Source organism: Canis lupus, chromosome 31, assembly GCF_003254725.2.
Source record: "Canis lupus dingo isolate Sandy chromosome 31, ASM325472v2, whole genome shotgun sequence".
Lineage (NCBI taxonomy): Eukaryota > Metazoa > Chordata > Mammalia > Carnivora > Canidae > Canis > Canis lupus.
In genome coordinates, this window is record NC_064273.1 from 20,091,432 (window position 1) to 20,235,610 (window position 144,179).

Sequence of the window (144,179 nt, forward strand, 5' to 3'; positions counted from 1 at the left end):
ATACTTTATAATGCATAACTGTGACGACTGACCAGTTCTAAAAATCTGAAATGGAAAAAATTATATGCTCTGTCAGATGGACCCAAATACCTGTCTGTACATGATCAACGGCCTTCAAATTTCCTTTAGTAACTTAATAAATGTAAATGTAACTTTGTAGACTTTAGAAAAGTAGTTTCCATTCACTTCCGGATAATCAGCAATAGAATGATTCCTTCATCATCATAGATGTCTTATTGGAGTTATTAAAGCAGAAACAAATAATCATATACTAACCATATATACAGATAAGAGACTTCCTAATTGATAAGGAAACTGGACTAAGTGACCTCTGGATTAGTTTTTAATCAATTTATATCTGCCCAGAGAAATAGGTGTTTCCAGTAGCTAGCTCTTCTTCATTGAGGAATGAAAGAATGTGTAATATAAAAAAAATAAATATATCATTATATTTAAGTGTAGAGTATAAGAACTTTACATTTTTAAGGAATTATACTTTAAATAAAAGTTGAAATAGAAGAGCTTTTATATTGATTTTTTTTAGAACATTACTAAAGCAGAGCATTTAATTGCCTGTGTATTTTGATGGGTAGATTCAGATTTTACTGCTTTTAGATCACTTTTAATAACTCTACCTACACATGAAGTAATATAAATTCTAAATGAATCACTTCAAAATGATACAGATCATCAAAATCTGAAAGAGAAAACTTATAAAACACTGGACATTTAGTTTAAAAAGATAAAGAATTAATAAAACCTAGACAGTGCTTTTACAGTTTGTAAGCATCATAGGATTCTAAAACAACCTTTTAATGAAGATATTATTTTAAGCTTATTAAAAGATGAAAAAAATCGATCTTTGCATATTCTATTACCAATGCCTAAAAACGTTTTCTGCTTCTGACAGGCTTCAACTAATTTCAAAGCCCAGCTTAACTGAGTCTTCTATTGTGATTCCCTTCTCCAATTTCCACAAATAAATTTTCACCCATCTCTTCCTGTACTTATTTCTAGCAAAGCATATATGTTACCGCTGAATTTATTTTATATTCTCTTCTTTACTGAGTGCTGAACATCTAAGCTTTAGGGACTAGATATTATTCTCCTTTATACTTTCAACATCTATCAAAATTCCTGGCACAGAGCAAGTACTTAATAGATTTTCTTAAATAATTAAAACATTGGGTAAGCTAATTATGTAATATCATATAGCTAGAGTATAATAAAGTGAACATAGATTTCCTGCAATAAATTTCTGCTTTCTGAAGATCTACAGCCATTCCATTAACATAGTAAAAAAAATACTACAGCTATAACTTGTTTTTAAATTTTTGAAAATCAAGATGACAATTTTTCTGAATTTATCGTGTTTTTGTTTAGTTGTTTTTTTTCCTTTGTTGCTATTTTATTTAACCAATCAAAGCAACACTAAAAATTTACTAAAGCATGTATGCCTTCCAGTAGCACATTCACACCTTCACAAAGACACAAGAACACCCTCTATCTAAGTCAATACTGCTGATATGGCTAATTGACTTTACATAATGAAAAAATCAATATAACATTTGATTTTCTTGAAGTTAATAGTGTGTTTCTTATGATCATCTTTACTTCACTTTTATATGGCCGTTTAGAATTTTAAACACAGTAATATTAGGCCAAGGCTTGTAGAAACTTACTTATTTGTTGTTAGTATACAATTGTAATTATTTGATTTCTTCTTGCAAAGTTAACCTTTTTACAGCATTTATAACCATTAACAATTAAATAATGTATTTTCTTCTGTCAAGCTGTATTAATTATTTTTATTGGCTATTTTCTTCAAGCCTTTAAAAATGTATATTATTTAAAATGAAAAGTCCTGTACAAGCTCCTTAGAGAGAATGTGAGAAATACATAAAAGATGCCTTCATCTAGGAACAGACATTTTACAATATTTGGCTTCCTTCTTCCCAGTAATTTTCTAAGCAACATTAAGTAATTATTTCATATGGAGGATTACATTGCAAATAAACCTTACATCCTGCTTTTCAGAATTATAAAAATGTTAAAAATAACATTTGACTAAAAAAGTGAATATATATTCATTGTAGAAAATTTGGAAAAAAAAATGATAAAAGTATAAACAAAGAAATATTAGAAAATCCACTAGCAATCTTGTCATCTTTTGTAAGCACTGTTAATATGTTGGTGACCTTCCCTTCCAGGATTTTTTTTTCTCCCTGGTATTTAACAAACCTGTAGTTCAGTTGATGGGGTCAGGCCACGCTTTAAGTTTTGGTTACCGGTTAACCAAGATTTGAGTTAAAGACTCCAGGAAAAGCCAAGTAGTTTAATTAAAATAAAATGGATTTTTTCCCAGTTGACTTTTTTATTGTGACCTTTGAGTATGGAGGAGAAGTATAATATTTTCTGGGAACAAAGAAATTGCTATTTAGTTTATAAAATTTATATTACACACACAAAAACAAAACAAAACAAAACAAAACCCAACACACCATTGCTCCTGTTTTCCTCACAGAAGATTCTTCTCATTACACAAAGCTAGGATCTCAGAGATTGTCACTCAAAAATCTCACAAAAACAGTAATAGAAAACAAATGGTAATTATTCTGGATCTTATGTTTCACTGAAATACAATTTTAATAAGCTAGTTTCCATGAGGCATTGTGATATAGAAGAGGCACAAATGCAGTCTTTTGTTTCCTTCAATGAAGTTATGGTATTAGGACTTACATTCAAGTCTTTAATAATTTTTGAGTTAATTTTTGTTGTAAAATAGTGGTTGAGTATCATTTTTTCACGTGTGGCTTTCCAGTTTACACAATTTATTGAAAAGATTTTCCTCATTGTGTATTCTTGGCTCCTTTGTTGTAAATTAACTGGGCATATATGTATGGGTTTATTTCTGGCTTTTTGGTTCCATTGATCCATATGTCTGTTTTTATGCCAATACCTAATATTTTAATTACTAGAGTATTATAGTATGGTTTAAAATCAGGGAGTATTATGGCTCTAGTCTTTGTTCTTCTTTCTCAAGTTTGCTTTAGCTATTTTTTTTTTCAATTCCATATAAATTTTAGAATTATTTGTTCTATTGATTTGAAAATGCCATTGGAATTTTGATAAGTCTTGTAATGAATCAATAGATCGCTTTGGATTGTATGGACATTTTAACAATATTGATTCTTCTAATCTATTAGTGCAAAATATTTTCCCACTCATTTGTGTCTCTTAAGTTTCTTTCAGTAGTGTTTTATAGTTTTCAACAGAAAGGTATTTCGCCCTCTTGGTCAAATTTATTTCTAAGCATTTTATTCTTTTTAATGCAATTGCAAATTATTTCCTGTATTTCTCTTTCTGGTAGTTCATTATTAGTGTACAGAAAGACAACAGATTTGTGTGCATTAGTTTTGTATCTTGCAACTTTACTCAATGTATTAGTTCTAACAATTTTTTTTTTGATGGAGTCTTTAAGGTTTTCTACATATAATATCATGCCATTTGCAAATAGTGACAGCTTTACTTTTTTTCAAATTTGGATGCCTTTTATTTCTTTTTCTTGCAAAACTGTTCTGGCTAGGACTTCCTATACTATTTTGAATAAAAGTGGTGAAAGTCGGCATCCTTGTCTTGCTCCTAATCTTAGAGAAAATGATTTCAGGATTTCAGGGTTTTTTTTGTTTTGTTTTGTTTTTTTACCATTGAGATGATGTTAGCTGTAAATTTATCATATGCAATCTTTATTATGTTGAAGAATGTTCCCTCTCTGCCCACTTCGCTAAGAGTTATCATAAAAATATGTTGAATTTTGCTAAATGCTTTTTCTGTACCTATTCAAATGATTGTATGATTTTTATCCTTTTTGGTAATGTGGTTTATCATACTGACTGATTTGCAGATGATGAACAATTCTTTCATCACTGAATAATCCCCATTCAATTGTGGAGTATGTTCCTTTTGATGTATTGTTGAATTTAGCTTGATAATATTTTGTTGAGGATTATTGTAGCTTTGTTCACAGGGATATTAACCTGTATTTTTTTTTTTTTTGTCTTGTAGTGTTCTTGTGTATTTCTTATAACAAAGTAATGCTGCCATCATAAAATAAGTTTGGAACAATTCCTTCCTTTTCAACTTTTTGGTTGAGTTTGAGAATAATTTATATTAATTCTCCAAAAGTTTAGTAATATTCACTAGTGAAGTCATCTGGTCCTAGACTTTTCTTTGTTGAGAGGTTTTTGATTACTGATTTAATTTGTTTACTTGTAATCATTCCATTCATATTATCTATTTCATTTGATTTACTCTTTGCAGGCTGTATATTTCCAGGAATTTATTCATTTCTTCTAGGTTGGTCAATTTATCGACATATAATTGTTAATAGCAGTCTTTAATGATCCTTTGCATTTCTGTGGTATCAATTGTAGCTCCTCTTTCGTATCTGATTTTATTTTTTGAATCCTTTTATTTTCTTGGTGAGTCTGGCTAAAGGTGTGCCAGTTTTGTTTTTCTTTTCAAAGAACCTGAGCTGAAATCCAGAGTAGGACACTTAAATGACTGAGCCATACAGGCACCACTCTATTGTCTTTTTAATCTCTGTTTCATTTATTCCACTCTAATATTTGTTATTTCCTTTCTTCTACTAACTTTGAGCTTTGTTTGTTTTTCTTTTCATAATTCCTTGAGGTATAAAGTTAGGTTGTTTTAGAATTTTCTTGTTTCTCGAGGTAGGCATTTATCCCTAAGAACTTCCCTGTCAGTACTGCTTTTGCAGTACTTGTAAAACACAAGTTTCAGTATGTTATATTTCCATTTATGTTTGTCTCAAGGTATATTTTGATTTCTCCTTTGACCCATTGGCTGTTCAATAGCATGGTGCATAATTTCCACATTATTTGTCAATTTCCATTATTTGCTGGTTTCATACCATTATGGTAGGAGAAGATGCTTGATAGATTTTAATTCTCTTAATTTTATTAAAATTTGTTTTGTGGCCTAATATATGCTATATACTGGAAAATTGTCCATATATACTTGAGAAGAATGTGTATTCTGTTGCTTTTGGTTGGAAGTCTGAACGTACCTGTTAGGTCTATCTGGTCTGCTATTTAAAGTTAATGCTTCCTTGTTGATTTTCTGTCAGGATGATCTATTCACTGATGTAAGTGGGATATTACAATCCCGTAAGATCATTGTATTTCTGTTTCTCCCTTTAGATCTGTTAATATTTGCACCACACACACACATACACATACACACACATACACATACATATATATTCTCCCCCCCACACACACACACTGGCTGCTTAGAATTATTCCATGATCAAAAAGCAATTGATAAAACTGACTTATAGCTATCTGTCAACCATCTGAATTGACTTCTTCATGACCATTTATCAAAACTTCAAAATACCTTGGGGAACTTTTCAAAATAATAGTAATTGGTATTCGATATTCAATGTACAGGAATTTTGCAGCAATCTCTATCATAAATGGTCAATATTGAAAATAACTACAGGGAACTGTTATTTGTAGAGACAGAATTGAGTATTGAATATTTGGGTTCTAAAAATGCATGTGTTTTAAGTCAAACAATTAAGGAAATAATTTGATTAAATTTATGGAAGGCAGAGTTCTAAAACTGTTCCTTCATAAGGCTACAGTCAAATTATTTTTATTATTGTTATTATGAATTGTCATTAAGGCAATATCTGAGAATATACATAAACTTAATTAAATTTAATATCCTTATGGTGAATGGTTGATAAGCATTTGTTAAATAAAATAAAAATAATTTCCTTTATATGGAACACTGTTTAAAAGTTCACCCAATGTTCTATAAGTCCATAGTTTAGTTGAAAGCTCAGAAACTATTTAATATCATACCGTACTTCAATTCAGATAATATGATGCCACTGATAATAAATGAACCAATGATTGGGTTGAAGGCATACGTATTGTGGCAATTTTAAGGAGGTAATAAGTCTGCATGTTATCCTCTTTCTCTTTTAGAAGCAATACTGTTTACATTTTTCCAAGAGGGTTTCAAGACTTTCTTTGCATTTCAGACTCAAAGAATTACATCTTTTTAAAAACTCCTACACTTGCCTTTTCAATTTCCAATTTTGTTCTCTTTGTATTATCCAAGAGAAAAATCTTCTACAAGGTGTATCTTGGTAAAAAAGCAAATGTAAACAAGTATTGAATATGGGTAAAGGATATATGGGAGTTTCTTTTTCTTTTTTTGGGGGGGGAGTTTCTTTTAGTATTCTTATACATTCTTGTGGCTGTTATGTTTGTAGTTATAAAAAAATAAGAAGTTACAAAAAAGCAGGGATATCCATTGACCCATGGATTATGGAAAAAAACTTGAAATGACAAATGATTCCTCAAATCAATGCTATGTAATCATTGAAGTCATATTTCAAAGTATGGTTACTAATAAATGTTTTTATACCACTAAATTAAAACAAAATAAAACAGTTAAAGATTTTACTTAAAAACCTAGTTTCAGAACTATATGAAATAAATGACCAAAATACACTGAATTGAAGAACTGCTAAGGATAAAATAAATGTGATAAAAGCAAAACAAAACAAAATAAAAAAGAATCAAGAAAGTTAAAGAAAAATAACATCATTTAAAAACAGTTTTGCTATGTTATATATTCTATTCGTTTTATTACTATCCCATAACTACACGAAAACTCAACCACATGATGAGGTAAGAAGTCCTGTGTCTCTTAAACAGAAGCAACTTAGAAATGGTAATAAATGTGTTTAAAGCTTTTCTAAAATCACATATTTTAAATAACTGTGTAAAAGTTCTATTGTTTGTCAACTATCCATAGACGGTCAAGAGGCAAGAACTAGTAAGTAGCTGCTAACCCTTTGACAACACATCTGACAGGTGTAAGCTCCAGAAAACAATGGATTCTTCTGCATGAACAATGGGTTCTTTTTTCATCCCACAGTGTGAAAGGTAAATGTTAGATCCAAAAGTCTTCATGCTTAACACATGTTCTACATTCTGATGCAAGGTACTTTCATTTATACCCACTTTTTAGCCACTTGCTGCAGTGAAAAATGCCTAGACAGTGGTTCACAAAGATCTCCAAAAGGAAATAAATAATTGAATGTGCATCGGCCTTATGAGAAACATGCCACAAAAATGGAAAATTGATACTTCCAGGAGAAACCTTTCATCAGTGACAGGAGTGGATGGATAAATAGCCCATCTCTTTCTTATCCACGAGGGACATGCCTGACATTTGTTTCAAGGTGTCCTGACTATCCCCAGCAGAACTGATGCCTAATTGCCAATAGTAGCAACCTGCTCTTCATGTATTCTCATTGGATTTCTTCTATCTGACTTCCTTATTACCCTGCCAGTGCTTTCTGAGATCATCTTCCCTACGGAAAATGTGTGTTTGAATCTTTACCACTGATGCTGCTGCTGGTAGAAGCCAGCTTAGATCACCCACAATTTCACTCGCTGAGGCAAATGCATCTATCCTCAGTAGAAAACTATGACTCCTTTCATTGTTCAAGGGAATCCAGGATTCACTTCTACCTTCAGGGGCTCACGGCCCTTGTGGTTTGTCTCTGTAGAAAGATCAGGACCAGCTTCATGACCCTGCACACAGGGTCCCACATTCACAATGGGATTTTATATATGAGGTTTAAAACTCTCCATTTGCTGTCTTGATACCCTTAATAATGTTATCTTTGTACTTGCATTTTGCAAGATCTAATGAAACAAAGAAGCATTTCCAGGCAGTGTAGGGCCTTAGCTCAAATGCAACTGATTTGCCACCTCCCCTGGGATGACTTTTTAGCTGCCCATGATCCCACCTTCACACAAAAATTCCTGCCATCCTCAGTTCTTAGTAGGGGTATGGATGTGGAAACAGGAAAGGTCAAGAATGGGAGCATACTGAGTACACTGAGATGTGGGGCAAAGCCCAGGAACTGAGGAAGGTTCACACTCATCCTATGGCTATCTGCATACCCAAAGGAACTTGGCATTAAAAAGCAAACCAAATGCCCATTAGAGATGAAATGGTTTCTAATTTGGTGCCATAAAAAAAATCACAGTAAATGTAATGACTTAGAACAACACAAATTTATTTTCTTAAGGTGTGTAAGTCAGCCACACTGATTTGGAGTGACTTCTTTACTATCCTTGAAACCAAAGGTGTTTTTTTTTGTCGCCTTAAATCTGTAAAATGGAAAAAGTAATATTTTCAGAAGTGAAATTAAATGAGCCAAAGCATAGAATATACTAGTACAACTTGCAACTAGTAGGCATGCAGACATTTCTTTATGCATGTTGCATTTTGCCCTGTAAGGCTTGGAGGCAGCCAGAGACTAGGTTAAATTGGAAGTGAAATTCAGAATGCTGGCCAGCTGACCAACTACAAGAAAGACAAAGGCTCTCTCTGTTATGGAATGCATCCTGGGAAAGTCATAGGACAGTGGAAGGGCTGAGCCTTCAGAGTTCTTCCAATCTTGTAGAGGAACTGTTCATCTCTCAAGGAGTGAGAAAGTCAGACAGAGCAACTCACTGGAGGTACAGGTCTTAGTCAATCAATTCAATTAGCCAAATGTTCATGAAGCACCTACTAGGTGCCAGGCACTATTCAAGCCCAGGAGATATATCAGGCAACACAAATGACAAAGATATGGGACTTGGACAACTGGCTTTCTAGTGCAAAGTTAGGGAAAGCATAGCAGCAACCTGGAGTCCTAGGGAAAACTGACCTGCAGACAGCCCTAGACTGTACCCACACTCACAAAGTTTCTTTATGAACAGCCACTGCCCTCAGGAAGAGCTGGTGGGAGAGTGTCCAGAGCAGAGCATCTAAGCTCATGAACCAGTCTTTTTTGGTTCTGCTTGTCAAGCTGTGAATTGAAGATTGCTTCCATGACAGTCTTCTGAAGTTTCCAGATGTGTTTGTGCAGATAATCCATGGTGACACTGGAGTAATCATTTGGAAAAGTGTTGCCTGCAGAAACTTAAACCTGGGTCACATTCTTAGCTGCAGAATTCCAACATGCAACAGGCACTTAAAGTTTTGGAAAGAATCCACATTTGAGGGGACTGTTTTTGATCTCTGTCACTGTGATTAGGTATGTTTACATCCCACAGTTCAAAATGCTGCTTATGTGCTTTCTGCATCATCACATTGTTCATAGCCAGCATGGTTGGGACAGGGAGAAACCGAGGTGCAATTCATGTTTCCCTCGTGATTCATTTGTGGGGAGAAAAGGCACCCATGTTTTATGAAATTGGGTAACATAAAAGTGAGAAACTGGGTCCAAGGGCTGATGGGAGCAACTGCTGCTTATTTGTCAGAGGAGACGGTGCATTTGGAGACTGGAAAAGAGATTTTGGCCAAAAGTGTAATATAAATCTGTACTAAAATTGACAAGGTCATCTAATTGGCTAATCCTGGCATTGAGGGATGCTGTATACTTCTTTGAGCAGTGTGGAACCTTATGTACAATGCCAGATCCCTGGTCACTCCTTCTTGTCCACTGAGGCAACCGATGTGTACAAAGGGTAGGCCAGTTGCCCACAGCCACTTAGCTAAAATCTGGATCTTAAGTCCCAGACCCTGGAGCTGGCTGTTGTAGATTCCTGGACTGCCATACCTCTTTCTATCCAAACTGAAGTCACCAGTTCTCAAGGGGCAAAGGGAGATTGCACATGCTCACATTGATCTCCTACTCTGTGTGACCCGTCTCTTCCACTTCGGTCTGATTTTCTTTAGTATGCTTCAAGGTTAATTTGTATTTACTTGGGATACGAGATGTGTCATAAACAAAAACAAACACAAACCCAACACCCAATCCCAAATTCATTTCCTTTCCTGCTGATTTTCACTCTCTTTTTTTGTGTGCTGATTTTCACTGTTTATGGATTTTTTTTTTCCTGGGTGCAGAGGCTGAATTTTTTAGGAAGATGAACATGGAAATTCAGATCTCCTAGCTCTGTCCTTCACCAGGTGGGTGGTCTTGGGTGTGAACTAACAAAAGGGTTATAATACCTACCTCAGAGGAGGCAGACTAGAGGGAATGTAACTAGAACAATGTTAGATGCAGGGGGTTACCCCATAAATGGTCACTTATTATTATTATCTAATTGCGTTATTTTGTCTCACACTGTCATAAGCAATCAGGAGAAAAACTAGCTGAATTTCAGTTTGGATTAAAAAAAAAGGGAATACTAAAAAGAAGAAGAAGAAGAAGAAGAAGAAGAAGAAGAAGAAGAAGAAGAAGAAGAAGAAGAAGAAGAAGAAGAAGAAGAAGAAGAAGGAGAAAGAAGAAGAAGGAGAAGGAGAAGGAGAAGAAGAAGAAGAAGAAGAAGAAGAAGAAGAAGAAGAAGAAGAAGAAGAAGAAGAAGAAGAAGAAGAAGAAACTACCACAGCAACACTTTATGACTCCTGTCTTGGAATATTCCAATAAGAAAATATGTTTCTTAAAGATAAATCTTTCTGGAAAGAAAACAAAACAAAAAATCTTTAACAACATATGTATATGAGCAGCCTGGGTGGCTCAGTGGTTTAGCGCTGCTTTCAGTCCAGGGCCTGATCCTGGAGATCAAGGATCCAGTCCCACATTGGGCTCCCTGCATGGAGCCTGCTTCTCCCTCTGCCTGTGTCTCTGCCTCTCTCTCTCTCTCTCTGTTTCTCATGAATAAATAAATAAAATCTTTAAAAAATATGTGTGTAATAGTCCAAGAATGCTAAAAAGAAGAAAACAGAAAATATTTCTAAAATAATGATTCATAAATTGGGCTGAGTTGCAATGTTTGCAGTTCCGAGCTGTGTAGGACTTCCCTTCCCTTTACTTTCCAAACCATCACTCATCAAGCCAAGATCATACTGCCTAGACCCACACATGGAGCCTGTACCAATTCCATTTTCTTTTCTGTATCCCCTACAGCTCACTGGTACCCACTTTGATCACTTTTATATATCCTTGATATATCAGTTTTCTGCAGCTGCTATAACAAAGTATCAAAAGCTAAGTAGTTGAAAACAAAAGAAAACTTCTCTGTCAAAGTTCTGGAGTCCAGATGTCTGTAATCAGTATCACTGGGTTGAAATCAAGGTGGGCCATGTGCCATCCAGAGGCTCTAGGGATCTAAAGGCTCTAATTTATTCTTTGAGTCTTCTAGCTTCTGTTGACTGCCATCATTCCTTTCCTTGTAACTATATCACTCCAGTTTTCAAGGTCAGCATATTCAAATGTCTCTGCTTCATCTTCATCTGGCCCTCTCTTCTATGTGTCTGTCAAATATCCCTCTGCCTTTTTACTATAAGGATACATGTAATTGCCTTAAAGATCCACCTGGATAATCCAAGGTAATTTGCCTTTCTCAAAGCCTATAACTTAATCTCATCTGCAAAGACTTTGTCATGTTAGCTAACATTCCCAGATTATAGGGAGTAGGACATGGAATTTTTTTAAGGGGAGAGAGTCAGTTTCTGATGCACCATACTTGATTTGATTAAAGGATTAAAAAAATAGACCCAGGTTTCTCTAAATTGTTTTTTAAATTTCTGCATATGGGCAAGTCTGCCTCTCCCTTACTCTGGAAACCGATATCTGCCTAATTAGCATTTCATTCAAAACAAAGGTAGCAAAAATTCTATTTTAACGAACTTCAAAAGATAAAGTGAACAAATAGAAGAAGCAAGCAGCACTAGACATTTTTATTTTTTATTTTTAAAAATATTTTATTTATTTATTCATGAGACAGAGAGAGAGAGAGGCAGGGACACAGGCAGAGAGAGAAGTAGGCTCCATGCACGGAGCCTGATATGGGACTTGATCCTGGTACTCCAGGATCACCCTGGGCAGAAGGTGGGCTCTCAACCACTGAGCCATCCGGGCGTCCCATGCACTAGACATTTTTATTTTATTTTATTTTATTTTTTTTATGATAGTCACAGAGAGAGAGAGAGAGAGAGAGGCAGAGACATAGGCAGAGGGAGAAGCAGGCTCCATGCACCGGGAGCCCAATGCGGGATTCGATCCCGGGTCTCCAGGATCGTGCCCTGGGCCAAAGGCAGGCACCAAACCGCTGCGCCACCCAGGGATCCCTAAATATTATCATTATTATTATTATTATTATTATTATTATTACTATTATTTTTATTTTTATTTTATTTTATTTTATTATTTTATTATTTTTTATTTTTTTTCACTAGACATTTTTAAATGAATTTGTCATCATCACTCAGTTATGATACATGCTAAGCATACAGAATATAGCCTGCACAGTCATTTAAGGACAGTGTAGCAAAAAGATAATTTTAGTAAATTAATAACTCCATTGGCTAAAGAGATCAATGTCAAGTTCAAAGTAGAAAAAATGTGTATGAATATTAACTACTGTGTGCAAAAATACAAATGTATATAGATTTATGACTTTGGGACTTTTTTTTGCCTTTTCTAAACATAGTTATTTTACCCTAGAAATTATATAATAAATATTTTCACGGGAATAGCATGTAGTTGTTAAATGAGATTATAGATATAAAAGCACTTTGAGAAATTTCAAATACTGCATAAGTGTAAGAGATTTGATTTTTATCCAATAGACTACATGCAACCATATTTCTACTGGATTTCATTCAGCCACAAACTAGTGGTTTATGACTTCAAGGGTCCTGTAAGTCTAGTTGTAAAGAGATTTACATAGAGAACTAACCATTGTATCATTGGGGAATAGAGGAGGAAACTGTTTTTGCTCAGGCTTCGATAAGAAAATACCATATATTGCGCAGCTGAAACAAAAGACAATTGCTTTGGAAGCCAGGAAGTCCAAGATCCAGGTGCCAGCATATTTGATGTCTGGTAATATCCCACTTTTTGCCCTGTAGATGGTGGCCATCTTGCTGTATAATTATATGATAGAGACAGAGGGATTTTGATATCTTCCTCTTCTTAGAGAGACACTCTCTCAGCATGGGGACTTCACCCTCATGATCATATCTAATTCTAATTACCTCTCAAAGGTCTCACTTCCAAATACCATCATACTAGCGATTAGGGCTTCAACATAGGGATTTGAGGGTGGCAGGGACCAGACATTTAGCCCATTGTAGGAACATGAACATATGTGCCAATACTTACATGAAGAATATCTGACCATACTTGAATGATTAATTCTGCTTTTTGCCAATGTTCTTATGAGTTTGATTTCAAACATGGAGGAATCAGAAGTTATCATTTTGCCTTTCTTCTAATTGTAGTAATTTTACATTGAATTTAAGTTTTCCTCCTTTGATTTTTCTCAATTGGTCTGGACTCAACTCATATCTATATAAAATATTGTGTTTGTATATGTGTATCTGTGACCAATTCCCTCATATCAGCAAAAGTTAAATAGTACCTTTCTTCTAATACTTAACAGAATTCAGAATTACCGTAGGATTTCTAGGAATTAAGTAAGATGTTTTCAGCCTGGGTAGGAATTCAGTTTGTTAACTGGCCAATTTGAGATAACTATATCTGGTAACACAACTGTACATGTCACTCATTCTTTCATTTTATTATTGTCAGTACCATGACATCTTCACATTTCTTCTCCAAGCCATGCCGCTTCTAGTTTTATTTTTTATTTCTTAAAAGGTACTGCAATTATATTATTTGTGCATGAAAATTTATAACCTTTAATTTTTGACTCTATGATTATGTAAGAAAACATAATTTATATTTTCCAGCTTAGAAGTATTTCTAAAATATCACAGAAAAATAAAATAAGCCTAGTAATGATTTAATATATGGTATTTAGGTTGAAAATAAAAGACGTTCACTGTATTGTCGTTTTTCTAAACAAATTTTTGAATACACTATTATTATGTATTTCATTTTCTTTAATATTTAAAATTACATATTCTTACCTCTGTGTTTTATTGCAAGAAAGAATTGTGTTTTGGTTCTGTCAAGACTCTATAGGAAGTTATTTCAAGTTAACTCAGTATGAAAGAACTGAATCAGCAAATCAGCAATACTCGAGTTGGCTTCAACACCATAGTGGAGGGTGTAAGTATTGGCTTTCTTCCTCTGCAGTGGACCCAACTTCACTTTACCAACCTGCCTGATGTCTTCCTTCTGTTTTCTATTTTTAACATTAAAATCTATAATGTATTTTATTTCATTATACTTATCAGCCATGGCTTTCATAATGATTCCTATTAGGAAGGCAGTAGAACTTAAGGACATGATCTTTGGCAATTTAAATATTGTTTAATTTTAGTTCTATCGTGTATTGGTTTGCAATGCTGTTCAAATGAACTCTGAACTTTGATTCCCTCATCTGTAAAATGAGGGTAATAGAAACTTATTCATAGGAGTTTGTGGAGATTAAGAGAGAGAAGATCCAAAGCATGTTACCCGTTACATGCCATGTGGTAAAAACTTTATAAAATAACTGTTGTCTCCATTGTTGTTCTTATTATGACTACCATTAAATTAATTGTTATGAATTATATATAAATGCAGAATATATATTTCATTCCACAAATATTCCATTTGAAATTGAAAACTCATATACAGAATGTTTTCCAATTTTAACAGTTTAAAAGAAGAAGAAAACTTGAAAAAAGTAAAGTAGATTTACATATTTAATTATTTTTCAAATGTCTGTGCGATGCATGTTTATCTATGAAATATGATTATGCTTCTGAGTAAAGAAATCCTCACAATATTTTGCTCAAGGAAAATGTTACCCTGTAAAAGGTGCCATGTCTATTCAATATAGTTTATAGTCCTGACTCTCCCATATGGTGAATGTATCAAAATGAGTGGACAGATAAAAGTAGTAGAATAATTATAAGTTTTCTGGATGTAGCTCTCTTTTCATCTCTGGAGTATCTTTTATATAAAGGCATAATTTTAATGTCACCCAACTGAGTATGCCCGCCCTTACATTTAGAACACTCACAAATTACAATATACTAGACCTGACCTCTTGGGTAAAATGAATTCAATCAAAATATTTCAATCTCAAGAATATTGGCTATATTGTAAATTATTTTGTCCCTTTAAAAAGTTGGGCTGTACCATCTCTAAAACAAGTATTGCATCTTGCTGATAAGAAAGGTATCTTCATGGTAAATATAGAACTAAAATATAGGTATTTTGAAATCGAATAAAAATACTCAACTTAGTACTCAAAGGACTTTTCAATTACAGCCTAGGATTATGAGTCTAGTCTTATTTGGTCAGAAATATCAGTTTTTTAAAAAATATATCTTAGTTAAGTGAATACTGGAGGCTTCAAGGGGGAATCTATATCAATATTAAATAAAGAGATTTAGTTATTTTCTCAAAAGAGGCAGTAAAGACAAATTCTTCCTAGAAAGAGTTTATTCATGTATATGAATAAACAGTTCCATGGATATGCTTTAGAAACCTCAACATTTGTTGTTTCTTATCTTTTTTATTTTAGCCATTCTGATAGGTATAAGGTGATATCTCATTGTGGTTTTACTTTGCATTCCTCTGATGATTAGCAATGTTGAGCATCTTTTCAGTGTATCTGTTGACCATATATGTATCTTCTGTAGAAAAATGTCTCTTCAGGTCCTCTGTCCATTTTTTAATCAAATTGTTGTGTGTATGTTTGTTGACTTGTATAAGTTCTTTATAAATTTTGGATATTAGCCCCTTATTGTATATATCATTTGATTTGCAAATACCTTCTCCCTTTCAGTGTTGTCTTTCTGTTTTGTTGATGGTTTTCATCACTGTGCAAAAACTTTTTATTTTGATGTAATCCTAATAGCTTATTTTTGCTTTTGTTTCTCTTGCCTTAGGAGGCAAATACCATATGATTTCACTCAGATGTAGAGTCTAAAACCAACAAACAATAAATGGATAAACAAACAAAAATCAGAATTAGACTTGTGAATACAGAGAACAAATTGATGATTGAGTGAGGAACAGGTAAAATGAGTGAAGGGGAGTGAGAGACACAGGTTTCTATTTATGGAATGCATAAGGCACAGGAATAAAAGGTACAGCATAGGAATATAGCCAATGGTACTATAATACAGTTGTATGTTGACAGATAGTAACTACACTTGTGGTGAGCATAGTATTATGCATAAACTTGTCCAATCTCTACAGAACTATAGAGTTCTATACCTGAAACTAATGTGACATTGTTTGTCAACTATGCTCAATAGTTTTATACTCAAAAACATTACTTAAAAACAAAATAAAAACAAACAAAACGAAACTTCAATATTTTAGTTGATTTTAGTTCTCCATAATCCTCTAGGAATATTATAGAGAGACTGTACAATTAATGAGGACTTTTAAATTAATTTAATCAACAGAATGAATATTAAGACTTTTTTGCTCTTAATCCAATGGATAGCATGTTTATCATGATCAGTAATCTAGAATTTATTACAGTAGAGAATGCCAGTAATTAAATGAAAAGGTAATCCAAAAATTAGTTATATTTTGGTGTTGTATTCTCATGTTTGTTCGTTTGTATTTCCATCTTTATATCAAACTTCTGTGCTTGAATATTTTTAGAATTCACAATAGCTTAAATAGTCAATTGTTGAAGACAGGTCAGAACACTGGAAAACTATTTGCATTCTTTTTTTCTTTCTCCCTGGCTCAGCTGAGTAAGTAAAAACATTATTTTGCAAATGAATGCAAAGCATATGACTTGAGTTAATCTTCACAAATTTACTCTACATAAATTGGGAGTAGTACATTCTAATTTTTCTGCAAAAGTAAATCACATGTGATCGCAGCATTGGAGGTGGGAGAAGAACAAAGTTTTAATAAATATGCTGTAATTTCATTTTGCCAGATGATTTCCATATGATTAAAATTTCTATAAGCAATTGAATACCTAGAAGAAAAATCATTGTTTTGGAAGTCAGTATTAGCTGTTTAAATTTATATTTAAAATACTTTTAATACTGTTGAGATTGGTTTTGTAGCCAAAAGTCTCACCATATAGAAAATGCTATAGATAACATCCAGAAGAAGCATAGTGAAGACATTAAAAACTTTCCCCCAAATTAATTTATTTGAAGAGGGATTAATATCCATAGAGGAAAGTGTTCATTATTTCACATTAAATTCTGCTTATGAGAACTAAAATTATTGGTATATTGCCATAAGGTTCCTTGGAATTAATCATATTTGCTATCAATTATTTGTCAAGTTTCACTGCCTAAACGTATGAAGAATTTGGTTAAGTATGAAGAATTTGGTTACAAAATGTGGGAGATGCCAACAAATTTGAGTTACACTCCTAAGGGCCCAGAAACTTACTTTTGAATATTGTCTTACATTAAGTTAGATCCTGCTTACTATGATTCAAATTTTTCCTTTTCTCTCCAGTAGCCTCAATTTATTAATTTGCTTGTCATTGCTTTGTTGTATATAGACAATGTATCTTAGATTTTTATTATTTTGAGTTATACTCCTGCTTGAATATGGTGTCTAAAGTGAACAAAAGACCATATTCATTTTTTTTGACCATATTCATTTTAAATATTCAGCAATAGTAACATAATATTAACTCACTTCTAGATAAATTTACAAAAGTGACTTAATAAAGACACAGTTATAAAAGAAACCTGTATAGATTTGATGGAAGGAGTTAGTTTCCAAGCAGGAAAGAAAAGTAATTCTATTCCTCCAGTTATAAAAGTAGAATTTATAAACCCTACTATAGGAACTACCATTTGTTGATATGTATCATAAGTGTAACCAGTGTTCAAAAGTTGGGGAAGTCAACAGGTAGAACTTTGTCACAGTAGTTAAACTTTCATATAATTCTGAGCACAGGGGCAGAGAAAGCTTCAGATTTTATATTAATATGATAGAAAATGGAGTCGGTGCAGACACCAACATTTATCCATTACAATTTAACCCTTTTGACAAACTTATACACACATACATTACTTCACTAAATATATATACTAGAAAATGATAAATGAATTGGATGAGACAAATTGATAAATTATTTATTTTCAATAAATGTGAAAAACATTTAAAAGTGAAGAATCAAGTGTTTGGGTCATTAGATAAAGAGGAGTCCAGATGAGGCTCATGTTTTCATTTAAGTAGGAAATAGTGATGTATCAATTAGAGTTATTAGATCAAGCTAATGGAAAAATATCTGTGGAGTAATTATGATAGGACATATTACATCTTCAAGCTCTCCTCACTAGCCATTCCAGAGACTATAAGCAGAAATAGATACAGCAATGGCTGATGTTCGGTCTTAGAAAATGCCAATATTTCTGTACAGCCAATGTGGCACTTGGAGGCCAAATTTAGATTAGGCACAATCTTCAAAGGAGCACAAAAAGACATAATTTCTTCCCATTTTTCGAGAGTAGGAAACATATGAAGGCTGAGAAATCTTGAAAAAAGGTGTTCTTTTTCATCAGACTGTCCCTGAATAGGCTTCTTTGCAGTAGAATATTTAAATGAATAAAAAAAGTATAATATGTATTTTCTCATGTAAGATGCTCCAGAAAAGAGAGCTAAGCTAGAGAAATATCGATCACTCGTTTATCTGTAAATAATAAATTTCTCTATAAATCATCAGTAACTCAAACTTAGCCATAATTTATCACACTTGGAAGACTTCAGAATTTGCTTAGATTGAGTGCTTGCATAGCTTTGTATACAGCCATGCTATATTGTAAACAGCTAACACTGAAACATTTTTAAAAACTAAACTTTGCAACATATTCAGATTTCACCAATTTTATTCATTAATTTCTCCTTTCTGTTACAGAATTCAATTCAGAATACCACATTGAATTTATTTATCAGGTCTCCTTAGCCTCCTCAGTCTGTGATGGTTTCTCAGGTATTCTTGTGTTTGATGACCTTGACAGTTTTGACTTCTGGTGAGGTACGTTGTCCCTCACTTTAGATTTGTCAGGCTGTTTTGTTTTGTTTGTTTTGTTTTGTTTTGTTTCTTATTAGGCAGATGTTAGGAGTCTAGGAGAAAGAATACCATAGAGATGAAGTGCCCTTCTCATCCCATCTATCAGTAGGCATGTATCAGTAGGCATGTATCATCAATATAACATTATCAGTGATGTCAAATGTAAAGTAATGTTTGCCAAGTTTTTCCATGGTAAAGTTACTATTTTTTTTTTCTTTCCACATTCTATTTTTGGTAGCAAGTCATTAAATTTTGCCCACACTATGGTTGAAGTATAACTCATTTCTCTTTCTCTTTTTCTTGATAGATTTCAATATAGACCTAGATAAATCCATATATTGTCTATATCTATCTATATCATCTATATCTATTATCTATCTGTCTATCTATCATCATCATCTATCTAACTATATCTAACATCTATGTTAGTTTTCTGGGACTGTCATACATAATATCACACACTGAGTGGCTTTGAACAACTCTGAGGCTCTCACAGTTCTGGAAGCTTAACGTCCAAATCTAGGTGCCAACAAGGTTGGTTTTCTCTGAGGCCTTTCTTTTTGGCCTGCAGGTGACCACCTTCTTGCTGTTTCTTCACAGAGTCATTTCTCTGAGCCTTTGTGCCCCTGATATGTCTCTCTCTCTCTCTCTCTCTCTGTCTCTCTCTCTGTCTCTCTCATCTCCCCTGTGTCCTAATCTGTTTTCCTTTTATAAAGACACTAGTCAGATTGGATTCAGATCCACCCTAAAGGCCACATTGTAACTCCATGAAGGGTCACAAGTATTCCACCCCAAAATATTCTTCTTTGGCTTATGAATTATATGAAGCTAAAGGCACTGAGAACTGGGAGATGCAGCCAAAGGTCTCTACCTCCTCCCAACTACTTAAAAATAAATACTAAATGTCTTCTTTCATGAAATAAATATACATTTATAAAGGAAAATTTCATTTGTAAAGATATCTCTATACCTGGAACATAGCTAATCCAAAGAAAACTCTTAACACCTGAGAGATTCTTAATCCAAATGATAAGACAATCTTTATTCACCCTAGATTTCTTTCCCTCCCTTTTCCATAACTCTCCTCCCCTGCCCAGAAGTCCAAAACTCTATTGCCTTTTGTTTAGTCTATAATGGTATATAAGCCACAAGCCTGGCTGACTCTTTGAATTACATTTTACTTTTTGTATTCCCATTTGAAAGTATATAAATTGTCCCTTATGCCATTTTTTTTAGTAATCAAAAGTAATTTAAAATTATCTTGTTGGAGCTGGTATATTTATTCATTCACTATATGTTTCTATTAGGAATAAACTCTGTAAGAACAGAAACATTGCTTTGGTTTCCACTCAAACTCACAAGTCAGTGCTCACAAGATTACCTGTTTCATAATCAACACCCACTAAATACACATATGCAAAGGGATTTATAAATTATTTGGAAGTTACCTCAGGTTCGGTCCGGTTTTATTTCTTCTATCATTCTTTCAGATGATTACACAGGTCAAGATAGGCTAGGTCACACTGCAGTAATCCCAGGATTTTAGTGGCTTAACAGAAGCTTATTTATTTATTTTTTTTAGTTCAATCAATTCTGTTTCAGTCATATGACTCTTTCATATCACATATCAACTTATATCTCACAATTATTGAGCACAGGAAGAAGCAAGGTATATCAATTCTTCTCATGTATCACTGACCAATCTAGTCACATAATTCCAAAGGAATGTGGAAAGCTATGCTCTCTGAAGAAGAAACATGATTATTATCATTTAACACTAATGAAAATAAATCTTACTGCTTATCGGTTCATTTAATATTTGTAACTTCTTTGGGAGAGAAATGGTCTTAATTTTGTTTGATTTTGTTTAGATTTCTCCAAACAGCCTTACATATTATAATCACTTTATTATTTCCATTTTTCTTTTTTTAATTTAATTTTAATTCTTCATCTTTTCCTAGTTCTTGGAGCTGGAGTTTGCAACTAAAACTAGAATTATGAACACTTGTAAATAATGTCTTTAAAGATATATAGAGAATATATTAGTCGATTTGCCGAATTCGCAACAAAAATCGTGGTTCTCAATATATATAATATAATAAGAATTAAGATAACAAATGAATCTTGTAATGCTTTAGTGGACTGATAATATGCTGAAATGATAGGAGAACTTACATTCTTCAGTTTTCTGTCCATTAACATTTTTTAAAATATTTTATTTATTAGAGAGAGAGAGACAAACCAGGAGACTCCTAACTCTGGGCAACAAACAAAGGGTTGCAGAAGGGGAGGTGGGTGGAGGGATGGGATAGCTGGGTGATGGGCACTGAGGAGGGCTCTTGATGGAATGAGCACTGGGTGTTATACTTTATGTTGACAAATTGAATTACAAAATATGTATTTACTCATGGGAGACACACAGAGAGAGAGAGAGAGGCAGAGACATAGGCAGAGGGAGAAGCAGGAACCCTGTATGGAGCTGGGTGAGAGACTCCATCCCAGGACCCCAGGATCACAACCAGAGTCAAAAACAGACACTCAACCACTGAGCCACCTATGTGCCCCCCATTAACATGTTTTTTAATGTTAGGATATTGATAGGTATTATGTGGGTAAAAAGAAGGATTTTGGCAAAAAAAAAAAAAAGGTTTAGGAAATTTTAGTTTATATAAAGCAAATTTAAAAATTAACATTTATTTACTGGTTGGACTTCCTCAGAATTGCATTAAGCTAAATGCATTTTGTGAACTTTCTGAAGGAAAAAAAATAAAGGATAACATTATACAGCATCCGCTAGAGTATTTTAAGACAGGTTTAACCTTGGTTGAGAAAAAAACAGAGCCAAAAACTAAGATTTGCAGTACAGATTGTATTTTTGGAAGTTCACCTCAGAGAACAGGAATGAGAGACAGGGAATGAGAGAAAAACAATACAAGGATGAGTTATCAGATTGGTCACTGCTATGGTTGACCAGTGTTAGATCTCACATATGACCTTTTGAGGAGCTTTATGAAATGAATCTTAGAACTGGCTGCCTGGGGCTTGGGATGAGAAAGATTTTTCCACCAGCATATATTCCTAACAGATCAATGATGGTTCTATGGGGGTTAACTGCTGTCACGTCTGGGTTCATACGTTTGAATGTTAGGTTGATTCCTAACAGGAAAATTCATTTTTTAGGTCAGCGAGGTCCCTGGGTAGGAAATAAAAGCAGAGAGCCTAGGTCTAAGTGAAAGCTGATAAGATGCACCTTTAAAAACTTGGACAAAGTCTGCTCAGAACTAGTTACTGCATCCGAAGCTAGAGCAGAAAGAAACCCAGTGTGAGGCTTCTGACAAACTGAATAATGTGTCCTCAGCCCACACTCCCAGAATCGTGTAGGAAAGAGAGAAAAACTTTGGGAAAATCTAATCAAAACCCTTTGTAGTAAAATACATATTTTCTGCAGAATGTATTTTTAGAATCAACTTTAATTTCTTATATTGGTCAAGTCAGTTGAAATAAATATTATAATAACATATATCATATAAGTAGAAACAATGGTGAAACAAAGATAAATTCATAAAGCATAGCATACTTTTTTAAAAATACGGAATAGATTGATCTCACTGTTGATAAATCTTCAGAGTATTAACAAAAATAAAAATATATGAAAAACTTTTAATCTAGTCTTGGAGTACACTTGTCAAATAACTTAAGAGCAATCATCAGGTAAAATGCTAAAATATTAGATATTTACATATGTATGTGTGTATATACACATTTGTTTCTAACAAACGATGCTATTTTCTATATGCAACTTTATGTACTAAGTTCGGAGTTGTCTTATTGAAACACATTCATAGAATGTAATGGGAGTATTATTACTCTCATAGGCTTAACATCTGCAACTCAATTAAAAGCAAAACTACAGAAGAGCCATTTAACATACAATAATTCTCAAGTTATTGTACACAATGGTAAACATCCATAGAGCAATCAGCATATCATGGGAGCAGTGCTTCAAAAATACAAAAAAGGAAGCAACAAATAGGAAAAGCAATTTAGAAATGAGAGTGAATAAAAAGCTGAAAAATTGGCTTTTAATACTCTAGAACACCCAGGGTTTCTGCTTTCATGTTTTTCATGACCTTTACAATTGGATCTCAATTTATAGACATTAAAGTCTAAAGTGAAAAAGGGAATAGCCATAATGATATGTCTCATACATTTCATTAAAAATGTATTATCTTATTTTTTCAAATGATTTTTCTCCAATCCATCTTGAAATATTGTTTTCTTTTTTTATTACCTTATTTTATTTTAACTCCAGTATAGTTAACACAGTGTTATATTATTTTTTCAGAGTGAACTTTGGAATAGAATCTGGTTTAGTTTATGGAAACAGCACACAAATATCATGAATTGATTAAGAATCCTTGAAAAATTTTATCTAACTGTTCAGTTTCTTTACTGATCAGTGAACAGTAACAAGTGTTGTGATTTGTAGGGAACCATGGCATTTTCTGATGAATAATATGTTAATTTATTAACATAATAATAATGTTAGATAGATATCTTAACTGCCAGAAGGATGCTTTGTCAAATAACTTCTTATAAAGGTAGTAACAGTATTTTTAAAATCAGATACATTATTTTTCTGTATTCTCTGCTCATGAGCTTTAGTTAAGACTTCTTCAGTTAAGTTTAACCCCAACATCAAATATAGGTCTTACTTTGATTCAAAAGCAAATGTGTTAATAGTCTGTTCATTATCCCTTTCATTTTGCTCTTTCTCAAATGTCTCATCAATGGAATCATGTAGTTTGTAATATTTTGGGACCGGCTTCTTTCACCGATTCATCCAGATATTGCTGGTATTGTCAAAACCTGACTGTGCTTTGGAGCCCAGATATAATTGGAAGACAGAGTTTGGGATAAAACTAATAGCTTTATTGGTCTGTGGGACAAAGAAGGCTACAGCAGGCTCTGGCGTTCAGAAACTGCAGGCTTCCTGGAGGAAGGGGCTGGGGGATTTTATAGGGAAATACAAGATCTAGCTGGTTTCGACAGAAATTGTGTACATGCTGCCAATCTCCTTTGTCTTGTCTTTAGGGTGGTACCAGGTTCCTGAAACAAAAGACTAAGGGTGGAGGGGAGGAGTTTTGCAGAAAAGAGCAAAAAGGTTATTTAAAATGGAGCTTCACTGAAGCATTAGTGCAACCATTTTGATTTTTGTTCAACTCTATACTTGTAAGCAGTTTCAGTATCAATAGCTAATCTGTTTTTATTACTTAGTGGGATTCCATTGCTTGTGTGAGAAATTTTGTTTACCTAGTCACTCATTAAAGGATATTTGGGTTATTTTATATTTTTGCCAATTATGAATACTGCTGTCATAAACATTTATGTCCTGATTTTTGTATGAACACATTATTTAATTCTCTAGGAAAAAATTCTAAACTTTGGATTTCTTGGTGATATAAGTACATGTTTAACTTTATAAAAAAACTGCCAAACTGTTTTTCAGAATTGCTGAACTGTTTTGCATTCCCCCCAGCAATGTATGAAAGTGTCAGATGCTTTGCATCATTGCCAGTACTTGATATATATTTTTCATATTAGCTATTTTTATTTATTTGAGAGGAAGAGAGCAGCAGAGGGAGAGGGAGAATCCCAAATAGGCTGTCATAAAAGATTTTAAGTCATTTATCTAATTTATTTGTCTTATTACACTTGCTAGGACTTCCAATACAATGTTGAGTAGAAGTGGTGAAAGCATACAAACTTGCCTAGTTTCTGGTGAAAGGAAATGTGAACCAACTTGTGTTCTGCAAAAAGACATGCTGAAATCCTAACCCTTGGTACTGTGAATGTGATCTTATATGCAAATAGGGTCTGTGCAATGTAATCAAGTTGAGATGATGTCATATTGAATTTGAACGTATCCTGAATCCAGTGATTGATGTCCTTATAAAAAAAGGGAAATTTGTAGACACATAAACATACAGGAGAAGACAGTCTCATGAAGACGGAGCAGAGATTTAATTTGTGCTGTCGTAAACCAAGCAATGGTGTAGGCCAGAAGAAACTACAAGTGGCAGAAAAAGATTATTCCCTAGAGCCTTTAGAACAGATATGGTCCTGCTGTTGCCTTGATTTGGACTTCTTGACTCCAGAAATGTGAGAGAATAAATTTCTCATTGTATGCCACCAAATCTGTGGCACCTTGTCTCAGCAGCCCTGTGGTTCTAAAAGAGATTTTTATCAGAGGGTGAATTTTTTCTATTTCTATTATTATTATTATTGTTATTAATTATTCATTATCATCATGAATGGAAGTTGAATTTTGCAAAGTGTTTTTCTACATCTATTGAGATGTTCATGTGGTTTTTATTTGTTAATTTGTTTATATGGTGAATTACATTGATTGGTTTCCAAGTATTGAATGAGGTTAACATTTTCAGGTTAAAATACTTTTGATTATGTTATATTAGTCTATTTATATATTACTGGTTTCAATTTAATTATTTTTTTAGGATTGTTTCATCTATATTTATTTATTTATTTATTTTTTAATTTTTATTTATTTATGATAGTCACAGAGAGAGAGAGAGAGAGAGAGAGAGGCAGAGACACAGGCAGAGGGAGAAGCAGGCTCCATGCACCGGGAGCCTGACGTGGGATTCGATCCCAGGTCTCCAGGATCGCGCCCTGGGCCAAAGGCAGGCGCCAAACCACTGCGCCACCCAGGGATCCCTGTTTCATCTATATTTATAAAGTATTTTAGTCTGTAGTGTTTTCTGTTGTTATTGCTGTGTTTTGTTTTGTTGTTATTGTATTTTGGTAATTTTTATAAGGACCTTACAAAATGAGTTGGAAAGCATTTGCTTCTCTTCTTTTTTCTGAACAAATTGTATAGAAGAGATACTTCTATTTTATATACTACAGTTAACTAGTGAAGCCATCTGGGTCTGGTATTTTCTTTGTAAGATAGTTTCTAAACACAAATACAATGATTGTATTTGATATCAGACATTTTTACCTTATCTGTCATATCTTTGGTGAATGTTGGTAGCTTACATTTTTCAAGGGTTAAGTCTTTTTATCTGAGTTTTAAATTTATGTGCATAATGCTGTTTGTAGATCTATCTCATCCTTTTAACATCAGTGGGTTCAAAAGAATTTTGTTTTTTGTTTTTTAAAGATTTATTTATTTATTTATTCATGAAAGACACACAGAGAGAGGCAGAGACATAGGCAGAGGGAGAAGCAGGCTCCTTGCAGGGAGCCTGATGTGGGACTCGATCCCAGGACTCCAGGATCATGCCCTGGGCTGAAGGCAGGTGCTAAACTTCTGAGCCACCCAGGGATCCCCCAGTCTTCCTTCTTTCTTACAGAATATGACTAAAGATTTATCAATTATATTAATTTCTTTTGAAGTCTCAGCTTTTCTTTCACTTATTATCCAGACTGTTTTTCTGTTTTCCCTTTTATTTATTTATGAATTTATATTTATTGTTTTATCTTTTTATTCCTTCTGATTGCTTTGGGTTAATTTTGCTCTGATTGTTTTATCTTAGGGTAATGACATAAATTATAGACTTGCATTCTTTCTTCTTTTTTATTTTTTTATTTTTTATTTATTTTTTTTAAAGATTTTATTTATTTATTCATAGACACAGAGAGAGAGGCAGAGACACAGGCAGAGGAAGAAGCAGGCTCCATGCAGGGAGCCCGATGTGGGTGGGACTCGATCCTGGGTCTCCAGGATCACACCCCAGGCTGCAAGCTGCACCAAACTGCTGCGCCACCAGGGCTGCCCTCTTTCTTCTTTTTAATATACATAATTAATGCTACAAGTTTCCCTCTAAGCTACTTCCACAGATATGAATATATTATATTCTCATTTTCTTTCTATTCAAAATACTTTTAAACTTCTCTTAGACTTCCTTTTTTATATATGGATTATTGAGTAGTGTGCTTTGTAAAAATATCAAAATAGTTTTTATCTGTTTGGGCTACTCTAATAAAAAGAGGCATAGACTGGGTGGCTTAAATAACAAGCAATTATTTCTCACAGTATAGACACTGGGAAGTTTAAGATGTTGGCTGATTTGGTGTCTGGAGGGAGCCCACTTTCTGGTTCACAGATAATCCTCTTCTTACCATGTTTTCATATGTTGACTAGGGCAACAGATCTCTCTGGGGCCTCTTTTATTGGGGCGCTTATCCCATTTATAAGGGCTTCACCCTCATGACCAAATCAACTGCCAAAGGCTCCACCTCCTAACACCATCAAATTGGGGATTAGAATTTTATTTATTTATTTATTTATTTATTTATTTATTTATTTATTTATTTAAAGATTTTATTTAATTTTTCATGAAAGACACAGAGAGAGAGGGGCAGAGACATAGGCAGAGGGAGAAGCAGGCTGCATGCAGGGAGCCCAATGGTAGACTGGATCCCGGGGCTCCAGGATCACACCCTGAGCGAAGGCAGGTGCTTAATCGCTGAACCACCCAGATGTCCCAAGGAGATTAGAATTTTAGTATGGATTTTAGGGATACCACAAACATTCAGTCCTTAAAACAAATATTTGGGGATTTTCCAGAGCTTTTTACTAATTTTTAATTTTATATCTTTATGTCCATATTAAATACTTTTAATAATATCAATTCCATTAAAATTAGTAAGATCTGTTTTTGGCCAAGAATGAGATTTATCTTGGTAATATTCTCAGCACATATATGTTACTGTTGTTAATCAGTAGATTGTTGTAAATATGACAAATAAGTCAAGATAATTGATATTCAGATGCTCTATATGTTTGATATTTTTTTTTAAATTGTAAGCAATCACAGAGAAGTATGTTAAGGTATTTAAATACAAGTATAGTTTTTGTTCTTATAATATTATCAATTTTGTTTCATGTTTTGAATCCCTATTATTCGGTATATATAAATTTAAGATTGTTTTCTCTACTTGATAAACTGACCCATTTGTCATTATGAAATGTTCTATTTTATTCCTAGTAATCTTTATTTTGAAACCTGCTGTATTATGTAGGATTCACCATAGAAACAGAACCAATAGGAGAGATATAGATAGATAGAGATACAGATAGATTTATTGTAAGGGAATGTATCACTTGATTATGGAGGCACCAAGTCTACATTCTGCTGTCTGCATGCTGGAGATCCAGGAAAGCCTATGCTGTAGTGCCAGTCCATATCTGAAAGCCCAAGAATTAGAAAAGCCAATGGTTCTAGGTCCTAGTCTCAGCCCAAGAGCAAGAGAAGATTCATTTCACAGCTCTTTTCAGGCAAGAAGAATTTCTTCTTCTGATTTTTTTCTTCTATTTAGATCTTCAGTGGATTGAATCCTTACAGAAAGATAATCTCTTTTTTTTTTTTTTCCTATCCATAAGGTGGTTAGATAATCTCTTTTATTCAGTCAACCAATTGAAAGGCTAAGCTCATCTGAAAACATTCTCACAGACTCAGTCTGAAATAATGTTGAGCTAAATACCGGGGCACCCAGGGAAGATAGGTAACCCAGTCAAGATGAAACAAATAAGGTGCTGTCATTGGCAGCACATATGCCTAAAAAGATGACACAATTAAGCATCATATCTGCTTTTTCCTAATATTATTATATCCTTTCAAGCATGTTGCTGTTGTTAGTGTTTGCATGGTATAATGTTATTTACTCTTTACTTTTGAATACTTTTTTAAAAAAATATTTATTTGTTTATTTTGGAGAGAGATAGGGGATGCAAATGGTGGGAGCGACAAAGGAGAGGAGAAGGAGAGAAACAGACTCCTCACTGAGTAGGCAGGGGGATGGACAGGGACTTAATCTCCCAACCCTGAGATCATGACCTGAGCAAAAATCAAGAGTCGGACACTTATCCAATTGAGCCACCAGGTGCCCTTCACGTCTCTTTCCTGTATATTGTCCATGTTTACATCTAAGTTTGGCTTCTTTACTTATGCCTGGATCAATTCCATCTCCTTCACATAAAGACTCCCTTAGGTGAACAGTTACACCTGTAATTGTTCCCACTTGTTTTCTGTTAATCAATTCTTCCTTCTTGCTGGACCTTTTTCATTACTATGCACACAGGTATTAATAGTCTCTACTTACTTACCCTCCAACTAATGACCATTTCTTTTCATTACTTTCCAGTCAAATCCTTCAAAAGAGTTCTCTATAGTCTATCTCTGGTCTTGAGCCTCTTCACCAGTTTTTCATCATCAAATGTTCATATTCTCCTATCTGTTCAAAATGTTTCTGTCAAGGTCACCATTGCCTTCACACTGTCAAATTTGGTGATCAATTATCAGTCCTCTTTGTACTTCATTTATCACAGCTAATCAGAAATCTTCCTCTTGGGATGCCTGGATGGCTCAATGGTTGAGTGTCTGCCTACGGCTCAGAGTGTGAGCCCAGAGTCCTACGATGGAGTCCCACATCAGGTTTCTTGCATGGAGCCTGCTTCTCCCGCTGCCTATGTCTTTGCCTCTTACTCTGTGTCTCTCATGAATAGATAAATAAAATCTTAAAAAAAATCTTCCTCTTAAAAATCTTTTTTTTTTTTCACTTAGGTTCTTAGATACCCTCTCACGTGTCTTCTGAGGCAACATTGGCTGCCAATTCTTCTGTTCTCCTTTGTTCATTCCTCCTCAGATTTTTCCAATCGTGCACATTAGATGGTCCAGTTTCAGTTCTTGAACCTCTTTTCTTTTCAATATATGCTTTTTTTATGCTTTTCTAGTTCAGTTTCTTCCAGTGAAATTTATATGTTGAACCTTCTCCTATTTGTATCTCTGGCACCAACCTCTCTACTGAACCACAGGTTCATATACCCAATTATCTCCTCAATATCTCTACGGAGATGTCTAATAACCATACTACATTTTACGTACCCAGAAATAATTTCTTTTTCCCTGCCAGAGTCTTTCTTCCCTAGTCTTCCCTGTTTCTGTGAATTTCCTTATTCCGTTTGTTCAGGTCCAAACTCTTCTTTGCCCTTGGCTCTTTTTCACACCACATATCCAACTTATTTGCATTTCTTATAGCCTATGGTAGAAATATATGAAAATTCCAACCTCTTTACCTCACTTCCACAGCTGAGTGGTCTAACTACCTTAATCTCTTAGTTGTATTATTTCAATTGACTCATAAATGGACTCCCTACTGTGATTCCCAAAGCTACAACTAAAGTGATGCCATAAAATACAAAGTCAGAGAATAACCCCTTTACTGAAAACTCTTCTTATTGGATTGGTATCTTATCTATAGTGAAGTTCAACTTTTTTATAAATCGTTATATGACCTAGACTTCAATTGTTTCTTAGACATGATCTACAACTCCCTCCTCATTATTTGTATTCTAGAAATGTCAATTTATGATATCAGGTTTTTTAATTTTAATAACTAGAGGGATTTTTTCTAACTGCAAAAAGCCAAAATTTTATACATATTTAAAATATATACATATATTGTTATATAGTATGTTATTTATATGTAAAGTACTTATGAGTAAATAAGTATAGATTATATTTTAATATATAATATATTATATAATGATTATATATTTTACTTTGTAAATATATTAAACATTTAGCCTATGAGTCCTAGCACATATATTTATTGAAGATTTAATATTCACTGGTAACTATACCAATCCCCTTAAATTTGTCTTGATATTAAATTCTCAAAACAAAATCATATGGTGGACAAAATCATCTTATCCTCCCCTCCTCTTCCTCCTTCTCCTTCTTTTAGTAACAAATGAGGGAACTGAGGTTCAGAGCTATTAAACTTCTTTCTCAAGGTCACATGACTATTGAATAACAGTAGGGATTTGAATATGGTCTCATTACGTGTGGCTTATTGTACTTTTTTTTCAATTGTCTTCCTTCTTTGCCTCATTGAGTTTGAGATTACATGTAAGCTGTTTTGGTCAAAGAACGTGAGTGTATATATGCATTATGTTTCTAACAAAAGGATTTAAAAGTGCTTTCCTGGGTGTCATCCTCTTATTAAATGTGAGAAGAACATGTCAGGGTAGCCACAAGTTTTGTATTCTGACTTTAAAGAAAGAGACATATTTTTGTTAAAGACCTCAACATATAACATGCAATAGAGTTGTCTCAACCACCTATATGAACAAAACATATGAACAAAAAGTGACTGTGTATTGTTAATATCTACTGAGATATTTCAGTTGCTTGTTACATTGCATTATCATAGGAATTGCTGAATTATACTGTTTATAAGAAGTGTTCCTTAACCCAAGTATTAAGAATAATTACTGCTGTAAAATAAAGGCAGGTCAGTAAAATGAATTCATACTGCAGCAGAAGAGATTGAGTTTAGTTATGAACATGTACATTGTTGATAGAAAGCCTGTGTTCAGAGATTGCCTATATTCTCCCAGCCAGTAAGTTTTATTGGCTTTCTGAGCTTCTGTTTCTTTAAATTAGATATTGAGTAATACTGTATCTATATTGAATTGCTATAAATATTAAATTTGCAAGATATGAAATATTTCCTAACATAGGACTGAGCATACAATCAATCTCTAATATATATTTTATTATGATAATGAGGATTATAGAAACTGATATAAGCAAGTATACCACTATAGTCACTTTGAAAGTGTCAATATTGGGACGCCTGGGTGGCTCAGTGGTCGAGCATCTGCCTTTGGCTCAGAGCCTGATCCTGGAATCCAAGATCAAGTTCCACATTGATCTCCCTGCAAGGAGCCTGCTTCTCCCTCTGCCTATGTCTCTGCCTCTTTCTCTCTGTGTCTCTCATGAATAAATAAATATTTTAAAAAAAAGAAAGTCTCAATATGCATTTGAGTGTATTAATGAATGAACATACTTTTTACATTCTTCTAATGATCTTATCTAACTGTAATTAACTCATCTTAGGTAACATAGATTATTAGAAAAATATTCTTTATTTCATTATTCATGTCCATATAGCACAAGGAAATAATCCATTGAGCATTTATCTAGATACTTTGACTTAGAAAATAGCCTACATGGATTATTCTACATTAAATAAATCAATAAGAATTTATATGAAAAACCATACCTATTTCTTTAGCATATGATGTGTATTTCAGGGTGGTTATCAACCTGTGGTCATTCTTGGTATAAATGAATAAGTGATCTGCATGACTAGAAGTTGAGCCAAGAAGGGTTGGAGAGGAGTTCTGAGAAAATGGTTGGTGAAAGAGATTTATTTATTTATTTATTTAGTCATTATTTTATTATTTATTTATTTATTTATTTATTTTAAAGATTTTATTTATTTAGTCACGAGAGAGAGAGAGAGAGAGGCAGAGACATAGGCAGAGGGAGAAGCAGGTTCCATCCAGGAAGCCTGATGTGGGACTAGATCCCTGGATTCTGGGATCACTCCCTGAATAAAAGGCAGACACTCAACCCCTGAGCCACCCAGGCATCCCTGAAACGGATTTAAATATTCCCCAAACCTGTCCTTCCTTCCCCTTGAATAAAATCTGACAGTGCAACTAGGGTAACAAAGTTAAAACCCCTGAACAACATGTATAGTAAAAGTAGCTGATCCATTTTTCACTCAAACCTTTAAATATGAATTGTTATAGATAAACCATTGGCAGCAACATGAGCTGAACAGTGTGAGCAACTATGTAAGAGGGAGAAGTAAGCAATGACATGTCTCACATTTCTGAGAATCTCAATATGGCCCAACAGATACTCTCTGAAAGCTCACCAGGACATTTTAAGAAGAACATGTGAAATGGGAAAGCGAGGCTATACACACTACAAGAGTAGGTGAGAAAAAGAAAAAAAAAAAAGTTCTGTATTGAGATTTTTTTTTGGGAAATCTGAGCTTTCTGAATTCTCAAAACTAACCAACCAAACTCCTTTCTAGGACAAAGCCTCACAGAGAGGATAAAATTCTAAGAATGGAATCTAAATTGAGCAATTGAGCAAGAAAAGGAAAATGGAAAAAGATGGTCCAGATAAAAGTAGGGAAGGAATATAGAAAAATTCAGGAATCAAGATGTCATACTTTTGAACAGGATTCCTTCAATCTAAGAAGACATCCTGAATTGTATAATTATTGAAGCAATTTTAGATCATTTTTTCCTTTTTAAAATGATATTTTTAAAGACTTAAAAATGTAATTGATTTACCATTTGAAGATTCTTGGAAATCATTTTATATAGGAATGAGTAACAAAAGAAGAGAAGATAATCTCATATGAAGTAATTCTAATAAAGAAAATAATACATAGCATTGTATTCCTATAAATAATAAATAGTATAGAATTTCTATAGACAATAAAAGATTGCTAGGAAGAAATGCCCACACCATATATAAATGTAATATTTTAAATAGGTGAAAAAATTACATAAATAATACATATAAAAAGGGTATAACTTTATAACTCAGAAACAAGGGAATAAAAACACAAAAAATTAAAGAAGCACATTTCAGAAGATAAGAATAAAGTTAAAGGCAGGTAAACAAACCTGATAATTCCTTATGAGAAATAGAGAATTAAAAAATCAAAAAGAAAGAAGAAAAAAAGAGAGAAGAAAAAGGATAAAAATAAATTAAGGAAATATAAATATAGAAACTAATCAAAGAAGAGGTAGCTTGTACAAAAGAGGTATTGCTAAAGATACCAAAGTAAGAGAATAAAATAAATACTTAAAAGTATAGTTTAAGAAAATTATCTTGGGGCACCTGGTTGGTTTAGTCAGTGTAGCATGCTACTCTTGATCTTAAGATTGTAGGTTTGAGCCCATGTTGGGTGTACAGACTACTTAATTTTTTTTTAAAGTCTTGAAAAAAGAGACAAAATCTTCTCGAGCTTTAAAATAAAAAAGGAAAATATCAGGTAGAAAAAGAAAAGATCAGTCAGTGAGACTTCATGAGGATTTATATTCATATTTCTTAGCTTAGTCCCCTGGAAATACCTAAAAACAAAGATCACTCTTAATACCCCGAATACTGTTTCCCACAAAAAGATATAATTTGGAGAACTGTCTGCTTCCAGTTCATATGCAGGCCAGTCAAAATAGAAAAAAATTAAAAGTAATGAGGATAATAATTGCCATAGATCGAACCACATCAAATACATTTAAAATGTGAGTTTAAAATGATACTTAAAAAAAAAACCCTAATTGTCACCTTTTGAGGATTCTAGAAAATCAGCTCATTGTTTTGACAGCTGGTCAAGAAAGGAAAGAATCTAGCATTTATTCTATCTTTCCTATATTAACTATGTCACTAGATAAAGAAGAAATATGAAATAAAATATATCTTTAAAATATTTCTGTGAAGAAATTAAATGAAGAGGAATTTTAGAATTTGAATAAATCCATTTTACAATCTTAATGAATCAATTGAAAAATCCATGTCTGCAAATATCACCACATAAGGAAAAATCAAATATTACATCCTCCCTAATTAAACACATTATCTATGAAACAGTCTTGCCAAAACATTGACCCTAAATCTCATTAGACTTACATGAGCAATTACTAATTAACAAAAATCATGAAAGACAGAAAAACATATTAAACTACTACATAGTAATCCAGTTAGGAAAATCCAGACTGTGGGAAAGTATAGATAGTTTATCCAATTCCTTAGACAAATAGGTTGCTATTTTAAAAAGAAAAGAGAGAGAGAGAGAGAGAGAGAGAGAGAGAGAGATCAAAGGGAACACAAGGATATTAAAAAATTAAAATAGGGAAAAATTTTCCCTAAAATAAATAAAGTTTTTTTTTTTTTTTTTTTTTAAAGTAAAAAAGAGCTTACCATAAAAACCAGGCTATACTTTGGAGGGTGTACTAGAGAATATATGTTGAATTTCTATTTTCAGATCTAGTAGCTGCTAAAAGTGTGCTTGCTTTTTAATAATTCATAAAGCTCTAATCTTTTAGACATTTTAAATTTAGATGTAAAAACATTCAAGAAATAATATTTAAAAAGGAGTCTGGGAAATACTAGGTTACATGTTGTTAAATAGGTTTTTTTTACCTTAGGAATTTTAACATTGCCAATGCTTAGTGTGAATCACCAAGAGAGCAATTTAGCTTGCAACATTTAACAATCTAATTTATCCAAGAATCCTTTTACTTTTTTTTTTCCAAAATACTTATTAAAGTTTCTTGAGATCTCAATGCTATTTAAAGATCTCAATGTTGTCTAAAGCATAATTCAGGCAATGCTCCTCTTTTCAATATATCCATATAGTCTACTGGGGCCACACCAGTGCGATATGCATATTCCACTAAAAATATCAATTGTCATTTAACTGTGCTTATCTTCAGTATGGACAATATTTTATACTTCAATGATTGTCAATGGCAATTTTAAGTAGCAACTGTTTCAGTTCTTATAAGGCATCATTGAATTAATTCTGAAATCTAGTTTTAATTCATGATTTTTTTGGCGTTTCGTATTGCTTTCTTGATCATTAAGAATAGTTATATCCTTTTCTGTGAAAACAGCAAACCTAAGATTCAATAGGGCAATACAAAATTAAAGGGTGTGGAATTAAAACATCAAAACTAAAGCAATTTCATAGGATAGCTCTGCAATATACCATAGAATAATTATGAAAAGCTCACTTAACTACTTGTTCTGATGTGTTCTACAAGATTCAAGCTGACCTTCCAATATAGGACCAAATACTGTGACTATATACAGACTGGACATGATCTTTTCCTCTAGAATCTTAGAGAATTAATATCTCATTGGGATAAGTAAGCTTAAGGAATGATATAATTCAAACACATACCTAGAAAAATTCATTTTTGCTTTATAAGGTCCAAAATTAACTCTTAAGGCTTTGTTCTATGACAGTGTTTGGGTAAACCCAGTTGTGAGGGTCACCTTACATGAAAGGATAACTCAAGAAGGAAGTTCTTTGGGTACTTCAGTAGCCAGATTTGTTAACGTCAGACTTTAACCTCCAACAAATTATTCATTTAATATTGTACGTTTTAGGTAAGCAAGCATGGTAGATTCAGTTAATTTCTTTTGCTTATATAAAAAATCAGTATCCAATTTACTGTTAAAATAAAATAGGGGTAAAAACAAGAAAAGCAAAGCTTTCATAAATCTTCCTTAAATAAACATAACAGACATTATTAAATACTTTACCAACTATATTAGTTTAGCTTAGGCTACCATAACAAAATACTATAGGCTTGATGGTTTAAATTTACAACAGAAATGCATTTTCCCACAGTTCTGGAGGCTAAAAGTTGAAGATCAATGTGGCGGCATATTTGATCTTCCTGAAATTTCTCCCCTTGACTTATACGTAGATGGCCAGTTTCTAGCTAGTCTTCATATGGCTTTTTCTCTGTCCAGGCACACCCATGGTGTCTTATAAGGATGCAGTCATATTGGATTAGGATCCCTCCTTTATTAAGTCACTTAGCTTTAATTAGCTCTTTATTTTATTTTTTATTTTATTTTTTTAAGATTTTATTTATTTATTCATGAGAGACACACACAAACACACACACACAAAGAGAGAGAGAGAGGCAGAGACATAGGCAGAGGGAAAAGCAGGCTCAGTGTAGGGAGCCAGATGTGGTACTCAATCTGGAGACTCCAGGGCCATGCCCTGGGCTGAAGGCAGACGCTAAATCACTGAGCCATCCAGGGATCCCCTAATTAGCTTTATAAAAGCTGTATCTCTAAATATAGTTACATTGGTGTTTAAGCTTCAACATGTATATTGTAGGACGACACACTTCGGTCTATAACACTCACTAAATTAATTGCACATATAACTCAGAATGGAGCTTTTTTGGTAAGTTGAAAAAGCATAATGAGTATAATAAATTTATGCATAAGACATATTTATTGAGTAGCTTCATTTTTTTTTTTTTTTTTTGAGAGAGAGAGAGAGCACGAGCATGGGGAGGGGCATAGGGAGAGGAGAGACAATCTTAAGCAGGTCCATTCTCAGCACAGAGCCCCATGTGAGGCTCAATCTCATGACCCTGAGATCATGACTTGAGCCAAAATCAAGAGTCCACACTTAATCAACTGAGCCACCCAGTGCCCTTTATTGAGTAACTTCTAATTGTCGGGCATCCACTGTACTAGTCCTTAGAGGCATAACAGGAAAAAGAAAATGTACTTCCTGCACGCAGAAGTCCTGAGTAAGGCAATCACATACCATAGGGTGATAATGGCTGCCAGAGAAGCAGCACAGTGCTCTGTGAAGGCCCATCTAGAACACTTAACCTAGATACTGGGCATTAGGGGAAGCTCCCTAAAGAAAATGTCACCGAGGTGAGATTTCAAAGATGAGAAAGAGTATATTCACAAAAACAAAAACAAAAAAAAAGTGTAGGTGTATGTGTGTCTTGGGGGTGGGAGTGTTGCTGAGCATACTAAGCAAATTCTCAGTGGCAAAGATAGTCTGGAGATTTGGGAAATCTGAAATAAGACAATCTCACTGAAGTCCAATCAAAAGGTCACTAGAAAGAAGGTTGGAAAGTTATGTTTTTTATATTTTCTCTAGATACCAATGGTATCCTCCAATGCCAATTGCTAGTTATGATAGCCAAATTTGACATTGGACATTGCCAAATATATCCTGGTTGAAAACCACTGTTCTAGAGTTAACTTGTTTCTTACTATGTATTTGAAAATTAGGAGGAAGGATAAAAGCATTTGCTTTCAGAAGACATAAGGATCAAAAACTGAATAGGTAAGGTTGGGCCATGTATAGTTTCAATTCCATAGATGTAGTTCTGACCTCTTCTTTTGAACTTAAAACAGTTTTCCAGTATTCTATTAAATCATATTAGCATTAAAGCATTGATGCTTTAGTCGGTTTCAGCAGCTGTAACAGACTACCATAGGCTAGATGGCTTATAAACAGCAGAAATTTATGTTCTCATAGTTCTGGATTCTGAAACTCCAAGAACGGCGTACTTGTGTGGTCAGGTTTTGGTGATGACCATCTTCCCAGTTGTAGATAGTCATTTTCTACTTGAGTCTTTACATGGCAAAGGAACTAGACAGCTGTCTAAGGTCTGTTTTTTTTAGGGCATTAATTTCTTTGAAGAAGGCTTTGCCCTCATGATCTTTCAAAGGCCCTACTTCCTAGTACTGTCACATTGGGGTAAGGATTCAGCACATGAAATTTGGACAGACAGAAACATTCAGTCCATAACATGATTTGCCAACCCTGACTTAGAACATTGAAAAAAATATAGTAGACACTTAGTTAACACGTGAGTGTTAAAAACTTAATTGAAAAAATTGGTGATCCATTCTGTTTTGACTTTGTGCAACTCTGATGGACATTATTTTTATAATTGGCTTTTTGTTCATATTTAATTTTAAAAATTAATAACAATTGCCAAGTTTCAGTCAATGCTTTCTTTGTTATCAATTAACATAATGGGATTATTTTCTCCTTCAATTTATCAATGTACTTAATTGTGTTGAAATATTTTTTATGTTTAACAACTTTGTATTATTTTAATAAAATATACTTTTCTTTTCTATATTGCTCCTTTAGAATGTTAACAAATTTAACTTGTTAAATTTAATAGTGCTGATTTTGTTAGTATTTTTATTTTTGTGTTCTCTTATTAACCAACATTTTCTCCTGAAATTCATGGATGATTATGTTTATATTTTTTAACTGTATTGAGTATAAATCTAGTCAGCTCCATGACTTTTCAAATGTGTTTTGAAAACAAATTTTGAAAAAAAAAATTTAAGTAGGCTCCACACCCATCATGGAGCCCAGTGTGAAGTTTGAACTCATAGCCCTGAAATCAAGACCTGAGCTGAGATCAAGAGTCTGTTTTTTTTTTTTTAAGATTTTATTTATTTATTCATGAGAGAGACACACACACACACACACACAGACTCAGGCAGAGGGAGAAGCAGTCTCCATGCAGGCAGCCCGATGTGGGACTCGATCTCGAGTCTCCAGGATCAGGCCCTGGGCTGAAGTCGGTGCTAAACCGCTGAGCCACCTAGGCTGCCTAAGAGTCTAATTCTTAATCAACTGAGCCACTTAGTTACCCTTAGAAAAGGTATTTCTAATATAGCTAAAATGGGGTATAAAAAAATCCAGAGATAAATGTGTTCATTGGACATATTCAGTAATGAAATTATCAGTTTATTTCAAGTCACAAAAATTAGCATACATTTGAGAACCTATTATGTAGCAGATACTCAGAAGGAGATCAAAATACATATTAAGCATCAGATCAATGTAGAGAAGCAGAGTTTGTGTAACACAAATCTAACGATGAGATCTCAATCTTATGCTCAACCCACTTCTCTAGAATGAAATTTTTCTCTTTTCAAAACTTAGTTATTACCACATATACCTTTCATTTTGTTTAATCCTCTTAAGTGATATCTCAAACATGAATAATACATATTCTGTTCTAAGGGAATTTCTAGGGAAGTATCTAACCTATGGAAAACTTATTTTCTTTTTGATTGAACTAATTAATTAAATATGAAATTCATTAATGAACTATTAGCTACTTAATATAATTATTTTACATCCTTTTAAGTAATTCAGTAAGTAATTTCTTCGATATACCAGATAAATTGTCCTGATTTGGGGCTCAAAAAATCTAATCACTGATGCATCAGTAGGACCATCAGGTAGTAAAAGGAGTCCAATATGCAAACCATCAGAATTTTTGTAATGTAGAGCTCAAACAACATAACTAATTCAAATGTTAAAGCTGAGATACATGAGATGAGTACAGATCAACAGGTCTGTTAAAAACATCCTCATGATTTAAGGATTATACTTATATTACAGTGACCCCTACATTTTCTCTGTTAATATACTGAAAGTATTATTTAAAGAATGGCACAAAGCTGCATGCTTACAGCTGCTTCTTTGATTAAATTAAACATTATTAGACCTTCTGCCTTATGCTTATAACTGAAACATAGCCCAACACGAGAGCCAGATCCAGCAAAATTATGCCTCTGCATGAAAGACAAAAAATGAGACATTTCGACAGCTCTGGAACATTGCATTTCATGGGGCCCCGTGCACAGCTAGGTAGCACAGGTGTTTTTGTAATTGCAATACAATAGGAAAATTTGGTGCTCAATAGCCTTCAAACCCTCTACTCTTGTGTGCGATGTGATGTGAAGATCATATGTCAGGGCTGCCTGCTTTTTCTGTGATGGGATGTCATTATGTGAAATGCAATTGAAAATATTTTGGAGCTCTGGCTTTCCAAAACTAGATTAAAGTTATAAATTTGGATTCTGTCTATGTCTCCACAGTTTCGGTAGGTCTGCAATTGTGACCTTAGACATATAGAAAACATATTTTAAAAGCCTTTGTTAATAGAAGCTTACATTGTGACTAATATCTTCCTTTCTCTTATTGTAATGCTGCACCCAGACTCTGCTACCTCCCAAGACAGCCTGCAATAATTACCTTCAACAATGTGCTTTATAACGTGAAAAGAATTCTGGTGATTTTTAAAATGTTTTTCTTGCCAGAATTGTGCCAATTTCAAGTTTGAATTCCTAAACTCCCTCTCACTGAAACAGGAGACAGAGGAGATAGCAGCTTAGGTGCAAAATAGGATTAAGTATGTATCCACCTAAAGCCATACCATATTCAAATTTTGAAAAAGAATGTTTGATATTAGAAGATGTTTTGTTGAAGAGATTTGCAAGTTTAATTTTTGAAATCACAATGAAATTGACTAAGCGATAATTTAATGCAGAACCATGAGCTCTTAACTGAATCTTTAATAAAAATCATTCTGTCTTTCAAAGTTTGCCCATCATAATAGGACATGGCAAGATATTTCTTTTTAATTATAGAGTGCAAAAGTTAAGTTGTGTTAATAACTGGCTTATCCAAAGTGAGAACTCAGAAATAGTGTTTCAGGCTGGCGCACCGATTGAAAATAGGAGAAAAATCTCGGAAGAGAAACAGAGGGAGGGAGGGTAATCCCCCAAATCTGCAAGTAAATTATGCACAAATACTTGGAAAATCATTAAACCATGCTCATATGGTGGACATGCCAAGTAGCCATGTGAGGCTTTGCAGGGCTCCTGAATGATGATGCTAAGGACCTCTACACTTAAAATGATCTACTGGGTATTCCTAAGTATTTCTTTTCTTGCAAAATGGTATAAAATTGATACTTCTTTTTTACTTTCTTTTCTGTTTTATTTTACATCATATTTGAAAGAAAATTAATATTTTCAAAGTTATGGTTATCACTATCTTTATCATAATCAACAAAACTACATGAGATAACATACCAGGCACTAAAAAATGAGATTTTCCTGAACTTTCTGCTAGATATTGATAACTCATATTTTGCAAACCTTCCATATAGTGAGATATCAACAGGTATTTGTTGAATAATTGAGCTAATGACCTGACTAGGGCTTTGGAAATGACCCAATAAATATGAACAAGTTAAGATCTCACTTCCCTTCCATATTTCACTCACCTATTATTTCAGTAACTAATCATTTCCCCAACACCGCTGGTGGTCTTGATCACCGACTCTGAAACAGAAGATGAAAGAATCTCTGAATAAAGGAGGCAAGCAGGAAATTGCCAGGCGGTCAACATAGCCAATGTTTAATATCCTAACCCTCTTCATAATGGATCGTACTCTACAGTGTGACTATTTGTACATCCACAAGACAAATACTTCTTTCCCTTTCCTGTCAACTCAGAAACCGAGAGCTTACTTATCTTCAGAAGCTTTATATAAGCCTCTTCTCCAGCCCAAACATCAAAATAACATTTTTTTTCTTTTTGGCACGCATTCAGATTAAAAAACAAAAACAAAACTCTCCAGATAGCCAATTCTCAGATGTCATCAATAAACAGGTAGTAGGGAACTAAGTATAAGTTTTGAACTATTAAAACAGGAAATACCATTTGATGTTAAGAATTATGTAATTGATAACTTTATGATTTGTTTTAAACATATTGATATCAAATCAGCATAGACTGGAATATTTTACACTTCTATACATATCATGGTTACTATTTAGCAACTGTCAGCACCCTGTAAGAATAACCAGACAGTGTTATAATCATATGGAGAATAGCAAGTAGCAAATAATTGATTTTTCCAACTGATACCAAATTTGTAAGGGTCTATCATTTGCCACATTGTTTTTCTCTTATTTTACATTCTTTAAGTCATTATTGCATCTACTCTTAAAGTTTGAGCTAACATGGAAAGTAAAAGTGGGACATTGACGACATAAAGATTTTACTTTAATGTTTCATAAAAAATTGACCTTGGACTTTTACTTGCATATGTCTTATTACAGTGGTTCCTTTGTTTTTCATAGTCCAGTGAATTTTTGTATTCACCAAACTGAAGTAATCAAAATCTGGACAACAGAAAGATTATGAAGAAATCCTAGAAGTTGGATCAGAGATAAAGTTTTTCCTTAAAATCTGAGGGAGATACATGTTCTGTTACTACCACATTAAAAGAGGATTTTATTTTTTCTGGAGCACTCTGTTCTTTAAGATGACATCCACCAAATCTGGCATATACTTATCCTATTTCCAGCAAAGGATAAAGCTGTTTTTTCTCTTTTTCTTACTCTATTCAAAGCAGAAATGATTGACATTGTGCTTTTTTTGCCTCCTTTGGATTTCTTATTGAGGGGTGGTTCAGGTTTCAACATATTCTTCTACTAAAAAAAAATTTAAACATTTTTTCTAGACAAAGTGATATTATCAGGGGTCTGTGGACATGTTTTTTGGTTCTTCTTTATTGTAAATACAAAAGCTTATTTTGTGAACAGACCCTATATCTTTCTTAATTAGAAGAGCAATGGAGGTGATCACTTAATCATATTTGTTTCCCATTGAGGACAGATGGAGTTTGAGGGAATCTCGGGGCCTAAATAGGGGACTTTGCTCTTTCCTTGCCATCTGAATGCTCAGATTGTATGTTGGCATTTATTAAATTTATCTCTAGATGTTAGACTTGATTTCAAGTTTGAGGAAGCCTTATTATCATTCTGGTACTTCCTACCATTTCTTTTTATTAAGAAATCTTATTTTTGTGCATGTTGCTTATGAATAATAAAAAAATCTTTACATTTATCTTTTCTAGCACTTTTCAGATGTCATTTAACTGAATCAATGTTACATGCATATTTGTCTCTTCCTAAACATTACGTTAAAATTAGAAATACCATTAAAAATATGGTAATGCTTGTGGTGTGATGAGGCAGTGAAATTGAATTATACATTCTTTTTAATTACTTTCATACAACCTGCCTTAATGTCTTATGCATAGATTATTTAGTTATGCCTGAGTTTATTTTGAATACCTTCATCTCACTAACATCATCAGAGAGCTGTCACTTTTCTACTCTTTCTTCTGGAGAATCAAAATGCTAGGGATGCCTGGGTGGCTCAGCAGTTAAGCATCTGCCTTCAGCTCAGGGAGTGATCCTGGAGCCCCAGGATTGAGTCCCATATCGGGCTCCTGCATGGGGCCTGCTTCTCCCTCTGCCTGTGTCTCTGCTTCTCTCTCTGTGTCTGTCTTGAATAAATAAATAAAATCTTTAAAAAAAATAATCAAAATGCTAAATGCAAAAGTCACTGTACTCCTTTGTAAAAGCTAGCTTTGTCGATCTGATTTGTATACAAGCTATTCTTCATAATCTAAAAGTTTAAACATCTTCTAAGAAGATTCTGGCATTAGCTGGGAACTAATTTATTGTTGGTAGATTAGAAAAATATTTTTAATATTTATATTAACTTTCCTACCTATTTCTTAGGTTTTGGCATGAAATACACATTTTTGTAGGTCAAAAGTTGTCAACTATGGTTATTTCAAGTGTTTTGAGCTAAAATTATCTTGGAGGCACATGTAATTCTGTTAGGTCTTAATGAGTATGTATATTTATCTTATTTCATGTCTTTAAGAGAATTCCTATTTTGTTATTTCTTGCCTCAAAAATTAGGTCTGTAACTTATTGGAAGTTGGGGAAAAATCATTTTGCCCTCTATCAGCAAGGTCTCCAAAATATCTGATAGGTGGATATTTCCACACACACACACAAAAAATCAATTAATGACTTATCCAAATTTCTAGATGAGATATCATATTTTGTGCCATTTATTTTAACAATTCCAGTTCTAGCTATTATGACATGGAACAAGGGTAGAACTCTCCTACATTGAGCACATATTTAGAAACCAGTTCTATAACTGTTAAATGCAACACTGCTGATTGAAGAACATTTATATGGGTCAGAAGACTTTAAGTTAATCAGAGTAATGAGTTCATGATTATCTTTTGCAGGATAGTTTATTTAGGTAACTTTTTTTATATGGCTCTGATTTCTAAAGCTCAAAGCATTCAATTCATATAGTTTCTTAAATGCATACATTAAAGATCAAGAACTAAAGATTTCTGGTTTCACATGTAAGGAGTTCAGAAGTGATTATTCCATCCTAATGAGTAAATGGACTGAAAAATCACAACTCTTCTTGGATCCATAAGAAAGGTAAGGATACCATAGCCAACTATTTTCCCCAAGATTGGAGACACAGATAGACAAATACTGGAAGGCATGGCTTAGTGAAGCTGAGAACCAGAAGCAGAAAATTGTGTGAACCAGTGCTGGTAAGGAAAAAATGAACCCTAACTGATGAAGTGTTGGAGGCTTAGTGTCTACAGCTCTCAGAGATGCAAAGCATGAGTATAATAAGTATAATGCTTCTAAGAGAAGCTGTTATCAGGTATATACTATTAAAATATTAACACAAAACTATGTTCCCACAACCAAAGCAGATGCATTTAGGAGAAGATTTCTCATCAAAATGTTCATATGAACAATCTTCCCCTCCACTGCCAACTTAATAATAAGTCTGCTGAATACTCCCCAGAGGTATATATACCCAAAGTGCCTATTTTATTTTAAATATATTCAGGGGAATCCCTGGGTGGCTCAGCAGTTTAGCACCTGCCTTCAGCCCAGGGCGTGATCCTGGAGTCCTGGGATCGAGTCCCACATCCGGCTCCCTGCATGGAGCCTGCTTCTCCCTCTGCCTGTGTCTCTGCCTCTCTCTCTGTGTCTCTCATTAATAAATAAATAAAATCTTTAAATATATATATAGTTATTTATGAATTGGTTAATTTACTAGCTCTACTTTTTTTATCATTCATTGTCTCAAAATACCTAAGAAACTTGGAAGTTGTGAAATAATGAACTTTGTCCACAATACACATAGGTACTTAACAAAAAAATGCACATATAGAACTCTAGTTATAATTCAAAACGATCTTTTAGATACAGAAGTAGTAGTAATCAACTCTCCCTTTGCCCGTCCTTTTCTTCATTCTCCACCTCCCAATGACTAAATACAGAAATGCATTTGGCTCCAGGAGATGGTTTAACAAAGGTCAATCCCAGAAGACAGTTCTTCCTATAAATTAACCAAAATGACCATTATAAATAATTTATTTTATTATCTGTATCTTTCACATACTTTTAGAACTTAGGATTTTTTAATAGTTAGACCATGGGAGCTCTTTTACATTTCCTCCCCACACCATGACCTAGGGAACAGCTAGAATGCTACTTTAAGAGATCAAGTTTCACAATTCCATTCCCCAAACACAAAAATTTCAATAAATTCACAGAAAAAAAAAATGAGAGAGCTATTTCATATTCTCTACATTCTCTATACTGTGTACTTCGAGACATCTAGGAAGATGAGTTGTTGCAAATAAGAACTGCAATCTATCCACTACACACACAGATACATTGAATAAATTGCACACATAAAATAGAGGCTATAATCTGAATGTCTTTTAAGTAGGAGCATTCTAGACTAGAACTTTTACTTTTCTGCTTGACAACTCAGTGGATAACTGAAAGTGTCACTGTTTGGAGATGATTTTAACAATTTCTCTTCTACATGCCATTTTCAGAAAATAATCTTTCCTATGAATTTTAACATAAAACATATTAAGTTTTTAATTCTACTTTTCTCATATTCTGGCAAACTCATTGACATGTGGAAAGATTAAATGTTGTAAACTTATTCATTTATCCATCATATTTTGGGGGTAAGTCATAGACAGAATATGACCACCAGTTGACTCATGAGCTGGACCCAGGCAATTAGAAGCTCTTCACCTTACCTTCTGTCCTTGGAATGTATGTTATGCTCACCCTTTCAACAGTGGGAGCTCATTTCAGGGGTGTAACCTTCAGAGATTAAGGTGTTGTTGAGATCACATGGCCTGAATATGTATCTGAACTCAGTTAAGGCCTCTTTGCAGACTTTGAAGATTTGGCAGGTGGGTATAGAGATTGATTTGTCTTGTGGTCACCCAAGACAAGCTTCATATGTAAGTTATCTTGGTTATTAAAGCTGTCATTTCCCAACCTGGAATGGTCACCTGCTCATTTCTTCAGTCTCTCCTTGCCCTCCATGTATGAAAGCTAGTTTCAGACTTGACCCAGGGAACTCTCAAGGTCAGGAACAAATACACATCTGCACATGGTATATGCAGCAAAGTAAAACAAAATGCACAGAGCAAAGGGAATAATGGTTAGTCTTGTCTCTACTACAAACACACAGGAAGACAGCACTTTTCACTTCTTTCCCCTTCCTCCTTCCTAACCAGTAGAAACACAATGTAGTACTTCTCAATGAGGTGGTTTGGCTGCTCCACTTTACACAACAACAACAACTGCCAGTATGTTATAGGAACTTTAATAAAAAAGATACTGAAAAAAAACATTTTATAATCTCTACTTTTAATTCAACAGGAACTCAGATCATCCTGAAACACTATTTCAAAAAATAGTAAGCATTATCAACTATATATCCATAGTGAAGAATAATATGCACACACAGAACAATGGTTATAATGCAAAAATGTCTTTCAATTTTGGCCTAGCAATTCATGGCCTAACAATTTCATTTCCAAAAATCATATTAAGGAGACATTTGTTGTGTGTATATGTGTCTATATGTTTTAAGGACATTTACAATGTGATTTTCTAGCTCAACATTATCATATGCTAGCAATCTGCTTACTTCTAGACAGCCTAGATACAGCAAAATAGGTTTATTTTGCAAAGATTCCAGGAAGATTTGAGAACAGCTTTTCATATGTACACTAGCCTTCTATAAATGTAAGAAAAATCTTCATAAAGTGTGGTGGGCACTTCTTATGTGATAGATGCCGAGTATTATTTTACACTTTTTTCCAATATCAAGGTCAGATAGAAGGAAAATCACACATAGGTAAGTTGCTGAACACTGCATCCATTTCCTCTGGGAAACTGCTGGGCTTGCCTGGACAGATGGAGACTCTTCCAGTTAGGACACAGTAGTGACCCAAGGTCTCAGATCTGCATGACTCCAGGGCTTAAAGCTGATGTGCTGGAGCTGTGAACCACTTGCTATGCACCTGTCTTCTTAAGTTGTGGAGAACCCTTGGAAATTGACTTTGTTAGAGGGGCGCTCATTCTTTCTACCCAGATCTGGAAGAGTCTCCACAGTCATTACAACTGCCATCAGCTCATGGGATGAGAATGGGATGCTGTTGCTGCCTCAGGCCCTGGGTATATGGAATTTTGACTTTCCTCAGGACCAAGCCATGCCTGTGCCACCCTCATCTCTGGCACTCACCCAATCCATCCAGAGTGTCCTCCTCATCTCTCTGTCTAAAGTCTTCATGCCCTGCTTCACACTACTTTCTCCAGTTAAATCTGAATTAACTTGGCAACTCTATCCTGTAGAAAGAGAGGCTGCCTTTTATTTTATCATTAATTTTTGTATTTTTTTTATTTTTTTATTTATTTATGATAGTCACAGAGAGAGAGAGAGAGAGGCAGAGACACAGGCAGAGGGAGAAGCAGGCTCCATGCACCGGGATCCCGATGTGGGATTCGATCCCGGGTCTCCAGGATTGCGCCCTGGGCCAAAGGCAGGCGCTAAACTGCTGCGCCACCCAGGGATCCCTAATTTTTACATTGGTGTACAATCTGCATAGCATAGGATTCACCTTTTTAAAATGCATAATTCAGTTGGTTCACAATGTTATGCAATCATTACTACTAACTCCAGAGTAGTTTCATCACCTTAAGAAACCCATACTTAACAGCTTTCATTCCCTCATTTTCCTCTCCTCCCAGACCCTTGCAACCACTCATTTACTTTCTATGGATTTTATTCTAAATATTTCATATAAATGGGCTCATATAAATGGGCCTTTTGTGTCTAGCTCCTTTCACTTACTTAGCTTATAATGGCTTCAATGTTCATCTATGCTGGTGTGTATCAGTATCCCATTACTTTTCATGGCTACATAAATTATAGTATTGTTTGCTATACCGTATTTTGTTCATCCAATCAGTTGATGGATATTTATGTCATTTCCACTGTTTTGCTAGCATCAGTAATGCTGCTGTAGCACTAGTGTACACATTTTATGTGGCATGGTTTTCTTGCACATATAAAATAATGTAGAATTTCTGAGTCATGTGGTAACTCCATGTTTAGCTTGCTGAGTAATTGCCCAACTGTTTTCCCTGGAGTTTGCTCCATTTTACATTTTATGAGTATTTCTATTTCTCTACTATCTTATCAAGACTTGCTGTTGTCTCATCTTTTTTATTACAGCTGCCCTACTGACTGTGAACTGGTGTCTGCAGTTCTGGGTTTGCATTCTCTTAATGACTAAAGATTATCTATCTATCTATCTATCTATCTATCTATCATCTATCATCTATCTATCTATCGTCTATCTATCATCTATATCTATCTATATCATACATATAAAATGTTTATTCAGATTTATGGTCTCTTTTAAAGAATTATATAATTTGAATAGACATTTCTTCAAAGAAGAAATACAGATGGCTAATAAGCACACATAAGATGCCTGAGATCACTGGTCATTAAGTATCCAGAAGTACATAAAGAACTCTTGCAAACTCAACAATGAAAGAACAAAAACTGAATTGTCTTTGCTGTTAAGCTGTGAAAGTTATTTTTGTGTTCTTGATAGAGGACCCTTATTAGATATATGATTTGCAAATATATTTTCCCATTATACAGATTGCCTTTTCAAACACAATAGTGTTTTTTTTAAACATTTTTTTTTCTTTTAGTTTTGATAGTCAATTTTTTTTTCTTTCTTCCTTGCTTTTGGTGTCATGTAAAAGAAATTATTGCCTAATCCCACATAGCAAAGATTTGCAGATATGTTTTCTCCTAAAAGTATTATAGTTTTATCTCTTATATTTAGATCTTTGAATGATTTTGAGTTACTTTTTGTATATGGTGTGAGGTAGAAGTCTATCTTCATTCTGTTGTATTTTGATATTCAGGTTCCCTCGTACCATTTGATAAGAAGACAGTTTTTCCCGTATTGTACTGTCTTGGCACCCTCATAGAAAATCAATTAGCCGTAAATCATTGTGTTTAAAAACACTCCGTTCATTTCAAATGATTTAATACGTCTATCCTTATGCCACTACCACATAATCTGAATGACAGTAGCTTTGTATTAAGTTTTAAAATTGGTGTGTGTGAGTCTTCTAACTTTGTTCTGCTTTAAGCTTGTTTTGACTATTCTGGTTCCTTTAATTTCCATACGCATTTTAAGATTAGCTTGCCAATTACTGCGAAAAAAAAAAAAAAAAAACAACCTTAGATTTTATAGAACTGGTATTTAACCTGTAGACCAATTTGGGAGTATTGCCATCAGCTTAACAACATTAAACCTCCCAATACATGAACACAAGGTATCTGTTGTTTACATAGGTCTTCTCTAATTTCCCTCAATAATTATTTTTTGTAGTTTTCACTGTACAAATATTGAATTTTTTTGTTCAGTTAATTTTTAAGTATTTTAGGGCAGCCCGGTGGCGCAGCGGTTTAGCACTGGCCTGCAGCCCAGGGTGTGATCCTGGGGACCCAGGATCGAGTCCCACATCGGGATCCCTGCATGGAGCCTGCTTCTCCCTCTGCCTGTGTCTCTGCCTCTCTCTCTGTGTGTGTGTGTCTCTCATGAATAAATAAATAAAATCTTTAAAAAAATTTTTTTTAAGTATTTTATTTGTTAAAATGTAAATACTTCCTAAATTCCTTCCTGAATCGTCTGTTGCTAGTATACTCACATACAACTAATTATTGTATATTAATGTATCCTGTAACTTTGCTGAATGCATTTAGTCCTTGTGTGTGTGTGTGTGTATTTTCCTAATTTTCTAAATACAAGATCATGTCATCTGCAAATAAAGTTCTACATTTTTCTTTCCAAGCTGGAGATCTTTTACTTCAACTTCTTGCCTAAGTGATCTGGATATAACCTCAATACTGAGTAAAATCGGCAAAAGCACACATTTTTGTCTAGTTCTTGATCTTGGGGGAAAGTCTGAATATTTTACAATTAAGTATGATGTTAGCAGTGGACTTTTGTAGATTCTCTTTATCAAGGTAAGGGAGTCTTCTGTTCTTAGTTTGTTAAATGTTTTTTATTATAAAGAGGTCTTGGATGTTGTTGATTTCTATTCTTACATCTACTAAGATGATCAAGCATTTTTTCCCACTCCCATATTCTATTAATATAATGTATTACATTGATTAATTCTTGTATTTTTGAACCAATGGTACATTCCTGGGATAAACCTCACTTGGTCGTTACATATAATCCTTCTTAAATGTTGCTGGATTTGGTTTGCTAGTATTTTGTTAGAGACTTTTGTGTTTATATCCATAAGGGATATTGCTCTATACTATTCTTTTCTTGTGATGTCTTAGGATGATTTTGGTATCAGAGTAATTATGGGCTGGTAGAATGAGTCGAGAAACATTCCTTCTATTTTTGGGGGTGCGGTAAGCATTTGTGAAGGATTGGTGTTAGTTCTATAAACATTTGGTAGAATTTACAAGTGAAACCACCTGGGTTTGGTTTTCTTCTATGGGAAATTTTTTTAAATTGCTAATTTAATCTTTTTTATTTCTTAGTGGTCTGTTCAGATTTTCTATTTGTTCTTGAGTCAGCTTTGGTAGTATGTATCTTTTCAGGAATTTGTCCATTCATCTAATTTATTCTGTTTTAGCCACACAGTTGTTCATGAAATTATATTATAATCCTTTTTCTTTTTTAAGATTTAATTTACTTATTCATGAGACACACACACACACACACACACACACACAGAGGCAGACGGAGAAGCAGGCTCCATGCAGGGAGCCCGACATGGGACTCAATCCCGGGTGTCCAGGATCAGGCCCCGGGCTGAAGGCGGCACTAAAAGGCTGAGTCACCTGGGCTGCCCCTAATCCTTTTTATATCTGTAAATAAAGTCAGTAACAATATTCCCTTTTTCATTCCTTATTTAATAAATTGAGTTGTCTATTTCTTAGTTCAGTTACATGTTTACCAGATGTGTTGATCTTTACAAAGAATGAGATTTATTTTTTAATATTCTCTATTAATTTTCTATTCTTGATATCATTTATTATTTTTTTCTTTCTGCTTGCTTTGAGTCTTTCTTTTTTTTTTTCTCTCTCCAGCTTTTTAAGGAAGAAGTTTAGGTAATTGACTGTATATTTTTCTTTCTCTTCTTACAAGTATTTGTAGTTACTAATTTCCTTTTAAGCACTGCTCCATCAGGGTTCTATAAATTTTGATATATTGTGGGGTTTTTTTTCTACCATCATGAAGTGTTTTTCAAATTCATTTTTGATTTCTTCTTTGATCCATTATTTTGGAGTATTTTGTATAATCTTCACATATCTGAATTTGACAATGTTTTATTATTGATTACTAATTGCATCCTCTGTGGTCAGAATACACACTATATATGATTTCCAGTTCTGTTAAATTTATGTGATTTGTTTTATGACCTTGCATATGATCTATTCTATAGAAACTTCCATGTGTACTTGAGGAAATGTTGTTATGTTATGTTGGTACACTTGATGGTGTTCCATATGTCTCTGAGTCTCTTCTCTTTTTTCTTCCTTCTTTCTTCTTTTTTTTTTTTTCTGTTCCTCTGCCTGAATAATCTCAATTGACCTATTTTCAAGTTGACTGATTAACTTTTTATCTGCTCAAATCTGATGTTGAGCTCTGTTTGTCTTTCTATAATTTCTCTTTATCAATATTCTCTATTTGAGAAGACATCATCTTCATATTTTGTCAGTCCTCTAGATCTAATGCACTTTAGTTCTTTGAACACATTTTAAACAGCTGACGTAAAGTCCTTGTTTAGGTCCTCCAACTGATATTGGAATTCCTGAGGAACTTCCTGAGGAATTTTCTTTTAATTTTTTTCTCCTGTGAATTAGCACACTTTCTTATGTCTTTGCATGTCTATTTTTTGTTGTCACTTAGAGCTAGACATTTTATTCTATTTATTCATTTTTTTTTAAACTAGACACTTTAAATAACTGAATGTGGCGACTGTGGAAAACAAATACTTCCCTCTCCTAGGCATTCATTGTTATTGTTTTCTGTTACTGTTGTTTTGTTTAGCAACTTTTCTGGACTTATTCTGTAAATTCTGTGTTTTTTGAAATGTGTAGCCATTCAAGTTTCTGCTCAGTAGTAACCACCTAATAATAGGACAGAGATTTTACCTGAAACCCAGTGTTTTCTGATGGGCTCATTGTACATGTTGGGGCATGATTTTGGTATTAAGTCAAACAGTTTACATCTTTGTTTTATCCTTTATTTACTGCTTCTACAGAGCCTCAGGATTAGCTGATGGCAGGGGGACCTTTTAGATCTTTTGAGAAAATGCATAACACCCTGGGCATGTACACAGCCCTATGCATGTAGATTCCCTTCCAGATTCCCAAAACACATTGGAGCTTCCCGACCTATATGGACATTTAATCCCTAGCTTTCATTTTTAAACTTTTTGGTTGATCTATATTTTGTCCCAACTATAATGCACCACCATAGACAGATGGGATGTTAAATGTTTAGCTCTTTGGGTTTATAGTGTTACAAAAAATCTCTCCTAGGATAGGCCATTTATAATGTGTAAGCTTTGAGTCAAGTAACATAAAGACAGCTTAATGAGTGAGCTCTTTAAAAGACCCAACAGACAAATTAAATAATGATAATAATTAGGAATGCTGCCTTAAAGAAGCTATAACTGATTTTGTTCCCTCCAGTCACTGCTGGGCAACTAGTTTTCCTGTGGCTGTGGGTTGTTGGCTATAACATAGCTGGGGAGGAGACAATGGGAGTCGGGCAAGTTAAAACACCACAGAGCTCTCTATTCTTACAAGATTCAGCTGTTCTTTTGAATAAACATGCTCTGAACTGCTGCAAGCTTTTGCTTAATTTTCAAAGCTCCAAAAAAGCTGATTCTGAGAATTTCTTAGTGTTCTCATTGCTTTTATGGAAGAGATGGTTTTTACAGATCCTTCCTTCACCATTTCACTGATGTCATCCTCTGTCTTATTTTAAACCACTTTAATTGGGAGTTTCTAACACTCTGTGCTTAATCTAATATTAAACAATACTTAGACATGATAAGAATAGGTAATCCTATATTCGACAGTGGAAATTTTTAAAAAATGAATAATTCATGTAAGATTCCAGATATATTGAGTGTTGTTTTGGAATTCCAGGCAAATGTGTGTGTGTGTGTGTGTGTGTGTGTGTGTGTGTAATGCTTAGAAATTAAGGACTAAATGCATATTAACTGCTAGCTATTGGTGGTTGAAACACTACATTGTTTTCTCTAAGTAGGGTCTGATGTACTGTCTTAGGATTCTTCTCTTCTCATAGTGCTTATACCTAGCAGAATGACCATCCCAGATTAAATTCCTTGGTTGATGTAAAGTTTGGCATTCTTTATTGTGTGTTTTATTATTTTATTATATGAACTTAACAACAATAACAATGAAGAAGAGTACTTTTCCTGTTATGCACTCTAAGCTTAGTTTTAAAATACTAGGTTTGGAAATTTAACATTTTCAAGCCACTTATTCTAATATATTACATTAAACAAACTATATTACAATAAAGTGCTACTCTTTATAATAATATCCTCTTGGGCATATATACATTCTCTAGACTATAATTCAGAAGAAACTATAGAGAAGTAGCTATAGTTGCTTTTGTAAAAATATCACATTTAAAGAATATCTTATATCCTTGTGTACCATTTTAACTGTTTAAATTCCAAAGGAAAAAACTCTGTAGGTCCAGTTCTCCTCCTTGTGGCATCATGTTAAACTTCCTATTCAACCTTTGTGACATTACTCTATTTTTTTTAACATTTTTTGGTAAAATATTCTACTTAAAAGAAACGTTGCAAAAATACAAATGATTCCCATCTACCTGTCTCAAATTCTCACATATTTGCATTTCAGGTACTTGTTTTATTCTTTTTTTCTACGTATTTTTCCCTGAAAATACTGAGCATAATGTACAGAAGTGATGCTATTTTAGCTCTAAGTTCTTTACCTTCTTTAAAAACAAAGATATTCTCTTATATTAAAAAAATGGTCAAAATAAGAAAATTACATATTGATGTCTTCTTCTGTTCATGATCCAGTATAGTAGACACATCGCACTTCTTGTCATCACTTACATATGAAACAGGCCCTCAATCTTTTTTTTTTTTAAGATTTTATTTATTATTCATCAGACACACACACAGAGAGAGAGAGAGAGAGAGAGAGAGGCAGAGACACAGGCAGAGGGAAAAGCAGGCTCCATGCAGAGAGAGAGAGAGAGAGAGAGAGGCAGAGACACAGGCAGAGGGAAAAGCAGGCTCCATGCAGGGAGCCCGAGGTGGCACTCGATCCTGGGACTCTAGGATCATGCCCTGGGCCAAAGGCAGGTGCTAAACTGCTGAGCCACCCAGGGATCCCCCAGGCCCTCAATCTTGCTTGTAAAGAGTAGAGACTAGTTACTTTGTGGAATGTGCCTTCCCTAGTGTAGGTCTGTTCGATGTTTGTTCATTGATTATATATTTGTGGCAATCAATACCAAAGAAAATTTTGTATTCTTAGTTCATTATGTTGGGAGGCACATAATGTCAATTTGTCCACTCCTAGTTATGTTAATTGTGATCACTTGGTTAAGGTGGTGCCTATGGGGTTTCTCCACTGTGAAGTTAATATTTTTACCCTTGTAATTACAATGTACTTAACTGAAGCCATTTTGAGACTATGTCAGCATCCCAATTTTACTTACATTTGTGCTAATTTTATTATTCATTGATGATTTTCGCTTGAAGCAATTATTTCTGTGGTCACTGCCAAGTGAGAATGCCATTATCATTTAAAAGGAAAAAAATGATGAAGTTTCCTTTATTCATCGTATAACTGAACAAAATAGCAGTGCAGAAAAAAAAAAGCAAGATAGATTGATTTATTCACTAGGCTCTATTGTCAGTTACACATTCTGATTGATTTTATAATTCACAGTCCTGGGCTAGTTTATATCTTTATCGTAGTTTTAAGTAAATTTTCGTTCCAAAAAAAACAAGTGAATTTTAAAAGAACAAGCAAAACCATTTCATAATTTAATTCAGACCTAGATGTTTATTTTTGAATTTAAAACTTCAGTGATTGCTTTTGTTAATGCAACATCATAATAGAATACACATAGTTTGGCAAAACACTTGTCATTGCCATAACTAATTTTTACTTAGAACAAGCAAAACATTCATCACATTTTAGATGGAATGCATAGCATATCAAAACAGAAGGAAGGAGTGATTGACAAAATGTTTATGTGACAGATACAATCACCATATAAATACACATCTGATGAACTTGAAAATTAACTTGCTATGTGGAACAGATATGGATGTTCTTAGAATTCAAATTCCATCGCTCATTTCAACTATAAAGAGAGTAAACTCATAAAGCTAATTAAAACAAAATGATTTTCATCACTAAGCCATTTCAAGCCACTGATGGTTAAGAGATGTAAAGGCCAGCCCTTCTAAATTCCAAAGATATGCAATAAGTGAAATACCATTTTTTTTAAAGGAGAGAGATCACCATTTTGCTGAATAATAGTATGCATTGATAATGTCTTAATGACACTTATTTTGATCTTGCTAGATAGACTTCAGAGCCAGAAATGTACATACAATGAGTTGTTGAACAATATTTCCAGTATACCAGTACATTAGTCTGCATTTTGGATTCCCTACTCTCCTTCCTGTTCTCCCATTATGCTTTCCCAAAGACTGATTTCACTTGCTCCTGACTTTTCCTCAATATTTTCTTTAGGGCCTTGCTGCTGAATTTCTCATATTCTAAGAATGTTTACAATCCAACTTTCTTCCAAACTCGTTCAGTTTCAATATCCTCTTGCTGACTCCTAGCAAAGATAAAGCAAAGCCAGAAAACCAAAAGGCAAGGAAAAGCAATAAAACCCTGCATTAGAGGGAAAGTACCAGAGTCGCTGCCAAATCTGACGTGTGAACTGCATGCAGCACCCCACAGTATTGAAGAGTTGTAGAGGGTTCGCTATAAATTTTCGGTGTCAAAAAGGTCAAAGACAGCTCTTATCATACTAGTGGCCTCAAAGTGACTTTTAGTTTGCTTGGTTTTTGTTTTGTTTTGTTTTGGCTTTTATTTTTGAGCCAACCCAGGAATAATGGGATTAATTTTTATAACAGTGGCATATAAATGTTTTAAGAAGGGTAACTTGTTTTTATAAGATCCTTCCATTCATTTCAAAATAAGCATTGGGTCATTGAATGGAACACAAGGTGAATTATGAGATAGTTGGAGGGAGGGTGGGAATAAAATGGGCTTTGGAGTCAGATTTGAATTCAAAGCTTAGTTCAGCAGTTTAATACTCTGAAGTCTTATCTTAATTTCACATCCCCTCAGCCTTAATTTTCACTCACCATACAGGCAATGTTGTTGTTTTAAATATTGGTTTTGTATCCTGCAATCTGGCTGAACTTGCTTGAACTCTACTAGTCTTCTGTGTAGATTTTTTAGGATTTTCTTATAAACAAAATTATGTCATCTGCTCATGTCACTCCCAGCTGTGGGTTTTAACATAGCATTCTGTGTACGGTGAATACTTGTAACAGATATTGATTCAAGTTGTTTTTTTTTTTCCATTTACTAATAGACTGCTTCATGCTTTGATAGTGATGAGCCTAAATGAAGATGACTGTCGAGGAACCTCCTCAGTTACGTGCACAGAGCTCTCTGAATGAAACTTCTTAGGTCCAATTTTTAGCTCTGAAAAAAATGACTCAATTAAAAGAACACAATAAGAGATATTCTCCATTTAAATTAGCAAACGCTCCTTTCTCAAGCTACATAAAATAGAGTATCTTCTCCAAATGTAGGTTTAAGCATAAACTTCAAAAAAAAATATTCCCTTGCAAAGGAGATGTAACTTTTCACTCATATAAATAGGAAACTGAAATAAGAACTCTATTTCAAAAGGACAAAATAATGAAAGAAAGAAGGAAAGAAAGAAAGGGAGACAGAGAAGAAAGAAAGTCCAAACAGTACTTATTTACTGCCACTATATTATCATCCTTGACTGTTTTAGTTATATCTCATGACAAAAAAAATTGACTGGAAACTCAATTCAAGAGTAAACAAGAAAATTAACACTATTTTAATATGTTTGCTATGAGGGAGAAGGAAACCAATCTCTTGGCCTTTTAAAAATGTATTGTGCCTCTTCAATGTCAAAAGGCAAAAGAAACAACAAAATATATTTACAAGGTGTGACAGTATCCTGTGTTATTTTATAAAAATCTTAAATACTATGTCCTAGAGGTCACAGTAATGCAGTGCAGCACATCTCAAGTATTTTGAAGTACTTATGCACACCATTATGTAAGATCCTTTCATTCATTTCAGATAATTTTATTTTATATTGCTTAACTCTTTTGCTAAGTTTGGTGATACACTACCAAGCTCTTCCCCAGTGGGCAGAAAATTAAAAAAAAAAAATCATCGCTGGAGAAATTGTGGTTTGAGATGCTAGTGTTCAGGCTAGTAGTTTCCAAGAAGAAAAATGTTTTGGAACTGGAAAGAAAGGATCAACAATCTTTAATTCTGTCAAGAGTTTTAATCTTGTAATGTAGCCGGAAATTTTCATTTTTGTTCACAGAAAGAGAACCAGCATGAAATGTAAAGAGCAAAACATTTTACTGCCAAGTAACACAGCCACAAGGAATCATCATGGACCCAGCATATAAATTTAATTATATTGAAAAGAGAGATGGCAAAATGGACTGAAGCAGGACAGTCAGCCAAATGCAAACAAGGCACACAACTCAAATTGTGTTAGTGGTGGAGAGGTAATATGCCTTGGGTTTAAACTGAGATTTTCATCTCTACACCATTCTCAAGTGTCCTAACCAACACTGAGCAACATTGGTCTTATTTAAAAGCATCTGTCCTTGCTAGATATGTTGTCTCACTTCTGATATGGCTTCTTTGGAGCAGTACTTCAGTTGTGCTCATAGAGAAAACCAAAAAAAGAAACCAATAAGTGGTGTGCTCATTTCTTTGGTTCATCCCTTAATGGTCCTAGAAATCCATTTTTCTATAGCAATGTATAGTGTCCTCCACCTCCAAAAAAGATGCTCCTCATGCAAATACAGATAGGATCAATTTTCACTTGTTTTCCTTAGGGTACAGGTTGTTCTCTGAATTGTTCTAAAGAAATCTATTACACTGAGAGCGAATCAATTATACTTCACACATCAAGGCATCATGGCACGGAGGAGAACTAATTCTGGATCGAGTCAAGAGACCGGAGACTTTCTGCCTGTTGTGCTACCATGGCAAATAATTCTCTTCTGTTTATAAAGGTTTCTGAGTGACCTTTCTGTACTTAAAGATTTCTCATTTGTAAAATAAAAGGGTTGTTGGGAGAGTTCTTCACAGCTTGGTTTATTAGGCTTATAAATAAGAAAAGTCAACATAAACTGATTAGAAATGACATTTCTCATGTCATTCAGAAGCAATCCACAAATTACCTAAAGCAATGATCAATGTGACCAAATTCAGAGCCCATATTTTGATTCATGACTTGTTTTTCTTTTTGTTTTTATTGTTCTTTCTGGATTTATTTTTTGACAGTTATGAGCACAAGTAAGTGTTCAGGCCAACAATCTATGATCAGGGCTAAAATCTATGTATTGGGGACCCTTTGCAATATACTTCAAAAACATTCTACTGGGATTTTTTAAAGTTTTCTTAATACTAAAAAGAACCAGAATTAAAGAGACCATGAAAATCCATCAGTAGTATTTCATCCCTTCACAGTTCATCTCTGTTGGTTGGTTTTTCTGATCTGGTAAGGTCCTATGAGAGAATACAAGATACTTTTCCTTTAACTGTGAAATTAGTGTTCCATAGTCAATCAAAATGGATGTTCACAGCGTTAGTTTCATCTCACATATAGGATGATTTTTGGCATGTCCCTAGTTGTCCTGTGGTGCTTTTCATTGTCGTGGGGGTTGGTGAAGAGCGTGGGTTTATATAAAGCTTGCTTGTTGTTCCTGCCATTTCCTTCTTCATTCCAACTTTAGTAAACATACTTTTGCTTCATTTTAAAGGAGCTTTTGATAGGTCATTTAGTAGGTGGTCACTTATCTGAGAAAAATCCTAATTACTCTATATTTGACAAATGGAGCAAACTAACTTTGCATTTGAATGCTGAATAAGAGGCAAACCAGACAGATGTGGAAATAGGAGAAAACATAGATAAATTCCCAGTTAAAGAAAATAGCTCAATGCATCCCCTTGTTAAAAGGGTTAAAAGGAAAGCATTTCCACCAGCTATACTAAAGTTAAAAAAAAAGCATGGAGTTTATGATGTTTTCCCTTTAAAGTTAAAGTAAGAGCACAAAGAATTTATGACTGTGCTACAGGGCTATTATTTTCATTTGAGTGGAATCTTAGTGCCCCCTAGTGATACTCAAAAAATGTTTTATATTGACAGTATTTTCTGGTTTTATTTTTAGAGAAATATTTTTCTTTTATGGTAATTATGGAGCTCCTCCAAAAACATCGTTTTCTTCATCTGAGCTTCCTTGAGGTGTTGACTGGAAATGAGTTTGAGTTCTATTTCCAGACAGATATCTGGAACCTAACGGAAGTTGCCAGTTAAATGCAAAGTACTATTTTCAGAATCAACCCATCTCCATTCGTTGTTGTTGTTGGATTGTTTCTGAACCATAAGGTGAACCATTGATGTATTTTCTTTTTTTTCCCCCTCCTTTTGTAAATTAAAAAATATTTTTAAAAGTTAAAAGCTTTTGGGAGAAAGTAGGTCTATAAAACTTTTAATGAAAAACAGCCATCCATTAACACAACTTTACTGACCTGTGTTCCTAGAGGCAAGGTTTTTTATTTCTCTTAGCTGCATCCTTGAATCTACCTCAATATTTCTAAATAGTATGTTTATGCATCTACTTTTCTTTCTTTCTCTCTCTTAAAGATTTTTATTTAGTTATTTGAGAGAGAAGTTGGGGAGGGGCAAAGGGAGAGGAAGAAGCAGGCTGCCCACTGCACAGGGAGCCCAACTTGGGGCTGGATTCCAGGACCCTAGATAATGACCTGAGCCAAAGGCATATGCTTAGCTTAATCGACTGAGCCACCCAGGGACCCCTTTCTTTCTCTTACTTTATTTTTCAAATTAGCTATTTTCTTTTTTTTTTAAGATTTTATTTATTCATGAGAAACACAGAGAGGAGAGAGAGAGAGAGGCAGAGACACAGGCAGAGGGAGAAGCAGGCTCCATGCAGGGAGCCCAACGTGGGACTGGATCCTGGGTCTCTAGGATCATGCCCTAGGCTGAAGGCAGCGCTAAACTGCTGAGCTACCCGGGCTGCCCAAAATTAGCCATTTTTTACTGATATATCCTCCTATAATGGAAGATAAGAATTAAACTCTCCACTACACATGTATACTTAATCAACATCCCTTGTTACATATCATACATCATATAAAAATATCACTCACAGCTAATCTTTTATTATGTGATAATTGCAAATATTTTCTGTGTACATTTGCTTGTACTCCGAACGGAAGTAACTTAATTTTTTTCTTTTATATGGTCATCATTAAGTACTGGTGATTACATGTTATTTACATATATTTATCCACAGATTTTTGCATATGAATAACAGGTAAAAGTATTTAGTGAATTTACAGAGAGAAAAAAAAAAAAAACATCTCCTTTTGGGGAGATGGATTCCAGAAGTCTGCAGGGTCATCAGACTTCTGCCACTTACTAGCTGTGAAAGCTTGGGTGACATTTTACTTTTCCAGGCCTCTGATTCTTCATCTATAAAATGAGGATACTGGTCTATACTTGCTAAGGTTTTCTGATCTAATTTATAAATATGATATCAAATGAGATTATAGTGTATTTGATTCTGTTATCTTACATATTTGTGCTGGATATTTTTTTAAATGAAAAACTTTTTTTTTGCTTCTACTGGATTTAAAATTGTTAGTAGAGAAACTCAATACCAATAATTTTGTTTCATAGCGTCTAATCCTGCAATAATGCAACTATGGTCCTTCCTGTGAATTGAATCCCTTCTATGCAATGAATCCTTTATTTTACATCCTGAAACCTGGAAGAGTGCTACCAAACTAGCATACATCCAGTTACTTACCTAGAATCATTGTTAATATGCTGATTCTAATTCAGTAGAACTGAGGGCAAGCCTGGATTACTGCTATTCTGACAAGTTTTGCGAAGTCACTTAGAACAGCAAAAGTCTACAGCTTAATTCCAGCTGCACACATATTGAGAGCAAATCTGTAGTACTGTCTCAAGCAGGCAGGCCACAATTCTCTGATACACAGTTTGGGTTACCCATAGGCTGTTGAGTCAAGATGTTGAGAAACCATCAGTGGCATTTCTGTAGAATTCAACTGACTGTGTATAAATAGTATCTCTTAAAACAATGTCGATCATTCTGCGGATAGGTCCTTAATAGGACTTCAAGCCACTAAAAAAGATGGAAAAATATGAGTAGTAATTTAGGTGCTGTGTTTAAGTACCATATGCTGTCCACTTATTAGCAAATTGTAACTTTATTGAGAATTTACTCTTTACCTCACAGAGCTGTGAGTTTATAGTCAGCAAAATTTGTCTAAATTACTTGCAAGGCATTTTTAAGTAAAGTTATTACTTCCTCTTATAAAAATACAATACTTTAATTCCTCTTTAAGTCCTACCACAAAAACTGTATAGATTAGAGAAATGTACTTAACGTTAACACTTAATCTGACTGCAAAGCTTGCTATACTTAGGAAGAATACCCAAGAAGCACATTCTCATGTAATTGATCCCATCCGAAGGAAGTGATCTCAAACACACACACTCACACACACACACACAAAAAAAAAAAAAGAAAGAAAGAAAGAAAGAAAGAAAGAAAGAAAGAAAGAAAGAAAAAAGAAAAAAAAAATCCTGATAGTTTTTAGAACACATCTCAAACTGCTGGATGATAGTCAGCTTCGAACAATGTGTCCTGACAGCACTCCATCAGAAAGCACTGGGTTGAATCAGTAACACTTCATTCTGTAGTTTATCAGGAAAGACCAAGAAATACAGTACTTTTCTTTCCTTTAATTCAGCACACCTAGTTCTAAGACCACGTCCATAAATCATTGTCTTTGACCTCTGCAACCTCATTTCACTACACCAGAGGGGGAAAAAAAGGCTTACACTATTTCCTCAAGAAATCAAGAAAATCAAAGTCAATTTCCTTTTGAACTCTTCCTCTAAGGTATCAAGGAGAAGTAATCATCTTCTTACAAATCCTCCTACCACTTTCTTTTTAATGCTCACTAGAGACCTGAACAAACCCCTATTTGACACCCCAAATGCTTCTCCTCATACAGAATTTAGTGGACAGTCTGACCTTCAGAAAAATGCTCATTATTAAATTGACCAAATATGTGTTCTTTCCAAGAAAATGTCACAAACAGCCTCTGTTATTTCCTAAAGTTTTTTGTCATGAAGAAAGAGAAAGCAATTTATTCCTTGATTTATTAATTTGTTTAACAAATGCATATTGAGTTGAGTATCTGTTCTATGTCTGATACCCAGACAGCCCTGAAGATAAAGGGATGAGGAAGAAAGATACTGACCCATTCTTAACTTCTGGTCCCACAGTTTAATAGTGGGGCTTAAGTCTGAGTCCCCAAATGCTTGACCTTCAACTTCTTTATACCTCGACATCAAAAAGTGTTTCTAATTCATTCAGTCCTAATATTTGTGATAGCCAGAATGAACTGTGGATCCTTATAATGCAACCTCTCCCCAACAACAACAAAATTCTGGTTCAGTTCATCTGTGGTTATGATCAGGCTTTTGCTTTTTAAAGGTCTGAAAAGGAGAATCTCCATGTATAAGATTTACTTGTTATTGTGTGATGTTTTCTCCATGTATTGTTTGTGTACTCAGGTGCTAAAAAATGGATTGGAGAAATTAAAGCAAGACTATAGTTTATAAAATGGCATAACTGAAATTGTCAGAAGTCCTAAATTAAAATATTGACTGACCTCCCTTCCTTTCCTTCCTTCCTTCCTTCCTTCCTTCCTTCCTTCCTTCCTTCCTTCCTTCCTATTGTTGTTGATGTGCTTTTCTAAGTATGAAATTTACTGCTGAGAATACCTTTGGAATTAGAAATATCTAGTTAATACCATTGTATTCATCTCTCCGCTGTGTAAAAGAAATGCTATTATGAAGATAGTTCCTTTATGTTTCAGATCTAAACTCATATGTTTAACCATAGGAGAAATAATGTTTACCCAAAGCTAGAAGTCTAGACATATTTGAGATCAGAAGGTTTTCTGGGTACTAAGAAGGTTTTTTTTTTGTTATTGTTGTTATTGTTTTTTAAGTGAACAGAAAAGTGTAAAGATGGCATGCTGGGAGTTTCAAACTGCTTTCTGAATAGTCACAGGGAAAATTGAGGCTTGCAGCCAACATGAAGAATGTTGCTATAACCAGCCTTGATTCTCATTGCTGTGTTATTTTGTAATTCCTTTAAAAATCTTCAAGGACTTTGATTTCAAAGCTTATGTAAAATAAGTTCCTGAATAATGAAACAAAGAAAATTTGATTGCAGATTATTCCTGGTTACTTCATACATTGTTTAGATTAATGAACAAATGTAGAGTAAGGACTGCCTACGTATTATGTAAAATATACCACAGCAAAATGCCTCCCTAGGGCTGTAAGCAGTTTAAATTATCAGGTTAAACAAAACACAAATACAAAATCATCTTTTGATTTTCTCCTAATTTTTCTAACAAGAATTAGGTAGACCATTTGTCTCATGTTAGACATTATCCACACAATATTTTACATTTTATAGCAGAATATTTTATACTTATTGAGAGTTTTGTTAAAGTTCAATTTTTAAAACAAACATAATATATCAGAACAGTCGGGTCTCCACCATAAAAGCACCATGGAATAAATATTTAATATTTCTTGTTGCCAATAAACCTCAAGGCACTTTATATCGTTTTATTAGATTTTGAATCTAAATATGTTGATAAACTCTTTCTTGTTTAATACATCAAAACCATTTGAAGAAAACAGAAGCATATTGTCTATCACAAAAAACTTATTAAAAAGTTTCAATTTATTAAGAAGTCAGATGAGAAGTGGATTCTGACTTAGACAAATTTGGCTTTAGATTTCAGCTCTGATTCTTCTTCAAACAGGACCTTGGATATGTTACTTAATCTCTCATGATTCTTATCATTTTCCTATGAAAATAGAGGTAAATCTCATGCAGTTTTCCTCAAGGTTAACATTAATAAAATATAGATCTCATTATATTGTTTTTTAAACAGATGCCTAGTTGGCATGAATTATTATTTAGAAATAAGCACAATTCAGAGAAGCCCAATTTGTGATAAATTCAAGGAAATTTAGACAGAATAGTGTTGAGAGGTTTATTCTATTCAACCATAAGGTCTACTCAGCTCAGTACACCAAAGTCAATGGTACTTGAACTTGGAAGGTGTTTACTCTGGAAGAGTTTAATTTGATTTTTCTTTTTAATTACAGTTTTTCTCAATACTTTAAATGATTTTTATTTTCTTTTCTAGGTTGATAGAATTTATTGATTTTGACCCTTAGAGCTTTCTTTCCAGAATTTTTAATTTTACCTTCTAGGTATTTTTTGCTTTAAAATCTCTTTAAGGCTTCAGACTTTTCTGAAGGAGAAACTAAGAAGTATACATAAACTAGCAGATTAAACAGAGGATTTATAAAGACTGCATGAATTGAAGACATATGCCTTCTGATGGAATTGAAATTTGAAGGGGATTTGGAAATTTGAAGGGAACCTGTAGAGTTGATATGCAACTGGCTACCACTTATGGGGTATTTAATATTCTATTAAAACTTGCCCAAGTATTACAATCAGGACTTGTCTAGTAGTAAAGACTATGTGTTTTCAATCAGTTGCTCATGTTTTTAAGAAACTCCTAAAAGAAAATATTTCTCTTACAAATCTCAAGCAAGACAAATACTTTTAAAATTTGTAGCTTCTGATTGTGAAATTTATTAAGCAAGGGAAATATTTTATTAATTAATTAATTTATTTATTCATTCATTCATTTATCCATTTATTTTTAGATTTTAAATGTTTGTTTTGAAAGAGGAGAAAGACACAGAGAGAGAAAGCATAGAGGGAGAAGGAGAAGCAGACTCTCCAGCCAGAAGCCTGATGTGGGCTCCATCCCAGGACCCAAAGATCATGACCCCAGCTGAAGGCAGGTTCTTAACTATCTGAGCCTTCCAGGCACCATGGAAAGGCATAACTTAGCAATAATCCTACTAAATGATATTTAAAGAGTGTCCAATAGTGAATCATGCTGATATTACTTAAAAGTAAGATCTCTATGTCATTAGAGTATTTACTCTATCCTGTCTGACAGGGGATAAACTGACTTGTTAATCTGCCCCAAACTGAAATTTATACAAAATAATTCGAAGAAAAGAAACAGATTGTGAGCCAAAAATCTCAAGGGGCTTCCTGTGTGGCTCAGTAGGTTAAGCATCTGACTTTTGATTTCAGCTCAGATCAAGCCCCGAATCAGACTCTGTGCAGAGTGTGGAGCTTGCTTAGGATTCTCTCTCTCCCTCTTCTTCTGCCCCTCACCTCCACCTCATCATGCACTTTCTCTTTCTCTCTCTCTTTCTCTCTGTCTCTCATATGTTGAAATCCTAATCCTAATCCCCAGGATGATGTTAGTAGAAGGAGAGCCTTTTGGGGATACTATATGTAATTGTGAGATAATGAACAGTTTCCACCTTCCCCATTAGATAAGGAAAACGATTTGCTCTCATCAATTATATTAAGTATTGCTCTGGAGATCCTAGCATTCAGTACAAATAAAAATAAATGGGAGAGATATACCATGTGTTGTAATATTAAAATATTCATTTTTTCTCAAAATTCATGTATAGATAATTATAACCCCAATTAACTTTCCAATGTGCTTTCTTTTGAGATTTGGATAATGTATCCTAAAATTTAAATGGAAACAATCAAAATAAGTCAAAACAATCTTTATTTTTTTAAACAATCTTTAAATAGAAAATAAATCTAGAAGTCTAGAAGATAAATCTGTAAGTCTAGAAGACTTACACTACTTTAAGACTCTATATAACACTACAGTAATCAAGATGGTGTGAGAGTGTAGAATTGACAAAAGGATAGATATAGATTAATGGAATAAAATAGAGAATCCAAAAGTAGACCCACATATTCAAATGATTTGGCAAAAACATCAAAGCAATTCAATTGAGAATGGACAGCTTTTTCTACAAATAGTTCTGAAATAATTAGGTAAACAAAAAATATGAACCTCAACATCTATCTCATATTATGCAACAACAAAAAATTCTAGATGGATCATCAACCTACCTTAACACCTAGTTTAGAATCCTATGTTAACTTTTAAATGTATCTTAATCTTTGTAAATACATACTTTTTCTTACTTAAATCATTCTTAATTTTGGAAATAAGCCAAACAGCACAAGAGGAACACCCCATATCCAAGCAAAAGATAAACCACTTAGCATCAGTCAAACCTACCAGACACTGAAGGTAAGATTGAAAGAAATTTCCTCTATGCTAGATACAGCTCCAATAAAATAAGACCACTAGATCTATACCCTATTTCAAGGTGATATATTTTGTATATAAGTAAAACACATAAGATGATTCAACTTTTGGAAGACAGTAAATGTGGATATCCCAGGAGAGAAAATTACAGATACTTCATTGGGGCAAGAGGTTCTTTTAGTCCCTCTCTCTAAAAGAAAATGTCTTAAATATTTGGGTTTGAAATCTAAACAGTTTTTGGCTCTACCTTTTTTTCAACATTGCTGCACTGCTTGATGACCAGAGACATAATATTATTAATGTTGTTCCAACGATATTTCATTTAGTATTTTAAAACAAAAACACACTGAAGTCTCATCTGAGATTATTAGTTTAATTACAAAAATATGAGCAGTTGCTGGGTGACAGAGGAGAGTTCTCTAAGAAAGACTTTAAAAGCTTTCAACAAGATGAATTATCAGAACAGAAGTTTAGATAAAGTTCTTGGTGTCTTCTTCTCCATCTGTGAGCATGAAAATATCTGGTTCCCCCAGTGCTTACCTTAGCTAGGTGACAGAATAAAAGACTAGTAAACCAAATAAACTTGGAGGCTTAGAAAGCAAAAGCAAACAGAATGACATAATTACAGAGAAACCATTGTTGTCCAATGCCAACAAAGACAGAAATGAGAAAATGAAAGAAATGTGAGAAATTTTGACAAAATAATAATAAAAAATTAAACTGGAGCTTATCTTCTCCTCTGCACATAGTTGTTTTTATAAAATAAGAAGCAGGGAGAGTGAGAGAATTGTGTACATTGAGGGAAGAAAAGACCCTGAACAGAAGGGTTTCTCCCAGTGGAATTTTACAAGAAAAGAAATTGTGGGAACGCTGTTATTGTAAATGCTTGAAAATATTTTGCTATGTCACTTTCCCGTTCTTTTCCCATCTCTACTGCCACCCACTTCACCTCTCATAAAAACATCTTTATCAGCTTTTGTTTTCATTATGTGCAACAAAAACTAGGGAAGAATAGTGGGAATGACTATGTGGATGAAAAAAAAATGGTATATATTTTGACCAAGTGTGATATCACTCTCCAAGTTTCACTGAGTATGATTCAGAAGGCAGAGGAAGAAAGGAGGAGGAATGGGACTTAATTGAAATATAAAATGAAGGAGGGATATAACTTATGCAGTTTTTGTGCAAAGGGGACTGAGGGTTGATTAAAAATAATTATAAAACAGGAAACATTTTATCAAATGAGCCATTTCTGGTTTTGCTCAAGCATCATGAATAACAGTGTAGAACAGAAGTTGCTTTTTTATATGTAATGTGATACACTGGAAAATATTAACACTCTAGAGGCATCTACTTAACAATTATATAAGCTTACTGACATGGAGTTGATATTTAGAGATATCTTCCCCACTCTACAATTAACATTGACTCATAATTTTCTTACATCCATAAATTAAATGCATGTCCTCAAATGAATCAACTTCTAATTATTTATTAACTCTAACAGTCATAAGCAAAACCTGTCTTTCCAACTGTAATTTTTGAAAGCAGTGGTGGTGGTATTTAGTGGAGTTAGGGGTAACTGACTTGTACTTGATTCTCACACTGCCTTTTAGTTTAAACACACCTGTGCCACAGATTCCTTATCCATTAAAAGGGGAAGATAGATGGGTGAACTAAATGGGGTATGGGTCAGGCACTGTTCCAAATGCTGAACATACTGTGATCAACAAGACAGGCAATGTCCTTATACTAGAGACCTAAATTGTGCGAAATGCATAAGGCAACAAATAAATGAGCAAGGTGAGTTCATGGTGTGGTATCTGGTCTGAGGAAAATCAAAAGGCTGATTTGTTAAGAATGACTAAGTGAAGAAGACATTTCCAGTTGGATGGTTGTAGAAGGCCTCGATGAACTGACAATCACAATGTCCCTACATGATATGAGTCAGCCAACTTATCTTCCAGAAAAAGACTTTTTCTGGTAGATGGAACATAATATACAGAGGCCCTAAGATGTACATTATTTCATTGGCAGGAAGAAAAAGAAGGCTGTGGTGGTCAGAGGAAAGTAACTGATGGAGAAAGTAGTAGGACATGTCATGTGTTACAAATAGACTGATAGCATTGGGCCTTGTAGACAGTGATGGCTGCCATATGTTTGCCCCCTCCATATCCACTCTCTACCTTCTTTCACCTATTCTGTGCACCCAGAAATCTTAACTGCATAAATTGTCACAGTGGTTTGATTTATTCTCTCCAGTTGTGTTTGATCAATTGGTCACTCTAGAAGCAGATCCAGAAGACATAAGGAAATGGAGCTTCTGGTATTCATTCACCTCAGCTACTTACCTAGTGAGTCAACTGCATTCCATACAGAAAGTCCCAATCCCTATGAAGTCACCCTCACATATAGCTATGCTTTCTGGATTCCTGTAATTCCATTTCTTCAAGTCCAGGCTTGATGAAGTCTCCCTCCTGTTTCTATTCCTGGAACATTGTACAATCCCTTGCTGGTTTACCTGAACTCTGACTATGTTTATAACAATAATCCCATTATTCAATTATCTTTTAAATGCCAAGGTTGAATGAGCTGTTTCCTGCTGAGATCTTATCAGGTAAAAACATAGTCAAGATGTGGTTTTCATTATAACGTGTACATTGTGGGCAAAATGCACAAAACGAGACAAATATGTTTATTCATAATTGGAAAACACAGTGCACTGCTAATTGCACTATGGGAAATGGAAACACAGCACCTCTTTCTTTCTTTTCTTTTTTTTTAAAGATTTTATTTATTTATTCATAGAGACACAGAGACACAAGCAGAGGGAGAAGCAGGCTCCATGCAGGGAGCCTGACGTGGGACTCAATCCTGGGACTCCAGGATCATGCCCTGGGCTGAAAGTGGCGCTAAACCGCTGAGCTACCCAGGCTGCCAACACAGCACCTCTTTCTTGCTCTCCTGGCTAGTGAACAACCATGGCCAGGCCAGAAGGTTGTATTTATGGCCTTAAAGCACAAGCCTGAATCTTTTCAAATAAATATCTTGACTCTTCTTTTCAACCTCCTGACTTGAAGAGCATAATGACATATGATAATAACAGTACCACTGATAATAAAAGACAAGTTGCAGATAGTCTTAAGAAAGTTTCACTTCCACAGGCACCAAAATGCAAGATGAAGGGAAAAATAATTTGTCGAATTAATTCTCTCATAAGTATCTCCTTGCAAAGCTGTATAAACAGAAAAAAATTCAAAAACATTGATTGTCTGGAATACTAGAAGGCATTTGCAAAATGACTACTAGAATGCTTGAATTTATTACACCTAAAAGTGTTGCTTGCTGCAAAGAATTGTTAAATCATCATTTCTTCTCTTAAAGAAAGGGAATATTGAATTTTGTAAAACAAAACATCAGCTGTAAGTATACACTGTTCATTTGAGAAATATACAAAATTTCTCTTGAGACAGCTCAGATCTGCCCCTTTCTTTACCAAAGATATAAATAGGAAGATCCTCAATCTGAGTCTAGGTTTGTACAAACACAGATAAAATGCTTGAGCTGTTCTCTGAAGCTCTAGCAATTCCTCCTCATAAAACTGCTTCCAAGGCAATACATCGTACTTAAACAAGAAAACAGAGGCAGACGTTTGAACAAGAATCTGATGATTTTGATCAAAGTAGACATTTAGTAATTAGATTATCTGAATAATTAAGATCGAAATTTAACTATTCTGTTAGCATCTGTTTTGTATTTATTTATATTAAACATTTTGTGGATGATTAGTGTGAGGAAAGCAAGGGCTGGCGATTTTCTTTTCAAATTAATTTGTGTAGGGAAGATATCTGAAGACAGGAAATTTGTTAACTTTTTACCAAATTAGAGTATTGAGTCATGGCTGTAAGAAAAGTCAGTCAAACCTACATATCACCAAGGAGAAATTTAAAAAGTATATAGAAAATTAAACAAGGCAGCATTTTCACCGAATCCAAATGCCCAAGACTTGTACTTTTCTCTATTTATTTTAAGTTAATACAATTACTCTTTATAAAACAAATGGTTCTTTTGTCAATGAATTCAATGAAGCCATCAGCGAGGCCAATAGAAGCACATATTAGATGCTGAGTTATTGATAGATAAGATCTTTATTGTTGAAGGTGGTAGGTGATGCTGATTTAGGTAGGGATGGGGAAATGAAAAGGTTTAATCTTGTTCATTTGGCGGCTCAAGGGCATCTAGGTCTAGATATTCCAATAAATCACATTGTTTACCTTACAGTATCCTGAATGCTAATGAAAATCATGGAGAACAAGGAAATAAACAACAACAAAAACAGCAACAAAATATTTCCTCCATATTTCCTTGGGTATTAATCTTTCCTCTTTGGGCAAACAAGCAATCTAATCTTCATTCTCAGACTAAAAATGTATTCATTCTTATTCATTATTTATAAATTCTTAATTTTTATTCATTCTTATTGATTCATTGTTTCATTCAAGAATTGTATTTGTGTGATGCCTTCTAAATGCCAGGATGACATTAGGTAATGATACTATACCAGTTATAATGCCGGAGAAATGATTTCCATTATGAAGAGAATTAAGAGTCTTAAATTATCAACTAATGCCATCATATAAAGAGCAAAATTTTAAAAAGATAATAAAAAATAAGTAAAATAAAAATCAACACTCACTTTGCACTTACATCAGCATTTTGAGTTATTTTTGGTTAGAAATGGAAAAAATGGACATTAAACTATCATATTTAAACTAGTATTTATTAATATTTATTAACATATTTTTACTTGCACTTCTGGTTTTCTATCAAAGTTAAAGAAGACTATTATAAATACAAGAGATTATGCTACAATGCTATTATTGAGTGTGGCTTGTAAAATTTGTCTTGTCTGGAAGGTGTAAGTTAATTTCAGTACTTCAAAGAGAGGGTCTTCAGATATACAAAAGGAAGAAGACTATTTTTTCTCAGCAAGAACAGCAGTATACATACTTTTCTTATAGCAGGAGGGATTATACCAATTCTCTTCTAGAATGAAGTAAACGAGTGCTTTTTTTTTTGTTTCTCCATACACTCTCTAAATTACATGTATATTTTAATTTTTAATTTAATTCATTTTACCTCAAGACACTATTTGCAATTAAAATTAACTTTCTAGCAATTGACATTCTCTAATGACCCACTTTCTAAAAGGAAATGTTAAAAAAATCTCAAATCACTTAAGTATAAAAACAGTGACATTTCTAAGGCATAGGCTCCTCTTCTACTGTAGGGTGTGTAATCTTTATCAATCTCATCTTGGTATAGACTTGACTTGATATGGATTAACTGTACTCTGTTTAGGCTCTGGTTCTTGTATCTTCCACCATCCCCTGATAAAGTTAGATAAGCTTAGAAAACCTGTGCTACCCTGAGATTGGAAATTAAATAGTAACTAATAAGAATGAGAAGGAGGAGGAGAAGGACAGGGAAGGTGAAAGAGAAGATGGAGAAGAAAGAAATTTGTCATTGGCACTGATTTTAATAGTTCTGGGCCATGGTAGGCCAAAGGTGAGTTCCTGGCAAGATACTAGGACACTCCATTCTAGAGACAGTAAAAGGTAGGATCCTAAGTAGAATGAATGAGGCCTCTACTCTTCTGGGTAGGTCAATCCCTAACTATAGCAGGACACTGGATGACCCAGCCCCTTGCCAAGTCTTGTGAGGCCTGGGTTCGCTCTTGAACCTGGAAGCCCACAAAATGGAACATTAGGTTCTCATGTTTGATCATTGTCTCCTTTATAGTCATAGGATTTCTTTTTTTTTTATTTATTTATGATAGTCACAGAGAGAGAGAGAGAGAGGCAGAGACACAGGCAGAGGGAGAAGCAGGCTCCATGTACTGGGAGCCCGACGTGGGACTCGATCCCGGGTCTCCAGGATCGCGCCCTGGGCCAAAGGCAGGCGCCAAACCGCTGCGCCACCCAGGGATCCCAGTCATAGGATTTCTATTCAGATTACTATTTGTTGTATGGATAGTTTTATAAGAATGAAAATATTGACTAGCAAAAATTCAGATTTTTATATATGATTAATTGCTAGTTTTATTAGCATATATATTCTTTAATTTGTATGTGATTTACAAAACAATAACTTTTAAGGTCTCTATTTTATAACTACAAGTCAAAAGCATAAAAAAAATGAAAAGTTTAAACATATGGTTGTTAAAAGCTAAGTTCTAAGTGCTGCTGAAGATGTAGAGCAACAGGAACTGTCACTCATTGCTGGTGGGAATGCAAAATGGTGTAGCCACTTGAGAAGACATTTTGACAATTTTGTTCAAAACTAACCGTACTCTTACCATATGATCCAGCAACTACACTTCTTGGTATTTATACAAATGCAATGAAAATGTATGTCCACACAAAAACCTGCAAGTGAATATTTGTGGCAACTTTATTGATAATTGTCAAAACTTGAAAGCAACCAAGATTTTCTTCAGTAGGTGGGTGGTGGATAAATGAACTAGTATATACATGCAATGGAATATTATGCAGTATTAAAAGGTAATATGTTATCAAGTCATGAAAAGACACGGAAGAATGTGAAATGCATAAAAATAAGAGAAAGAAACCAATTTGAAAATGCTACATACTGTATTATTCCAACTCTACAATGCCTTTGGAAGAGGCAAAACCATGGGGACAGTAAAAAGATCAGTAGTTGCCAGGAGTAAGTGTAGGGTAAGGATTAATAGGAAGAACACAGGATTTTTAGGGCAGTGAAAATACTCTGTATGATATTACCGTGATGGCTACAGGTCATTATGCATTTGTCCAAACCCATAGAATGTACAACACCAAGAGTGAACTCTATTATAAACTATGGATGCTGGGTAATTATGATATATCAATCTAGGCTCACTGGTTGTAACAAATGTATCACTCTGGTGGGGAAATGTTCATAATGAGGGAGTCTAGGGGAGGCACAGGAGGTATACAGGAAATGTCTGTTCTTTCAGCTCAATTATGCTATGAACCTAAAACCCTCCTAAAAAGTAAAATTTGCCAATTAAAAAAGTGAATAATGCTCCAAAGTTTATCAAAAACTTTTGTTGTTTTGTGCATCACTTCAGAGAAAAATAACTATTATCGGAGTCATTAATTCTTTGTAATATAAAGGGATTTTTGTAGCAACTGTTATAATTTTAAACAGGAGATACTGCAGAAGGCTAAGAAATAATAATAAAGCAAAGGAACTGAAAGGCCCTCACAGTAGAAACATTGTACTATTAATAGCAATGCTCAGTTTACAAAAATTAGGGCTTTGATAAATCCACTGCTAAGTTGTTTGTGTGAATAACTACTCTGTTTTGACAACTAACATAAGTCATTTGAAAAGCTCATTCTGCTTACACGAATTGCAGATTTTTTCCCCTGTCATTTTGAGTTGCTGATGGTAGGGGAAAAATGTGGCTACTAACAAATTCATCATGTAGGAATTTTGAGCCTTGAGCATATTCTGATTTCTTTATTTTTTACTTCAATGTTTTGGATATTGGTTGTAAAAACAGCCCCCATTCATCACTCATCTGTACATGTATGCTGTGTGTACATGACATTACAGCTCCTTTCAACTAGTAGTAGACTTGCTTTCTCTGCCCCTTGAATCAGAGCAGGCCTTTTGCCTTGATTTAGACAAAACAATGCAGTACCCTTGGCATGGCATTCTGCACCTAGGCTTCTGGAGGCCTTCTGGGTTGCCACTGTCTTGGAATTTTGCCCACTTATCTTTGAGAATAACAGGGACCAGCCAACCTATAGGATGAGAGACTACCATGAACAGAGCTGATCCTTCCCAGCTAAGGTCATCCTAGAGCAGCCAGCCCCAAATGGCTCATCTCCTGAATGTGTCAAAATCAACCAAGTAGGACCTAGATGTGCAGAACATTCCAAAGACTCAGCCTCTGGAAAAAGAGTAAGATGGTTATAGTGTTAAAACTCTAAGTTACAAGTTGGTTATACTGAAATAGCTAACAAAGAGTCTCAGATAAATTGCTGACTTTGATGGTATTAAATCTCTCATTTTTATATAACAAATATTTGTAAAAACCTACCAGTACTCGGTATTCTCCAAGGTACTCTAGAGGAAATAAAAATTGTGTGAGAACAAGCCTTTGACCCAAATTAACATAATTCTTTGAGGAGGACAATACTGAAGGCTTTAGGTATGCTTTAATATTTATGCAGACTTAAAACTTCTCTGATCTATGAGAATTCCTTCATTGTGAGTCTGGGAATGCCATTAAGACTATCTGACCTCCAATGATCTGTAGAAATATGCACGTTGGAACTATCTCATGGAAGGAGAATCTTAGAAAACAATGTATGTCTTTATATTAAGACGAAGCTAAAATAATTGAATTAGTCGATAAATATAACTAAAAGTCTCTTTTAAAAGCATTAACCTGAAGTAAAAGTCTCTTAAAATTACTTTGTATTAAATATGAAAAAATTAAGGAAAATTACTATAGTTTATTTCATTATTCAATAACTGTAATCTTTATGTTACCATCATTTGAATGTTAAGTATGATGCCATTCTTTCTGTCATCCTTGTACCAAGAACCATAGTTCTCAGCATTAAGAGGATATTGAGACTTTTTTTCCAGGAAACTTCTTTCACACAATCAGACTTCCTAGATAAACCCCCATGCCTGCCTACACAAATGCAAAGAGATCCACATTACAATACTCTGGATCATTCTACAACACACTTGGTAGAACTGGAGACCTTTCAACCACCTTAAAAAAACAAAAAAACAAAAGAGTTAGTCTTGCAAAAGTTCTAACCTGCCTCACTAGAAAACATCTATGACAGAGACTGTCTACATTAAGTTGTGCTACTTTCAACCAGTGAGAAGAGGACAAGGGGAATAACCCAGTGATAGGAAGGAGGGAGATGTGCATATGTCATGGAGTGTAGACTACTGGGCCAGGAATAAAAAATCCTCAGGTCAGTCTAGCTCTCATTTTTACCCACTGTGGAGCAATCTACAGAATTTATCTAATCCTCAGTGTGCTCAATTTTATGGGATTTCTATAAGAACCATATGCTAAAAAATCTAAAAGATTCTTATTATTCATAATTATAAAAGAATACAGATTCTATAGGCTCTTCTGAGGTAGATTCTTAAATTTCTGTACGATCCATCACCCCAAATCACAAATCGCCACATATAACACAGCATAGTTTAAACTAATTAACCATAAGCTTATTCAAATGAAATTGTTTATCTGTCTGTTATTTAAAGTTGAATATCATGTGCGCATCTTATATACACACGTATATCTTACTGTATAACCAATGAGGCACAGGTGGTTATTTCGAGGCCTGAATTTAATCAGACAAATGAACTGGTTTTTTTCTTCTCTATGTGTATTGTTTTTAGCAATGCAACTGTCTCACTTTCTTCATCATGCATTACAACAATCCAGATCACTCCTTTTTATATCTTTTCATATTGCTGTAAGTCCGCTGTTCAACATAAGTAGTGTAACAGTTGGAAATTTTGAGAAAATGCTAAAGTTTTTGACTTTAGCATTTTGTAATGGTTGAAGGGAGACAAGAAGGAGACATGGCTAGGAGAAGGTAAGTGTGCACAATTTCAAAGTGATCTTAGGTTAATTTTGCACATCCTTGGAATTAAAAAGTAAATATGTTTCTTACTTCTGGTTTAGATTACTATGGCTATTTATTTATTCATTTATTTTAAAAAGATTTTATTTATTTATTCAAGACAGACACACACACAGAAAGAGAGAGGCAGAGACAAAGGCAGAGGGAGAAGCAGGCTCCATGCAGGGAGCCTGATGTGGGACTTGATCCCGGGTCTCCAGGATCATACCCTGGGCTGAAGGCGGTGCCAAACCACTGGGCCATCAGAGCTGCCCAGATTACTATGGCTATTTAAATATATACATAATTTTTTTCCTCCAAATTATTCAGAATACCTTTTTCCTAATTCTCTTTGTCCTTAGAGTTATGTTAAACTGGATAGTAACTTACTAAAAACAGTGTTAATTAAATGAGCAGAATGATAAGTGAACAGAAACCTGGCTGTACAGAGTATATTAAACATGCAACATCTCCCTGAGTGTTATTTGCAATTCCTAACAAAAGAATCACCATGGAATTGTGAGGAATTTATTTATTTAACTAAGTAGATTTTGGTCTGTGTAAAAGTAGGAGTTTAGGATCTAATCACTCCATAGAATTTAAGGGGCACAAGTCTTCAAGCCTTGAAATGAGCCCTGGATTCTATCCCTGAGAACTAAGGAAGTCAGGAATAGAATGTGTGTCCCAGAATGAACCACACTTCTGCAGTTTCCAACTACTACAGTTACTTATAAGGCGCCCTAATAACCAGGGACCCTAAAGCAGAGTATAAAATAGTTATTAATGTAGTCGATTCTACATAACTATTTTCTAAAATGACTTCTTTACAACGTGTAATTTCTGTGGTTGAAGACATCTTATGTATTATGTGTTGTACATAAGAAGGAAGTTTTCCTGAATTTCTGGCATTTTTGAGGTCTTAACAAGGGCCTTTACAGTGCAGGGGTGTGGTAAATTGACAGATTCTGTGCATTTTAGTGCTTTTTCCCAATGTTTGCTGTATTCATCACAATATAAGCTTTCAGGTTTAAAATGTGGGCAAAAGTTCATCTTGCTGTGCAAATCAGCACATTAAGCCAGCCTAGCAGAAAAGCCTGAGAGGTAAACTGAAAACCTGTACGAGGTTTTCTATCAAAAGTATTGGGAAATAGGACTTACATAATGATTTGACCTAAGGGTATGAGTCATAAGAAGTACAGAAAAATGGGGATCCCTGGGTGGCGCAGTGGTTTAGCGCCTGCCTTTGGCCCAGGGCGCGATCCTGGAGACCCGGGATCGAATCCCACGTCGGGCTCCCGGTGCATGGAGCCTGCTTCTCCCTCTGCTTGTGTCTCTGCCCCGCCCCCCTCTCTCTCTCTCTCTGTGACTACCATAAATAAATAAATAAATTTTAAAAAAAAGTACAGAAAAATGTCCTGAAAATGTCCATATATGTGCACAATAGATTATGAAAAGTGAAAGAAGGCAATCAAAGAATCCAATTAAAAACATTGTGTTAAATGCTATTGTCAGTGTTGGGTTAACTGCTGTAACAACAAGATCTATAAAGACGTTACATTTCTTCCGTTTTAACAATCCTGGCAGGTGTTCCTGACTGGGGGGCAGCTCTCCTCCATTCAGGAACCCAGAGTTCCTGGCTATTCCCTTCACTACTGCTGTCCTTCGTGCCCTTGTCATCCTTTACATCATGAAGACTGGTCTCTCCCCAGCTGGCAGGCACTCCCACTCAGTTATAAGTTCGAGCTTAAAAGCAACACACTCTTTCTATTCTCATTCCACTAGGAACTCAGTCAGATGACAGCACTGACTTCGAGAGAAGCCAGAAAATGTAGTCTTGTCATGTGTCCAGGAAAAGGATTTGGGTTGACAATCATCTCTGCCAAACACACCAACAAATTAATATTGATGCTATCATGATAAAATAGGTGTTTCTGAAAAAAATGTTAGTCCATCAAAAAGAAGCTAAAAAAATTATGACACGTAATTAACACAATTTAAAAACAATTACTGTCAGTCATTTGGCTGTCATCAAAAATGCCATGTGTTGGACAGAGAAGCAGCAGTGACTGTTAGCATACAATTTCATAACTTTTTTTTTTAAAGGTTGGGTTTTTTTCTTTTTTTTAGATTTTATTTACTTATTCATGAGAGACAGAAAGAGAGAGAGGCAGAGACACAGGCAGAGGGAGAAGCAGGCTCCATGCAAGAAGCCCAACACGGGACTCAATCCGGGGTTCCCAGGATCAGGCCCTGGACTAAAGGCAGCGATAAACCACTGAGCCACCCAGGCTGCCCAAAATTTTATAACTTTGAGGAGTATTTATGAATACAGCATCAGTGAGAACTAGAAGAGATTAAGGATCCAATAGAGAAACAAGAAGGGGAGAAAATTAAGGTCTTTAAGTCCCTTTACTTTGTAAGTTTGAGAGAGTGCTCTCTTCTAACCTCAGATTTCTTTTCTGTAAAATGGAGCAAAACACACCCAATCTAAGAAGTTCCAAAATTGCTTTACTTGTCAAAATTAAAACAAGATAAAGTGTGTGAAAACAGTCTGCAATGTCAACAAGACACAAACTCATATAAGATTGTGCATAAAATGCTGATATTTTTAATGATTGTCGTTAAAATTTTGAAAAAAACAGTTGAATTGCATAGGGTATTAAGTGGCTTAAAATTTTAACACGATCCCTTCAACATGTACGTGCTTCATAATCAATAGCTCTTTTTCTTCTGTTTTAAAAATTACTAAAAGAAAATAAAATATTAGTATTTTTATTAATTTATTATTTATAGACCCTTTGGAAAAAATAGCATATTAAATTTTTATTCCTAGCATTATAGCAACATTTTAAACACTTTTATTAGTGCATCTCTAGCAGTAAAAAATTTTAAGTTTATAGTATGTGTGTGGGGACACTTGCATATGTGTGTGTGTGTATATATATATATATATATATATAAAATATGTATATCTAGAATTATAACATATCATAGGTCATCCATATATTTAATAAGAAATAAAAATTTTACACTGGTAAGATAAAAATTAGAAAAATATTGTAAAATTTTATTTTATTTTATCTTATTTACTAGGGATAGGGAAAATTTCTTATTCTTACTAACATATTGTTACCAGTTTTTATTATATAATAGGAGGATTATGATTAATATATATTATACATAATGAATAATATATTATGTGCTATATATAATTAATTAATGTGTTATATATTATTAATCAACATCTCATGGTGAATATAGGATCAGATATGTTCTTAAATTTTATATTAAGAAGCTTTTAATCCCTTTTTTCTTCCTGCACCACAGTGAATCTTGTACATATCTGAGTATGTCACCCTCCACATTGTTACCAATAATTTTATGTACATATTATTAATATAGTTTAAGAAATAGTGTCTATATATTAATAGTATATATTAATAATAATATTTGGGGTTATGTTATTGAATTGGGTTCCTTTCTAAAATATTGTCTTAACACCGTAGAATACAGATATTCACAAAACTGATTCTAAATTAAAGTTTTATGTAATTGTTAGGGGGTGCAATGAAATCAGAGAGGGAGACAAACCATAAGAGACTCTTAACCATAGGAAACAAAATGAAAGTTGCTGGAGGGGAAGTGGTTAGGGGGGATGGATTAACTGAGTGACACGCATTAAGGAGGGCACATGATGAATTACTGACCTCTACATCTGAAACTAATGATACACTATATGTTAATTGAATTTAAATACAATAAGTAGAAAAATTGTTAGTGGATGCAAAAATTAAAAAGTTAGTTATAATATTTATTACACAAACAATGACACATGCAGAAACACATGCACACACACTTAAGAGATAGACCATTGTTATGGCAGTGGATATAAATCCATTACTGATTATTCAATAAGATGATAATTTTTTTTTTAAGATTGTATTTATTTATTCATGAGAAACACAGAGAGAGAGAGGCAGAGACACAGGCAGAGGGAGAAGCAGGCTCCATGCAGGAAGGCTGATGCAGTGCTCTATCCTGGGACTCCAGGAACACACCCTGAGCCAAAGTTAGATGCTCAACTGCTGAGCCACTCAGGCATCCCAAGATGATAATTTTCAACTAACATATTGTCACATCTCATTAGTCATCATTGTTTTTCTCTCACAATCAAAAGATCTCCTACTGGTAAAAGAAGAAAAATTAGTCATTTTTTTACTGTTCACTTTTTGCATTTTAGTATGATTTTTTAACTACAATTTCTGTGGAAGTATCTTTTTTTAAGATTGTTGTTCATTTTGGGAAGAATATCTTACCTCAAACTAGACACTTTCACTTAAGTAGGCAAAGAAAAATTATAGTTTGTGGTACTACTTTGAAAATAAGTGAAAGGTAACAGCAATTCTGTGGCACTCTGTAATAATTAGGATATCTGGAGCATTCCTCAGATAGATTGAGTAGCCTAGGCACTATCTCACTACTGCATGTATGATACAGGACCAGGTAAGATCTTGTATTTTATATTTGAAGTCTTAACCAGCATTTTTAGTTTTAAAATACAAAATATAATTAGAAGTTTCATGATTTTATTCCTATATCATCATGGATCATCTTGGATATATCTGAGTATGTCAGCCTCATATTAAGTTACCAATTATTTTATTTTATTTTATTTTATCTTACTTATTTTAGAGAGAGTGTGTGTGTCATGGGAAGTGGCAGAGGGAGAGGGAGAGAATCTTCAAGCAGAGTCCTTGCTGAGCACAGAACCCAGTGCAGGACTCCATCTCATGACCCTGAGATCATGACCTCAGCCAAAATCAAGAGTCCGATGCTTAACCAACTGAGTCACCCAGGCACCCCTTACCAATAATGTTAACTCCCTTAAAAGAATCCTTGGATATCTTATCCTAGTATAAATTTGGATCACATATTGTAATAAAAAGGGGAAAACTTTTATTAACTCTCAAATATTTCATGAAATAGAAAATCCATAAATTCAAGGTAAGTACTTTTTTATATGTGTCATAAAAGTACATGACTACTTATACACTGGATTTATTATGTTTGCTGAAAAATAGCTAACCTTGTCAGAGAAACTTTTAACATCTTCTGAAGAGTTCTAGAAAGAATTGAAAACTATTAAACAGGCATTTTTTTTTTTAAGTTGTGTGCTTGCCTAGGGAAAGAAAAGACATGGAAGAAAAGTGTATGCATATTGAGATGTCTGAATTGCATGAAAACTTTTGATCTCTTCCTTGCCAAAAAATCAGGATTCAAAATTATATTATGTATGAAAACCTGGAATATATGCATTCACTCATTTGACTGTATTTTCATAAATCTGCAGTCACAAATGTCTAAATGATACAAATTTTCCATTTCATATTGCAGGAGATCCCAGCCAGGATATTTTACTCTTTATTTGGAAGAGAAAAATAGCTAGACACATCTTCCTAAAAGAGCTAAAAATGTGTGCTATTTTTAAGAAAACACTCTAAAATATCCTGAGGTCTGTTCAAATGTATGGAATTTATATATATATATATATATATAATATATATATATATATATACATATATATTTATTTATATGTATATATAGAGAGAGAATGTGTATATATATAGAGAGAGAGAGGGAGAGAGAGAGATAGATGTATGTCCTATTTTCTTCAAGAAAATAATTACTTAAAAAGTAAAAAATGTTTTATAAAATATATTTATATATATATATATATATATATACATATATATATATGTATATGTATATATATATACATATATATATATACATATATATTTATACATAAATAAAATATATTTATATATATATATATATACATATATATTTATTTATATGTATATATAGAGAGAGAATGTGTATATATATAGAGAGAGAGAGGGAGAGAGAGAGATAGATGTATGTCCTATTTTCTTCAAGAAAATAATTACTTAAAAAGTAAAAAATGTTTTATAAAATATATTTACAGGTGAAATATTAAAAATTCCGGTATACCTTATCACAAAGTGCTTGCTCATTGCGATAATTAAATAAGACTGGAATTATATGTTTTTTGTGCAAAAGCAGTTAAGATGGTATTCTGTTCAACTAGTCTGATTTCTCAGCCTCAGAGCTATTGACATTTTGGGCCTGGTAATTTATTATTGGCCTCTGTCCTGGGCATTGTAGTATGTTTAGCAACATTCCTGTCTTCTTTTCACTAGATGCCAATAGCACACCCCACCCAACCCAATTCTAACCAAAAAAATTTCTCTTGACATTGTGAAGTATTCCCAATGGGGCAAACTGCCCCTGGTTGAAACCCATTAAATAGCAGAATCACATAAGTCAGACACTTTATCTTGTCCACATTCGTTTTTCTACCATGTGTGTAAAAAAACCATAGAGAACAATAGTCTAATGGTCAACAACATAATAAAAACAAATAAAAAATAACACATGAATCCACCTGCATCCTCATGAAACAATAGTCACAATAAAAATGTGTCCTGTGAGTGACCAGAAACTCCAATAGAAGAGGAAGTAAGGCAAAACAAACAAACAAACAAAAAAACCCCAAAACAAAACAACAACAACTTCAAACATGATCTGTTGCTACCACAGTAAATTTAATTTTCATATATCAAAATGTCCACTAACTGTATAGGGAAAAAATATAATGTTGTAGTGTACGTAAAGGGATAATGGTATGCACATCTTCACGAGCCAGTGCCGCCAAAGCTACAATAAACTAAGTGTTAGCAAGCTACTAAATAATTCATCCAAGGTAAATCTAAGCAAAAGCATTTTGCATCATACCTCAAGGGTAAACTAATAAACAATAAATGACCTGCCATACTTAAAGTTTTCTGATATACTTACTAATAATCTGATACACTTGTTAATTTTGCACCCCACTTGGTAACGTGCTACCTCCTCAGGAAAGTTCCAGATTCTGCACAACCAATTACTTCTCAGCCACAATAGCTAATTTCCTCTCACCTTACTTAAGGAGAAAATTCTGTAGTCTGAATCAAGGTCAAAAAAGAGTTCTCAAGGGGTTATAGTGAGACCACTATAGTAGGATATAAAACTTTTAGAGAGAGGAGTAAATAGGAGTCAAAAGTTCACTTTCTCTGTGGGCTTATTTCTCTTTCCCTCACTGCAGCTATAAAATGAGCGGGAAAGTTTTTAAGGGAAGCCCTGCTTCCAGCATCTTTAGTGAAAGAAGACAAAAAGATCGCCAAACTCCCATTTGTGAGGTCCTGACCACACACCAGCTACAACTTTACTGCTACCTACAGATTCATAAGGACTGCATGCTCCAAAATGTCATTTTTGTGATCAATAACTCTAACGTTGGCTCATAATTTTGAAAATGGGGACAAAACAAATGTTTGTGGAAACTGAATCAATCCTTCGGGCCACTGGAGGAACTCAGCTGTTAAATGAGGCAGGAGAGAATGACAATGTCATTTTCAACATGCAATTTTGAAAATTATTCTTCTGCATATTTCTTCATGCCTCTTCTTTATCTTTCCCTTCCTATGTCATTTATTTTACACATACTCTCTTTCACCTAAATAATAAAACTATGGAACTTAAAAAATTTTTGTTACAAACAAAATCTGTTCCTTTTATGATCCTGCATTCTGTCTCCCTACAGAATTCCCTGTTTCCCTCCACTGCCACCTGGATCAAGTGCTTTGCCTCAACGCTGTGTAACATGGTCATCCCTGGTGACCTGAACATTTCCATGGAAGTTTTATTTTAAACACTGGCCTTTCATTTCCTTTGTCTCAGTACCTCCAATGACTTTCTTGACCACTCCACCTGAGCCAATGCAGCCATGGTCATGACTACTCCTCCTCCAAAATCACTTTCAAGCTTCCTTAGATCCTGTGGTTTGTAATTCCAGTAACATTCCAGAAAACACAGTGAACTAGTGCTTCTCAAGAGACCTTTGATAGAAGACGTTGTAGTTACTGATGATGATGAAAGTGATGGCATATGGCATTTATAATCCATTGTGGACTAATACTTTTATATAACAAAATAAAATGAATTATTAAAAATAAAGTTTAAAAATCCACAATGACACACAGTGTACAAGACACCAATTTGTACTGTTAGTTTCAACAGATAAACTATTATTAATGTGCTATAACATTTGTAAACATTACTCCCATTTTCTGTATATTTCTTGCCAGAGACTGGTAACAAACCATTTGAAAAACAGAAACCAGTTTGTGGACCACAGTTTGAATAGAATTGCATTAACTTCTCTTTCCTTTAGTCTTTGCATTCATCTGGCAAACTCCAGTTCCAGATGACCTGCCCTTCCCCATGCTTCCAAAGACAATCAGAAGTTATCCCTCCCACTGCCAAAGACTAATCTCTTAACCCGTGTTTTGTAACCTATTTGAATTTACCCTCTACGAAATCTTACACTATTTACCCTTTTTGTTTCCCTTTCTAATTCTTCACCTCATCACAGTTATCTGGATCCTTCTCATAGTTTTGTTTTTATTTTTTGACATGTCCCCAACATTATTCATCTTAAAAAATGAAGTCTCCTGTCTCTCTCTCTTTTCCCACTCATGACCAAACTTCTTAAAAATTTGGCTTCCCTCCTCCATTTCCATGGCTTCAGTACCCTAATTCCTAAACTCATTCCATTTGATTCTATTTCCACCACTCAACCAAAGTAATTCTTTCTAAGGTAACCAAAAATTTCCATTTTGATACTATCTATAAAGATTTCAGTAGTATATAGTACTACTGATTTCTTCTTTCTAAGAACTTTTTTCTTTCTTATGAAATTCTCTACTGACCTGCTGACCTAACTTTTTAAATTTTATTTTTTTGTAGAATAATTCACCTTCATCCAGATCATTAAATGTTAGGTTTTCTTATGCCATTTTTCCAGGCTTTTCTTACTCTCCATCTGCACTCCATAGCTATCCCATCCATGCATGTGGTATTTAGATAATAATACCCCAGATGCTTGTGAATTCCAAATTTACTTCATTATTAATAATTCCTAAGGCAAACTTTATTTTCACATTTTACCATATCTGATAGGAGAATGTGTCCTACAATAGGACATTTCAATTGACAGTTTTTCTTAATGACGTGAATTGTGTGCATCTTAAGATCCCTGGTTTCTTAGATTTACTATAATACAGTTATATTCAGCTCTAATCTGCCCTCTGAAATCCAGACCCATTAACCACTCCTAATTTCCACTTGAATGTCTGAGTAGTCTTCAACAAAAACCCTGTTGTTTGAAAACATTATATTCTATATGAATGATGAACCCTGAAGTTACACTACCTGGTGACCCTGGTAAATGCACTCAAACTCAACATGTTCAGTTGATCAAATAATCTTCTTCCATGTTCACCTACCTCTCTACCTCAAAATCTGATATTTATCCAGTGCTCATTGTTTCAATAAATGACAACCATATACATTAACCAGAAACTTAAATGACAATCTTTATATTTTTCTTTCCTCAAATCAGCCATCAAGTCTTTTTAATTTTATCACCTAAATATTTCTCTAAATACTCTACCTTTCTCACCTGAACCAATCCTCTCTAGTGTAAGTGGATGTTATCTCCCATTAAAGACCAACTCTTTAATGGTTCTAACTGCTTCAGCCACAGCCATTTGGCCTCCTTCCTCATCTTTACTCCATCTTGTGGTTAGAGTGATATAATAATGTCATTTGTGTTTAAAACCCATTGGTGTTTTCTCATTACTGGTGTCCTCCTGGCAAGCTTTGTATTTTCTGGCTATCTCCTGTTGGTCAAGCCTCTTTTTCCATTTCACTTCTCTTTATTCTCTCAATTTCATTGGTTATATCACTAATATATATTGCAGTCTCCAGCATATTGTAGAAGCTAGGTAACTATCTGCTTAATATCTGTGTCAAGACAGTGTTGGTCTAGAAAATTCTCCCAAAGTAAACATATGTGTGATTGAGACTCTGCCTTTAAAAATATATATTGCTTATTGCATTCATCAGTGATACAGGCTTCCTTTAGAAGAAAATTATCTATTCATTTTATTTGTTACATTGTTGTATTTGTGTCTTGATTTCTTTTAAGTTTCCAAACCCTCATGATAGTAAACAAAAATACACAATTATTTTTAATCACATTATGCTTGTTTTAAATAAATAATTTATGATACGTTGTGTTACTTTTTGGAAATAATAGCTTTAATTCTAAGGTAGTTGCCGTGAAGAGTTATATTAAGAATATACTGGTTTAATGGTGACTAACAAGTGTTGTTCTGCCATTTCTATATCCCCGGATTTATTTCAATTAGTATAATATTTTCATTAAATTAATACATATGTTGGGGGGTCTTGAGTGGCACAGTTCATTAAGCATACGACTCTTGGTTTCAGTTCAGGTCATGATCTCAGGGACATGAGATCCCACATTGGGCTCTGTGCTTAGCATGGAGTTTGCTCCCTCTGCCCCTCCTGCTCTTGCTCTCTGTTTCTCTCTCTCAAAATAAATAATTACATCTTAAAAAAAATAATACATATGTTAAGAACCAAGCAGTCAATGGGAAGAAAGAAAAAATAACTCATACGGGTCAATTGGAATATTTTTATTAAATTAACATTGTGGTGTTCTATAGCAGAATGTAAGAGGATGCTATTATTAACAGAGGATCGGCATAAATTAAAATATGGTTTTTATGCTTTATACACTGAGTATATTTTCAATTGACAACTCTTCATAGAAGAACTTTCAAAATATTTAGTATTCTGTATTCATTTATGAACAGGCCAACTTACCAGTTGGCAAAATACCAAAAAGAGTGTCTGTATCCTGGGTCAGTATGTAAAAAGACATGGGAACAAGCTTGTGGAAACTTGACAAATACGATGTGCCATTGCGTTTTAGTCTTACTTTATATAAAATGGAAAATAAGTCCATAAAATATTTTGAAGTTGTTTTTTTTGTTTTAATTTATGAAAATAGTGCTACCTATGATATCCAAACTAGAATTACCTGAAGGATTTTAAGATATGAAGTTCTTTTTATAATAATGAACTAAATTACTTCTTAAGCCTGTCTTTTTGCTAATGTCTATGATTATACTAATTTTCTGGAAGTGAAATCGTCTATATAATGAAATTCCCTAGGTCTCTTGGGCATAAGATAATGAGAAGTGCTTCTATACTTTGCAAATGCATTATGTTCACAAACAGCATTAACATTTAATCTTTTAAAGGTTTTCAATTTTTACACTTGTAACACATTAAAATAATTCAAATTGTTTTATCCTCATAGCAGCAAATTATATAAAATTACATTTCAGAGCATATTATTATAAATTATATTTTGAGGTTTTTTTTTTGAAACTCGACATTCTGATTAATTTAAATATGCATCATGATCATGTGTAAATTGTATTCTATCTACATATTTGTTGCTCACATATGTATAAGTATATTTTGAATAATCTACTTTTTTCATTCCCCATGTGAAATATATCTGAAAACAAACTAATTTTTATTTCATTAATATAGTATATGACTACTTCTATTATATAATTTTCATTCTGGAAATAAATAATAGGGACCTTATGTCTATATTTGTTCTATGCATTTGTTTTCTTAAGTTCTAAATATTCAGACAATAATGAATAACTTCTCTAAGAGGAACTTAGAGAACTTCTCTAACTTCTCTAAAATTGAAGAGAATGAAGGAAAGCAAACTTTGTTATTATTTTAGCTGGAGGTTGGGAGAAAGACTTGATTGCTTCATTTTGTCTTTAGAATAAATTATTTTTCTCTTGTATTTACATAAAACAGCCTGGATTCCAATGTTACAAAGCTGATACTGCAATTCAATCAATATGTGATTTTAGGTCTCCGTCCCTTACTAGTTAGAAACTATAAAAAACAAGTATAATGATATTACAGAGTCTAATATTATATATTACATGCTGTAACAAGATTATATCACTCTAGAAGTGTAATTAGTAGAAGTATATGAAGGAAATTATTATTTGTGGAAACAAAGTATATTATTACTCCAAACCTAAACATCAATCTTCGATATGTGAATAAAACTTAAAATATCAATAAGAACCTTTTGAAAGACTACATTTTATATTTATGTGTACATATATATGGAAGATGAAAATTAATAAAAGATGAGGAATTTTACATTTCTCTGTAGCATATCATTATTTTACTTAGTTAAAAATCACAAGCTAATTATATAAAACTAGAATCAATCAATGTTCATCAGAAAATGTAAGTCAGGTCTTAATACTTTTTTAATAATCAACCAGCTATTAATTTTATTTCTTTCCTTTATTTTTCCTTTTATTCTCTTTTTGTTGTTGTTGTTGTTGTTGCTGTTGTTAAAGAGAGAGAGAGGGTCAAAAGGAGAGGGAGGGAGAGAATCCTAAGCAGGTTCCATGCTTAGCTCAGAGCCGGATGCCAGACTTGATCTCATACCCCTAAAATCCTGACCTGAAGTGAAATCAAGAGTCAGATGCTTAATCAACTGAGCCATCCAGGTGCACCAATTTTTTTAAGTATTTTCAGAAACTAATTTTTAATTGAGGATTTATGAGCAAAAAGAACAAGTGTCTTGGCTATTAGGGCAATCTAGCTACAATATCCATCGCTCCATTGACAGTCAGGGTCAATTCAGCTGATCTGAATTGACTAAGTGGGTGCCCCTTTCCTTCCTTATACTACCATGTGTATCCATCCCCAAAGTGCATGCTAAGTTGAAGAAGACGACCTTCCCTGACAGAGGAGGAATATTCTTTGGTCAAGAATATAGGAGTAGCTGCATTGCCCTGCTACAATCTCCAAAAAAGTTCTCAAGGTCCATTTATAGAACATAAGGTAGTCATGCATCTAAGACTCCAGACACATCCAAACATCCAAACGAGGTCCTGAATGTAGCACTCTGCCCTTCTAAAAAAAAAAAAAAAAGAAAAAAAAAAGAGAAAAAAAAAAGAAAAAGAAAAGAAAAGAAAAGAAAAGAAAAAAAGGAACAAATGTCTTGTATAGCATGACATATGTGAAAAATGTCTTTTATGCTTCTCTTGGTTTATGTTTCTCTGGAGAATATAAGCACTAATCTGAACTAGTACAAAGGGTGAAGAAGTATTTTCTTATTATAGCCTTTTAAAACCTTGTTCTGCTCTTAAAGAAGTGAATTTTCATTTTCTGAACCAGACTGTATTACTGCTACAAATGCCTACTAGTTAGATAGAAATTGAAGACTCTGAGAAAGTGGGCTGTGCAGAATGAAACCAGTGACCTTGGCAAGGTCACTTTCATGGGCCATAAGACATTGTCATTGACCTCTCTGTTTCACTCAACTTGAGGTTTTTTTTTTTTTGTTTGTTTTTTTTTTTTCTTTCTTTCAGAGATTGTGAGCTGAGTCAGTTTCTGCCTCTGACATGGCACAGCCAGGCCAAATGTAAGAACAGGGCAGGCATTTCATTCCAGATACTGTATCTCAAGGAAGGGTGTTAGACGTTGAAACAATATTAGTCCCTATCAAAGGAGCTCATTTCCCCTACTTTATTATTGGAAAACAAAACATATATTAACATGTGCTGATTCTTCATAAAGTCTATCATACATCCCATAGTTAACCATAGAACTTGAGCCCATCACGCCTGAAGTAGGGTTATGTACTTTTTCCTTCTTCTCTGACATTGTCGTATAGGGCTCTGTCAGCATAGACAGCAATGCTACTAAAAAACCCTTCCAAATCTCCTAAATCATGAAAACTTACCTCTCAATATATAACCTATGCACTGTTTCAATTTTACTTCATTCTTTATCCTCTGACAATTAATTGTTCTTTATAACATATGTTGGAATTATCTCTTAACTAGGCTACACAGACTATTTTCCAAAATAGCTAATGTGCTTAGGATGTCTACATTGTGATTGATTAGGAATCATGAAACTGAGAACCTCTACTGACCAGAAAATTCTCCCAGAAAATTTAGCTAATCAGTCTTTATGAATAATGAACCCAGCCCCAGGCATAGCAATACGGACTCCAGCTTAATCATACCATATTTATTTTTATTATATATCTTGTAGATTTCAAAGGAGAAATTATTTATACAATTCTTATAAAGCAAATAACTTTAACTTGCCATAACTAGATGAATTTTAAAATAATATTGATAAACGCTTCTGTATATAGTCTTTTTAACATATATATATATATATATTATGCACTGTATATAGTAAAATATACCAATCTCCTTCATTCTTACTGATGGAGATGGTTCATCCTCCTAGGTGACAAGGACCACTGCAGTTACAGCAGGCATATCCATCTCTTCACCTTCTATGGTAAATATTTAGAATGCATGGGTCAATTAGTTCCCATATAGACATTGCCTGATAATATATGGCTCAGGATGAAGGAAGAAAGACATCTGGAAAGGGAGCACATGCTCATTTTTAGATCCTGAATGACAGGTTGGTAAGGTTTGTTCTGAAATAAGCTTAAGAGGTTTCCAGCTCTAATATTCACCCATCACAGAGTGATAAAAAGCCATATCGTGTCTGTAAGGTATCTTCTTCAATTAAACATGCACCATCCCTGGGAATAAGCAGGGTGTAAGTCCTCCATTGGTCTTGTTGCATCAGATTGCATTTCCAAAAGTGGTATGAAGCTCAGAGAAACACCAGGTAAAACTGGTTAAAACTGGTGATAGGAGCAGAGTTGAGAAGTCAGGCAGAGCTCCTTTGGAGAAGCAAGCTAAGCATTTATCGAGCACCTACAATGGTGCCACAAACTTTACAGTTATCTCCTGCAGGTCTTAGAAGCAGCTATTTTGATCAGACATTTCTTTCAATACTTTACAGTGCCATTCATCCCAAAACATACATTTTTGGTAAATATTTACCATATGGTTCACTGAAAGTTGGCCACTTGTGACAGATGAAGAGGTAACTTGCCCTTAAGAAGTTTATAGTCAAAGGGAGAACAGATATCTAAGGAGGCAGTGAGGGCTATGAAACTCAGTATAGATGACACTACTATCCAGTAAGTATTTCAAACAATGTGTCTTCCAAGACCAGTACCATTTATACACTGTGAACCTATCCATAAATTAAGTACAGATATTGGAATGAAGCACGAAGAAACTTTGACAACAATTCCACACTGCAATGGCACCGAAAACTTAATCATTTTGAGCTCATTCTGATAATTCTGATTGTTCATACTTACTTTATTTTATGAAAGTTTTGGTCCAGCAGCCTGGGTGGCTCAGTGGTTTAGTGCTGCCTTCAGCCCAGGGCATGATCCTGGAGGAATTGAGTCCCACGTGGGGCTCCCTGCATGGAGCCTGCTTCTCCCTCTGCCTGTGTCTCTGCCTCTCTATCTGTTTTTGAATAAATAGATAAATAAATAAATAAATAAATAAATAAATAAATAAATAATCTTTAAGAAAAAAAGAGAAAGTTTTGGTCCATGATAGTTTGGGGTTTAAACAAGGGAAATAACTAGTCCTTTGCCACGCTACCTTGAAAAGCATTAACCCCATACAACTGTGAACTTTCTAAAGAAAGATAGCCAAGAGGAAAGATCAGTTCAGTTGGTAAGTGAAGCATCAGAACCCATGTCCTCTTCAATGAGGTCAGTTAAAAAAGAAGGCAAAAGTAGTTCAAATTGGAAATCATATAAAAATTAGATAGGAACCCAACGTTTAATTTATTTTCTAAATTCTGGCAATTTATAAATCTTTGAGTCAAGATTCAAAGTCAACTTTAACGATCAAGTTTGTGCTTGTCCCATTTTCCTCAAAGTACCATACTGAAATTGGTGACGGAAGGATAACTGATGCATTCCTAACCTGTAGAAGTGAATTTATTTTATTTTTATTTTTTATTTTATTATTATTATTATTATTATTATTATTATTATTATTATTTGTAGAAGTGAATTTAGAGTTCACTCTGAAATGCTTTGTTTCTCCAGAGCATATCTCAATAGTCATGCTGTTTCTGTTGGGATCAAAACACAGATTGAATGAAAAAGAGATGTGCAGGAAAATTTTCCCATTGTTCACAACAGTGCTTTGTACCTTTTGAAGTATACAAAATGTCAAGAAACATTCCAGTTAATATTGTATAATTTGTATTTTGTGAATATAGTATTAATTCTTTGGTTCCCAAGGTTATTTTTTTAAAGATTTTATTTATTTATTCATGAGAGACAGAGAGGGAGAGAAAGAGAGAAAGAGAGAGAGAGGCAGAGACACAGGCAGAGGGAGAAGCAGGCTCCATGCAGGGAGCCTGATGTGGGATTCGATCCAGGGTCCCCAGAATCACTCCCTGGGCTGAAGGCGGAGCTAAACTGCTGCGCCACCGGGGCTGCCCCCAAGGTTGATTTTTAACGTTCTTTTAAACCTCATGAAATAATAGATGTTCTAGGAAAGTTTCGTTATCTTTTGTTTAGCTAGCACAAATCGTTTTTTAGACTTACAGGATGCTGTGTGTTTCAGAGAGGCACCCAAACATTTTTTTCCCCTTATGGAGCAGCAGGATACCATTCAAATATAAAAATCAAAAACCTATAATAAAAAAGTAACGTAATCATTGATTTCGTTATCACAATTTTCACTAGCACAGTCCTTATCAGAACCACATTCAATGGTGCATAATTAGTCCTGACTCCAGCAAGGTATTAAGTCATCATTTACCAGGTATAGAAATATCCTGCATCTGTAATATGAATCCCTGAATCAAGAGAAAGAGATGATTCTATTTATTCTGGGATAAGAGATTTCTTGTGTAGAAGTGGAGGGAGGGCAACCAGGGAAAAAATCCAGGCTTGGAATCAGGATCATATACAGGACTGGGTATTGAAAGAAAAAAGCAGAAATTGCAGCTTTCCTTGAGGTTTGAGAAGAAAGAAGTATGCCAGAGCTTCCAGTGTCCATAGGGGCCAAAACTTAGGATCGGAGTAGGGACTTGAGTGAATGAAAGTGATCAAAATGGATGGACTTTGGTACAGTGCCACTTTGTGTAATGTGGTTGGTGGAAGGTCCTGACCTGATGATGGAAGTTCAGAATTCTGAACTGAATTCTGCAGACTTGAAGATGCCAGCGCTGCTGCCTCCAGTCACTGTGGGTGAGCTTTGCATGGAGAATTGTCTAGGCCACTGATTCTCAAATTTGCACACGTGTCAGAATAAGCAGGTGTGTTTGTTGCAAATGCAGCTTCCCTGACCCACCCTAGAGATTCTAGTTTAGTCTGGAGTGGGTGCAGGAATCTTTACTTAATGAGACTGAAGTAATCCTAAAGTATATTTCTGATGAGAAAGCATAATTTAGGAGGTAAAACGATGTAAAAGAAGTTGTAGAAGCTACCTCCAAACTAGGAGCTCCAAAAGCTGTAACCAATATATAACCTAGTAAAATATTTCTTAAAGACACAAACAGGAAGACAAAATTCACCATTCAGTACCTCCTCCGCTTCTTTAGGTTATAAAACAGATACCACATTTTGATGTCTCTCATATTTAAAAGTTATTAAGAAATTGCTGGGTTGCCTGGGTGGCTCAGTGGGTTAAGCATGTGACCTTGGCTCAGGTCAAGATCTCAGGATTCTGGGATGGAGCCCTGCCTCAACCTCCCTCAGCTCAGCGGGGAGTCTGTTCATTCCTCTTCCAACTTGTGCTCTCTCTGTCTTTCTCTCTCTCTCTCTCAAATAAATAAATAAAATCTTTAAAGAAAAGAAATTGATGAAACTTCTTTGAAGTTTTTCAATTCAATTCATTGTAACCAAGAAATTAGGTGCATGACAGATAAAGGGAAGTTGATTTTAAAGTAGAAAAAAGGGGGGGCATGCTCAAATCCTAGTTTATTTCTTTAGTGAGTGTATCATGATTTACATGCTATTTTACTGCTCTACATGTCAGACTCCTTAGAGATAAAATGGAAATATTGTACCTGTTGAAAATAATTGATGTGAAAAACTGGTAGCATATACACAAGCTTCTATTGCTATATGTGGCACATAGAAGCCTTACAAAATCTTTTAATGGCTTCATGAAAGAACGAAAAAAAATATTTGGGTGGAAGAAATATCTTTTATGGAAATAAATAAAATGTTGACTAATTCCATGTGTTAGCTTCCAATGTAATAGCATACATGACAGACAATTATTATTTTTTATTTCCATTTTTTTCCCTTTTTCCACTTTTATTTTTAACCAGTAGAATCACTAGCGTAGTTATTCTCTATTTTATCCTACTTTTGCTTTCATAGCCTGTGTAGCCTTGGTGTAAATCCTTAAATATGCAATTCAAACATCAGCGGAGTCAAACAGCCTTTGGATCCAATGCTGTTTAACTAGAGAGAAAGATTAATTCTTTCATGTGCCTTGAATTTTGAATATCTTTCCCATCTTTTTCACTCCTTTTATGAATCTCCAGAGTAGGGACTGCAAGTAGCCCTACTGAAGTCCCCAATTACTGGGGCTGTCTTCCATGTTAACCCTTCATTTGGCCTCATTTACAGGCATCGCTGACTCATCTTGATTTTACCGGGAGTGAGGCAGAACTGGCATTTCCCTTGTCACATTCCATTTATTTCCCAGTACATGTTGCGGCATACATTAAGTTCATTTTCTGCGGAGTTGTTATCGAGGTGTAGAACCACGCACAGTTGGATGGCATCATGCTCTGCAAATGGGACAAAGATGAATAAGGCAGACAAAAGGACAGGCAGAGCGAAGGTGACTTTTCCAATCTGTAATGTACATGCTGTACACAATGTACATCTTCATGCTGTGGAGACTCTCAAGTTTGCCCCAGAAGTAGAAGAAACACTGTGACATAGAGGTGGAGGGCACTTTCTTATTTATAAGCGATTTCACATATATGATTTAATATTCATAACAACAATCTGACATAGGTAGCAATTTAATGCTCACTTTAGAGGGACGGAAAGCTGGGGCTCAGAAAGGTTATATGAATTGCACAAAGTCAACACAGCTAGTAAATTGCATGCAGCGCCTAATGTGAAATCTCAAGATTATTACATGTCTTCTAATGGCAGGGCCCTAAAATAAACAAATATGTAAAGAGAAGGAAACATTGCTTGGATCTTCAGTCACAAATTACCTCATTAAAGATTGGTTGAAGGAAAGTAACACATTGAAAATTCAATATTAATGAAATGGCACCTTGCTTCCCTTTGGGCTATCAATTCTTGACTTCACAGTTACCTCAGATAACGGCTGTGGGCAATCTCTGGCCTTGAAATCACTACCATTGATGTACCATGATGCCAAATATCTAATCTTGAATGAATTTTGCATACTTAGCCCTCGGTCATGTTGCTGAACTAATGTTTAATGTTGATATTCCAAAAAGTTGGAACTAACTATGTATTTGGATTTGGTAGGTGTCTTACTTTCTAGTGTTCTACTCTGCCCTCTGAGAGGATTTTTCTTCACCATGTCTTTTAGAGCTGCCCCTGAGTGGGGCTGTGGTGTGGCAGCACTAAGATCAATGACCAGACCAGGGATCCCTGGGTGGCGCAGTGGTTTGGCGCCTGCCTTTGGCCGGGGCGCGATCCTGGAGACCCGGGATTGAATCCCACGTTGGGCTCCCTGCATGGAGCCTGCTTCTCCCTCTGCCTGTGTCTCTGCCTCTCTGTCTCTCTCTGTGTGACTATCATGAATAAATAAATAAAATCTTAAAAAAAAAATGACCAGACCTCAGGTTTTTGTTGATGTTGTTGCTGTTCACCATTTAATCATAACCTTCCAGAAAACCATAGATGTGAACTGATAGAATAGCGTCAGTAGGAAAAGGGAGATACTGTTGTAGTATTGGCTCCTGTAGCTGTAATTTACATACATATATATATATATATATATATATATATATATATTCTTAAGCCAGATTATGAATCTATAGTACAATGGATTTCTGTTGTCGCCTACCTCTCACAAAAGTATAACTTAGTGCAAATGTCAAGTCCCACACTTCCTCGCTTGGTGTCTTATGTCCAGGCATTCAGCCTCCACTAAGTCCCAGTTGCACACCAGAAGTCACTTTTGAAATGGCGAATAGTTTACACTGTAAAAGACATAACTTTGTTCCAGAACCCTGAGGATCTCTGCTTCAGTTATTCTATTAAAACTTGTCAGACACCCCATCCAGCATCCTTATCCAGTGGATCTTATGCGTTATGTGGCTTAATCAGCAGAGCAACTTGCATCACAGTCTAGACTCAAAGCTAGTAGGCATCTAAATCATGATAAAGAGATAGGAACAGACTTACCAAATGCAGCATGACATGTAGTGTCTCAAAATCTAAATATCATACCTCTTTAACAATAGACGGTAAAAGAGGAACAACATAGTCTTTCGCTTAGAAAGAATGCCTTCACCTGTCCTGAAATACTGTAATCCTCTAGACTTACCCGTGAAACTTCATAGAATTTATCTCCTATGCCCTGGTATGTCAATGTCTTATTAGGTAGCTAGACGCATATCAGTATTGCTCACCATGTCTAGTTAGTAACATGTCATCAATAAAGTTGATCACTTTGATGTTCTACAGAATTTCAAGATGTTAAAATTTAGTTTGGCAAAGAGCTGGAGAGTTAATGTAGCCATAGAGCAAGACAGAAAAACAGACTACTGTATTCCTATGTAAATTCAAACAGTTTGGATTTTGCTGGTTAATAGGGACATATAAGAACGTTTTCACTAGACTAGAGGTTACCCAGTGCTAGAGGTTGTATTGATCTTCTCCAATAAAAATTCCACATTCAGCACAATAGCTATACTTTGAGCTACTACATGTTTGAGTAAAAGGTAAAATTTAACACACACACAGGCACCTTTGATGCCATATATCCAATCCTGTTTATAATATAGACAGAAAAGCCTCTGTCACCTATTGTTTATCAGGGCATTCTCATAAGAGCAAATGCTTTTGTAAAGTATTTTGCCATTGGAACATTTCCATAAACTAAGTTTAATGTACAAAACAGGCAAAGTGGGCTACTTTCACCCTGGCATTTCCTTGGTGAAAACCTCAGGCTCCGAGAAATGCAGTTAAAAACCATGGCCTTGGAGGAACAAAGAATCAAACATCCTTAATATAAAGTCAGAATCATCCTGGATAGCCAACTATCTAATATATGAATCTAATGAATTTCTTCTACAACATATCCTCTGGGTATTCATCTAGACTCTGTATAAACAATTCTAGAAAGCTAATGTTCCTACAGGGTTGAATTTCTTAATGTTCCTTCATTCTAATAAGCAATATTTATATCGACACAATTTTCAACCTTAACTGATGTTCTAGGGATGTTACTATGGTATGATACATAGAGTTGGCCTTTGCTGTCTTTTGAAGTAATAGGGATACAAGTATTATGGATTCAGTTTTTAGTTTTGGAAAGTGCCATGTGTTTAATTGCCCCCCTCAAAAAAAATAATAAATTGAAGTCCCAACCACCATACCTGTGAATGTTGACCTTATTTGAACATAGGGTCTTTGCAGATTTAATCAAGTGAAGATTTAATCAAGATGAAGTCAGTAAAAAAAAAAAAAAAAAAAAAAAGATGAAGTCAGTATAATCCAATATACCTATATCTTTATAAGGAGACAGCTAGGTAAGGGCATAGGGCTAAAGGGAGAATACTGTGTGGAGATGGAGCAGAATTACAAATAGTAAGGCATTTAAAAGCAAAGGGACACCAAGACTCTCTGACCATTACCAGAAGTTAGGAAACAGGCATGGGAGGGATTCTCCCTCAGAGTCCCCAGAAGGAATACACATTACTGACATCTTGATTTTGAACTGTCAGCTTCTAGAACTGTGACAGAACTAATATCTGTTGTTTTAGGTTACTCAGTTTGTGGTACTTTGTTATGGCAGCCCAAGGAAACTAATACAGAAAGTTAGACTTTCTACATTGCTACTTAAAAGAATGAATTGAAGAGTTACATTAAAGTGATTAAGATACACTTGAAGTTTAAAAGATTTGGACTTAAAAAAAAGGATTTGGACTTCAATACTACTTTCATTACATATTAGACGCATGACTTTTGACAAGCATCTTAATTCTAAAAATTTCAAAACATGCATATATTAAGTTGAAATTATAATAATAATGCCCATTTTTTTAGAACTTTGTGAGATTAAATAAGTCAATGCATGTAATATGGCTAACATATAGTAAGCACTCAATATATATTAAGTATTATTATTATTATTATTATAAAACTTTGTATTCCAGAGAAAGAGTACAGGCATCTAATCTGACATTGACTCATTTGCTCCATAAATATTTATTTAGCAGCTTTTTATGTTATTCAGGAACTACTTTTGGAGTTTGGAGCACAAGTTGGAATGACATAATATAAACGCCATTAATAGAGATTGTATTCTATTGAAATAAACATTACATTTTAAGCAAATAAGTCAAAGGAAGAATTTCAGATAATAAAGTATGTGAAAAAAAAACCTCTGTGGGGTGAAGGGAACACACTTGGGAATATAGAGAAGCCAACTACTTTAGAGAAAGTGGATTTTGAAGGCTTGCCTATCCTGAGAAAACTTTTTTAAACTTACTAAATCATTTTAAAAATGAATTTGTATGTTTTGGAAAAACATGATTTGTATAGTCATATGCCCCAAATAGAAATATGTGCTATTTGAAACAAAGGGATGTAATTTGAAGAAGTGACTCTGAGGTGGAGAATGAATGTGTTAGGAATGAGAAAATAGGTAATATAAGAAAAAAATAGGTAAATCGATGGGACTTCTAGTCCTTTCTCTTTCTCTCCTTAGGGAAATTTGCTTTGATTTTGCTAGCTGTGCCTCTTCTTTCCCACTGAGGAGAGTGCTACTATTTTTAGAATAGTAGGATTTGGTACAATCAAATTAAGATATTGAGGATGCAGTCAAAACAGAAAACTATACAGGTCTTGTCTATGAGAAAAACAGAGATGGTCAATCATACTCCTGAGATTATTTGCAGTGGTGGGAACCACATGAGCAGAGATGTCAAGGGATGTAGACGAGAGAGTAGTATGCTGATGATGTGAGATAAAGGCAGAGACAGAAGTGAATGGGTAAGGCAGCTAGAAATTTCTTCCCAGGAGTTATGAGCATTTAGATAATGGGAAAGGAAAATGATTCTAATAAGATTTGCCATGAACTAAGTTCTTTAACATGTTTTGGACTTTTAAGAAAAGGAAGTAAAAATGTGATTTATTGTTTAGGGTGTGATTCCATAAAGGCATTGCAAACTATGGGCAAGAACCGCAGAGACCATAGCATCTCAGGGTTACAAAACCTGTGCTTCCTCTACCTGACTCATCCCCAACCATCTGTTCAGACGATGGTCTGAGTCGGCTGGCCTGTCCATCACCTCTACTGACTTGGGGGAAAAAATGAAGACAATCCCTTAGAATTTAAGAATTGTATAGTTAATCAAGTAAGTATGGGTGAAAAATCCAGTTCTTTGTCCTGAAGCCTAGATGAACCAGTTATCTGTGAGCTGCTTCTGGGAATCCATCCCACTTTAGGAGTTTCCACTGTGTCTAATTAAACCCCTGTCTGAGTCTCTTGATGTCTGGCATCCAAATAATCTGTTTCATAACCATGGCTCCTATTTTTGCAGGGGATAAGTTTTATTCTATTCTCCAGACTATCCTGTACTCTAAGTCTGGGGATGGCTTGCACTTGGTTTTTCATTTCAACCCTTTGGCTCACCTTCTTTCTTTTAATGAATTTTCACTTTTGCTTGCCCTTGCTTGTATGAAATTCCTAGAATAACCTAAAATCATCTAAGACTACTCAAAACTTATACCTTACACCTTCCCGGAGTTACATATTTGAAGCCCTGTGGCCGATGTGCCACCATTTTTTCAGATTTGCTATTGATTCTTGACACCTTGACCAAATATGCTGAGTCCTTTCGGAACTTGATCTCTAACTACTGGCTCTCTCAAAGGGTCTCCAGCCTTGCATGCTCTTTTCTACCTCTTCAAAACTGTTTCTCTTAGCTTTAAAGTTAAAGCCATAGTCCCTCTTTTTTTTTTTAAGATTTTATTTATATTTTCATGAGACACAGAGAGAGAGAGAGAGAGAGAGAGAGAGAGAGAGAGAGAGAAGCAGAGACACAGAGGGAGAAGCGGGCTCCATGCAGGGAACCTGAAGTGCAATTCAATCCCAGGCTGAGTCACCCAGGCTGCCCCCATAGTCCCCTTTTATATATATATATATATTCTATGCTGAAGGCTCTATCAAGTGGTTTGCCCTAATTCACAGGGCTTGAAAAATCCAGACTGTCTATTCAAACTCAACTGTATGCAGTTGGAAATATGGACTGGATAAATCACAAGTGATTTTTTTCAAACTATTATTGATATCCAAAGAACTTTGAAAATGAAAAATAAACACTGTTCTCTGTAAGTACTAAATCAAATTTTAATAGCAAGCTGCAATTTCTTAAGCATGTCTATACCTTTATCATCCTACACAAATTTCTATACTTAAAAAGTGATTGAGTAGAGAGGAATGGAATTCATCAATTGGGATTAAAAACCCTACAATTCTCAAGCCTATTGACTTACTGAAACCAATTGAACAGTTAAACAATTAAATAATGCTCAACATTCTCTTATGGTTTTTTACTCATAAGATCAAAGACGTTCATTATAAAATGTACTTATAATTAAATCATATATATCAGCATCACCAGCATTTAACTCATACAGCTGTTCAGCATATTCTCCTATTCATTTCCTTTTTCCACTGTATTCCCTTTCATGTTTGTAAAATATATTCCTCTTCTGAGCATGATTGTACCTTGTCACTTAACATTTTTTCTTCACAAATCTTACATATGAATGATATTCATGTCTTTATTATAATATTCACTTATCTTTATTATTTTCTATTCCCATCTCTGGCCCATGATTTTTTTTTTTTTTACATTTCTTTGATGTGTTTCAATGGATTTCTTTCCTGATATCAAGTGTAAGATTTATCTGAAGCTGTTAAAGTGTGCATGTATTTGGTTATCAAGCATCCTTGGCAACATCTTTGCTCCCATCCTTTGTCGAAAGCACACATCCACTGAGCCTCTTTTCATGTAGGTACCCTATTTCTTCCCGGTGCACTAATAGTAATTTGTACATAACCTCATCAAATTTCACACTTGGATCCAAGTTGGAAAGCACAGATTCAGTGTCAGTCTTAACGCTGTCTGCAGAATATGGTGAGAGACAGACTGTGCTTTGACTTTGTCAGCTCTTTAGCAAATTACATGCAAGGATAAAGAGGACATCTTGCTTGCTGATAAAACACATTTTTCTATTCTCTTTTTTTCTTACAATATATTGAATAATACCACAGGGAATAAATCATCAGATGCCTGATATAACAAATGCATAATTAAACACATAAAGAAAAAAAAACGAGTCTTTACAAAGAACATCATGTTTTATACAGATAGGGAAGAGAGATTTCAGAACAGTATACGAAGCTTTCTGTCCTGCAGGGAAAGACAAACAGCAATAGCGTTAAAAAACTGTGGATGTCAGGAAGCATCTGTTTCCATTATTATACATGAGGTGTTTTACTTGTGATGTCATTTATAACAAACCCTATGGAAATGGTATAATTATTCCCATTTCACAGTTGAAACCCAGAACTAGAAAGTGATTCACTGAGCAAGAAGTGGAATCTGAAGTCAGTCTGGTAAATTGGATAGCTCTTGTGTGGTTAAACTGCAGCCCACTCTAGAATTTCTGCAAGTAAAATGACTATTACAGTTTTCATCTTTTTTAAAGCAAAGATGCAAATGTCCCTTAGGGATTTTATATACATAAACAGGATCTCTTAAAGTTAAAATTATAAGACATGAGTTTCATAGATGTAATATTAGTATAAGTGTACATCTGTGTACATATATTTATTATATATTATATGCTGTAATATATTTATATGATATGATATATCTATACAATATATGACATGATGTCTTTGAGACCTATGCCTTATAATTAGAACTTTAGGAACTTTGTTTATTATACACTAAAATATATTGTTCTTATAGTTTCCTGACCTCATTTTCCCTCAATCTAAACACAAGATACGTTTTATAGGATTAATTTTGAATCATTTACTATTATGATGCTCTGGATATGTTACTTTGCTCTCTGTTGTTTTTTTTTTTCTTGTTTTTTGGCTATTTATATATTCTCATCTTCCTTTAAGCGTCTTGAGGCATATATATTTCAAAACTAACAAAACATTAAATATCAAGTTACATTACATGAGGAAATGGGAGGATAAAAATAAGGAAAGTAATCAGGGAACTTACATATATATGTGGCACTCCTGCCATCTTGTGGGTTTTCTGTGTTATCTATAGACCTAATTTAATTTGTCTTTTCTTTTCTGGGGGGAAGTTGGGGGGATTTTTGAAGGAGTATTTTGAACCTTTGGCTGCTATAATGTCAATTACTTAAACCTAACATACTCAATAATAAACAGATAACAAAAGTGGTATTTGTTCTCAAATAGTTCAGAAAAATTATATCTATACCTATACCTATAATCTACAGCTATACTTACACCTGTATCTACTTTTATGGAAATATTTATACTTTTCAAGAAAAAGAGGAATAGTTAATGATAAACAAATGGAGCCAAATGATAACAATAGATCAATTTGGGTGATATTCTATTCCTATTTCTGCAATTGCCAATAAACAATTATCTCTCTACTCTCTATCATTTTCGATCTTTTAGGTTCATAGATATTACTCCAGCAGTTACCCCCTCTCCCCAGTGCACTATCATCTGTCTTTCTTTCTCTACTGAATTAGTTTGGAAAACCTTTCAATGCCTCATCTCTTCCCCCAGCTCTTGAACACTTTCTTCTTGATCTTGTCAGAATAAAAAAAAAAAATCCCTGTAGATGAGAGTCTATATTTGTTCCCATTTGTTTTCTATTATTCCATCTTAAAATATTAGCTCAAATATAACATAATTAATAATTAAAATAGACTCCTGATCTTCTTTTCTAACCTACCTCTCCAACCATTTTCCCATCTAATTAATAGGAATTACATTATCTTAATTGTTCAAAACTCTCTGCACATGCATTGTTTTTCTATTTTTCTCACCATTCACATGATCTATTATAGACTATTAATTCTAAATTCAAAATATAATCAGAATCTTGATTTATCACCTCCCACCACTATGATCTTTCTGACTCAACCACCTATCAGTTTGGTTACTTCCAAAAGCCTTCTATCTGGTCTGCTAATCTCAGTTCTTGCTTCTCTGGAGTTTATCTTCTGCACAATATCCAGAACAATTATTTTCAATAAGTGAGGTTGAGTCATTACTCTATTCAATACCTTTAATGGTTTCACTTTTGAGGACCCAAAAGTCCTTACAAAAGCCTACCGGGTCCTTTAGGATCTGACCATCCCCTTACCATTTTTCCCTAGCACAACACCAGCACCCCCATCACTTACCTCATGACATAAACTCTGACACAGAGATTCCTCTCCCAGGCTTACTAGCTTCCTCACTGTCCTTCAAACATATCAGAACACTCCTGCCTTGGATTTACCAACCTAGAAATTTTCTTTCCTAAAGATTTGCACTTTTTAGAGCTTTACTCAAATATCACCTTTGTGGTGGTCAAGTTTAAACTGATGACAATGCATCATACATGCCAGCCACTCCTTATCCTGCTTTCCCTACCTTCTTTTTTTCATCATAATCACCTTCTTTTTTTTCATAATATTCAAATTTGGGCAACATATTTGTTTATATCTATTTGCCCATTTAGGATATTGCTTTCTATGGGCAAGGACTTTGTCCTTCTGATGAGTCTAGAACAGTGGCTGGCTCACTGAAAGTGATCAAATATGTCTACAATGGGTAAGTGAATCCTTTTCAAAAAATATTGTCTGAGTTGCTTTTTCTGGTGATTGAAATCAAAATAAGTGGCTGTATGTTTATTGTATCAATTAAAATGAGATCTGTCTGCTGCAAAATATGGGTATATTATAGTAAAATTGTATTTTTCTCACAAAACTTAAACTTATCAATTCTTCTTCTGCCCCTTTGAGGTATGAATCTTTTTAAAGATCTCTTGGCTAGTTTTATAATCCATGACTTTCCTCCTCAAGCATGTGGGAGTCATCCCTTTGAAATGTAATCATCAAGGAAGACAGGGCCTCCATTTGCCAGTCTGTAGGAGAGTAAAACTTAACTTCAAAGAGCAGCCTACTCCAATTTATAAAAACTACATCCTGAAGATAAAAAAATAAAGGTTTACTTTTATTTTGAGTAAAGCCAACTAGTAAACTAAGGTGGCCTAATATCCCAACTCCCACCCCAGTCTTTGTCAGAAGAGCTGAATATAAAAACTGGGTCTTCCCTCTCTCCCAGGTTGCTGGCAGTAGTGTTAGAATGAAGTCAGTTTCTTTGCTCATCTTATTGATGAGGGAAGGGTGGCTCACCATATGACACTCCTGAGATCTACTTAACAAATGCTAACTTAATAAAGTTATATCACTGATTCATTGAAGTTTGAACTTCCTTAAAATATTTTTTAATTTCTGAAGTTGACATAAATGCTCATTTTTTTCGTAGAAATGAAAATCACTTAGCCCCATGTTCCATAACTTATAAATGAAATCTGGAAAGTGCTAAATTATATGTAGCTATGTTGAAGAAAATACGTCTTTTTCCAAGTTCCTTCATTTTTAAATCTGGCACTTAATGAATTTGGTCATATAGAAATGAAGTTTCTAATCCATTCTCATCAAATTATTGTCAAGTATTTTGTGAAAGCATAAAGTACATGGATTTTGTATGAAACCCCATTGACAGTGGAAAATTGAGTAGTCCAGGCACTGTTATACGAATTTTTCTCTCTCTCCTACTTTTTCATCCATCTTCAATATAAACTCCACTGGGGTTCTTTTAAAAAAAATTTCAATTATGTATTTATCTCTGAGACTATCCCTCTAGTCCTGTAATCTCCACTTCCGTTTATATCACATTGACTTGCATTCAACTATTTGATTTTCATGCTCAAATTCTCCAAAGTGAATGGTTTCTTCATATTTCATGATGTGATATTATACCAGTGCATTCAGAACCTAAAATTGAATTTTCCATTTTAACTCTCTAACAGTGTAAGTGCCCAGATAATCTTCCATCTATTATTCTTTCTTATTCCCTTAAGGTATTAATCATTTTCAAATGTCCACTCTTTCCAGCTTTTTCTATTAGATTTTTATTGTGACTTATTTATTAACTTGCTATTGGCCATAAATTAATTTTATATTGCTTTCACACAAGGGGCAAGGAGGGACAAAGATGTAGCTTTTAAAATCAGTAGACTTTATTACTGATGTAGATACAGAAGGAATACACAAGTAAAGAATGTTTTCTACTTATTTTATGCTGTTATGTTTAAACCTGAAGGTGAGACCTTTCATTCATATAACTTATTGCTTATCATCTTGGAGGTCTGACTCTACTTGTTTTTCTTTATTTCTGCCACTTGCAGATTTGAAGTGTAAGGAGGTCTTTGAAATAGACAAAAAGATTTTAAAAGAATTAATCAAGGTTCTATGCCACACATTCAAGTTATTTGTGCTGTGTTTTTTAAATTTTTTTTAAAGATTTTATTTATTTATTCTTGAGACATAGAGAGAGAGAGAGAGAGAGAGAGAGAGAGAAGAGAGACATAGGCAGAGGGAGAAGCAGACTCTACGCAGGAAGCCTGATGTGGGACTCGAACCCAGGACTTCGGGATCATGCCCTGAGTCAAAGGCAGACGCTTAACCACTAAGCCACCCAGGTGTCCCTGTGCTGTGTTTTCAAGAAATTCTACAACTCTGTAAATTGTAGAAAACTGATAGTATTACAAATGAATTTTGTCCAGAGAAATGCTAAGCAGCTGTGTCCTGCAGAATGCAATTGATTATTGCTTTGTGAATAAACCAATTTTTGCATATATTTGCAAATTCATTGCAGTATTCCCTCACCTCATACAAAGGTGTGAGTTTTTTGAACTCATTGTAACATCTTACTGTTTTCCTTATTAATAAGTGGATTAAATTAAATCATTGACATGCTCATTTCATATGTGTATGAGATTCACAACTACGCCCTTTTAAACTGATTCTTTAAAAAGCAGTAAAGGAAGGCAATACATTGCCTAATGTGAAGACAAGTTGCTTTGGCTTAAGAAACATGTTAGCCAAGCACTGTATATAATCTCATCGGTGATTCAGGTATTGAGGGTTCCCTCCCTCTACCTTCTGCCCCAAGGTAAGCAGATTTCAACCCTATTACTGTTATGGAGAATAATTCCACTAACATCCAAAGTTTTTTGAGTACGTGTGTGTGTGCACATGCTTTCAGATGTTATCGGAAATTATTAGGAGAGATGAAAGTATTTTATATAGCAAATAACCCAATTACACAATCTAATAAAACCTCAGTCAATCTTCCTGGCTTCACCAAAAATCCCCACTGAAATATTTCTGGTGCATCATCATTTCTTTCTTATCCCTCCCACAAAGCAATCAGTCCTGCCCAAGAATTTTCTCATGTTTACCTCTATCAAATGCCTCTTGTCTTTATTATATAGCTGCAATGCTCAGCCAGAAAACTTGGAGTCAGCTCAATCTTTAGGCTTTGGAGACTGTTTACATTCCATTGAGAGCTAATGTAGGCATCTTCCAAAAACAAAAACAAAAAAGAACAAAAAAACAAAATACGGTGTTCCTGTTAGTGCTGGAAATCTTTACAATTTACTTTATAGCAATTAACTTTATACAGATTTATCTTTGGTTTTTATTCCATTATTCACATCAATAGCATTTATTACAGAAGCTGTACAAATATATATCACTCAGCCAGACCTGGAAAAAAATGACTTAACTTCCCAAGGCCACAGAATGGTTGTCAAACTAACATTTATATTTTTCATAAGGGTATTTACATTGATTCTTTTTAGAGAATTCAATAAAATACTTTCTCTTAGTAGGTAAGGAATGTTATCAAGAAATATTCCTGTTCTCTTTTCTTTGCTCTATGGCCTCTCCCACTCCATTAAATCTCTGTTTGTCAATTCTGCCCCACAAACATCTCATAAAGTCTACTCATTCTCTCTATTTCCCCTGCCACTGGACTAAATCATGCCACCGGATTTTATTATCTGGTTTCCTATAAACACCTCCCTTACTCTTCATTTCTTATTTCTGGTTATTTTACAGGTTCTAGTCTTCTAAAGCACATAGTCCAGACTCTTTATGCTTTATAATAAGACCCTTCTTGTCCTCACCTACAACTATTTCTGAATATTATCTAATGTACCCATTTGATTTTAGAAGATTCCCCAGTCAATTCATATTGGGACCACTTTTAGATCAGTCAGATCAGGACCTGACGCCCACCTCATAACACAATCTTTATACATTAATAAGTTAAACAATCTCAATGTTTACTTCAGTATCTCCAACCTCTATTTTTTTTCTTAGCTTATTGCTTTACCTATCCTTCCCTAGAAGTTCTTTCTCTTGAAGTGTCACTTTGGTCCTCTAGGAAGTCAATGTGGAAAAAAGTTAGAAAAAACACCCGTGAAAGCTAAATGGGCAGGAGGCAGAACAGATGATAGAAAAGCATCAGACCACAGTGGAGATCAGAAACCTGTAAGAGTAAAGAGGAATGAAGATGTTGGCACAAAGATCATCTCAGACCGTGATGCAGACCTTACAACATACAAGACAACCCAGTTAGAAAGTCTAGAGCAAAGATTACCCACTGGATAATTTCTGTATTGAATAAAAATGGCGAATCCATAGTATCTCCAAACTAGTCTGGATTTGGGCTGCTCAGATGAAATGTGGTTGCCTTGAAAACTGAGTTAGGTCCTAGGCTGCCAACAGTGTCAGATTAACTGCACTCATTGAAGCTGAAGAACAAATTCTTTGTTGAAAAAGGACTCCACTGGCACACCTCCTGACATCGTACCAGGTCAGCCTAAGACTCTTGTATTGTATGATTTGGTACATTTAAAAAAAGGTATTTTCCTCTGTTAATCTGATATAGCATGGTGTTTAGCTCATTCTAGAGATCTGTCTCTCAAATCTATAGATAGCTTACAGAAATTGGGAGTGCTCTCAATTTAATAGTTTTTATTCAACTTGAATCATTACCTGTTTAAGACTGACAAACCAAGAATCAACCTTAGGGATCATAACATTAATACTCTGGTGTGAAACCAGGTCAAACCATCCACTGATCACCTCCTGTGAGGAACTGAAATTAACACAATGAAAACCACATCGCTGGTGGGCCTATGTGATAGTGATAGTGTAGAAGATAGCTCAACTACTTACTACCCATCACTATACATTTTTTTTTTACTCCAGAGCCCCTCCATATGGAAATATTATACTTCACATCCATTGACAGGCTTAGAAATGCAGTTTACTTTGGCAGATGAAATATGAGAGGGAGTGACATGAGGTACCTCTGAAGAAATGTTACAGAAGCTATAATGCAGTTTACCTATTACTCTTCATATAATTTTCTCTTCTACAGGACTAATAATGATAAGGGCTGTCTGAAAATGCAATCTGAGAAAAGATGGAAAAAAAACAAAGAACCACAAAACCACATACAGCTGCTCTGCACGAAGAGCGTGAGGTGAAAATAAACTTTTGCTTTTCTAAGCCATTGAAATTTTTTGAGTTGTTAGGTATCAAAAACTAACCTAGTTAAGATGACTGATTCGCTTTACATTCACTGGTCAACTTTGGGGTTTTGGTATGATGCAACACGAATGTGTGTCCTTGAGCTAGTTCCTTTACATCCCAGGATGACTGATTCGCTTTACATTCACTGGTCAACTTTGGGGTTTTGGTATGATGCAACACGAATGTGTGTCCTTGAGCTAGTTCCTTTACATCCCAGGATGACTGATTCGCTTTACATTCACTGGTCAACTTTGGGGTTTTGGTATGATGCAACACGAATGTGTGTCCTTGAGCTAGTTCCTTTACATCCCAGGTCTTTTCGGTAAAATAGAATAAGAACGAGACCTACTTCATATAGTTGTCGTCATAAACAAAGAGTTCAAACATGTAAAGTGCTCAGAAGAATCCCTGCAACATAATGAATGCTTCCTAGATGTTATCTGTTAGGTGACACCACTTCCACTGGTGCTATTGGTTCTACCACCGATCTTGCCACTACTACCACAGCCTTATTGGGGGGCTGATACAATCCTAATTTCCCAATTTGGCCACTTACTACATTTATCATCTGGCATAATTTGTTCGAACAATTGACCTTGGTTTTGCCACATAAATTGCTTCACATGCATAAGCGTTTTTTTTTTTTTTTTTTTAACATTTGTAAAATGACAATCAGCATAATCAGCATATCAGGCTCCTCTGGTGCTGAGGTAGGTCAATTTTCCAAATATTTTGATAAATCAGTGGCTTCCCTTTTGTATTAACTTCTAGTGATTATATCTAGTGATTTCTTTATTATTCTTTTTTCCTTACTCTTAGATCAATAAAAGCAATCCAAACACTCTCAAGCCTTTCAGTTCATCTTTCTGGATATCCTAATATTGTATTTTCAAAAATTTGCATGTGTTCTTCACTCTAAACAGAGCTCTAAGTGAATCATTTTAAGTAGCAGCATTTCTGCTACAAAGGATGTACTGCAAAGTTGTATGCTAAGTTGGCAAACACTTTAAAATATCTGAAATGTTCAAAGTTATGGAGCTTCGAGGAAAATTCTTTTTGGAGCAATTCTTCCCACTGTCATGTTTTCAAGGCTGGAGAATAATACTCTTTCTCATTCTTTTTTAACCAGAAACAATTAAACAAGAAGACAACCTATTTTCTTGGAAATCCTATGAAGTTTGTTTCCTTAATTTTTCTATGTCTCTGTATTCTTTCTACCTAAAGCATCTTTCATCATCTGTGTATAACATTGATTTTCACTGCAACCTATTTTCTTTAATTCTATATACATATACATATACACTGTTACCAAAGCAAAGCCAAATCAAGCCATATTTTTCAAAAATACATCTTTCATCACTGAAAGAAAATAAAATACAAAGTTTGATTTTAAGTTAGCTTTCTACTAGGCTTTTTAGATGTTAAATATTTGTCATTATTCCCTGATTTTCTGGCCTCCTTGACTTCAGTTTTTCTTCGAATTCAGTCTACCCTCTAACAACGTCAAAGTTATACTTTCTTAAGAATTAGATTTGATTATTATGCTTTCCAGAGTTCAACCTCCACCACTAACATTAATAGGCTAAAGCAAAAGTACTTCACAGGAGTTATTTGTGAAATCTTTCATGAATTTCCCTTTACATTTGATCCCTGTGATGTCACCTACTTTTGCTTATTCTCTAGATCCTTCTCAGCCTCCTTTCCTTAGAATGATAAATATGGAAAGCATATTCTCCACAACTCTGATCCCTCTGTCGGCACTCTTCCTTTTATACTTTTCCCATAGAAATCTTAACTGCTCACAAGCTGTTTTGGGTCAATATTGTCTATAGCCTGGAACTTTTGCCCAGGTGCCACTTCTGTGTTTTTAATGATCTGTCAGTAGTTCCTCATAAATGCTCTAACAGTGCCTCATCTTGTGTTTAAAAGACAAGTTGATTCCCATGTACCATCCCCTTCATCATCGCCCTACAGGAATATCATTTTTTTTCCTGCCTTCTTTGGATCCATCATTGGCTCCATTAGTGTCTTAAAACTTAGGTTTTATAGTTATAATTGAATTGTGGGATTGGAAGAAGTATCATAATCTAAGCCATCTTTCAGAATGCATAAATTTCCTCTATAAATTTGACTTCTGGTTAAAGTATCTGTGAAAACACAGCGATTATAACCTAAATTGTATGTTTACATATTTTCTCAGTATGAGATTGCTAGTTTTGTCATAAAAGAGATTTTAAAACCATTGGCCTAGATGCATCCTTTTATTTTTCTTCTTCTTCCTCTTCTTCCTCTTCTTCTTCTTCTTCTTCTTCTTCTTCTTCTTCTTCTTCTTCTTCTTCTTCTTTCTTATTCTTATTTTTATTCTTTTCTTATTCTCCATGCTTGTTCCCAAATTTTGTTAATTCAATCTCCCCAGTAATCCTCAAATGCAAACCTTCCTTTCCTTTTACACTGTCCCCAATTTCAGCCATTCTCATGGATTTCCCCCTGCACTTTTGCTGCTCTGCATTAAATATAAAAGAAAGAGGCCAATGAAGATTTAAGAAAATGGTTCAAGAGACTGGAGACTGAATAGCTCACAGACTTTTCTTCCTAGTGGTGTTAGTTTCTTATTGTTGCTGCAACAAATTCGAACAGCTTTGTGTCTTATAACAACATACATTTATCGTTCACTTTTAGAGGTCAGAAGTTCTAAAATCAAAATATGTTTCTTCCAGAGGCTTTTTGGGAAAATCCATCTATTTGCCTTTTCCAGCTTCTAGAGACTGCCCACATTCCTCAGCTCTTGGTCTTCTTCCTTTATCTTCAGAGCCAGCAATGTAACATCTTCAAATATTCAACTGTCTTTCCCTGTCTCCCTCCCTCTGTGTCTCTCTGACTTTGTGTTTCTTATTCACAGGCTCCTTATCAAGTCCAAGTTGGTGAGAAGGTGTACTGTGAACAAGCGTTGTGATCTGGACTCATGCTGATGCTGGAAGCTGTGTCTGAGACCACAGAGTTCACCACCAGCAATTTTGATGGCTCTAACAGGATTCTGTTTAAAGTGATTTTTCTGGTCAATGGTGGAACATTTCTGCTATTAATTCCTGGAACAGAACCTTTTCTATGTCTCAATCTCCTGGAGAAGTCACTTGGAGCTACACTGACTTGTTAATTATTTTCACTAGCTCTTTCTGGATATCCTTGTCTGATTGGGAAGGCAGTATATTGTATCTTCTTTCAGTTTTGATTAGACTGTAATTCCCTCTAGAGTTTAAGTTTTTGGTTGTTTATTTATTTTAGTATTATTCCTCTCAGTTTCAACTTTTTCTTATATCTGGGTACAGGGTTCTGAAGGCCAGACTTTCGTAAATGCTTGACCATTTTAATAGTCCCTTAATTAACTTTTCTGTCACCAGTATTCCCCCAATCATTGATTCTTATATACCTCTGCTTGTTTAAACTTCTTTGATAAAGTGTTTACTGTGTCCTTAATTATACTTAAGGGTTCCCCCAGTCCAACAAATAATATCCAAACTTCCTGCCATTCTATGATCTGGGGACCTTCTATGGAGTGTTCTCAAATCTAACTTTAGAGACTTAACTTCCATATTTCTCTACTCAGGGCTTATTTCTCATAGGGGAGATACAGCACATTTCTCACTTCTGCTAGTCATTTAGATAGTATTTTCAAAAGTACCATCTGTAAACTGTGTACAATCAATTGTATGAGGTAAGAGTCACTACACCCTGTAATAAGGTCTCCTCATTACACATAATAATTTCTGTTAATGAAGTTTGACAGGCTAATCATAATTTAAGGTGTTTAGGTCCATGCTATGGGATCAGGAATGTACCCCTATGTTCATGTATGAAAAGTTCATGTATGAAAAGTTCATGTATGAAAAGTTTCATCAGTGACTCATTCCTTCCATACAAACCTTTGTAGTCAGGTGAGAGGTCAATGCCACATAACAGTGACATGAAAAATACTTTCATATTCTAAAAAAATAATAAATTGCTTTCCAGATGCTATTTTAAATGTGGCCTACATATTTATATTCACATTTGCAACCTGCTACTCCTATAAAATAATCAATCTTCCTGGATATTTTCAATGTTTCAAAAGGCAAAGGGATGGTAGAATTTTCTATTATATGTCTCATGGACAAGAGCTAGTCTCTGAGATCAAATTCTTTGACTGTTCTCTGTAAATGCTCATAATGCAACAGATCTATACAGAAAACTATTAGTTTTAATTTTCTTCCACTCTCTCAGATCATAGTACAAATCGCCAACATGTCATTTATATCCTTCTCTTTTTTTTCCTTTTGTTCTGTTTGGTTTATTAAAAAGAAAAATGCATAAACCATTCCATACATATTGTTTTACAACTTGATTTTTCTTTTTTTGCTTTCTCTTTTACAATTTTTTTTTTACCCTTTTTAAAAAAAGATTTTATTTATTATTTTGAGAGGGAGTGAGAGCATGAGCAGGGAGAGGAGAAGAGGGAGAGGGAGGGAGAGAATCTCAACCAGGCTCCCTGCTCCCCAGTGAGAGTGCACCCAGAATGTCCTTATCTTTACTCACTGTTAAAACCAGAATTGAACCTGTATACAGGTAGATGTTTAGCTGCTCATGCTATTCATCAAAATGCCTGCTTGGGGGAAAAAAAAAAAAAAAAAACTCATTCATGAGATATAATACTTGAGTTTTTCAGACCTCCACTGAGAGAAAATATCCAGCCGTCACAAAATTCAGGCAATGTAAATTAACAATTTCCCCAGCTCCTCTTGTTCAACAATAATAAGTACTCAAGGGAGTGTGTAAGTGTCCTTGGAAAATAAACAGGAGGTTGGTGACTTCTGCACAAAATCTCATGTGACTTAGACATGTCATTTAGTTAAAAATAGTATTCAGTAAAAAAATAAAATAAAATAAAATAAAAAATAGTATTCAGTAACTGGACTTAGGGATACATTTATTCTAAACTAATTTAAAGTACTTATTTAAATCTGGGGTATATATGATAGTCTATATAGGCATTCCAAAGGTCTAAACTGTCCTTTCTAATATAGCAAAAATTCTTTATAGAATTATTGAAACAATTAAATGAAATTGAAATCCTCCTTATGACCCTAAAAGCTTAATTGTTTATATATAATATGTTATAATATCTATATTATATTATATATTATAATTATTATGTATATAATACATTAATAATATATTATTATATATAATTTATATCTATATATAATATACTATGATATAATATATAATATATATCTATATATAATATACTATGATATAATATATAATATATATTATAATATAATATCAAAATATGTATATTTTTGAGAGAGGGAGAGCACAAATCAGGGTAAGGGCAGATGGAGAGGGAGAGAAAATCTCAAGCAGACTCCATGCTCAGCCTGGAGCCTTATGCAAGGCTGGATCTCATGACCTTGAGATCATGACCTGAGCTGAAATCAAGAGTTGAATGCTTAATCCATTCCTTCTCTATGATTCTATAAACAAAGAAGAAAGGAGGGGAGGGGAGAAAGAAGGAAAAAGGATTTAATATGCCATATTAAATAACATGCTCATTAGAAGTATCTTGCTCTATTAATTTTATGGCAGTTGAATTAAGTCACAATTACATGGGAACTTTTTCTCTATGTCATCCAAACAATAAATGATATTTGTATTGGTCATGTCCAAAGATAAACTGGTAAAATTATTCTTTTTTTCATTATTTCCCATGTAGCTAATTATGGGAAACTGAAACTAAACTAATCAGAGTTAAATAAAATATTTCCAGTTTCAAAACCTAGACTTTGAAACTCATTGTAAATATATAAATGCATATATATATATATATATATATTATATTGCTACTGAGCAATAAGAAATAGTTTGTAGAATAGATAGATTTTGAGGTTTAGAAAATTTTAGAGTAAGATACTATCATGGCCTACCTGAAGACAATATTTTGATGACTTTCTCAAAATTCTCTCAGTGGGAAAGAGAAAGATACTATATTGATAAATGTTTTCTACTGAAGACTTCCTGTCATTGTTGGATTGATAGAAATGCTATTTTACATGCAAAATAAGATACATTTGCTTATTTGAAAACACCTAAAAAAAGCCATTACTTTCTTAAAAATAGATATATTTAATCCATCCACTCTGCTTTAAACATTTGTAAACTCTTTAAAAACTTCAATTAAGAAACTAGAAAAGGATATTTAATACTAAGGGAAATATTGTCTTTAACATATCTTTAGTACTGTTTTCTATACTTTTGTAGGATAGTTGGGTTACTTCCAAGATGGACATTTTATTATCTTCTCAATTATGTAAAGAGTAATTTAAAAAATTATGAATATTTGGGTCAATGTTATTTTTATATATTTAACTTTTTAATTTTTTAAATTAGTTCCCACTTTATATTTTTAGATGTGATGTCTTACATCTAAAACCATTTTATAAAAAAACAAAAAACAAAAAACAAAATCATTTTATATGTATTAATTTGTGTCCTGTATCTGATAGAATTATATTTAGGAATTTCAAAGAATTAAAAAAAAAAAAAGAGGGATCCCTGGGTGGCGCAGCGGTTTGGCGCCTGCCTTTGGCCCAGGGCACGATCCTGGAGACCCGGGATCGAATCCCACATCGGGCTCCCGGTGCTTGGAGCCTGCTTCTCCCTCTGCCTATGTCTCTGCCTCTCTCTCTCTCTCTGTGACTATCATAAATAATAAATAAAAGAAAAAAAATTTAAAAAAAAAAAAAAAAAAAAAAAAAGAAATTTCAAGGAATTTATATTTATACCAAAATCACACAACTATTGGGAAAGGAAGAAAAGAAAAAACTTTTGAGATTATACCAACATTTTACCCAACAATGATGTAACAATAAAAAAGCATATGCAACCCAGGGCCATTAACATTACAGAATTTGGGCTTCTGACAAGGTAGTCTACATATAAAGAAAGTTACTCTTTGTCTGTCCTAACCTAGGAAGGATTGCAACCAACAGAGTCCCTCTCAGCTTTTCACCAGGTGCTTGAAACATAGAGGATTCCTCCTCTTAGGAAAGGTCAATAAACTTGAAATTCCCACCCCCTAAAAATGTTAACTAGAAATTACAAATTCTGGAGTTTCAGCAGTGAAATACCAGAAATCGACCACTGGCAATTCCTCTCTCACCTAACTAATGCTGTAGAAAGTTACAGTGTTGACAGTGAGAAGAAGCAGGCTTTTCATTAAATTTTGTTTCATTAAGTTTCAAAATTCCATGATGGATTTTTGTTCAGGTTGTTTCCCTTAAGAAGTACTAATATTAAAAAGTAATAAAACTCTCTCTTACACACACACACACACACACGGTCTTTAAAATATTTTCTTTTCCTTATGAAGGTTTTAGGATGCATTATCACTAATCAGTCTTTTCCTATTAAACTTGAATGGTCAACTGAAACAAACAGCTCTGAGACCAGTCTGATTAATTGTGGTGGCATGTACTAGGGATAATATTCATTGAGCCTTCTGAACCTTGCCAGCTCCAGCAAACTTCTCATCTGTTGTTTTATTTTTTCATTTGTTTTTTACTTTTTATTTATTTATTTTAGATGGATAGATAGCACGCAAGCAAGGTGAGGGACAGAGGGAGAAGGAGAGAGGGAGAGAATTTCAAGCAGATTTCCTGCTGAAAGTGAACCCTGATGATCACACAACCCTGAGATCACACAACCTGAGATCATGACCTGAGCCAAAATCAAGAGTTGGCTGCTTAACCAACTGAGCCACGCAGGCACCCCTTGTCTATTGCCTTTATGACACCAATAATAACTGCCCATGTCATATCACAAAATGCAAAACCCAGAGGAGGATAGTCAGACAAGGTCTCAACATGTATGGGCTCACCAGGAGCCATTTCAATGATGGCGGCATCATCATATTTCAAGATTTTGGGGCCATCTTCCATTAGTTTCTCCCCATAAAGGCAATAAATTTTCTTCTTCAGTTCAGCAAAGTTACAAGCAATGTGAGTTGTGTAATGTTTGCTGGTCTTTTTTTTTTCTTTTTTTTTGCTTTAAAGGAATTTTTATTAACCTTATACAGTTCAGAGATGCTTTTTAGAAAAAAATCAACTTTCTAAAAGAATATAACCCTCATAAGTGACTTCATCTTTTCATCATAAGTCTTTTATATAAAAAAATCAAAGTGCTACAATTTTTTATACTATGATACTTTCTAAATACACTCTTTAAAGAAGTCTGGTCTTTCCTTAAATGTAAAACAGATACAAAATAGACAGCACATTATAGTTTATATTTAGAAAAAAAGGCTGTAAGTGCAATCATATTTAGATTATAAATGTATATGTGTACCCACACGGGTGCATAGCCAGCATCAATTTGGCCTGGATGGTTCAGGAGAATCACTTCAGCCTTAAAGTCAGCTACTTTCCTTTGTGGGTCATGTCCCACATGATCAGCCACATGTCACAGTGAATATCTTTGACAGGCACATTCTTGACATTGAAGCATACATTTATCTCCAGGAAGAGCTTTACTCAACATTTCATGACACATTTGAACAGACTTTACCTGTAATACTGACTAGAGCAAAGGTGACCACCATGCCAGGTTTTTGGCCTTTTATTTATTTATTTATTTATTTTTGCTTTTTTTGCATGCCATGTTTTAGAACACCTGTCTCTATTCAGCTCCCAAGCACGGGACCAATATCACCAATCTTGCACAGTTTGGTGGCAGGGTGCAATACAGAGCTTCAACCAACATGGTTCCACTGGCATTTCCATCCTTACAGGTGATTTTCCATTCCTTGAACCAAGGTATGTTGGCACTTGACTCCAGCATCTTGTCACCCTTTCAATCAGAAACTGGTAAAATCATTACTATGTTGGGAGTATACCCAATTTTTAAAATGTTGGTGCTACCTTCCATAACAATTTCCCCCTGTCTCTTCTGCTTGGACCTTCTTGGAGCTACCTGCTTCAAATTCACCAGCACCAGCAGCGACACACCGCAATCCACCTGAAATGTGCCTGTAAACCTGTTCCTGATAAAGTCTCTGTGTCTTCAGGTATCAGTGAAGGTCATATAATACTGGCCTCAAATTTCCACAAAGAGATGTCAATGATGATACAGTACTCATGTTCATCTTTCAGCTTATCCAAAACTCAGACATCCTTGAAGGAGCCTTTCCATCGCAGCAGCCTCCTTCTCAGATTCTTCCAATGATTCTGGGTTAATTTACCACATTTATAGATCAGATGGCCAGTAATGGCAAACTTGCCTGAACCAATGGGTCCAGTGTTGATGATGTTGGTATGAATCTTTTCCTTTCCCATTTAGGTTTAGATTTAGTGGTGGTTTTCACAACCCTGTGTTCTGGTAGCAAAACCATTGTGACAAAGATGGAAAGCAAATCATTACAATCTTTCTGGATTCCACCAATGGCCTTCAAATAATGTAATGACATGTAAACACATGATCTTATACATAAATATAAAGTTAGCTTTATCTTGTCTGTGGTTGTTCCATCTTACCTCCACAAAAGTCTGGAACCATGGCACTAAACTTGATCAAGAGAGGAATTAAGTATATTAAATAGTAGTGGGACTAATTGCTTGTTATTTAGAGTTCACCAAATCTCCCTGAGTGGAACCCTGTACTAGCTTACCTCATTGTTATTAAATATATAGATGATGATGATGACGGTGAGGATGAATTAGTTTACATAGCCTGATTTTAGCTGCAAACTTGCACCTAGAATCTTTGAGCCCAAAGTGTCTCACACATATTTTGATGGTACCTTTGCATATTCTGCTTTGTCTTTATGCAGTTGTTTGTAAGTATTTAGAGTATTCAATCCTGTGTAATAGCTGTAGGGGGCATTGTTTTTTTTTTTTTTTAATTTTATTTATTTATTCATGAGAGACAGAGAGAGAGCGAGAGAGGCAGAGACACAGGCAGAGGGAGAAGCAGGCTCCTTCCGGGAGCCTGATGTGGGACTCGATCCTGGATCTTGGATTCCAGGATCATGCCCCCTCAGCAGGTTTAGAAGGCAGGCCCTAAACCTGCTGAGCCACTCAGGGATACCTGTAGGGGGCATTGTAAGGAGAATAAATGAAATTATCCTCTGATGCAGGTTTGCCTCCCAGGCCACACCTGGTTTGAGGTCATACACACTGATAAGACAATATATTAATGGAATTTCTAGATCTAAAGTTGGAAAAATAACTAAATTATTTTTTTTAAGTTTTAAAGAGAAAAAAATCGATCAAGAATTCTTTTGGATTCCTTGGACTATTTTAGTGAAAATATAAGAAAACGAAGAAACAGAAATTCAAGGCTGCCAGAAATCCTTTTTAAAATGTAGAGACATGCTTCTGAAAGGGAGTCGGGAGGACAGACCTCCTTTTGATATTAAGTGGAATTCTTCTGAAGCTGCAAAAAATATTAAGAATGCTTGTACATTTAGATTCATTTTATGATGGTATCAAAGTATCCCCTAATTTTACATCTTTGACCAAGCATTATTCATTCTTTGATAAAAAGGACTCCATGTGTTTGGATTCCTTTTGACCCTACTCTTAGGAGGGCAGGATAATTTGTGGAAAATATTAGAAATGATTTTGAGCAGAGAAAACAAGATTAAAACACTGAATAAGTTTGAAACAAGTAAGCTGGTGGAAGCATTTTTATGGTTCATTTAAAATGAAACAAAATATAGTTCATTTAAAATGAAAAAAATAGGAGATAGATGAAGTAGCTATAAAAATTTTAACAGATTAGAGTAAATATTAGGTAATCTGGCTGGTCCATCAACACCTTAGACTAAAAAAGGACAGGAGCAGATTCATTCAGACTTTCCTAGCCTAAATAATTTTTAAAATTTGTGATGATAACAAAAATATGGAAACTGTTCTCCCTTCAGAACAAGTACTGATTAGAATGTGTGAAGTAAAAGAGAGAATTATGATTCTGTGTGATGGATTGGTAAAGGTCCCTTGACATAGGAATGGGAGAGATTTGGGAACATTTATATTGATATGAGTTAAATGCCTGAGAGTGGTAAGGAAACTATTGAATACTAGTGCATGCTATGCTCTTATACCCAAATTGGCTAATGAAATTAATTGCTAATAAAAATTTAAGGGGTGACATGCTTCTGTCAGGCAATATGGTAATACAATTTTGGATGGCTTAAATGCAAAGATGACTCAAAGTAAAAATTAATGAAGGGAAGTATTGTATTCCTAATGCATTAGCCCTATCAGAAAGTACTAAGGGAATAGATGTAATGTCTGAATGTGGGTTTTTTTTCCATACTTACCATTAAGAAAAAGGAATCCATGCCAATCTGCTCTCCACCTGTTTAAATTCATCGTGCTAGATAGAAATCTTTAGAATTACCTAAAACCACTCAGGTGATTAATTTAAAACAATGTAGGATATTTGATGTAATCAAGGGATTTTTGCTTTAAGGATATTTCAGTTTCACCTGAATTAGTACCATAAATGTCTTATTTAATATTTTTGCATTATCTGTGAGGAAGGCTAATAAATCCTGGAGTTTACTTGTAGGATATAAAGAATTAGACAAAGTGTTGCCTTAGTAATATGCTGTATTCAGTATGGTTTGAACAATACAAACATGCATTATGCTAAAGGAGATCAGTGTTTTGTGAACAATTTGCTTTATTTCAAAAGGAAGCAAAACTAATTTGTATTCTGCAGAATGGAGCCCAACAAACTTACTGTATTCTCACACAGATATAGATCCTGCTGATTATTGACAAAATCTACTATGAAGAGACTTAGATCTGATTAAATGAAAAAAAAAGACTGTTATTCATCATAGTGATGATACAATGTTGACAACTCAATCTGAAGGTCAAGTGGACTGAACTAAAATGCTGATAAATCAATATGGCCACCAGAGGGTCATGGATTAACCCAGCTGAACTACAGAGTCAAGCACAAATGATAAGATTCTTAAAAATTATCTGCACTGGAGACACTAGAGATATACCTCAAAGAACCAGAAATAAGTGTTTTTTGTTTTTTTTTTTCTCGGCCATCTCCAAAATGAAAATAAGAGGCATGAAGATTGATTGAGTTGTTAGTCTCTGAAGAAATCACATAGCACAAGTAAAAAATTTACTAGTTCCTTTTCATCAAAGTATCAGGGAAAAAGATGAATTTTAATGATGTTATGTACAACAGAAGACACTCTTAGAGTTTCAAAGAACTCAGTCTAATGTCTTACCAGTCAATTCCTTGGGGTGGTACAAGCCCAATGCTCAAATGTTATAAGTGTCAGCCACTTGCACTTTTGCTGTCTAGAGTTTTGCAAAAGCTCATATCTGTTACCCAGCAATAATAACTGCTGGGATTTTGGAGTAGAAATTTGCCAGAAGCTGTTGCCATATAAATTCCCTTTGAAAGACAATTTTAGGTATGTTACTGGGCTTCAAATTAAACTGTTTCTGTTATGGAAGGACATAAAATTATTTTGAGATACAGAATACCTTTCATGTCATGGATTATGTCAAAACACCTTTCCAATAGAGAGGGAAACACACAGAGGAGTTGGGAATGATATATTAAAAATATGCTACAGCAGTACCTATCCCATACATGAACAGGTGGCACCCATACCTGTGGGTTCCCTATTCAGTCCACCTGCAGAATTACCTAACTGTACAGTTGAATAGATATGTCCCTAAGGTCACCTAATAGATGATGCTAAATAAGTAATAATGTTCACAGATGTTAATTCCCAGGATCCTCAATCAGAAATGCAGCTGTACTATATCTGGACAATGGCTGAAATTTGCAAGAAGACTTAAAAAATAAACAGACTAAGTTATCAGAACTAGGAGCAGTCTTCCTTGTGGTGTTTGAGGATCTAGATTAAAATAATAAAACAGTAGTTTACCAATTCTTAAGCAGTAGCCAATGATTTGTCAGTGTGGTTCACAATATGCCTTAAATTATTAGAAAATGAAAGGAGTCTCAGTTTGTGGCACTCTTGTCATGAGAAATATTACAGTTTTGAAGATGAAAAACAAAGATGCATATAATGGATATAAATAATGGATATGAAAATAATGAATACAAAGATGTATATAATGATGTGCGTGTGCATGTGCAACATATGGACACACACAGACACATACACTTCAGAAAGGAATTGTATCTAAAAATCGGATTTTTTTTTCACTCTTAATCACTAAACTCACTGACAACAGTATGTTTGGTAGATAAGACAAAATTGAGACAGTCTAAAAGAAACTTGAGTGATTCTGGCTCAAGTCTAGAAGTCATGGAATAAACTAAACTTGTCTAATGAGGAGAGATACACTGAGGGAAAAGACTCATGAGCTTCTATTGTCATTTAGAATGCATGATATTTTTGGAGGAAGACAAAGGATAACAAGTGCCTGTGTATAGAGGATATGCTTTTAGAGAAAAACAGATTAAAAAACTCAACAGGCTGCTAGACAGCATTCTAGGAGACTTGATTGGAAAATAGCATGCACACTGACCCAAGAGAGGCTGTCTATGTATGCTCATCTAGATGGAAGGGGCAGTAGTTTGTGGAAAATGGTCTTTGACCTTGGCAGAAGAAAGCACAAGGAATGAACTTATGTGAAACTTTTGGCCCCAGTAGGCTGTGAAAATACATTTATAGACAGTATATCTTGCATATTTTTTTAACTTTGAAAGCATCATGAATATTTTTAAGAAGCAAATTTACCCACTATGCAATTAATTAAAACTGACACCTTTTAAACATGTCTAAGATTCTTTCTACAGGTCATAAGATGGGAATTATTTAAGGAAAAGTTCTATTGGGAAACTATGAGTGTGTAAACTGCAGTATGAGACAAGAAACATGAAACTTGGAATTGGGAATTAACTGACATCTGGCCCTTTGAATGACTTAACAACATCTATAATACTGGCATTGAGGACAAAATTTATTAGATTGAATTGGTAGCTTGATAACATGCTCTTTCAAAGGAAGATGATTCACTAGTGAAAATGTAGATTTATCCAGTAATTACTACATCAAATCCTTATATTTATCCTTTTCCTGTATTTCAAATTTCACCACTGAAAAGAAGTAAAAGGGTTATAAGCTTGTGAAAGACACACAACTTTGAATTGGTATATTTAGTAAATTAAAATGCCGCCTTAAGAAGCATTACATAGGGGATCCTGGGGTGGCTCAGTGGTTTAGTGCCTTGCCCTTCGGCTCAGTGCCTGATCCTGGAGACCCGGGATCGAGTCCCACATCAGGCTCCCTGCATGGAGCCTGCTTCTCCCTCTGCCTGTGTCTCTGCCTCTTTCTCTCTCTCTCTCTGTGTGTGTCTCTCATAAATTAATAAATAAAATCTCTAAAAAAAAAGAAGCATTGCATAGATCTTATTGGATGCTGTGAATGATTAGTTGTTTTGATGCTTATCCTTCTACTTTTTGCATATTTTATTTATTTTTATGGGGAGGGATGGAAGGAGGGCAAGAGGGAGGGGGGAGAGAGAATCCTAAGCAGACTGTGCTAAGCACAGAGCCAGATATGGGTCTCCTTCTCATGACCCAGAGATCACGACCTGAGCTGAAACTAAGAGCTGGTCACTTAACCAACTGAGCCACCAACTGCCCGTATTTTTAAAGACAAAATGAGAAGAGATGATGTTGAGATATATAAAAGTAAGAAAGCTAGACAAAGGGACAGGGGTTTGACTACCTAAGAATGGAATTTACCCACAGCTTTATGATGGTTGTTTTATAATTATTACCAGAGATACATGGAAACATGATATTCATCTATGGCCAAAGAGTGATGGAGATGTCTTACTGGTGATGTAAAATAGACTGATCAATATTCAAAACTCCTCTGTGAGCATTATCTCAATGTTTGTCTACATATATCACTAAAAATATGTAGACAAATGTGTTACATCTGATTTATAGGATTAAATAGCCTAGTTTCAGCTACATTAAAAAGAAAAAAGAAATAAGGGAGTAAAAAGATTCTCATTAAACATGTGACATGGATCCTTTGAAACCAAGTGATCCAGAGCATATCTTGTTGGTTCATCATCCAAAGACAAAGCATGTTGACTGCAACTGAGACCAGACTCTGGAAGCTTTAGCTAGAAGTCTTGTGTCTCCCTAATGTTTGCATGTGCTTCTTCTGCTGTCTCCTGCTGCAGCATATCCTTTATCTTTCTTTTTAAAAGATTGATTTGTTTATTTGACAGAGAGAGAGAGTGTAAGTGAGAGGGGGCAGACGGAGAAGGAGAGAGAGAATCTCAAGTAGACTCTCTGAGCCTGGAGACCAATGCAAGGCTTGATCTCAGGACCCTGAGATCATGACCTGAGCCCAAATCATGAGTTGGGTGCTAAGCTTACTATGCCACCCAGGTGCCCCACATATCCTTTATTTTTATTAAAGTTATATCTGAGTGTTCCCCTGGAATCTTGTGAGTTATTTCAAATACTTTTTCTATGTAAACTTACTCTTGTGTTTCAGAAATATTTTCAAGCTTTTCGATGTGTAATCCAAATAATTAATATTAGCACTTAGAAAGAAAGTCATAAGACATTATCAACATTCTTGATTTTACAGTATAAGAACAGGATTTGAGCAGTGATGGATCAAGGGAGAAGTAATCTTGGAACCCCTCTGCTCTGGATCCAGGCAATGAGAGGGGACTTTCTGCAGAGAAGTTAAAAAAAAAAAAAAAAAAAAAAAAAAAAAAACTTATGGAAAGTTATTATTCTTTTCATGTTCAGTTTTCACTATTAATTTTAAACAAGGTCTGTGATAAATTACTCTTTCCTGCTGGAGTGGCTCCATCTTCCACATGATAAGCCCTGATTCTATCCCTGCCTATGGTATTAATTTAATTAATCATGCCACCTTAAGATAAGTCATTTTTCTTCCCTGGGACCTCAGTTTCCTTATATATGATATAGGTGAGTTGCAGCAGAAAGGTATCAGAACCTCTTCATACCCAACATTCTTTTTTTTTTTTTTAAGATTTTATTTATGTATTCATAGAGACACAGAGAGAGAGAGAGAGAGAGAGAGAGAGAGAGGCAGAGATACAGGCAGAGGGATAAGCAGGCTCCATGCAGAGAGCCTGACGTGGGACTAGATCCAGGGTCTCCAGGATCACGCCCTGGGCTGCAGGTGGTGCTAAACCGCTGCGCCACCGGGGCTGCCCCATACCCAACATTCTAAAGTATTTTGTGTTTCAAAACTCATGCGTGTTTAATCCATAGAGGATGCAACAGAACATTGGAATAATTTTTATTCATTCTTGCATATAACTGTTTTCACACTAAGTAGCCTAGTACACTAAAGTCTATACTTTCTAGAGGTTGCAATTTTAAAATCATATATGATATACAAATGGCTAACAGGTCATGAAAAAAATGGTCAACATCACTCATCATCAGGGAAATACAAATCAAAACCACATTGAGATACCACCTCATACTTGTTAGAATGGCTAAAATTAACAACTCAGGAGACAACAGATGTTGGCACAGATGCAGAGAAAGGGGAATGCAAAATGGTGCAGCCATTCTGGAAAACAGTATGGAGGTTCCTCAAAAAGTTAAAAATAGAACTACCCTATATCCCAGCAACTATACTACTAGGAATTTATCCAAAGAATACAAAAATACTGATTCAAAGGGGCACATGTTCCCCATTGTTTGTAGCAGAACTCTCTACAACAGCCAAAACATGAAAAGGGCTCAAATGTCCATCAACTCATGGACGTATAAAGATGTGGGTGGTGATGGTGGTGGTGGTGGTGTGTGTGTGTGTGTGAAATGGAATATTATTCAGCCATCAAAAAGAACGAAATCTTGCCATTTGCAACCACATGGATGGAGCTAGCAAGAGCTTTATGCTAAGCAAAAAAAGTCAGAGAAAGGCAAATACCATGTATTTCACTCATATGTCAAATTTAATAAACAAAACAGATGAACATAGGTGAAAGGAAGGAAAAATAAAATAAGATAAAGACGCAGAGGGAGGCAAACCATGACAAATTCTTAACTTTAGGAAAGGAACAGAGGGTTGCTGGAGGGAGAAGAAGGGATAATTGGGTGATGGGCATTAAGGAGGGCACTTGTGATGAGCAGTGGGTATCATATGAAAGTGATGAATCACTAAATTTTTCTCCTGAAACAAAAACTATACTATATGTTAACTAACTTGAATTTAAATAAAAACTTGGAAGAAAAAAATAAATAAAATCATATTTGAAAAAATTAAGCAAGTTATGCTAGGTCAGAACTATGTCTTCATTTACTTTTTTTTTTAAATATGTATATTTCTTTTCTTTTTTTTATTTTTTATATATTTATGATAGGCACACAGTGAGAGAGAGAGAGGGGCAGAGACACAGGCAGAGGGAGAAGCAGGCTCCATGCACCAGGAGCCCGACGTGGGATTCGATTCCGGATCTCCAGGATCACGCCCTGGGCCAAAGGCAGGCGCTAAACCACTGCGCCACCCAGGGATCCCTGTCTTCATTTACTTTAGCGATTAGGTTTTATGCTGAGTGATGAGAGATACAATATGAATAATGGACAGCTTCTGCTATATTTGTCCATATGGTTGAAAGAGAGAAATCAACCCTCACTATTCATTTATCATAAAAGTGAAAAGTAAGAGACACAGAAAATGTCAAGGTAATATGTAATGCTGCTGTATTAGAATTCTCCAAAAAAAAAAAAAAAAAAAAATCCCAACAACCCAGAAACAATGGGAGATATATATCTCTCTATCGCTAATCCTCTATCAGAGAGAGAGAAAGAGATTGGTTTATTATAAAGAATTGGATCACACAATTATGGAGGCTGATGATTCCAGAGATCTGCAGGAAGCTGGTGATCCAGAAGTACTGGCGATGTCTGAAAGCCTGATTACCAGGACAGCACGCTGTGCTTCCAGTCCTTAGGCGCAAGCTCAAGCCACAGGAAAAAGCAATGTTTCACTTTGAGTCTGAAGCCAGCAAAAGCAATCTCCTAGAATAAGAAACACATTAAATAATCCTGTTGTTGACTGAAAATGAGTCCAAATATCAAACTGAAGTTATTCTTCATTGCTTTGTCACAGGAGCTGCTGTAACTAATATACTTCATTCTTTGAAGCTGCATTTAATAAATTATGGCTTTTTTTCCCCTGATTATAACCATAGTAACAGAAAAATTACATGAGTCATCAAATTCAGTTTTAATAATATTAAAAGACAATGATAATTCTGTTAGAGACATAGAAAAAAACAGTTATTTTGTTTTTTTTTTTAAGTCAGTGTATTAATAGCAAACACTGCTATTTGATTATTTCCCACATATGTCTGCACACTTAGCGTTTGGCGAATTTGGAAAAATAAAAACTCTGGGATTTTTATACAGATTTAACAAAATGGATTTGCAAAACAAAACCTTGTAACCTATTTACAGGAGAGATACTAGACAATATGTTGACATGCTTTGGTTTAGATATTTACAACTATTTATGATATATCATTTTATAAAATATATCTTCATACTGAAGTAAGGTTCCTGTTTTAGAAAAGTATTTAAATCAGAGAGCTCTACAAAGCATTCGAGCAACTTTCCTCGATCCTTACTAGTCACTTGGATCTAAGTGTTTTATTAGGAGTTTTTGTGTTGAGATTTTTGTTTATATTATTGTTTTAATCATTACAGAATGAGTCTTCCTGACAAGTCTCAGATTTTTCCTAAGAATCAGAATTATTTCTGTAAAGAAAGATGTTTGCAATGAAAATATTTAAGACTTATCTAAATGGGAGTTAAGTGTTCAAAAGTTTTATTATCTTTGGATTGCAAAAGGCAGAAATAAAAAGTTTTGCAGTAATATGAACAGAATTTTAAGTAAATCATTGAGTCAAAATAAACTTTTTTTTTTTTATTATTTGAAAATCAGTTCTCACACATCTGCTGTATATCCATTTGGTAGATTTCAGGCTTAAAAAAGAAATATCCAACTGTAGAAATTTCTTCCTTGTCTCAAACCTATGCATAAATGCTTTATTTAAATGAAATCTTTTCCTCTCCAAAAGATTAACTTCATTTAAATACCATACACATGTTTCAGGTATGTCTTGTCATTTCATAATTTAAAAACATTCTCCTTTAAATTTTAGCCTGCTCCTCTGATCCAGTTATTATCCTTGAAAATTAGTGTCATTATATCATGTCAGTGGAGGTATGAAAATTTCTTATCTGCTTTTAGTATGAGGATTAGAGGAAATTCTAGTTGAAAACTGCACATAATGACTGATAAAAACTGAATTTATCTAATTTGCTTACTCCTTGTTATTTGAAGCCTGGGCCATTAGGTGATCTGACAGGTACTTTAATTAGTGACATACTTATCTTAATAATAAAACTATTAGTAATTTCCACATAAGCAGGTCATAGAAAGCTAGCTATTGCTGAAAATAAAATATTCAACATTACAAATACTGCTACTTTTATCCTGAAACTACGTTTCATGTTTTTGTTTGCTTTAGAAACTTAAAAATTTATCAATAAAATAGAATGGAGATTTAAAAATGAAATAAAATTGCCTATTATGTTAGAAAACTTTTAAGAGCAAAATTCTTACCTTAGAACACAACACATAATTCTTAATTTTACTATGAAGTTATAGAAAAGAACCCAACCATTCATAATTAGAATTAAACTTTTTATTATTATAATATCAATCCTAAGAAATTTGGAAGATTAGGTCCCTCCTTTAATGTTCAAAAACATGCTTTTATGTTTCAGTATATGCTGAAACCACCCCATTTCTTTTCAACATTTCTGTCTTCCTACCTTTTTAGAAGCGCAAACTATCCTCTCTGTAGCGTTCCAGCTGTTCTCTCTTTAAATCTCAGGCTGAATTCGTAGGTTTTCATGATTTGAAAGTTATCTAGGTAAATTGTCGGGACAGGTGACTTGGGGACCCTTCTCTTCAGCCATCTTGCCCCCGCTAACACTTTTCAACATTTCAAAGATACTATGCTTTCAAAACAAAGGAGATCATAGGCATGTTGCATATGGTTTAACAAAATGAGCACTGATTGCATAACATTTAATTATTTTAAATGATATTTAAAATATCATTTGTGGGACGCCTGGGTGGCTCAGCAGTTGAGTGTCTGCCTTAGGGTCAGGTAGTGATCCCAGAGTTCCAGGATCGAGGCCCACATTGGGCTCTCTGCATGGAGCCTGCTTCTCCCTCTGCCTATGTCTCTGCCTTCTCTCCGTGCTTTCATGAATAAATAAATAAAATCTTTAAAAAATAAATAAAATATCATTTGTAACAGGATAGTCATTATATATTACCTACTAATTATACTGCATTATTGTATGAGATAAATTAAAGTTACACCTTAACAATTCATGAGAAACATTAAATTGTCTTATTTACATTTTTCCCTATCAAGTCTTCTGCATCCGCATTTATTTCTGTTCAGAGGTAAGAACACATAATGCAATTTTTTCTGAGGGATAAAAACAGTAGATAGGGAACACAAGATACCTTCTAAAGTTCTAGGGAAATAAATTAGTATTATATCCATAACACTTCAATATTGAAGATAATTTATTGAATTACCATATTCATGATTTATTACAAATGCATGTTAGTTAAGATAAAGATAACTATGAGAGTCTGTATTTACAGAATGAGTTAAGATGTGATGTTTTAAATGTACAAATAAAAGTAACAATAAGTTATGATAGAAATTAGAATATTGTCTTATTTATAGAGGGAAACATAATTTAGCTGTGATTTAACAAGTTGTCTTATTACCTTGGTTATACCCTTACTCTGTTATATGTATGGTCTTAAAATAAGAATAAGATACTACTTTGTTATGATTGATTTTAAGTCCAGAGACAATTCCTATTTTACACCTAGTAGGGTATCCTTAAGGATTGTTTTGGAAAGAAATTGAAACACGCTTGTTTCACTCTAGTTAATATTAAGAACAATATATCAAAACAAAAACAATTTTTTTAAAAACAAATCTTTGAATTTCATCTATATGGTAGATTAGAGATGTCTATGAATGCCTTGCTACTCTGCTAAGTAAGATAATTTTATTTTTTTCCTCTCCTTGAATCTGGGCACGTCCTGGTGAATTGTTAGCCCAAAGTAATGTAGTAGAACTGACCTTTCAGGAATTATGGAGGCTTGGCCAAATGGGACATTTTATCATGGGCCTGGGTCTCTCTCATAAAATACTTCTCTAGAAGCCCTGAGTTGCAAGGTATGGATTAAAATTATCCCGAGACTGCCAAGCGAGTCCAGTGGGCCAGCATTCAACCACAGCGCAAACCAAATCATTCAACCCAACTCATCCTAGGTTGAACATAAACAATGACCTCTATCAATGACATGTGGATTTTCTGATTCAGAGAATCATGATACATAATAAATTTATTGTTGTTTAATATCTCTGGGTTTGGGGAGTTGTTAAATGAAACAATCTATTTCTTTTTTTGGAGGATTGGAAGGGATTTAGGTTAGCTACATATGAATCCACCAGAAACACTTTAAAATATTATACATTCCTCATAAGCAAAAATGTTTATGATAGCTTCATTTTAATAATGATGAAGTCTAATCATACCCCTGTCACAGTCTAACAGTTACTACTTGATTTGGATGACATCTGGTAATCTGGCAGGTTAAAATGTACCTCAGAGAAGGTGAGGAAAAATTGGTAAGGATATTTTTTTTAAACTCTCCATAATTCATATTATGCAATCACAAAATCTTCATATAAACTGAATCCGCCCAATCTTTGGATTACAAAGAGTGTTAACATGTGTGAGTGTGCATATGTGTGTGTGCATGTCATAACAAAAATTAGTCTGAACAGGTATGTAGGTTAGTTTTGTTTGGTTTTTTTTTCAAGATTTTATTTATTTATTCATGAGAGACACAGAGAGAAGCAGAGACATAGACAGAGGGAGAAGCAGACTCCCTGCAGGGAGCTTGTTGTGGGACTCAATCCCAGACACCCGGGATCATGCCCTGAGCTAAAGGCAGATGCTCACCCACTGAGCCACCCAGGCATCCCTATGTAGGTTAGTTTTGACAGTATTTCTAACTTACTCATATTTTTAATGAGTTAAGGTGATGTTCTGGATCACTCTAGCTAGGCCTACATTTTTGTCAGCTTCTAGAATAACTTTACCAACTCAGACTTCTACCTCTGGGCTTTTGCAAGTGTCTAAATTTAGATAGTATATAGTTTTCTTTGTTATCTATGGAACAGATGTTTTCAAATGTTTTCTAATATACAGTAATCCCCCTTATCCACCAAGGGGTACATTCCAAATCCTCCTTGGATGCCTGAAGCCACAGAAAGCACCAAATCCTATATATCCTATGTTTATTCCTATGCATACATACCTATGATAAAGTCTAATTTATAAATTAGGTATGGTAAGAAATTAGTAACAGTAACTAATAATAAAATAGAGCCATCATAACAATACACTGTACCAGAAATTTAGAAAATATTGTCTCTTTCATTCTCAAAAGATCTTATTATACTGTACTCACCTTTCTTATGATGATGATGTAAGATGATAAAATGCCTCTATGAAGAGATGAAATGAGATGAATGACAAAGGCATTGTCATGTGGCTGTTAGGCCTACCATTGACCTTCTGATGAGACATCAGGAGGATCATCTGCTTCTGGACCCTCGATGACCACTGAAACCACAGAAAGTGAAAACATGGATAAGAGTAGACTACTGTGACATTAATTTATAATGGAAGAAAGAGGAGCACCTGGGTGGCTCAGTTGGTTAAGCATCTGCCTTCAGTTGAGGTCATGATCCCAGGGTCCTAGGATAGAGCCCCGATCAGGCTCCCTGCTCAGTGGGGAGCCTGCTTCTCTCTCTCCCTCTGCCACTCCCCCTGCTCATGCTTTGTCTCCCTGTCTGTCAAATAAATAAATAAAATCTTAAAAAAAAAAAGAAATCAGGAGAAAGGAATTTATTCTGGTACTGGCTGTGTTTATTGATGATATATTGTATTTTTACGAATAAGGAAGAATATGCATGTATTATCTTACTTTCATCTACTTATATTTACTACATCCCTATTCACATTTGCATTTAAAATTAATATGTCAGCATACTGATTTACTATATATTATCACGACAAATCTGAACCTTAAAATAATGTAAATAGCTACAACAAAGTCAATGAAATCAAAATTGAGAAAATAATGTTTTTTCCCCAATAAGATGGGAAAATAACTTCTTTTAATATAAAAAAAAATTGGTGCAAACTTCATTTGAAATAAAGCCTTTCACTGAGATTAGAAATTATAAGATTTTAGAAGCATAAGTAATCATGGAATCTGTACATGACCTTAATTATAGTGTTTATAAACTAAGCTCAATAATATTCAAATTACCATCTATATATTAAAATGTATACATTATAATTATGTCCTCTGAGGCTACTGCCTAGATCCAACTGGGTAACTATTTTCAAACTGTTAATCATTATATCCTTTAAAGAGTAGAGATAAAAGCTATTAGAAAAATTTTATTTGATACTTTTTTCTTATTTTTAAAAGAAAAGAAAAAATCTATTCTAAGCATCAACCTAGTTTTTGATAAACCAAATCACATAATAATTTGTGTGGTTATAAAGAGAAACAAATAAATATAAATTTTAACTAACCAAATATTTCAATTCAAATGAAAAATAAATTTCCTTTTGAAAGAAAAAATCTTTATGCTCTGTAAAAGAAAATTTATAGGTAGAAAATATCAAATTTTAATTTTCAATTATAAGGACTAAAGAGAGGAGCTGCTGTTTAGTAAAATTATTATTTTCTTTTCATTGGCTTCGTAGTGAAATATGTCTTCACAAAATCTAAATAGAGAGTGAAGAAAATGTCATGTTATTCCAAACCAGAAAGCTTTGTTATATTTTGGATAATATTCTCAAAACATGTCAAAATGTCTTACTTTTTATACTTAAATGAAGTTGCTGATTTATGAATTGTTAGCAATTCACAATATTTAGAAAATTGATTCCCTACCACATCAATCATCAGAACAATTGTTAGGACTTCAACCGAGTCTTGAAAATGTACACTTCTATATGTAAGACCTGGAGCAGAGCGTGCAAGTGAGGGTCCCATGCAATTAATTAATGAATTTCTTGGAAACTGAATCACTTACCAAGTTAATTTTTGTGTTGGAGTGTTCCCTGTCCTTCTAATCAAGGGATAACTTAAATTAAAATAAAACATGTTAAGTAGCTTAATAGAGACAGAAGAAAAATACAAACTAGATAACAAAGTGGAAGAAAATATTTTAAGTCCAAAAGATAAATAAAAATATGGAAAAGTTGTTTAAGTTAATGGATGTGATCATGGCATTCCGTGTTTAATTCTAACACATATCTGGAAGAGACTTGAAAATGAAGTACTTTCAGTGAAGGTAATAGCTGAGTATTTGCTGTGAACTGGTAAAAGACACAGATCTTTAGAGCCTAGAAGCATGATTTCCAGGCATGGAAAAAACTGAAAAAGATGCTGCAAACAAACAAACAAACAAACAAACAAACAAAACCAGTAAGGCAATGGGATCTTAAGAGAAAACTGATTATCTACAAAGAAGTAGTAGATCTCCCTATTGCAAAAATAGGAGCCAGAAATTAGTGAAATATTGAATCCGAAGTGTTGGAGAAAAATAACAGTTATTTTGCAATTGTTTACTTAGGTCAACTAGAACTTAAGAACAAATTTGAAAGACCATTTTCTCAAACTTTTGTTGTTACTATATGGACATTAGAGAGATTCTAATAAAACATATGGACTCCTGCTCTGCCTAATACACATACATGCTGAGTTTGCATAAAACTATAGATATGTAAATCCCTGAAGCCTTTTCTCGGTTCTAAACACCACATCCTTACCTGTGAATCAAGCTACTGCAGTACCTATGAGTACCCAAGGCATATAAGACTGCATATACTAAAAAAAAAAAAAAAAAAAAAAAAAGACTGCATATACTGAATATCTAGGTCACTCTTTTTAGAACCCTTGTAGTTCCTTTCATTGTTGTTTTTAATAAATTGTACTGATTTTATTAAAGGTATCATCATTATGTCACATGTATGCTAACACAGTTCACAGACTTAAAATATATTTCATGGTTTTTTTTTAGGCATTCTTAGGCATTGACACTCAACTTCCACTAACTCAAATAGAAAATGCATACTCTAGATTTGTATTATACATATGGAAACTGTCTTTAGAAGCCAGACCATATTATTATTGATTTGGGGAGAGGAATTATCTATTTGTTCTCTTCTGTTATTCGTAATAGCTTTTGACATTCCAAAATGTTAATCTCTAAAGTTTTATTTTTTTGAGAAAGAAACTTATAAGGAACAGTATTCTTTACCTTTTGAGTTCATATACAACTCAGGATGGCAAAAGGATCTATAAAACTACTTCCCTGTAGTTGTTGAACACACTTTGAAATTGGCACACATATAAGGTGCAATAACTTTTGTTTCAATCTTTCCATCCAAACTGACTAGAGGGTGAGAATTGCGTATTTGCTGATGGCAGCGGCTCTGGAAACAGGAAGCTTGCCTGAGGAGGATCTCTTTGTCTCCAGTATCTTGCTATTTGAGCTAAGAGATGTTTCAGTTCTTAGATATGCTTTTTTCCTTTGTGAATAGTTAACCTACTTTTCCTACCAGCAAATAAGAATGATGATAGTAAATACTTCTTCGGTTGTTGTCAGTATCAAAGATTTAAATTATACCATTCGATAAAGTTACTGAAATAAAAAAGTACCCTTAAACCATTATCATCCATTATTATTAATTTAAACACTTAAATAGTCATATTCTGTTTCATATGGAAAAACAGCTCAGCTATTTCAAAATAGTATTAGTGTTGACGATGGGACAGAGTGAGTGAATTTTAAAAGTAATGACATTTAACTAAATTGAGTACATTTATTTATACATATATATATTTAAAGATTTTATTTATTTATTCATGACAGAGAGGGAGAGAGAGAAGAAACACAGGCAGAGGGAGAGGGAGAGAAGCAGGCTCCATGCAGGGAGCCTGACATGGGACTCGATCCAGGTCTCCAGGATCACACTTTGGGCAGAAGGTGGTGCCAAACTGCTGGGCCACTGAAGCTGCATTATTTTATTTAAAATAAATATATTTTAATTTTGTACTTTACATAAGTGAATATACAACTTGAAAGATATCCATACTTGGAAATGTTTTGAGAAGATATTAAAATATTACTTAAATTATTAATATTAAATATCAAAATACTTAAATATTAAAGAAATGTGCTTTGGTTTACATGTAATGAAAAGTTGTTGCATGTAAAATTTCAAATTACACATTTCTAGTCTTGTTTTTCTTTTGCTCATGTAAAGAATGATATTTAAATGAGGTTATAGCTAACTAAAACTCTAATAAACTTAAACTCTGCAGATCAAATTATACAATGAACTGCCTAAGATAAACTAAGATAAACTGAGCAAAATGTCAGTTTTGAATAGATATTACTTGTCTTCTGGAAAATTTCCCACATTTTTGGAAAAAATGAGACAAAATCATACAGAATTCTGTATACTATAAATATGGAAATTCTGTCTATTAGAGAGAGTAGATTGTATGAAATATTAAAATTTTAAAATTAACTATAAACATGCGTATGATTTTGTCAAATACATGCAGTGTATTATATATTACATTTATTATATTAATTTTTATAATTGATTTGTTTATAAAGTATGAGAAAATAGGCAAGGGAAACAAAAGCAAAAATGAATTTTTGAGACGTCATCAAGATAAAAATGCTTCTGTACTGAGAAGGAAAAAATCAACAAGACTAAAAGGCAACCTATGGACTGGGAGAAGATATTTGTGAATGACATACCTGATAAAGGGTAGTATCTAAAATGTATAAAGAACTCCTCAAACTCAACACCCAAAAGACAAATAGTCCAGTTAAGAAATAGGCAGAAGGCATGAATAGACATCTTTCCAAATAAGACATCCAGGGCAACAGGCACATGAAAAGATGCTCAGCATCACTCAGTATCAGGGAAATACAAATCAAAACTATGATGAGATACCTATGACATAGTCAGAATAGCTAAAATTATCAACACAGGAAACAACAGATGTTTGCAAGGACTGGAGAAAGGGGAACCCTCTTACACTAGGAGTGGGAATGCAAACTGGTGCAGCCATTCTGGAAAACAGTATGAAGTTTCCTCAAAAAGTTAAAAATTGAACTATGTTATGAACCAACAACTAAACTATTAGGTATTTATCCAGAAGATACAAAAATACTGACCCAAAGGGGCACATGCATCTTGAAATCTACAACAGCATTACTGACAATAGCCAAACTATGGAAAAAGCCCAAATGTCCATCAACTGATGAATGGATAAGGAATATGTGGTATATATATAAAAAATTACTCAGCCATCAAAAAGATAAAATATTTCCCTTTGCAACAATGTGGATGGAGCTAGAGTATATTACACTAAGTGAAATAAGTCAGTCAGAGAAAGACAAATACCATATGATTTCACTTATGTGGAATTTAAGAAACAAAACAGATGAAGATGAGGAAGGGAAAAAATAGTTTCTTTTTTTTTTTTTTTAGAAATCATTTCTGTTTTATACGTTAGCCCTTGGGTGCATCAGCAATATCGTTTTAATCTAGAAGACAAAACTAGTCATGGGAATACAAAGATTTCAAATGCAACTTTTAATTCACTGCACCACATGCTCTTAGGGCTTCCACATCCAAGTGTATCCAGAAACAGGAGTACTTCTTTGTTTCTAAGTGTGAGAAATTGTTAACATCCCTCCTCCTCCTGGTCTCCCCACATAACTCATGCAAAAGAAGCAGAAAAGAAAGGACAATAAATGCAAAATAAAAAAAGAAAACCTAAGTAGTATGAAATTAGTTTTTATTTTTACCTCAAAATAAATGCTTAACATTTTTCTAAAACTGTAACTAAATATGAACACTTAGAAGGGTGGAAGGAAATCCCCTGGGAAGCCAGTGAATAAGGCAGACGTCTTGAGGTCTATGGTTCTTCCTGCAGGACTAGTCTAGAACCCCCTTCCTCTCTACTGTTTATTGTCTCCACCAGGGTGCTGGCCACAGGGGGACCCCACACCACCCCCAAACCCACACAAATAAGGGATTTGAAAAGCAGGGGAAACATTGCTTAACACATGAACAAAATATTTGAGACTATTAACTATAGAGAACAAATAGGATTGCATGAGGTGGGGCAGGTGTACTAAATGGGTGATGGATGTTAAGGAGGGCACTTGTTGTGACAAGCACTGGGTGTTGTATGTAAGTGATGAATCATCAAATTATATTCCTGAAACCAGTATTACACTCTATGTTACTAACTAAAATTTAAATAAAAACTTAAAAAATAAATAAAGTAAAATATGAGAAAATAAAGAGGATATTCCATGAGAGTTTTATGGAAATCTAATCCATGGAAGCATTAAAATATTCATAGTTTCCCCTTTGAAAGATGGATACTAAAATGTCAGGAAATTTTTTTTTTAATTTTTATTTATTTATGATAGTCACAGAGAGAGAAAGAGAGAGAGGCAGAGAGACATAGGCAGAGGGAGAAGCAGGCTCCATGCACCGGGAGCCCGATGTGGGATTCGATCCGGGGTCTCCAGGATCGCGCCCTGGACCAAAGGCAGGCGCCAAACCGCTGCGCCACCCAGGGATCCCTTGTCAGGAAATTTTTAATACAGTCCACCTCAGTGCTTGCATCTACTCACATCTGGACATTTCATATTGTAATATAAATACAATGTATACTATAACACAGCACTTAACTGACATGAAGAATTTCTGTAGGACAAATTTCAGAAGATATTTTTTAAAGTTTATCATCAAAATAATTCAAAATCGCATTCAACATATTTCACTATATACCATATGAAGTACAATTTAACTTGTTATAGATCATTAAAATCATTATTATGAACATTATATATTTTCCCTATTACACTACAGACATTCTTAGAGACAGGGGAGGAATAAAAGACACTGCCCTATTTACCCAAGAGCTTCAGACTACTAGATGTAGGAGAGTCAGTGTCTTCTGATTTTTTAAAAAAGATTTATTTATTTAGAGAGAGAGAGTACAAGTGAACAGGGAAGGCAAGGGAAAGGGAGAGAGAGAGGATCTCAAGCAGACTCCCTGATGAGTGGGGGACGTGACACAGGCTCAATCCCCAAAGCCTGAGGTCACAATCTGAGCTGAAATCAGGAGTTGGCTGCTCAACCAATTGAACCACTCAAGCGCTCTCAATGTCTTTTCTAATCTAATGAGCTAGGATGTAGAAATCAGTGTGTGTTGATATGTTCAGAAATGGTTTTCTAGGCTATTTCCACCGTGGATCTCTATCTTATCATTTTTTGTATGGACTGTGGAGATGGCCTTTTCACTTATCTCACTTGTTCCATATATTTCTGCATTCTATTGATGGTTAACCTTCTAAAATCCTGCTGAAATTTTATCACATTCATATTTAAAAACCAGTAGTCTGCTTCATTTGCATCATTGCATACACCAATGAGCTCTCAAAATAGCATGCATGCATATTCTCAAATGTATATGAAAGCTCACCTATTGGAGGTATACAAATATTCTTAATAATGTTTTAGATTTATATTTACTAAATGAAATAATTAAAATTGACTAATTCAATATGATATTATGCAATTTTATTACTAAGAGTATATACTAAAAAAGTTTGAAAAGAACAAATGCATATATATTAGCTTTTATTTTTAACCTTGTCTCTAGATAAAGTTTATGCAAGAAGTCTTCACACACAAATCAGTCTCCTCACTGCGCTAAGTGTTCAATCCATTTTTCTAAATACTATATAGTTGACACTGAGTCACACAGATTTGCATTATGCGAGTCCACATACATAACAGATTTTTTTCCAACAAATATTCTGGGGAATTTTTTCGGAGATTTTGACAATTAATAAAACTCACAATATAGCCTAGAAATATTGAAAATAATTAAGAAAAAGTTAGATATTCTATGAATACATAAAACATATGTATGTTCATCTACTTTATCATTTACTACCATGAATCTATTATAAGGAGTTAAAATTTATCAAAATTTATGCACACACTTATACACTATACACTATTTTTTCATTTTTGATGTCCGGTGTCAGTAATACATATAACATCTGGAGTGTTTTGTATTATAGAAGACAGTATTGGTGTAGATACTGACAATTTATCTTGAAAACAGGTACATAAACTTATGGTATCAATAAATACAATACAGTACTGTAAATGTACTTTTTCTTATGATTTTCTTTTTTTAAAGATTTTATTTATTTATTCATAGAAGACACACAGAGAGAAGCAGACATAGGCAGAGGGAGAATCAGGCTCCCTGCAGGGAGCCTGATATGGGACTTGATCCAGGAACCTGGGATCAGGACCTGAGTTGAAGGCAGATGCTCAACCACTGAGCCACCCAAGTGCCCTCACTCTTTATGATTTTGTTAATGACACTTACATTTCTTTGGCTTATTTTATTATAATAATGCAATATAGAATACAAATAACATACAAAACATGTGTTAACTGGCCATTTATGTTATTGGTAAGGCTTCCAGTCAGCAGGAAGCTATTCATAGGGAGAGTCAGAAATTACATATAGCTTTTCAATTGTGCAGGTGATCAACACCCTTGAACCCCCCTTCTCAGGGCCAATATACTTAGTTTATGTTATTCCCCCTCACAAGGATGCCCTTTCTTTCTGTCATTTGCTATTTGCAAAGCACAATCCAAATTCTAGCTTAATGTAAGATGTTAATCAATAATGCTTTAGAAGTAGAAATGCTATTTCTGCAGTCATATGTGTTGCCTACACTGGTGTTTTGTGAGTTGTATTAGCTCACTGTAGAGTATCATGAGATAAACCATCTTGCTTCAATAAGGCTGCAAGTCTTAGAAACAATGTGCCAAAATGGGTGGATCACTGAAATTTCTATATTGCTAAATATAAATGAATGAGATGCTTATTTACTATGTTTTCCTATAATCATATGAAATTATGGTTAAACATTATTTTTCAGACATTTTCAGTTATTATATCTTCATGTATTGCTCAATTAAGCCATCTAAAATTCCCTCTATTCTTTAGAGACCCTGGAAATAAATTTAACAAGGTTTACTGGGAATTAGTGCTATGAAGTTAACTGCTCTTCAGCAATTAATTATATTAAATTTTATTAAAATTGATATAAATTACCAAGTGACTTAACTTATCCTTTGTAGCATTTTTCCCCAGTCCATGAATATTCTTTTTTTTTTTAAGATTTTATTTATTCATGAGAGACACAGAGAGAGAGGCAGAGACATAGGCAGAGGGAGAAGCAGGCTCCTGCAGTGAGCCTGATGTAGGACTCAATCCCAGGACCCTGGGACCATGACCTATGCCAAAGACAGATGCTCAATCACTGAGCCACACAGGCATCCCACCAATCCATGAATATTCTTAAATAAATGGAGACAGTGGCTTCCCTTTCTCTAAGACCTGATCAGTAATTTTCACTTGTTTTTGAAGGTAATATTTCTATATTCATTCTTTGCTGTAAATTAGTAACTAGTTTTATTGAATTTTCCTCTGTCATAGTCTTAGGAGGCAGTATAGCATGGTGACTCTCTTATCAATGACCCTATTTTGGGTGAGTTACTCATCCTCTGAAATACAGAGGTGAACCTACATATATAAACATTTGTATATATGCTAAATAATACACATATTACTTACTATCTGATGATACCTATTTAAATACTCCATACCATTTATTTAATCCAACAAACATTTTCTTTGATACTTTGAACCAGGAATTATTTTGGATGCTAAGGATTTGTCAGTGAATGGTAAAGCTTTAGAACTCCTGCAGTTGATACTTTAATGGGAGAAGCTTTTTTTATACGAGGGTGTGTTAGGTGATGATTACAATTAAAAACTAAAGGAGAACCAGCATGTGCTAAGAGGGACATTGCTTTAGAAAGGGGTGATGAAAGAACTCTCTGCCAAGGTGGTGAGGCTGAACCCTGAATAAGTAGCACACACAACTGGGGGGAGAACATGCTAGGTAGAGGATAGGAAGCAGCTGGCCTGGAAGGAGGGGTAAATGCAGAGGTAGAGAAGGAGGCAACGCTGGAAAAAAGAGCTAAGGTCTGTATCATAGGCTCAGGACCACTCATAGACCACACAAAGGACTTTGCCTAAATATAATGAAATAAATATGTTTTTCTTACATATGACAGGAAGCAAGAGAATATCTCATAAGTAATATTTAGTAACTATTCGGGTTTAACTTAGATTAGTTTCAAATACTGTGAAGACTTAAGTCCTCACAGCAAAGAAAAAGAAGTTACCAAACTCCTCTTCACCATTTACACACCAAATCCATCTGCTCAAATTTAAAATTGGTTCCTTTTTTTTTAAATTTTTATTTATTTATGATAGTCACACACACAGAGAGAGAGAGAGAGAGAAAGAGAGAGAGGCAGAGACATAGGCAGAGGGAGAAGCAGGCTCCATGCACCGGGAGCCCGATGTGGGATTCGATCCCGGGTCTCCAGGATCGTGCCCTGGGCCAAAGGCAGGCGCCAAACCGCTGTGCCACCCAGGGATCCCAAAATTGGCTCCTTTTGACTCAGGCTCGGTTAGCCAGAAACCACTTCTCAGGCATAGTGATCCTTTTTATGTAAAGGTGTCCTATTTCAAGTGTTTCAAAGTATGACTTTTTTCTTCTTATTTGATTTTGTCCTCATATACTTTATTTTTAAAGGTAGAAAATATTTGGTGCAAATAAAATTAATTTTTAGTGTTTGGGTTTCTTTTCTTTTAGAATATAACTTCCATTTTTCCACACAGTACAAATTATGACAAAAATTAGGTATCTCTGAAATTTTAAGGGTTATATTGAGGATAAATTATTATTTTTATGACTAGAATCTCTGCCAGAGTAACGGTGAGATTTATAGAACTGCTTTATATAGAGAGAGACATTCACTCTTTTCTAAATATATAAAATTGACATGCCACTATACTCCAAGAAATACTAGTTCTGGTTAATTTAAAACTAATTCTGAGATTGTATTGGATTTTATAGTTTGTAATTATTTATCAAATATTTACTATGTTCCAAGTATATAGGTGCTGAGGATACAGTGAGAACAGCAACAAATTCTCTCACAGAGACCACATATTTTATATTCTAAAAGTACTGGGATTTCATTTTCCTCTCCTCTCTCTTCTCCTTTCTTTTCCTTTCTTTCTTTCTTTTCTTTCTTTCTTTCTTTCTTTCTTTCTTTCTTTCTTTCTTTCTTTCTTTCTTTCTTTTTCTTTCTTTCTTTCCTCTCTTTCTTTTCTTTCTTCTCTCTCTCCTTCCTTCTTTTTCCTTCCTTCCTTGTGAAAAGAATATATAACATTGTTCTTTAATATTTCCTCAATTTATCTACAAATTGAATTAATGAACATGAACTTCATTGCTCACACATCAATAATAGTACTTAATAGAATATACATTGCATTCTAAAGTGTGAAAATTGCTCACAAAGCTTGTCCTTGTCCCAAAAAATGGATAATCTGAAATAATACAAAAATTTTATAATTCTGCTTTAGAAAAGTATTCCAGACAGTTTTGAAATGCGTCCCAGACAAAATGTGTCTTGATTCACTGTATGTGATGGTCTATTTAATTGACTGATGTAAAGCATGTTATCAAATTCCAGGGATTTATGGAAAAAAAAACCTACTCTGGTTCTTGTGGGACATATCCAACAAGAAAAGTAAAGTTCTTACTCTGTAGAAAAGAGATAATGGAAACAAATTTTGGAACTTGTTAACTTACAGCTATAGAACTTGCTTTTGTTCTGAAGAGCATGATTAATACAATTCTGCATTTTCACAGGTATAACATGCATATTCCTTCTTCAGATATTGGAGGAAGTTATTATAGTCTAAGGGAGAATAATTAGGAACAATAATTTATTCTCCATGGCATTTTATTAGGTTTTACTGAACTCAAATGAATGTTATAAGAAAAGGATTACAAGTTTTAACTCATAATTTCTCACAAATTGGATTACATGAGGCTTCCTCTGAATTCTAATATAATAAATACTTCAGTATACTTTTCGATTTAAACTTACTTGCTTTTTAAAAATCCTTATTTTCCCCTTATCTTTGCTGCTGAGAATCAAGTTTAGTCAGAAACATCCAAATCATGAGAGAATACATCCATTTTGTATTTGTGTCCAATCTATAGTTCTTGCTAGTTACTAAAACCTGAGTTTTTAGTTATTCAGTTGCTAGGG

At 34.3% G+C, this 144,179-nt stretch overlaps 2 long non-coding RNA genes across 3 annotated transcripts; both read left to right on the forward strand.

The window, feature by feature from the left end:
- The first annotated feature begins 44,210 nt into the window (after positions 1-44,210).
- On the forward strand, positions 44,211-113,026 carry LOC118353041 (uncharacterized). 2 transcript variants are annotated; one of them, XR_004811177.2, is made up of 4 exons: positions 44,211-44,521; positions 67,041-67,121; positions 109,486-109,590; positions 112,540-113,026. It is a non-coding gene; the product is annotated as an uncharacterized LOC118353041 (long non-coding RNA). The 2 variants fall into 2 exon arrangements; XR_004811178.2 differs by lacking the exon at positions 67,041-67,121.
- Positions 113,027-117,534: 4,508 nt separating this feature from the next.
- On the forward strand, positions 117,535-122,590 carry LOC112661903 (uncharacterized). Its single transcript, XR_003138079.3, has 3 exons — positions 117,535-117,673; positions 118,339-118,486; positions 121,434-122,590. It is a non-coding gene; the product is annotated as an uncharacterized LOC112661903 (long non-coding RNA).
- Positions 122,591-144,179: the final 21,589 nt, after the last annotated feature.